This window comes from Orcinus orca, chromosome 12 (genome assembly GCF_937001465.1).
Source record: "Orcinus orca chromosome 12, mOrcOrc1.1, whole genome shotgun sequence".
NCBI classification, from domain to species: Eukaryota; Metazoa; Chordata; class Mammalia; order Artiodactyla; family Delphinidae; genus Orcinus; species Orcinus orca.
In genome coordinates, this window is record NC_064570.1 from 14,354,179 (window position 1) to 14,478,507 (window position 124,329).

General features: G+C 41.8%; 4 protein-coding genes across 12 annotated transcripts in view; 2 read left to right on the forward strand and 2 right to left on the reverse strand.

The window, feature by feature from the left end:
• Positions 1 to 11,189, reverse strand: part of CCDC170 (coiled-coil domain containing 170) — an 85,734-nt gene extending 74,545 nt beyond the window's left edge. The window contains 1 exon segment of the mRNA XM_049695246.1: positions 11,016 to 11,189. Coding sequence (XP_049551203.1) covers positions 11,016 to 11,090 — 75 coding nt within the window. The 5' untranslated portion in view covers positions 11,091 to 11,189.
• Positions 11,190 to 31,620: 20,431 nt separating this feature from the next.
• On the reverse strand, positions 31,621 to 48,690 carry ARMT1 (acidic residue methyltransferase 1). 3 transcript variants are annotated; one of them, XM_004263709.3, is made up of 5 exons: positions 48,548 to 48,690; positions 46,155 to 46,260; positions 45,453 to 45,697; positions 40,094 to 40,259; positions 31,621 to 36,788 (listed from the first exon to the last, which is right to left on the reverse strand). In XM_004263709.3, the coding sequence occupies exons 1-5, from the start codon at positions 48,586 to 48,588 to the stop codon at positions 36,021 to 36,023; spliced, it is 1,326 nt and encodes a 441-aa protein (XP_004263757.1). In that variant the 5' UTR covers positions 48,589 to 48,690; the 3' UTR covers positions 31,621 to 36,020. The 3 variants fall into 3 exon arrangements, with proteins under 3 accessions (XP_004263757.1, XP_049551205.1, XP_033260752.1); XM_049695248.1 differs by lacking the exon at positions 48,548 to 48,690 and adding an exon at positions 48,469 to 48,485; XM_033404861.2 differs by lacking the exon at positions 48,548 to 48,690 and adding an exon at positions 48,188 to 48,452.
• Positions 48,691 to 48,958: 268 nt separating this feature from the next.
• Positions 48,959 to 88,354, forward strand: RMND1 (required for meiotic nuclear division 1 homolog). 5 transcript variants are annotated; one of them, XM_004263710.3, is made up of 12 exons: positions 48,962 to 49,117; positions 54,221 to 54,738; positions 61,533 to 61,641; positions 64,473 to 64,548; positions 68,356 to 68,395; positions 70,754 to 70,854; positions 72,600 to 72,706; positions 73,652 to 73,716; positions 74,278 to 74,354; positions 77,326 to 77,446; positions 87,161 to 87,277; positions 88,144 to 88,354. In XM_004263710.3, exons 2-12 carry the CDS (start codon positions 54,235 to 54,237, stop codon positions 88,174 to 88,176), a joined length of 1,350 nt encoding a protein of 449 aa, XP_004263758.1. In that variant the 5' UTR covers positions 48,962 to 49,117; positions 54,221 to 54,234; the 3' UTR covers positions 88,177 to 88,354. The 5 variants fall into 5 exon arrangements, with proteins under 5 accessions (XP_033260716.1, XP_004263758.1, XP_033260698.1 ...); XM_033404807.2 differs by lacking the exon at positions 48,962 to 49,117 and adding an exon at positions 50,458 to 52,190; XM_033404816.2 differs by lacking the exon at positions 48,962 to 49,117 and adding an exon at positions 52,704 to 52,805.
• A 9,866-nt stretch (positions 88,355 to 98,220) lies between these two features.
• ZBTB2 (zinc finger and BTB domain containing 2) lies at positions 98,221 to 121,460 on the forward strand. Of its 3 annotated transcripts, none has more exons than XM_004263712.4 (3): positions 98,221 to 98,350; positions 112,185 to 112,369; positions 118,695 to 121,460. In XM_004263712.4, exons 2-3 carry the CDS (start codon positions 112,197 to 112,199, stop codon positions 120,064 to 120,066), a joined length of 1,545 nt encoding a protein of 514 aa, XP_004263760.1. In that variant the 5' UTR covers positions 98,221 to 98,350; positions 112,185 to 112,196; the 3' UTR covers positions 120,067 to 121,460. The 3 variants fall into 3 exon arrangements, with proteins under 3 accessions (XP_004263760.1, XP_033260770.1, XP_033260777.1); XM_033404879.2 differs by lacking the exon at positions 98,221 to 98,350 and adding an exon at positions 98,758 to 98,885; XM_033404886.2 differs by lacking the exon at positions 98,221 to 98,350 and adding an exon at positions 118,164 to 118,280 and having other exon boundaries at positions 112,231 to 112,369.
• Positions 121,461 to 124,329: the final 2,869 nt, after the last annotated feature.

Here is a 124,329-nt window from a genome sequence, read left to right on the forward strand (position 1 = left end):
CAGAAACAAGTTAATGAATCGCTTCAGGTTCTACAAGTTAGAGGGGCAGAAAGTTTATTTCTCTAGAGAAGTGACTTCGCTAAGGTACAGCTTAATACACTTCAGCCTTTAGGGATAAATGTTATGAGGAAACTTCATATGAAGGAAGTTGTGCAATTAAAGACTATGTCCATTATGTTCCATCATAGTTACACTTTATGTTTATTTGAAAGACCTCTGTGGTGTGAGCTCTGAGCACCAGTGGTTGTACTAACTTTAGCAAAGGCTGACCATTAGTCAGCTCCCGCTGTTGTAACAAAATACCTCAGATGGGTGGCTTCAACAACACATTTATTACCTCACAGTTCTGGAGGGTGGGAAGTCCAAAATCAAGGTGCCACACAATTCAGACCCTCCTGAGAACTCTCTTCCTGGCTTGCAGATGGCCACCTTCTCACTGTGTCCTCACATGGCAGAAAGAGTTCTAGTCTTTCCTCTTCTTATAAGGACATTAATCCCATCATGGGGGTCCCACCTTCATGACCTCATCTAGACCTAATTACCTCCCAAAGGCCCCACCTCCTAATACTATCACATTGGGGGTTAGGATTTCAACATGCAAACCTGTGGAGGACACAAACATTCCATCCACAAAAGACTGCACATTGAATTGCATGGAGTGCGAACAGGTAAATCCAAAGTGCAGGCAGTGGAAGGGCACTGGGGGTGCAGGCAGCCAATCCACGTTCTGTTCATCAATTAATCACCCCAAGTTCTCTCTACTTCCTAATCCGTATCCCTAACTGTCAATTCCAAGCATGGAACCTCCCAGAGGTCTCTGGGAAGAACAATTCCACCTCCACTGCTATCTTCTCCTATGCCATTTATTCACCAGCATGACGCCACTGCCTTTGTATTCTCTAGAATGGTTAAAAAAATGAAAAATTTTTGGTCTTATTCCCAACAGTGCTGGAGAATGATTCTATTACCTAGTTTTTCTCCTCTTTTAATGGGGTTTAGAGAAGCAGAGGACATAAACACATGTACTCAAGTCCAGAATCTTGAGCAAAAAGCCCAAATCAGCTATTAATAATCCCATTTTCACAAAGAGCACACTGAGGGCTGAAGGGTTAAGCAACGTTTTCAAATGGTGGGGCTGACTTACACCGTATCTTCTAACTTACTGTCTTATACATAGTTCTTTATAAGTCCCCTCAAATTATTTGGGAAGTTATGGTTAGTTTATCAATATTTCCTAGAAAATTTAAGGTGGAAATGAACCTTAAAACATCCAGAAACCAGACCTGGAGAAAGTGAGGAATGAGCTCAAGACAACAAAATCAACTCATTTCAGAGTCAACAAGATCCAGGGATTTTGACTCCCTGTGGCTAATACTCTTTTTAGGCCAACAGACATTTGCTCAATAGATGACTGAGTTGACAAGCAAACGATTTTCTTATGAGGTGCCCATAATAGGGAGAATTTGTTCCCTTCATTTGTTCCTCTCAGTTTCCCTGGTCTGCTTATCCTCAACCATCACATGGTAAATTTCACTGTGAATTTAAAAATCCTTCTCGCTCTCTCCTTAGAAAACCTCTTATTTCTCTGGCCTTCCTTTATTTATAACTTCAAGAACCATCTAAACGGTGATGAGCCCCATCTATCAGACGATCCCCAGCCCAAACCTGTCTTTTGGGCTCAGGATCCACCCAGCTAACTGCCTTCTGGATATAACGTGGAAAACAGACAGGCCCTTCACACCCAACACGTCTCCAGCTGAGCTCATGCTATTTTCCCCCAATTTGTTCTTTCCCCACCTCGGTGAATGGTACCACACATCCACCCAGTTCCTCCAGCCAGAAACCCGTGCTTTACAATCTCTCCCTCCCAGTTCCAACGCCTCTGTCTTGTTGACTCTCACCCCCAAACAACGACTCACCCTCAACCTCCTCGTCCACCACCCAAGTCTCGGTTACCATAACAGCCGGCACACAGTCTCCCCGACGTCAGATTTATTCCCCACCCTCACCACTCACCTAGCCTCTAGTCCATTTATAGCCAGAGTGATCTTTTCAAAATGTATAAGTGCTCAATATTCCCACGGCTTGAAATTCTCCAGGGACTTCCCCTTGGCCTCGGGACAAAATCCAAACTCCTGGGCTTCCCTGGTGGCGCAGTGGTTGGGAGTCCGCCTGCCGATGCAGGGGACGCGGGTTCGCACCCCGGTCCGGGAGGATCCCACATGCCGCGGAGCGGCTGGGCCCGTGAGCCATGGCCACTGAGCCTGCGCGTCCGGAGCCTGTGCTCCGCAACGGGAGAGGCCACAACAGTGAGAGGCCCGCGTACCGCAAAAAAAAAAAAGAAAAAAAGAAAATCCAAACTCCTATGGAGTCCCACATAACCTGACCCCTGCCTACCTCACCGGCTTCATCTCCCACTACCCTTCCCACCTCACGGTCTCTCCCAACTACACTCCCGCCCCAGTGGCTTCCACGGTTGCCTGAACGGACTTTGCTTCTTCCCATTCCCCACGGTGTGTGGTGGAGAAAACTTACCCAGCACTCCCAGCCCCGATCCTTTGCCTAGCTAACTCCTACTCACCTCCCAGAGCTCAGCTGAAATTTCACTTCCTGGGGGAAGACCGCCCCCAGCACCAAGTCCAGGGGACACTTTCACTCCTTACCTGACCTGACCTCCCTCTGGCACTTGCCACACAAAGGACACCCTCCTTGACCTCTCCGGACTCACACCCCCCGCGCCACCACTCTCCCAGGCAGCTCCCCTTTTCTCTGACGCACCTGGCCCTCCTCTGCCAGTGCCTCCTGTCCTCTACCTACTCCAGCCATGCTTGCCTTCTTCCTTTTTTCAAACTTTTATTTATCACCCCATTTATTATTTACTTAACTATACTGTGAGCTCGATAGTTAGAAACAGCCTCTTCTACTTAGTATCCCGATTTATTACAGGCACGTACTCCCTTTAAAGTCTTATTTCAGTCTTACAGGAAAGTTACAAGAATAATCAAGTATATGCTTCGCTTAGATTCATCAGCTGTGAGAACATTTTGTCACATTTGACTTATTCCTTTCTCTCTGTACATTACAATCACGATAGCCGAATCATCTGGGAGTACTTTGCAGACATCATAGCCTTTAACCCCTAAATACTTCAGCATGTATCTCCTAAGAACAAGGACATTCTTTGCATACAGCTGTCAGATTCAAGAAATTTAACTATGATACCGTATTATTCACCAGTTATCTCGATAATGTTCCTTAGAGCAACTATAAATGTGTGGCATGTATTGTCAGGTATCTTTAGTCTGTTTAATCCAGTTCTCGGCCTTCCTTTCTCTTTCATAACATCAATAACAGGATAAACTGACATATGGCTCCTGACATGAAGCACTGAGAAGTAAACAACGTGTCTCATATAGAATCACCATAAATGCCAAAAGTGATTAACTTGAATCTAAGGATGAGGAAACATGAGGCATACCCAAACTGAGGGACATGCTACAAGCTGTACTCTTTTTTTTTTGCAGTACGCGGGCCTCTCACTGTTGTGGCCTCTCCCGTTGCGGAGCACAGGCTCCGGACGCGCAGGCTCAGCAGCCACGGCTCACGGGCGCAGCCGCTCCGCGGCATGTGGGATCTTCCCAGACAGGGGCACGAACCCGTGTCCCCTGCATCAACAGGCAGACTCTCAACCACTGCACCACCAGGGAAGCCCAAACTGTACTCTTTTTAAACACATTGCCAAGGGCCTGTAGTTGCCCTTGTTATTTCTGAGAACACTCCCTCCCATCATCACCGACAACTCCGCACAGATGGCTTCTCCTTGGAGAGCCCCCCGGACCCACTCCATCCCCATCCCCACCCCAGTCAACCTCCATCCTGTTATCCCACTTCATTGCCTTTTTGAAGCATTTAACACACTTTGAAATTACTTTGTTTATCTATTTGTTTTCTTTTGTTATCTATTTCCCCCACTAAAATACAACTTTTATGAGTAGTGGGACCTTATCTAAAACAGTGCCTGCTTTAGACTAAGCCCTTACTTTTTAACTGCTGAAGGAAAGAATTTCCATATCTTTGGTGCCCTAAGACTCAAAGAACGTCCACCACATGGGTGACTCATGCAATGTAGGATTCGCCAAGCAGAATTTTTCTGGTTCAGGTTACCTCCCAAGTTCTCGTTTTTGCTTACTCCAAATATTCACAAAATTTCAACACCAAGACCTTCCTTTTTGATTCTCCACTCTACCCATTTCATTTACCCTTAAGTAGAAAAGACTTAGGAAAATGTGATAATTATAGTCAGTTCTTAATATTGTTCCCCTTTGCACTGACGTTGAGATTAGTTGATGATGACCTGGAAATGCTGAAAAATACATTTCTGTACAAAGCTAACAGGGAAGGTCCAGGAGGGACAGCACAAGGGTAAATTCAGTCAACAAAAAGGAAGTTATTTCAGTTACTCAGAAATAAAATTCACACATTTCCTTTTATTAGCAATATTTAAAATATTTTATTCAAGCATATCTAAACATGTAGAGATAGAAGCCATAATCAATAGCGGTGCTGGTATCAGTAAGACAAAGAGTGCAGTGTCACTGGTCCACCTCAGCAATGCTTTGAACTTCTCTGACTTACATCAAAGTCACCAAGGCGCCGATTTCAAAGGAAAAAAATTGGAAGCGAAACAAAGAAAAAAAGAAATCTTGGGTAAATAACCTAGCATAAATAATTCCTAGTACAGCAAATGTTACTCCCTTTTTAAATTAAAATTTTTAATTGTCCTTGAACACAGAAAAAGTAAGTCTTTGTAATGAGTCAACTTAACTCAAGTACAAACCAAGAAGCACTCACTATTGTTTCAAATACACTACCCATTACATTTGGCAACATTGAGTAAAGATACACACGACCTTTTTAAAGTATGAAAGGAAAAACTTGCTCTCTGTTTGGGGTTCAAAAAGGTTTCTCCTACCTGTTCTTTGAATGCTTTCCCTCATGCTGCATTCTAAAGCCAGGTGGTCAAAGAATAATTAGATACCAAGAGAAATTAAGTGTTACAGTTAAAATAAAGTTGGATATACAAATGAATTAACTGGTTATCATTCTTTTGTTTTAGCTTTTTATTCTGAAGTAATTTTAGACCCAGAAAAAAAGTTGCAAAATTAGAACAGAGAGATTCTGTTTACCCTTTACCCAGCTTCCCCTAATGTTAATTACATAACTGAAGTCTGCTAAAACCAGGAAATCAACGTTGATGCAATACTATTAACTAAACTACAGATCTCATTCAAACTTCACCAGTTTTCTAATAATGCCCTTTTTATGGTCCAGGAGTCATCTCAGGCTCCCACACTGCATCTAGCTGTCACGCCTCCTTAGTCTCTGCCAATCATGACCTTGACACTTTTGAAAAGTACTGGCCAATTATTTTGCAGAAAATCCTTCAAGGTGGGTTTGTCTAATGTTTTCTCATGATCAGATTGTTATGATTTATTTTTGATAGTATAAAGCTCTTTTTTATTTGAAACAAGGGAAAACATTTAGTTACTTATCTAGTTCAATCCCTACCAATAGAGTACACTTTCTAGGAGTTTGTCCAATTGATTGTTTCATAGTCTAAAGGTATTTATTCCCTTGGTCAAGGAGAAAAAGTCATCCTGTTAACTTTTACAGCCATATCCCGAATATTTTATATACTTTTCTTCTTCTTTATAATGACTTAACCAAGTTTGTATTTTTAGCTTTTTAAATAGTTCCCTTACCAAATTTTTGTCTGGTGTATCTCTCAAATACTAACAGAGGTATGTTAAAAGTGTTCTACTGTAGTTGTGGATTTGTTTATATCTCCTTATAGATTTTTGCTTCTGTCAATTTTTGTTTTATATATTTTGAGGCCATTTAATTAGATGCATACACATTTAGAATTGTTAAAGTTCCTGATGAATAAAAATTTTTATTATTATGTGATAGTGATATAATTTGTGTTATTATTGTGACTTTGTTTACCTCTGGTAATGCTTTTTTGCCTTAAAACTATTCTGTATAATATTATTATGCCTAATAAGCTTTCTTTTGCTTATTATGTGTCTGGTAAATCTTTTCATACACTTTGCTTTCAACTTTTCCACATACTTTTGTTTATATGTGTCTTTCATAAATAGCATATACCTGGATTTTTTAAAAATTCAATGTGACAGTTTTGTTGGTTAACTGAGCATTTAGTCCATTTATATTTATTGTAATTACTGGTACATTTGTATTTCTTTTCATCATCTTTTTTTTTTCTTAGCTTTTTCTGTTTCTTTTTCTCTCCCTTCTTACCTTTTTGGGGAAGCTTTAGGGTTGTTGTTTTTTTCTTTATATCTAGAATAGGAGGCTTCTGACTTAAGTTCATATGAAGATGTGATTAGAGTCAGATCTTTTCTTAAAGTGGATTAAAAGGAGAAAACCAAAAAGAACAGAGCAAATCAGAAGAGAGAGGAAATGGTTCTTTAAAAGGTGGAAAATAGGGACTTCCCTGGCAGTCCAGTGGTTAAGACTCCATGCTTCCACTGCAGGGGACACTGGTTCGATCCCTGGTTGGGGAACTAAGATCCCGCATGCCACACAGTGCAGCCAAAAAAAAAAGAAAAAAAAAGTGGAAATAGATACTACCTCACACCTAGTAGGATGGCTATGAGAGAGAGAGGGAGGGGGGGAGAGAGAGAGAGAGAGAGAGAGAGAGAGAGAGGAGGGGAGAGAGGAGGGAGGGAGGGAGGGAGGAAGGAAGGAAGGGAAGGGAAAATACAAGTGTGGACAAGGATATGGAGAAACTGGAACATTTGTGCAATGCTGATGAGAATGTAAAATGGTGTATCCACTAAAACAATATGGCAGTTCCTCAAAAAATTAAAAATTGAATTACCAAATAATCCAGCAATTCCAATTCTTATACCCAAAAGAATTGACAGCAAGCTCTTGAGGAGATATTTGTACACCCATGATCATAGTAGCATTATTAACAGTAAAACAGTCCAAGTGTCCTTGTACTGATGAATGAATAAACAAAACATGGTATATACATACAATGGAATGTCATTCAGCCTTAAAAAGGGAGGAAATCCTAACGCGTGTTGCAACATGGATGAACCTTGAGGGTATGATACTAAGTAAAGCAAACCAGTCACAGAAGGACAAATGCTGTATGATTCCACTTATATGAGCTGACTAGAGTGGTCAAATTCAGACACAGAAAATAGAATGGCGGTTGCCAGGAGCTGGGGTGACGACGGAATGGGGAGTTATTGCTTAGTGGGTACAGAATGTCAGTTTTGCAAAATGAAAAGAGTTTCAGGGATAGATGGTGGTGACAGTTGCACAATAATGTGACTGTACTTAAGGCCACTGAACTGTACACTTAAATATTAAGATGGTAAATTTTATATGTATTTTACCACAATTTTTTAGAAGTTTGAAATGGTGGGGAAATAAAGGAAAAGTGACTTGACTTCCTTCATAATTATACATGACCAGCTCTATGTCCTTTACTTTAAGGAACTATAGCTGTTGATTTACATTCGCTTCTCAAAACAACCCCATCAGACAGCAATTCTAATTAACCCTTGTTTTACAGAGAGGAATGGAACTTGCTCAAATCCCCAACAATGGTATATACTGGAGCCATAACTTTGGTTCAGGTCTTCCAAATACATGAAAACACTGACACAGCAAAGTAGCTCCGTGTTTGTGGCCTCTGCGTCCAAATCCAAGCGCTTTTCACCAAATGAATGCTAGAGCTTTTTGCTGACTGATGATATAATTTGGTGACATTTTCCAGCTTCCATACCTTATTTCAGATGCATGGCAAAGTTACACTGCTCTGCTCAAAGTGACATCTGTAAATTTCCCCAAAGCATGTTTCTGTCTTCCATGCTTGAGCTGTGACACTTCAATTCACACAATATTGCTCTTAGTATTTGTCACTTTTCATAGCCTAGTAAAGCTCTGCTGATGATAAGCGGTAAATCCAACTTGAGAAAAATGCAGCATTAGATTTGCTGCAGGGATGATACTACAAATGACACAGTCTTGTTATGGGTTATTGTAGACTCTTGATTTTTCATTGACACCAGGGACTGTGTCAGATTCATCTCTGTATCCTCATTCCCTCACACAGATCCTCAGTAACTGACTGCTGATGTGGTCCTGAGGTAAGGATGGAGGTGCCAGGGGTGGTGGCAGTGGTGTTCATGTACGGCAATCTCACAAGTTATAAAGACTAATAATAGCTAATAGATAAAATAGATAAACAACAACAAGGACCTAATGTGGAGCACAGGGAACTCTACTCGATATCCTGTAATAAGCCATAATGGAAAAGAATCTGAAAAATTATACATTATATATATATAAATAACTGAATCACTTTGCTGTACACCTGAAACTAATACAACATTGTAAATCAACTCTACTTCAATTAAAAAAAAGAAAAAGGAAAGAATAAGAAGAGCGAATATTAAGAAGCATTTACTCTGTCACTCTGTTGGGAGCTTTACATATATGAACTGTGAAGCCTCAAACCACACTATGTCATAAGCATTATGATCCCATGTTTCAGATGAAGAAACTGAAGTTCTGAGACATTAAGTAATTTTTTTGCCCAACGTGTCACAGATAAGTGGTATACTCAGGACTGCTTGAACTCAAAGCTAATACTTCCGGTCCCTGCAATATTCTACTTCCTCATACAATTGCATATTATCCCTGCTTTGTATTTTAATCAGTTTTTCAGTGTCATAATGGTGTGGTAGGAAAAGTACTAAACTTTCAAAGAAAAGATATTTAAGTTCCCGCTCCATTATTTGCTAATTGAGCAAGCTATATCATCTGTATAATGGGAAATTTCTGCCTTGCCTATCTGAGTTATAAGATTGTCTCAGATGAAGTATTTTGGAAACTGAAAAAACAATTATAATAAATGCTGGCCTTTTGCTTCTACTTTTATTCTCAATAAAATTTAGGTCTTTCAGGTCAATTAAAATCTTGGGCTTGGTGGATATTTTCCTTTATGTAGGTAGTGAAATTTATCCTAAAAATCTCAATATGGGGGCTTCCCTGGTGGCGCAGTGGTTAAGAATCCGCCTGCTGATGCAAGGGACACGGATTCGAGCCCTGGTCCGGGAAGATCCCATATGCCGCAGAGCAACTAAGCCCATGCACCACAACTACTGAGCCTGCGCTCTAGAGCCCACAAGCCACAACTACTGAGCCCGCATGCCGCAACTACTGAAGCCCGCGCACCTAGAGCCCGTGTTCCGCAACAAGAGAAGCCACTGCAATGAGAAGCCTGCACACCGCAGCAAAGAGTAGTCCCCGCTCACCACAACTAGAGAAAGCCCACGCACAGCAACGAAGACCCAATGCAGCCAAAAAAATAAAATAAATAAAATTAATTTACTTTAAAAAAATCTCAATAAGATTACTCAAAATGATCACTTATTTATTACTAAAACTTACTTATTTTTCCACCTTTAAAGTTGAAAACTCTGGCACATACCACCGGTTTGGAATATCACCAACAGTGGGACAAACTGACATCATGCACCTCTTGCTGTGACACACTGTGACACACCACTTATATAGTATTCCTACCGAAAATCTTACCATGAAAAACAATCAGATAAACCTATTCTGCAGAACAAATGACCTAGAGTCTGTAAAAATATCAGTATTACTGAAGACAAAGAAATGCTGAGGAACTGTTCCAGGTTTACAGAGACTAAAGACACACAAGTAAATATAATGTGTGATCCTGAAATGAAAAAAAAAATTGCAGTAAATGGCATTATTAGGACAATTGGCAAAATTTTAGCAGATAGTGTACATTAGAAAATACTATTACAACAATGCTAAACACCCTGAATTTGATCGTTGCATTTTGGTTAGAGAATGCCCTTGTTCTTAGGAGATACACACTAGAGTATTTAGGGATGAAGGGCCATGAAGCTTGTGATTTACTTTCAATTTGTTCCCCAAACAAATATAAATAATATAAAAATTCTACGTACTCATGCATGGGCTAATATTCTTAATTCACAGAGGATACTAAATAGGGATAAAATATGCAAATGTCCAGTGGAAGAAAAATTAATTTTATTTGTACAAGACGGTACTAGTTTTCCAAAAATATACCAGGAATCAGAAAAATCTAAATGTAAGTAAATGGGTCAGCTGTAAGGCAACAATCAAAGCTGCTGAATATTACAAGTCCTACAGCATGTTGGAGAATCCACCCCATGTTTTGAATTGAAGAGTGTGCCCCAGGGATTTCTGTGGTCAGTACGGCTGGGCTGAGGACACCCTCTGGGGCTAGCAGTTCCGCTGAACACAGTTCCCCTGTGTCTCTGGCAAGCACCCCTGACACACTCTATGCCTGGTGGGCCCCTGGTGCCAGGTCCAGAAGAAGACACTTAACCCAGGCTGAGCCTGAAAGTCCCCAGTGCCTAAGTACCTCATGGGAGTAAAGGAGTAAATGGAGCCAACGACAATCGAATTACTGTTTCTGGAGCGGCTGGCAACCAGGTGGCCAGCGACTTTGCCCAAGACTGGCATTAATCCTACCACCTCAGGCTTTGAAGAAACTGCTCTGAATCACGTCTTAGTAGCTAAGTAGTCTAAGTTAACTGCAAGAATGCTTTGCTCCGGGGGCGGGGAGGGTCTACAGGAGCCAGACACACCGTTTTTAGAACTTAACCCGTTTAAATGGCCAAGAGAAGCAAACTGGTACAACCTCAAAATTCAACAGCATTTCACAAACTCCCGACTTGCCCCTAACTTCCTAAGATTAACCGGCCGCTGGCAATTCCAGTCCCGTTCCGACTACTATCTCCCCACGCCATCGAGAGGAAAGTTTGCTGGCGAGGAGCGCCCAGCACAGTCCGGGCCGCGCAGCCGGGGCCGAGCATCCCCCGCGCCCTCCCGCGTGTAGACGGGCCGCCGGTGCCACCCACGCGCGCGGCCGCGGGCTGCTACGGTACCTCGGGCGCTGGCGACTTGACGCCGAAGGCGGCGCGGCGGGTGGGCTGCGGGCGCCGGCGGCCGGAGCAGCTCATGGCGGCCGGGGCCCCGCTGCGCGCTCGGACCCGCGGGCGGCGGGGAGCCAGGGGGCGCGGGAGCCGCCGGTGCGCGCAGTGCGTCTCCTCGGGCAACCGATAAACACTGCGGCGAGGCCCGGACGCACGCTGCGCCCGCGAGACCCGGAACCCGGGCCTTGCTGCGAGCCGTACGGGCCTCCGAGACGCGCCCGGGGGCGCCTGACCGACCCCGTTCCTCCCGAGGGTGTCCCCCCCGGTGCGCGGCGCAGCGGCCGAGCGGCCACATCCGGCCAGGATGAGGCTCGCACACCCGCCGGAGCGACTGGGGACAGCGGGGCTGGAGGCTGGTCTTCACCGCGGGACTCCATCGCGAGCGCAGTTCCGGGTCTTGTCCTCAGGTCAGGGACAAGTGATAGCCAGGGGTCAGTGTTGACAGGACTGGCGGCGTGCGCTGTCACGAAGGTGAATGAGCATTTATTTAGCGCCCACTGTGTGCCAAGGCTTCTGCGTCTTCCAGCGCCGGGCCGCTTGCTGGGTGTGCAATCCGTGCAGTGGCACAGGCCCTTTGCTCAGAAGGGCCTCACGCTTGGTTTAACTCCCTGCTGTCCCACTCTTGAAATTCTTAGTGATTTTTGAACAAAGGGTCCTACATTTGCCTTTTGTACTGGGATCCGCACATCATGTAGCGTTCTCTCATTCAACCTTCTCAACAGCCCTGCAGGGAAATATAAATGTTAGTAATACTAGTGTTAGAACAGCCATGGCTTCTGGTTATAAAACACTTACATGTGTTCTTTCAAGAGCTTTTCTAACTGCTTTCCAACTAAGATTTCATTACTTAAAACAAGATTATGAAGTGGATATAAGAATGATCCATTTTTAAAGTGAGGAAACAATCACAGGGAAATGAAATAAATTGTCCAAGAGTATACAGCTGGTCAGTGGCAGAATGATGATCAGACCCCAGACCATAAGACTGAAAGCACAGAGAAGGTGAGTAACGTGCCTAAGGTCCCACTATTTGTAGCAGAACCTCAAACTGGAACCCACATTCACCTCACTTCAAGGCCCTTGATGGACCTCCCTGGGTGCTGTTCTAAAATTAAATGAACTCACAGATGTGGCAGCTTTTCTTAGATTCCATCCAACCATCCTACTCTGAGGACTTCTTGGCCTTGAGGATGGCTTTTGATTTTGTTTTATATTTATTTGTTTATTTGGTTGCGCCGGGTCTGGCTCCTTAGTTGTGGCATGCGAACTCAGTTGCGGCATGCACATGGGATCTTGTTCCTTGACCAGTGATGGAACCCAGGCCCCCCGCACTGGGAGCGCGGAGTCTTAACCACTGCGCCACCACGGAAGTCCTTATGGCATTTGATTTTACAGTAACATTGCCACGTATCCAGTCCAGAATCACCTCCATGCTTTCACTTGAACCAACATTAAAAAAAACAAAAAAGTCCTTAATGCAAATGAAAGCTTTCAGAAATCTCCTATTAATAGTATAGTTTGTAGTAAACATGCTTTCAACTTGCAGTTTTTCCTTGCAGTAGAATCACTACACACTTGTCAAATTTTCTTTTTTTTTTTTTAATTTTATTTATTTTTGGCCGCGCTGGGTCTTCGTTGCTGCATGTGGGCTTTCTCTAGTTGCGGTGAGCAGGGGCTACTCTTTGTTGCCGTGTGCGGGCTTCTCATTGCGGTGGCTTCTTTTCTTGTGGAGCATGGGCTCTAGCCGCGCGGGTTTCAGTAGTTGTGGCACGTGGGCTCAGTAGTTGTGGCTCGCAGGCTCTAGAGCTCAGACTCAGTAGTTGTGGTGCACGGGTTTAGTTGCTCCACGGCATGTGGGATCCTCCCAGACCAGGGATTGAACCCATGTCCCCTATATTGGCAGGCGGATTCTTAACCACTGAGACACCAGGGAAGTCCCACTTGTCAAATTTTCAATGAAACAACACTGCCCGAGGAAACACAAAAGCTGATTGAAACCTCAAGTCACCTGGAAGAAAAACTGTCTGAAAAAGTCCCTTCTCCATTAACTCCACGTCCAATTGTTGCAGAATTCAGTTTCATAAAGTCTAATTCTGGTCACTGTGGTCAAGCTTGCAACTCTTCTTCATGACACCAGAGGATATGAATTTACACAGTCTTTAAAAATCGGTGTTGGTGATGAATGTGTTAATTAAAGAGATGGGAGGAATCCTTTCAAAATATAACATACCAAATCACCACTATGCACACTTTTAATATCTTACAGTTTTGTCAGTTATACCTCTATAAAGCTGGAAAAAAACAAATACACACAATAAAAGATTTTAAATCAGTGTTAAACAGATTCTTCTCTATGAAAGCAATATAGTTTTGCAGTAAGTGGGAAAAGAAAAAGTACCTGGCCTGACCCTTCCCTGGACGCCTGCAAACTTTCTGGGATGTCAAGACATGAGCCAAGTGACCCTTCAAGGTAGCACCCGATGATGTGTCCCTTGAGAATTGAAAGGAGGACCCTGCGTCTGGATGTACGTCTGAGCTGGACCCTGGAAGGGACTACAGTTTGGGACTAGCTGGCACTATGGTGATAGAATACGCAGGCTGGCAGTGGGGGGAACTCTGGGTATGATGATAGTTTAAGCAAGGCCTGGGGGGTGGGCACAGTTAGTAAAAATGCACAAAGCACGTTCCAGCCCAGATTACTCACAAAACTGCATGTGTGGGCAATATATTATGGTTTGTAATATCTCGGTACAGACTTCTAGTTTTCTTTATAATGACAACAGAGTCAGGAAGCTGCCAGGTGTGTCACCTAGTCCACCTCATATACCTGCTTCTTTATAGAAGAGGGAGGTTCCTTATGAGATACCAGGCTAGTGTATAGGAACCCTTCAGCTGGCCAAGTTTTTAGCCATAGTTGATTAACAATGTTGTATTAGTTTCAGGTGTGCAGCAAAAGTGATTCGGTTATATGTGTATATTCTTTTTCGGATTCTTTTCCATTACAGTTTATTATAAGGTATAGTTCCCTGTGCTCTACAGTAGGACCTTGGTGCTTATCTATTTTATATATAGTAGTTTAGGCCAAGTTTTTAAACAGCAACAGGACGAAGGCTGCAACCAAAGGAAGATAACAGGGCAACAGGAGGTGGGATACACGGGAGGAGAGAGAGGGAAGGCAAGGAGGCCTGCAGGGGGAGCTGTCACAGGCCAGGTGAGAGGAGGGACCGGCCGGCTGGGGGCGGTCATGTGAGGAGGGGAAGGTTCGGAGGGGGAATCCACTGGAGGCTGAGTTTACCAGCCAGGCTGAAAGCATAGTGAGGCCTGAAAAGCAGTGAGGACATAAAACAGAGGAGGGTAAAGGAGAGAGAGTTCAGTTTGGGACAGATTTAGTCTGCGGCGCTGATAGGAGAAGGCAAACAAATATTTTGTAGTTTGGGAACGGGAAGCCCTGGGCACACCCAGCTTAAACCAGAATTTCCGGCTCATTCTGCTATAATGTTCAATCTTATCCTGAAATATGTTTACAGAGCTGGCACGTTGAGATATACATTCAATAAACATGATATCTGAGACAAGATAAAATGCCGCATCAGTAGCTCTGGGAAGCGAGGAAGATCTGCATCTCTGGCACTTGGGCTTTTATTCTGGAGCTTTCTTGTGGTTTCGTAAGTTTATTTCTCCAGTTTCTTCCTTTTGTTTGTTTACTTGTTTGTCTTGCAAATATACAAGTTTCTCATAGGAAAAATCTGTAATAGGAAACTTCGGGCGCTTTCAATATATTTAGAAACCTGTCTGGAAAGCACTCCTGTAACATTTTGTTTGTCTAAAGATTGTTTTCAAAGAATGTTTGATTTAAATATTTTCCTAACCTGGATGAAATGTTGCCAAACCTGCAAACTGCTTTAGTCATCCAACACAAGATTCCTTGGTAAAAGACCACCAAAACCTACTTCTGTCCTTTAAGTGACTGCATTTAAAGGACTTTATAACCATTCTCAGCCCTGTCTTAGACTTGTTTCAGTTGCTTTGCTGATTTCTATCTGATCTCTCTAATAATTAGTCCTTCTTTAGCAATGGTTGTTGTTTTACCAATTCATCCTAAAACAAATCCCCGTCCCTTATTTGTCCTAGTAGGACAACACAGCTAGTTGTAAAACAATCTATCACTGTCACTTCCAAAGATCTTCATAAATTTTCATATCATTTATTTTTAAAGTCCGTTTTCTTTTCCCAATACATATAACTGTTTCCAACATATTTTATACCTAAAATAAATGTGATCCATTTTATAACTTTATGATAAGCTAAGCTTAGAAACCACTGAGAGCTCTCTTTATAAAAAATAACCAATTCAGGGACCTTTGGTTTCAGCATTAAAGTCAATCACAGACTGCTCTTTTTATTAAAAAAAGTAAAATCCTTATCAAAAACTTAAAGTGCTTTTTAAAATATTTTAGCTGCGTAAGTAGAAGGTTCTGAAAAACATCCATAATAAATATATACTTTCGAAACTCACATGATTTTTATCTCACTTTAAATTCAACATATTTTCATGCAATTGCAACCTATATTTCCTCAAGTCATCAAAGAGATTTCGTTGTACACAACGCCATCCTCCGTGGCCTTACTGAAGCAATCCTTCAGTTGTAAAGTTGCAAATTTAAAATAGTTCAATATTTTAGGAAAAATTTGGAAGGATTAATCATGCAGTCAGTGTTAATATTTTTTATCCCAAGGGGACAGTGAACTTTCCGGCAGACTGTCAGAAGAACTACTTCACCATGTGTCTCTTTACAGGAAAAGTGTCAACCAGTCAGGAGGATTATGGCAAGTCTGGGATGAAGCAAGAGCCCTAAGGGCCTTCTTTGACTGCTCTCTCCTCCACATTCCCTTGCAGCTATGGGTCTTTTAGATAAGTCTTTCCCCTTTGGCGTTAGTTCCCCAGGAAGAGCCAGTGGTCAGGATTCATAAGGAAGTGGTTTACTGAGGAGTGCTCCTAGGACAAGGAGGTGAGGAAAACAGAATAGGGCAGGAGAACGAGCTACTCCAGCATGTGGGGCAAGCCTGGAAACTAACTTCCCACTTTGGTTCCAGGGGGCTGGCCCTTTGTACCTGCAACCCCCCTCCCCCTGCCCCATCCAGGTCTCCTGTCAGTCAGCCATTGGCAGGAGCACAAGTCTCCAGCGAAAGGGACAGCCTTTTACAGCCAACTCTCACAGCAGCTGTTGGGGGGAGGGGGGATTCCAGCTAAGGAAGGGGGTTCCAGAAAGGATAACATCTTCAACTGCACAATTCAGTCTCTGAAATAACTCTTCAGTCTGTTTCTCCTTTCTCCATTCTTGCTATCAATTGATTGCCTTAGACTAGGTTTTAAGGAGTTTTTTAGGGCTTTTTCTGTTTGTTTTTTTTTAATCTGGGACTTTATACCAGTCTGCTTCTAATCCATTTTCAAACCAACACAAGAATTATTTTTTAAAAACCCCAATCTGATCAGATGATTCCCGTGTTCTAAAACTTCAAGGAAACCCCACTGCTTACAGGAAAAGAGGGAGAGTCTTATTAACATCATATGCCTCTTTTTTTTATAATTTTCATAGGTATTTTATTTTTCCTCCTCAAATCAACTCCTCTGAAGTGGGTATTATTATCCTCTTATTACAGATATAAAAACTAAAGTTCAGAGAGGGAACTTGCTCACATGCACGTGACATAAATGGCAGTACAGGTATTTCAAGTGAGATCTCTCTGCCTCCAAGTTCTCTACTCTTTATAACTGATGTTATCTAACAGCATTTCTCAAAAGTTGATCCCATCCACTCTGCCTACTGTGCTTCCCCTATGCAACCTAGATACAATCCAGGCTGCCACATATGGTTGCTCAGGTTGTGCACTGCACGAGGGCACCACATTTTAAGGGACACTGTTCAAAGCAGAGACATTTTTGCTATTTTGAAATTTCTTTGTATTTTTATTACGCTTTTGTAAATTTTGAAGATGGGCTGTTTGTACATTTAATATGACATTTTTTTCAACTGATAGAAATAAAATGTCTTTTCTAAAAGGTTAGATATGTACCAGCTGCTTTGATCTATGAAGGAGGACTAACTTTGATAAGTGAATAATAACTAAAACAACTTGGGTTTCTAAATAAGAAACTGGTTTTCTGACACACTGATCAGTGTATATCTTTCAGTTTTACAAATACAGTCAATCCTTGCTATTTGTGGATTCAATATTTGCGAATTTACCTACTTACCGAAATTTATTCACAACCCCAAAATCAATACTCACGGAGCTGTCTCGGTCATTCACTGACGTGCCCAGACTGGTGAGAAATTTGAGTCAACCGACATGCATGTTCCCAGCTGAGATCAAACAAAGCGACACTCTGCCTTCTTGTTTCAGCTCTCAGAGTGTAAACAAGTGTCCTTTTTGTGGTCCATTTAGTTCCACTTTTTTTGTTTGTTTGTTTGTTTTGCATTTTTTTGCTTTTGTGTGTTTGTGTGATTTTGCTATTTTAAATGGCCCCTAGGCATAGTGATGAAGTGCTGTCTGGTGTTCTTAAGCCAATAAGGCTGTGATGTGCCTCACAGAGAAAACAGTGTGTTAGATAAGCTTCATTTAGGCATGAGTTACAGAGTTACTCATGGCTGTTGGTCATGAGTTCAGCATTAATGAATCAACAATATATATTAAAGTGTCTCTAAACAGAAACACACATAGGACAAGGTCATGTATTGATCAGTTAATGAAGATGCTGTGACCAAAGGCTCACAGAAACCTAAGCCTGTATTTCCCCTGGAAGCAGTGGATCAGTATTTGCTAATGCAGTGTTTAAAGCGACTTTATAGAATATAACTACTGTGAGTAACAAGAATCTACTGTATTCCACTGGAATTAATTGCTGATTAAATTTGACACAATGCAGTTTGTATCATCTGCTGTTTGTTTTTCGTTTAGAATGGTATCTTGGAGTTAACAATTTAAATCTACAAGTGTTTTCATTATGACAGCTGCCATTAAATAATTCATATTTAATAATGCAATAATTATGGGACTTCCTGGTGGTGCAGTGGTAAAGAATCTGCCTGCCAATGAAGGGGACACGAGTTCGAGCCCTGGTCTGGTAAGATCCCACATGCCTTGGAGCAACTAAGCCCGTGCACCACAACTACTGAGCCTGTGCTCTAGAGCCCGTGAGCCACAACTACTGAGCCCACATGCCACAACTGCTGAAGCCCGCACGCCACAACTACTGAAGCCCGCGTGCCTAGAGCCCGTGCTCCACAACAAGAGAAGCCATCACAATGAGAAGCCTGCTCACCGCGACGAAGACCCGACACAGCCAAAAAAAAAAAAAAAAAAGCAATAATTAAATGGGATAAGTCAAATGTATTTCCTGCCAATTCAGTTACATGACCATGTAATATGAATTTTTTAATTCTATATTCTTGTTAAAAAATTATCCACCTGAAGTAAAATTAGATTTTCCAAAATACTCTATAGGTAGAAAGTTTTGGAAATTTATCACACATTACAAAATGAAAAAAATCTGTGAATCCTTGTTATTTTTTTTCTGTCTCATAGTATTTTTTAGTCTACCTATATTTTAAACCCTTTAGGGATGAAAAAATGAAGTGAAGAATAAAAATGAGTTCAAAGATTTGCAGCATTTATCATGTATTCTAAAAAGCAAGCCAAACGTTACTTCAAAATAATAACTTTTAAGTGCCTTTGCTCTGTGTTCATTTGGTATGATTTTAAAAACAAGTGTTATCAGCAAAATAACGCAGGAATTGAAATTCATTGTGCATGGAAGCATCAAAGAGATTAGGAAATTCTTTGAATAAAAAAAAGAAGCAGTGGTGTTTACAAAAATATTTTTGGTTGTTATGTAGCAATATAATCTTTAAAAGAGAGGTTTACGATGTTGAAAGAATATCACTGCTGTATCACTTCAATAGATGTATTACTGAAAAATTAGAACTGATGCATAAAGTTAGCAGATTTTTCCCAGATGAAAGCCAGCCCTCCTTGGTAGCTGGAAGTAGCAGACTGACTACCCAGTGAAACTCTGTAGGGTCAAGCATTTCCCCTGCTTTAACAAAGTTGGCAATCAGTAGATATACCCTTAATTGAAATCAGATTATAAATGAGATCTAGTTCTTTTCATATATATGAAAAAAAAAGCACCAGTAGAATATAAACTTGTATGAGAGGTCTTGTCCTTTTTTAAAAAATACTAAAAGTCCTTGAATTTATCTCTGGCCTTGGAGGCCTTCCAACAGTGGTTAAACGGACAGACCCTGGAGCCAATCTGCCTGGGATGAAATTCTGGCTCTGCCACTTCCTAGCCTTGTGATCTTGGGCAAATTTCTCTACCTCCTTGGGCCTATTTCCTCATCTGTACCATAGAGGTAATAACAGTACTTAACCCATGGAGTTGTTGCGAGGATTACATGAGTTAATGCATGTAAAGTGCCTAATACAGACCCTGGGACAAAGTACAAAGTAAGTGTTAGCTATTCGCGTTATTATTTTAAAACAGAGTAGAAAATTCCCCCACAAGACACTGCAAAAAAGCACTAGAAAAGCAAAGGGTTTACTCTTATTCTAAATTACTCAGAACTTTGGACTATCACAGGATTAAAAAAAAGTTTTTTTTAACTACTCAGTATATAAGAATAAATTCTTAAAGCATTTTCATTACTTTTGGAAAATAAGGATCTTAGAAAGAGGCTGTAGGTAGAAGCAACAGAGGCACCTCATCTCCAAGAACTTAGAAATCAATTGCCCTTGGGACTTCCCTGGTGGCGCAGTGGTTAAGAATCTAACTGCCAATGCAGGGGACGCGGGTGCGAGCCCTGGTCCGGGAAGATCCCACATGCCACGGAGCAACTAAGCCTGTGCGCCACAACTACTGAGCCTGTGCTCTAGAGCCCGCGAGCCACAACTACTGAGCCCGTGTGCCACAACTACTGAAGCCCGCATGCCTAGAGCCCATGCTCTGCAACAGGAGAAGCCACTGCAATGAGAAGCCTACGCACCGCAACGAAGAGTAGCCCCTGCTCACCACAACTAGAGAAAGCCCACGCACAGCAACGAAGACCCAACACAGCCAAAAAAAAAAAAAGAAGAAATCAATTGGCCTCAAGGTATGGAAGCAATCAAAGTGTCCATCAACAGATGAATGGATAAAGATGTTATATATATATATATATAAACTTTACATGTGTATATATATATATATATATATGCTTTATATGTATGTGTGTATGTATACACATTTACATATATGTGTGTATATATTTACACAAAGGAATACTACTCAGCCATATTAAAAGTGAAATTTTGCCATTTGCAGCAACATGGATGAACTTGGAGGGCATTATGCTAAGCGAAATAAGTCAGAGACAAACACTGTGTGATGTCACTTACATGCGGAATCCAAAAAGTACAACACACTAGTGGATGTAACAAAAGAGAAACAGACACAGATATAAAGAACAAACCAGTGGTAACCAGTGGGGAGAGGGAAAAGGGCAGGGTCAATATAGGGGTAGGGGAGTAAGAGGTACAAACTACAATGTATAAAATAAGCTACAAGGATATATTGTACAACATGGGGAATACAGCCAGTATTTTATAATAACTATAGGTGGAGTTTAACCTTTAAAAATTGTGAATCACTACATTGTACACCTATAACTTATATAATATTACTGTACATCAACTATACTTCAATTTAAAAAAAGAAATCAGTTGGCCTCATTTGATTAAACCGAAGCAGAGATATGCAAAACCCCTTATAAAGACAATGTTTCCCCAGCCAAGACAGGACTGTAACTTAATGGAATATATTAACATATAATAAAGAAAATGGTAACCACAAGAGAGGATATTGTCCAGTGGAGGCTCAGGGGAAAGATACTGAACCTCAACTGTTAATGTCATGCCCATTTGATAACTTTCTCATCTAAATTAATAAATAGGATTTCAGGTTTTTAAAGAGCAAGATCCCACCCTCACAGCCTACAAGCCTGTGGACACCAAGTCCTCCCCAGGGACCTGGCCTTCCCTCAGGATGGTCATCCATACACAGGATGTGTCCGGTGTTGAAGACAACAGGACCCTCATGTCACAGTTCTGTTTCGACAGGGTCACTCCAAGACAGCGATGAAAACAGGAATGCAGTTCTTCGGGTTCTTTTTGCTCCCGCAAGTTGAAGTTCTTGAAGGACCAATGTCACATTCCACCGAAAAATATGATAACTTGCCAAACAAATGTTCCATTAAAAAAAAAACAACTTTCAAAAGCAAATGTGGTTTCTAAATTAAGCAAAACCCCAGCTTCTTCTGGATCTTTAAAATGTCTTTATTATTTTGGAAAATCTTATGGCTTTGGGTGGGGGAGTGTGGGATTTTCCTGACCCCATTTTAGACATGCTTTGGGTTTCTTTTAAAAGGATGCCAACTTTCCTTCAAAAAGCAACAAATAATTCTTGTTAATAAAAAGTTTATAGAAGTTGAGAGGGAAGACTGTTCCTCATGTGCTCTGGGTCTTCAGTATCGATTCTAACTTCCTGTTGAGGTTTGTGCAAAAGTATTCAAAAACATTTTGATGATTTTTCTGACTCGGACCAGGCTAGATTTTATTACCAATTCGATTTAGCCAAACTTATACATACATATAAAGTCATCCTCATCTACTCCTCTCAACAACATCATAAAAATAAATTTGTCTAATTTTTGGAAAGAGATTTTAATCTTCTGCTGATTCACTGATTTGACCTCAATTAAAATACCCTCTTTATAAGCTTGCATTATGAATCACAGATTTCCTTGGTTTATAAAACCTCTAATGAAGAAGAAAGAGAAGGAAGCAAGTTACAGGAAGCTGAGTCTTTGGCTAATCATTTTCTAAAGAAATGAATGCCCCAGCCTTTTCAGGGACAGACGTCTCTTGAGGTGCTTCCAAAATACTGATCTATGAGTGTAAACTGCCTTTATTTCATTTGCTAAATCAGCCACAATTACTTAATACCTGCTCTCGATACAGAACGGTGATCAGAGTGTACAGTGAGTTCAAAAGAGTAAAAGGTATTTAAGTCTAACCTCGAGGACTTTCTGGTTAACGAGGAATGATGAGATGCAGAAAAGAGAAAAACCATAAAACACAATCGCAAAACAATTAGTCACCAAGCAATATTGCAAACATGGTAAGTCATCATGGCTGGAGTTATAAATGTACCTGATGGTAGGTGAAAGACTTCACTAGGGAGGTGAATCTTCCCAGAACTCTGAAAAATAAAATGAGGAAAAGTCAGAATTATCCTCATTCCTTAGCACACCATGCTTCAGAGGCAGCCATTCTATAACATACCTGTGAACAAAACTCTCTGAATCAGTTCTTACACATTTCAGGATTCACATATAGTCACAAACACTCAGACATAAATTCAGCCTGACTTGCCGCGAGGTGAAAACATAAATCCAGGGCCCAGGTTTATGTTTTCCAATTATTATATCGCAATCATGTATGTGTCAGGGACAGGTTAGCTGTCCACTAAACATGGTTAGGCGTGACCTTGAATTTCTGGCCTTTGGTACGTGGGCGGAAGTAAAGTACATCACTCTCAGGTTGGGCCTGTAAAAACTTCCCGTGTGATTCTGTACGCTCTCTCCTCCCCTGCAATCTGGCTAGATCCTGATTCCAGGATGGCATCCGAAGCCACATACTGAATGTGGTCGAACCTCCATCAGCCTGGGTCCCGGAATGTCTGCGTAGAGCAGACAACCCCGTCACCTCCCCTACACGCGTCCTGGCTGATTGGACTTCCCATTTGTTAAGCCAGTGAGCTTCGGGTGCTTATCTGTTATAACAGCCGACATAACCTTACCTATATAATGTATCATATCTGAAAAAAAAGAAAACATTTCATTTTTAAAAATAAAAGAATAAAGGGCTTCCCTGGTGGCGCAGTGGTTGAGAGTCCGCCTGCCGATGCAGGGGACGCGGGTTCGCACCCCGGTCCGGGAGGATCCGACATGCCGCGGAGTGGCTGGGCCCGTGAGCCATGGCCGCTGAGCCTGCGCGTCCGGAGCCTGTGCTCCGCAACGGAAGAGGCCGCGGCGGTGAGAGACCCGCGTACCGCAAAAACTAAATTAAAAAAAATTAAAAAATAAAATAAAACATTTGAATGGCAAGTAAAATCAAAACTCTTAAGTGTAAATATGGTTAGAAGAAAACATGGAGCGATACAATTATTTGAGGGGGAAATTTTTTCTTAACGGAGTCAGCTCTGTAATACAACTAGCTGTGCCCTGTTGCTCCCGCCCCGCTCCCCGCCCCATGACCCCGGCAGTGCTGTGGGACCAGAATAGCTTCTGCCTGTGGAGAAGACTAAGACTCTTCATTCACTAAGACTTTGGGGTGTGTGATTTCTTACACAGTAACCCCGCTCCTTTTCTTTTTCCTGTGTCATACCTCGCTCCAGTGAAATTTTTCAGGGAAGCAAATATATCAAACAGATCATCTTGGCACTGCTCTGGTTGAACTGGGAGTTGAAAATGCAGCTCCAGCCCCAAACTGCCCCTGCTGCTCCTGGAAACACCGTAACAAAACCCCAGAGGCTCTTAGGAGCACAGTTCGAAAGCCACGATTTACATTGATTCAATCACGAATATTAGGTGCAGTGACACCAAGCATCCTTAGTTTCCAGAACTTACAATGGCCTTATCATCTACCACGCATTACCTGCATTTTTGGAAATTATTTAAATTTTCAACCTATGTATACTCTTAAGACGATAAACTCCATTTTCCTCTAAAATATTTCTTTACATTTATCTTTCTTCCATTTTTCTCTATCATCAGCCTAGTTCAGGCCCACATGACATGACTCCTTTGCCTCAGTTTCTCCCCACTCTCCCAATCCATCCAGCACACTTCCTTTTAAGAGTCTATTCTCTGTCCATGGATAAAGATGTGGTACATATATACAATGGAATACTACTCAGCCATTAAAAAGAATGAAATAATGCCATTTGCAGCAACATGGATGGACCTAGAGATTATCATACTAAGTGAAGTAAGTCAGACAAAGACAAATACCATGTAACATCATTTATATGTGGATTCTAAAATACGACACAAATCAACATATCTACAAAACAAAAACAGACTCACAGATATAGAGAACAGACTTGTGGTTGCCAAGTGGGGCACAGGTGGAGGGTTGGATTGGGAGTTTGGGATTAGCAGAGACAAACTATTATATATAGGATGGATAAACAATAAGGCCCTACTGGATATCACAGGGAATTATATTCAATATCCTGTGATAAACCATAATGGAAAAGAATATGAAAAAGAATATATAACTGAGTCACTTTGCTGTCCAGCAGAAATTAACACAACATTGTAAATCAACTACACTTCAGCAAAATTAAGAAAAAAAGGAGTCTATTCTCTGTTCAGTAGCACAAGTGGCCCTTACAGAATATGCATCTGAGCAGGTCACTCTTGCTGGAAACCCTCCGATGGCTACCCATCACACTTTGAATAAAAATCCAAAGGCCTTTCAATGGCCCCTAAGACCCCACATGACTTGGCCTCAGCTCCACGCTCCCGGCTACTATAGCTGCACCTCGCTGTTCTTCCTCAAACGTGGCAAGGACGCTCCCATCCCAGGGCCCCTTACACTCATGTTTCCCTAAACCTGCACCTCTCACTTTCCTGATGACTGGCTGGCGGCTTCCTGATGTATTTCATCTGGGACCAAGATCAGATCTGGCCTGTTCAAAGGCTGTCCCCAACCACCTTGTGTGAAACAGCCTCTTCTCCTTTATGCCCCTCCCCAGAGTATGTCATTTCCTGACATTAAATCACGCATGGGCTTGTTTCCCCTCACTTAGACTGTAAGCTCTTTGAGGATAGGATTTTGATTTTTTTCATTACTCCATCCCAACACCTAAAACAGTACATAGCACATATCTGTTGCTCAGTAAATAATTCTATAAGGGAATAAATGAACAAATTCCCTCAGAGAGTTTGTAGCACCTAATGATTACTCTTTCCAGCTCAAAACCATTCAGGCCCCAGCATTACTAAGGCACAGCTCCCTTCTGCAGCCTTATTTCCTGTCTCAGAGTCTCCTGGATGTTGACGCTCATGGCAACATGTGTGAATCTCAAAGGCATTATGCTGGATGAAAGAAGCCAAACTAGAAAGGTTTGTATTGTATGATTCCATTTGTATGACATTCTCAAAAGGACAAAACGGTAGGACAGAAGAAGATCTGTGGTTCCAGGAATTATAGGTGAACAAGATCTGTGGTTCCAGGAATTATGGGTGAACAAGATCTGTGGTTCCAGGAATTATGGGTGGAGGTAGGGGTGACTATAAAAGAATAGCACGAGGGAGCTTGGGGGGGTGGTGGTGATGGATGGAATTGTTCTGCACCGATTATGGTGGTGGTCACGAATCTATGCATGTGCTGAAATTCATAGAATTGTACTCCAAAGGAAAGAAAGTCAAGTTTAGTATAATTTTTAAAATAAAATAAATAAATATGCAAAAACAATTTTGGTTCTGTGAACACTAAGATCCAGACAAATTGAATTTTTGCTGTTCCTACTTCTTGCTCTGACTTTCCTGCCCTCTCCCATCCGCTCCCGTAACCTCTCTTGTAACCTCTCCTGTTTCTATCCCCTCCTTCCTAAGTCTCTCTCTACCAGACTCTCTACATTGAAAGCTTCCTGCCACAAAACTGCCAGATTGATCTTTCTAAAACATGACCTCCTCAGAAACTTTCAATGGCCCCCTTTCACTTATGGCAATGGTTTCCAAGCCTTTCTCCTCTTCTCCAGTGAATCTTTGTTCGACTGGAATCTTTTTCAGGAGCCGAGTGTGCAGAACAGACCAATTTGGAGACTTCCCTGGTTCACCTAGTTGACAAAGGGTGGGGTGCTAGAGTCCCACTGAAGTGCCTCCCCATGGCTCCTTCTTACACACCACCCCAAATCCCCAACATTCCTCCACGGAACCCCAAGAGCTACTAGAAGCACAGGATGAGAACCAGTGGCCAATAGAACAAAGTCTGACTTTCTAGAGAGATACTTCTGATCTCTGAGAGATCTTGCTATTTGTCCTAAAGAATGTATGGGACCATTAAAGGGCAGGAGACTTGGAAGATTTGGGGTTCAAGCCCCAATCTAGCCACTTACTAGCTGTGTGAAACTCTTTTGCCCTTAGATCAAGTTAAGGTAAGAATAACCTATCTCACAGTGCTCTTGTGATGATATGACATAGTACGAGAATTCTTTTGTAAAGTATAAAGTGCTTTGTAAAATGTATGATAGAGTATTATTATTATGAGAGGCAGTGTAGGTGTGGGCAAAAACTATGGGTTTGGGCTCTTGGTTCAAATGTAGGTCCTGTCACTTGCTACCACTGGCGAGTTTCTTATCCTCTCAGTCTTTTATCTTGTGTGTAAAATGAAGTAAATATAGCATCACCTCTGGACATGAAAATCTCCGGAAGAAGAAGAGGGATATCTCCTTCCATAAGCCCCTTTTTAAGCACAATCACTGGCAAAGGGAGTGGTACCAACATAGGGAAGGATGTTCAAACAGATGGTGCCCATGCCAGGAAAAAAGAAGGGAAAATGACTTTTGTATTGTCATTCAACAGTCTCAGCTTCAATTTCTACCTTTGGAGTCCTGTTGCTAAGCCAGACTTCTCAATGTGATAAAATATTCCTCCATTCTATAAAGAATTTCTGTCTATAGTGTCAACAGTCTACAATGTGCAATATTTTCATCAATTCTTTTAATTGAAAATAAATTGTATTCTTTGGTTCTTCTCACTGACATATTTAATTATATCCTCATGATTTGTCTTATAGAAACTAGCCAGTCTTTCAATGGGTTAAACAGAGATTAATAGAAACAAAAGTTTTCTATGGAGAGAAAAATGACATTAATAAGTAGGAAGAAGGAAGTAGAATTTTCCACAAAGGTAAAATGCCAACGTTTGTGCAAGAGTAAATAGTATTATGCTGTCTTGGTGCATGGCAGAAAACACAATTGGATCATAAAATCATAGAGCTAAAAGCAAATTTATGGCTTATATACAAAACATTAAGTAACAATAATAGAATGCCTAGCTAAAAATCACATAATTAATTAGTAACATAACTGGGACTGGAGTTCAGATTCCTTGAACAAGAACTCTGAACAAGAACCTCCCTCAATAAAGGAAGGTAGCTGATGGGTCTCCTGTAAGATCATCATTATTAGGGTTTCAGCAGTTCAAATAACATTCCATTTGGGAACTAATGAGAAATGAAACAGAAATATAGAATTAAGGTATAAGCTTACAGATTAATATAAAATTGTGCTTCATTTAATTGTAAACAACTTATCAGTAATGCTATCAAAGACCAGGCAAGCATTGGAAGAGTTTATTTGAACAGATTTTGGATTTCACCAAGATAGCAAAACAACTTTTATATCATCCCTTCGGTTGAAAAAATAAGCCAGTTCATTCTTGTTAAATCACTTCCATCTGGTCGCAAGAATAATTTCCCTTCAAAATAACTACCCACTGGTTTTCAGCTGGTTGGTGGCCTGAAACATGAGAGGCTTTCTTTTCATTACTGGATTTGCTGATGCTCAGCTCTCTACACCAAACTTCTTAGAGATTTCCTTTCTCAGTGTGGTGTTCAGCCTACTATAAAATTCCATGAGTTCGTAAGTGCCCAAACGATACAAAATGTATGATACAGAAAAACAATCCCCATTCCCACCTACTCCCATTCTACATGACTATTTTAAAACATATAATTGACCTTTAGCTTTATTTCTTCTGCTGCTGAGATTTCAACATGTTAATAAGTCATAATGTGTTTGATCATCCACATAATCTTATGGCTCAAATTTCCATTGACAGTAAGTATATTTACTCATATTTAAAAGGAACTTAAGTAAATGGCTACAAATTATGGGAAAGGCATAGTAACTTCAAATAAAAGCCATAACTTGAATTTTGGAGTCCAACAGATCAGAGTTTAAATTTTTTTTTTTTTTTTTTTTTTTTGCGGTACGCGGGCCTCTCACAGTTGTGGCCTCTCCCGTTGCGGAGCACAGGCTCCAGACGCGCAGGCTCAGCGGCCATGGCTCACGGGCCCAGCCGCCCTGCGGCATGTGGGATCTTCCCGGACCGGGGCACGAACCCGTGTCCCCTGCATCGGCAGGCGGACTCTCAACCACTGCGCCACCAGGGAAGCCCTCAAAGTTTAAATTTTGTCTCTGCCATTGACTAGTTCAGTGGCCTTGTGCCCAGTTACTTGAAATCACTGAGACTTGGTGCTCCTGTAGGAATAATGGAATAAAAATATTTGCCTCCGGGTATTTTATGAAGATACCATGCCACATTATGAGTAAAGCACTCAATACTGTGCCTGGAATATAGTGCTCCATAATGGTATCTATTCTGTTATAATGTATCTATAATGTGCTTGCTATTCACTGATTGCCATAATTATTATAAAAATTAAGAATATATGTAAAAGAAATTTTTTGAATTTTGCTTCTTGCTTTATACTTTAAACAGCTTTTTCTGATTTCTGATTTTTAAGACCTTTAAAATATTTTAAGAGTTCTAAATAGGAAAACATTCCTAATGATTTTTCATCTCTTTTTATTTTAAAACACAAACACACACGCACAAAAAAGCCTTGTAGTGGTAAGATTAAGGATGACTCATTCTATGTGCACATGTGAAATCTTTTCCTTCTTTTAAGGACCCCTGGAAGAAATCAAGCTAGACAATAGAGGAATTATATTAACTGAAGTTTGAGATGGGAAGAAAAAATACAGTATGATGTATCTCTTCTTCACCTAAAAAACAAAACCATAAAAATAAACCAGGGCTTCCCTGGTGGCGCAGTGGTTGAGAGTCCGCCTGCTGATGCAGGGGATGTGGGTTCGTGCCCCGGTCCGGAAAGATCCCACATGCCGCAGAGCGGCTGGGCCCGTGAGCCATGGCCGCTGAGCCTGCGTGTCCGGAGCCCGTGCTCCGCAACGCGAGAGGCCGCAGCAGTGAGAGGCCCGCGTACTGCAAAAATAAATAAATAAATAAACCAAATCATGGCTTTCACCAACTGTGAAAAAGAAAGAAAACTGAAAGAAAAGGAGAAAAATAAGAGCAGGTATTAACTGTTTTTGTGCCATAAACTTCTCCAGGTAAAGCATCTAAATTTTTGATGTAATGATGAAACAATAATTCAAGATAGTTGAAGTAACCGTAATATAATATGAAAAGACTTGTGATTTTTGCAGTTGACGAAAGTACAGGTACTGCTAATATTGCTGAGGTTTATGGCCCATATTCAATATTAAAGGAAATACTATATTTCAATTAGAGATTAATGAAAATAAAGACGAAATTTTTTCTCACCCAAGCTTACAGACCACCTCAATTCTATCTGCTGAACCCCCTGGACCCGAGTTGCAGAATTTCTGCATTGGAGGTATACCAAGCCCAATTTGTATCTCCCTAAATGTAAGATAGAATTGGAATATTAGTTCCTTTAAATTTTCTGAATCATGGTAAAAATTAACTTGCTGTGTTACAATTAGCAAAATAAGGAAACAAGTACAGTTTTGCTTCTTTCCTTCAAGCAAAGTTTAAGTGAAGTGACAAGCAATTATTTTTATTTTCTTACAAAGTTTTTTCTTGGGTGACTTTTCTACATTATTAACAAAATTCTGTTTCTTTTTTCCACTTTTCCTGAATTTTATTTTCAAATTCACCTATTTTGATATACTTCTATGATAAACCACTGTAACATTGGGTCACAAACATTATATGTATACAGAAAATTTCAGCCAAGAAAGGAATGAGGACACAGTTTTGTTGTCATTGACCTTACTGTGTTTTAACAAATCCTTGCTCCAGCATAATGATTTTAAAGTTGAAACCACAAGAATGTGTGCAGTCAACAATTAATATTACACTCTGCCAGATTTTCTTGCTGAAATCGGCATTCTAAATAGTACAGAAGAAAAATCCAGCCACTTTACCGTGCTAAGGGATCTCCCCCTTGTGCCTAAACTTTGTATTGAACTCAAGCAGGACTGAAAGTCATCAGCATGACATATATTATGAACTATTTTTTTCTTTTTGGCTGCGCAACAAGTGGAATCTTAGTTCCCCGACCAGGGATCGAACCCGTGCCCCCTGCAGTGGCAGTGCAGCGTCTTAACCACTGGACTGCCAGACAAGTCCCTGAATTTTTTTTTAAAGTAAGGCAAAAAGTGACCTTCCTTCTCATATAAAGCAATTACTCAATGTTGAGAGTTTGGGGCTAAAAGCCTAATACAAGCACTATTCTAGGAGTAGAATAATTGGGTGGCTTCAAATAATTCTCCGTTACTGAAGACTTGCAAAGCTTAATGGGTACTAGTTGTCTGAAGATGTTCATATCAGCTTCTTTTATAATAGCAAAGATTCTGAACAATCTACATAGCAAAACAAAACATGATCTAGCTATACGATGAAATGTTTGCAGCCATGAAAAGTCACATTTTTGAAGAATTAACAAATGGGAAACTGAGCACAATGTAATACTGAAGGGATAAAGCAGTATTCAAAGATGTATACATTTATGGAAACCACCCAATTATATAACATGTATTTCTTTATTCATTTAACAAGCACCAACTGGTCTAACTGATCAGACTTTCAAGTAGACCCATTTCATCCTTCAGACTTCAATTTAAATAGCATCACATCAGGGGGTTAAGAAAATTATTTCAAGTGCTAGAATTTGTCACCTACCAATCAGTCATTCATTGAACACCTACTCTGTGCTCTACATTGTGTGGGGAGTAAACACACAGAAGTCAGTGGCTGCCCCCAAGAAATGTACAACTGATGGGATTCAACACTTTAGAAGTGTCTTCCCTAAGAACTGGTTTTCCTTTCTCCAAAATTCTGGAAGGTCTGAGAGCGAGGTGGATGTTAAATAAACTGAAAGGGGGAAATGTGGCCCACCAAAGAAAAGCAGGAAGCTAGGAGAACCAGGTGAACAGTGGCCTCTGACTGGATGGCTCAGAGTATACTAACTCCACTCCCAACAGTATCTGTAGTTTACAAATGAAGGGAAAAAATCAGGGTTCATGGAATACTCAAGTGGCCGCTAGGGGATGCCAGAATGCTGATATCTTTCAGCGTGACGCCCGTTTCCCTAGGGGAATCTGGGTTTGCGATTGAATGTAGTTCAAGTTGACCAGAAATAACTTCTCCTTTTCCAGTAAAATTGTGAGAATGTGACTTAGGTCACGGAGTTAACAGGAGACCAGGCATTAGCAATCAAGTATTTATGAGTCCCAGATCATTATTAAGTCCCAGGTCATACTGTTATCCAAGGGGAAAAAAAAATCTTCCATCCCTCCAGCCGGAACTAATTATAGCAAACTAGACAAAAACTACAAAAGTAAAATGACAACAACAAAACCAATTAACCAAACTAAAACTTCAGAAGCTGGAAAACCACTTCAAAATTTTTTTTTAATTTAAATAGTACAAACCTGGTTTTTGTTTTTTGTCTTAAAAATGTAAAAAATATGTCTAGGCACGGAGAAATACATCCAAATCTTAACAGGAGTATTGGAGGTGATGGAATAACATCCTTATTATTTTTCTCATTTTTTCCCTCTGCTTTATTCATTTTCTGTAATGTCAGGATATCATTTATCGCATACCATAAATGTCAGACACTGCATTAGCACTTTATCATGGTAGTAAGACACGCATGTGTAGAAGTGTTCAGAGTCTCCTCGACTCCCCACACCCAGTCCAGGGAAATAGGAGAGTAGAGGGGAGAAAGTTTTGTGGAGTTAGAGGCTCCAGAACAAGGCTCAGTGAGGGCTTGGGCGGAGGGAGCTGTTAGGAGAATGGGTGGGAGAGGAAATTTTAATAATTCTAACTCTGAACTGTGTTTTCAATTCACCCTATGGTTTTCTTAAAATCTAAGAAAATGGTTTGAATTACGCTGGTATTGCCTTTTGCAGTGGGAATTTCTTTTATAGAAACATGACCTTGAGGTTGAACAACATGGGTTCTGGCTATTAAAAAGTTCAAAAGCATTACTGCATTTTATCAAACACCAAAACGCCACCTTAAATTACAGAAAAAAGCTGGGTCATCTCAAGAAATCTTGTTCATTTCATGTTTAATCAAAAAGTAACATAGAGCTTCCCTGGTGGCGCAGTGGTTGAGAGTCTGCCTGCCGATGCAGGGGAAACGGGTTCGTGTCCCGGTCCGGGAAGATCCCACGTGACGCGGAGCGGCTGGGCCCATGAGCCATGGCTGCTGAGCCTGCGCTCTAGAGTCCCCAAGCCACAACTACTGAGTCCGGAGCCTGTGCTCCGCAACGGGAGAGGCCACAACAGTGAGAGGCCCGCGTACCGCAAACAAACAAACAAACAAAAAACACAAAAAGTAACATAAATCAATGGAGTATAAACCGCCATCCTCCACCTAATTATTTACCTGCCCTTCATCCACATTTTCATCATAATATACCTAAGATACTGGATCTATGTCTTGCTAAAAAAGGGTTGCATGAAATTTATAGGCTGCTTTACCCAGGAGTTACTTCATACTTAAGCAAGTATGGTATTGTTAGCAGTTGAAACAACTGAAGATGCTATTTTAGGAGTTTCCCAAGATCCCTCAGCTCTTCAGTGGAAACTTCACCCCCAGCTGACTCCAGAGCCCCAGCTTCCCTCATCGTGCTCCTCTGTACCTACACCAAACAGAATATATAGGCCAAACCTGCTGGGGTAGAAACAGGTGGGGAAGCAGGAGAAGGCGACAGGCAGAGCCCTGTCCATTGGGTGTCTCCAGCCCTCATTTCAGAGGCCTTTAGGTGATGTTAAGAAGCAGTTCAAAAACCAGTGTTTTCCAACAGAAGAGAAACAAAAAACATAAAGAAGACTTCGTGAAAACGTAAAACTTTTGTGCTGCAAACAAAAAGACACCCCATAGAATGGGAGAAAATATTTGCAAATTATATATCTGATGGGACTTGTATGCAAAAGATATAAGAACTCTTACAATAAAAAATAAGTAAACATAAACTCTTGGGACTTCCCTGGCTGTCCAGTGGTTAAGACTCTGCGCTTCCACCACAGGGGGCAAGGGCTTGATCCCTGGTCGGGGAACTAAGATCCTGCATGACGAATGGCAACATGGCCAAAAATAACATAATTTTAAAAATTAAAACTCTTACGACAAAAGATAATCTAATTTTTAAATGGAGAAAAGAATTGAAGACACTTCTCCAAAAGTATACAAATGACCGATAAACACATGAAAACATGTTCAACATCAGGGAAATACAAATTGAAACCACAGTGAGATACTGCTTCTCACCCAGTAGCATGGCTATAATGAAAAACACAGACAATAACAAGTGCTGACAAGGATGTGGAATTGGAGCCCTCATGTGGAATGTAGAACACTGCAAACACTTTGGGAGGCTGGCAGTCGCTCAAAATGTTAAATGTAACTGCCACAGGATCTAGCACTGTTACACCTAGGTACATACCCAAGAGAACTGAAAACACACGTACATACAATCACGTGTACATGCATGTCCATGGCAGCATTATTCACAATAGTCAAAAAGTGGAAACATACCAAGTGTCCATTCACTCATGAATGGATAAATATGGTAGACCCATATATGGTATATCCATACAACGGAATATTATTCAGGAAAAAAAAAAAGGAATGAAGTACTGATACATCTTACAACCGGTAAATCCACAGACGGAAAACAGATTACTAGTTGCCAAGTGCTGAGGAGAGGGGGCTGGGGAGTGACTACCAACGGGTGCAGGGTTTCTTTTAGAGAATGTAAAACTTTCCGAAATTAGACTGTGGTCATGGGGGCACAGCTCTGTGAACATACTGTACTAAAATACTGTACACTTTAAATGGATGAATTGTGTGTGAATTTTATCTCAGGAATGCTGGCTAAGGGCTTCCCTCGTGGCGCAGTGGTTGAGAATCCACCTGCCAATGCAGGGGACACGGGTTCGAGCCCTGGTCTGGGAAGATCCTACATGCCACTGAGCTACTAACCCCGTGTGCCACAACTACTGAGCCTGCGCTCTAGAGTTCCCAAGCCACAACTACTGAGCCCGCGAGCCACAACTACTGAGCCTGCATGCCTAGAGCCCGTGCTCCACAACAAGAGAAGCCACCACAATGAGAAGCCCGCGCACCACAAGGAAGAGTAGCCTCTGCTCGCCGCAACTAGAGAAAGCCCACATGCAGCAACGAAGACCCAAAAGCAGCCAAAAATAAATAGATAAAAAATAAAAATTATTTAAAAAAAAAAATCAACTGGTGAAACTCCAAGAGGCCCCTCCCTCCTGCTAAATAAGCATTTTTAAAAGTGCCGCCTTGACTTCCTCTCCCATGGTGCCAACTTCTTGCTGGCTCTAGTTTGCTTCCTTGCTCTCTTTCTTGTAGGAGAGGGTGAACTACTTCCTCATAATCTCATGTTCTTAATAAAACATGAACATAGAAACAAAATCCCATGCTTTGGAAAAAAGTATTATACCATAGCTCCTGCTGTGGCTATGAAGTCAATACAAATATACAATTGTCTTCTAGTTTATGGCAAGTGTCTACAAGTAATTCTCATGTGCTCAGTATTTTAGTAACAATGTTTAAAACAGGAACACATGTAGATAAGGAAATGAGTAAATCCAAAATGTGCAGCTTTATATAAACATTTTACCAAAACAATTTTAAGCACTTAGCAAGGGCACAGACTATCACTTCATTTAAGTGACATAATTTAACAACTGCTTGGACAACATCTATAATATACATTATGAGTTTCTTCGTCATAAAGACCTCATTTTTAATCTTCCCTTCTTGACCTTCCCCCACTGGAAGATAAAACCAGTGAGATTTTCAGTACAATTTACAATTCATTTTATTATTCTGGTGCAAGAAAACGTTCCCAGGTTTATTTCCAATTTCAGTTTCAAAACAAACTGACCTGAAACTTAGTCTTTAATAGCTGTGATCACCAATAAATGTGTAAGATTATAAAAGGTGAATTAACTCGTTGGTAGTACAAAGTCAATGCAGAAGAATCTTTCCTACCTAAAGCATTTTTTTTAAACTGTAGAGCAATCCCATTCATTTAAAACATTTATGTGTTAAAATAATATACTTCAGTTGATTATGGACATCACAAATAGAATTACTGTAAAAGATATTACATTTCTTCAAGTACTATTTGTTTCATTCTGTTCAATTTTGTGTTTCCTACCATCCATTCTACAGGTCAATCAAAATACAAATGCGTGCAAATAATACAGGTTTTTGAAATGAAATAAAATTCAAGGAGAACAAAATTAAGAATTAACTTATGAGGTAAGTTTTACTTTCGTGTGTTCAGATATCACAGTTGTTAAAAATGCCTCTCTTTACAAAGCATATTTAACATGTAAATATATTATATCTTCACTGAGACCTTATCTCTAGAGCCCAAAATCAAGTTGAGTAAAATTCCATGCCTCCTAGAATATTAAATACCATGCAGCACAGTATTTTTTAAAATGTTAACTTTTAAAGCAGAATTCACTTATATTTCTGCCCAATTGAAAATAAGCTCATTAAAACCATTTGAAATGATGCATTTAACTTGAAATAAGTTACTAAAATTCCAACATAAATGTAACTATCTGTAACCAGTGTAATCCACCTATCCCCAAAACAATGTAGCGGGGCAAAACGTTCAAAGGAGAAAGCGTCAGTGTGTGTGTCAAAGAGCACTGAGAAGCCAACCTTCCCAGAGCTTTTCTGGGGATGAAGAGTGACTGTCAGATCTTCCTACCCAACTGAGAGTTCCTACAGCAAGTCAAAGTGGACCATCAAACTGAAATATTCCATATTTCCCAATGGTCAACCAGTTGGGCACAGAAGCTGTGAGTTGTTCACCTTGCCCAGGCTGCAGACCAACCTGAACTTCAGCTTTTAATGTTCTTATACTGCAGACAGGTGCAGGGTGGAAGCCATTCAAAGCCTCATGAAATGGAACGGTAAATTCCCATCTTCTGTCCCCCGTCAACTTCCTGTAATTCAAATCACCCTTAAATAAAATTAAATGTGCCTTTTGTAGTGTAGCATATAAGTCAGGAGCGACTTGAGGCATTGCACTGAATTCATGAGGCAGAGTCCAAAACATGTGATCGAGGTAAACCCATCTGCCCATTTTAATATGGTTTTCCCAGTCAACCCCACATTTGGACACCCACTTATGATTAGAATGTTTTAGTTGTTTGATTATCCAGTTAAAATCATGTAGAGTAGTATCAGAAACAAACCATGGAATCGTTTTCCCATAAAAATGGATCTCAGTAGCCAGTTTAGAGGACAACAGTAAGTCAGCTAATACTAAATCTGTAACAAGTTCAAACCCACAATTATCCAGAACAATATCCACTCGAGTAATAGCTGCTTTTCCTCTTTTTTTTTTGCAATTGCTAAGCAATGACCAAAGATGTTCCATGTCATTCACTAAAATGAAAGGTTTTAGGTCTTCCAAAGAGTTTATTAAATTGATCTTCTGAGAAATAGTTTTCCCACCTGATAGAGACAGATCACACTTATTTCCCCACAGTGAAATCTGAAAAAGAAAAAACACAAATCATTTACCCTTCTTTTGAATAACCAACAAAAACTCTATTACGTAGGATGTAATGGGAGGTGGGGCTGCTAAAAGTATTCATAAAATTCTTAGTATAAAATGTCCACCCAATCTACATTTTCTCTAAGTATACTGTATAAAAAAGGTAAAACAATGAAACTTTAGCCAGTATGCAATGAACTTAAGAAAAAAAAGTTTGAATGATTTTAGCACTCACATCGTTTAATCAGAGTGAAAGTTTTTGCATCTTGCAGATAGTATTGAACATGATCAGCTGCTGTAAAAATGAGGCTACAAAGTTTACTTTATAATCCAGAGTCAAGAGAAAATAAGAATTCCCCCATCCTTAGGACCTGGCAACTTTTCTGGGATTTAGTTCTCTCACTTGTAAAATAAAGAAATTGAACACTGTGATAACCAAAGATTCTTCCAACTCTAATAATCTACTATTCTACTTTGAAATACTCAAGTTTATTTTGTAGAAAATGGTATGCAGCCCCATTTTTTTAAGCTCTAACTAAAATTACACATTTAGAACTGTAGGCTCTAGAATCAGACAGACCTGGGTTCAAATCCTAGCATCTCCAATAAACAACCACTGGTAAATTAAGCTCTAAGGCTCAAATTCCACAACTGAAAAATGAGATAATAATAGCACTTAGCTCGTAGAGTCATTCTGAGTATTTGACATAATGCATGTAAGTAATGTACCCAAAAGTTGGCATACAGAAGTATTCAATAAATGTTAGCCCAAACAGGCTCTAGTATTCTGTGATTCAAAATAAGAGGAAAGTGCATGTTCCAATCAAGGATATTATTTTAAAAAGAAAGATAACTCAAGCGTCCAAATTTGATGAAGAAACATACAACGGCACACACGACAGCACTCTCCAGCTGAGGTCAGGGTCTCTGTTGGCCTACGGCACATTTCCTTCAGATCATCTTCCAGTGTGTAACTCTGTATTTATTTGTGCCATTATTCGTTTATATTCCTTCAGGATTACAAGTTCAATGGCAACAAGGACTAGTCTGTTTTCCTCACCACCACATGCCCGGCATCTAGAACAGTGTTTGATGAAGTTGACACTGAAATATTTGTGTGAACAGCGGTGGAGTGCTGTGGCTTTTAAAAGCATCAATAATTCCCTAGAAACTAAGACACCTTCAGGCTTCCTGTAGGGAGGTAACCTGCTGGTCATTGTGAGCACTAATGGGGACAACTTTGGCTTCCTTTACGTGGGAGAAGAGGGGCAGTCTGGGGTAGCTGGCTGAACTAGATGACAGAAGATAGATCAGTACGCTTTCTTCTTCACAGTTTATTATACTTACGGCACAAAGAACATATTCAAAGAAGATGATCTCCCAAAAGAATGGGCTGGCTAGGGGCAGCGAGTGACATGCTGATTTGTTTTTTCTTTTCTTTTCTAATTCTAAGCTAAGTATAATAGTGAGAGGGGGAAATAATACTCCGGTTTATTAGTTAACAGAACCATGACCACTTTTCTTCCAAACTCAAAATATGCCTTTCCTGCTTCATCATTCAGCTTACTCTGCTCACCCTCCAAGTTTCATCAGGACTTTATCACATCCCACAACTATCAGCACATTCGGTAGCCTCTACTTTCAAGGTACATCCAGAATCTGGTGATATTTACCATCTCTGATGCTACCAACTTGGTCCAGTCTGCCCTCACCTGAGTCACTGTAGTAACAAATCTCCCCATTCCCACCCTTGTGCCTTCAGTCTGTCCTCGGAAGTAATCCTTGAAATAAGTCATTTAATGTTACTCCTCTGGGCTTCCTTGGTGGTGCAGTGGTTGAGAATCCATCCCCCTGCCAATGCAGGGACACAGGTTAGAGCCCTGGTCTGGGAAGATCCCACATGCTGCGCAGCAATTAAGCCCGTGCGCCACAACTACTGAGCCTGCGCTATAGAGCCCGCGAGCCACAACTACTTAAGTCCGCGTGCCACAACTACCGAGCCTGCGCTCTAGCGGCCGCGTGCTGCAACTACTGAAGCCCGCGCACTAGAGCCCGTTCTCCGCAACAAGAGAAGCCACCGCGGTGAGAAGCCCGCGCACCGCAACGAAGAGTAGCCCCCGCTCGCTGCAACTGGAGAAAACCCGATCGCAGCAAGGAAGACCCAACGCAGCCAGAAGTAAATAAAATAAATAAATTTATTTTTTTAAAAAAGTTACTCTTCTGAGCAAAACCCTCTAACAGCTTCCCACTTCACTGTGAGTAAAAACCAAAGTCCTCGCCTTTGCTCCGGAGGCAGCCTGGCTTCTGTGCAGCCGCGGCCCGCAGGCCCTCTCACCTCTGCTCCCCATTCCCTGAGGCCTCCCCGGCAGGGTCTCCCACACACCTGGCAGGCTCCCCGCTCAGGGCTCCGCAGGAAGCTCCACCCAGACGTGAGGGGACCCCCTCCTTCACCTGCCTCGGGGCCCGCCCCCCTCCTTAGCAGGCCCTTCCCTGGGGGCCAGGCTTAAAACTGCAGCTCCGCACCCCTCCCCCACCACTCCAGGTCCCCCTTCCCCGCTTTATGTCTCTTCGGAGCACTTTCAAACATCTCTTTATGGAAATGTTTCGAACGTCTTTCGGGAAATAAGGGCTGGGGAAACTGCTGTGTAAAACCACATACTTTCAAATAGTTCTGATTATAATGATATATTTTGAATTTTAGGATGTTTTGAATGAGAATTCAAAGCTAAACTTAAGACAAGATAGATGAAGAAATGTAATAAAAGCATATGAAATAGGCCATGGGCCACCCGATTGTTTCCACCTGCTGATGACAACTGCGCAACAGCTGTGCTCCACTCTGTGCCCAACACTTACAGGAACGAAGCTAGTTTAATTCTCAGGTCAAATTACGAGGCACATAGTACCACCCTCAGTTAACCGATGAGGAAACTGAAGCTCAGAAACACCAAGTACCTTGCTTCAGGTCCAAACACAAGTAAGTGACACGGCCAACATTCAAAGCCAAGTCAGGCTGGGCCGATCAGATGACTGTGGACTTCAGTATCTCTCAAGAATGACAGAGCTATGAAGCCAGATGACTCCTGTGCCACTAAAACCTCCAGTGGGAGGAGAAGAAACTTCAAAACCCCTTTTCAGAGATTAAATGGATTTTCATCTCTCGAACAGATAATTATTAAAATGATAAAAAATGATCACTGATAACTTAAATGACAATATGTAAACATGCTTTGCTGTTAAACGTGTACCAGTTTATTTTTCAACTATTTAAATAAACTCAGGAGATTAATTATTATATTTACCTGAAGAACTTTAAAAAACTCATTTTTCAGCTGATTTTCATCTAGGTCTTCAATAGTTTTCATCAACTCTTGCAGGTGAGTACATAAAGCAATGATAGATTCCTGAGACTCAAAGAAATTTTGGTCTTTTAATTCTTTAAATATATCAAAGTCGTCGATTGGTGGACTAAAGTAGGAAAAAAGCATAAGTGAACATTTATATAACTACCTTTTTTTTTAATATTTGGGTAATTGCAGTTTATTAAAGGAAAGAGAATAGTAGCAGCCCATCTAAAAACTCACTGGTAATCTTTACTAGGTATAACGTAGATCAAGTTATACAAAAATAATAATCCAGTTACACAAAATAAATCAAATTAAACAAATTATGCAAAAGTAAATCCCCACACTCATTTTAACTAATTGTCAAATGTTCCTTAATCAAATATTTTACCGGAAGCATTAAATAATTATAGGGACTGTAACTATAATTACTTACCCAGTGGGTTTTCAGGGCAAAAGGAGAAAAAGAAACAAAATTTCAAGACAATTGCTTTAGTTCAACAAACATTCTTTTGGGTGCTCAGGGTGGCCAGGTTCCAAGTAACAAACATATAAACAGAATAGCTGAATACAATGTAGTGATTACTAATAGAGTCAAATACAGATTATGGGAACCCAATGACTACTTGAGGTAGATCAGACAATATTAATGTAAATTTTATTATAATGACAAATTTTGATCATTTATGTGTAGATTCTTAATTTTTTAGCAACTTTTACTCCCAAGTTGACTTTGACCAATGGTGATGTATGTGCCATGGCTACATCTTCATGTTGTCCAACGAGAGATCAAATAATATTAATACTGGCCTAAGAAAAACACAACTCAGAAGACAGAAATACTAACATAAAAGACTTTACAGAATCAAACGTCAACAACATTCAGATCATCTGTTCTTCAAAATTAGCTACTTTTTCCATGGGTCTTCTACCTTAGGGTAAAAAGGCAATATGGCTGATGCAATGGGATTGATTAAAATCAAAACCAAAAACGTACCAGAATTTACACATCCAAATGCTGGCTGCCTCCCTTCTCAGTCAGTCACCTTGGGAAGCTACACCCTTAGTCCAGGAATGTTGCCATTGCTCAAAGCACTTTTGGAATTCCTCTCTGGGGATTTTCTTCAGAACCTGTGGCACATTATTAAACGTCCTATCAGTGACAGTATACCTTCATCCTTTGGAGTTTAATTTGTTTTTGGAAACAGCCAAAAGTCACTCAGAGCAATTTCAGTAGAATGAGGCAAGTAAATCAAATGGAATAAAATATTTTTGATCAAAAATGAGGAGTGACTAAAAAATAATGAGACTAATCTTTTTTTGAGGTTTGTAAACTGGCTCTGAAAGAAGTTCCAAAGAATTAAAAGACGTTTTTAGCAATGGCAGCATTGCTGAAGTGAATCAGTCTCTCGAGGTGACTTAAAAGGACAAAAATTATTTGGGTGCGTGGGTTCAACTGCAGGGGTCAGCAGACTGCAGCTTGCAGACTCCCTCTGGCCCACCACCTGGTCTGTATGATCTGCAAGCTCAGAACGGTTTGCACATTCCTGAAGAGTTGAAAAAAATTAAAAAAGAAGATTTTGTGACACATGAAATTCAAATTTCAGGGTCTATAACTGATGTTCTATTGGAACCCAGCCATGCTCACTTACATACTGCCAATGGCTGCTTCGGCACCGCTAGAGCTGAGGAGCTGCAACAAAGACCATGTGTCTTCCAAAGCCTAAAAGATTGGCTATCTGGCCCTTCACATAAAGTTTGTGGACCCTTGTTCTAGTGCTTTATTAACAAATCCTTCATTAATTTAAAGTCACACCTCATGTTAAGAATGAGACTTGTTCCTTATATTTAAGAGAGCAAACTCACATAGCTATAAATGATTTCAGATTTTAAAACGTTTGCTATTTTAGAATCTACTATAGCTGTATATGTGTACACAATGACCCAGGGGTTCTCTCCTAGGTATACACGCAACAGAAACACACACGTATGTTCACCAAGAATATGTGTTCGAGTATTTGTAGCAGCACTCTTCATAATAGCCCCAAACTGGAAACTACTCAAATATCCATCAACAATAGAACAGGTCAACAGATGGTCATGTATTCGTATCAAGCAATACTATATAGCAATGAAAACTAATGGTTTACAATTATACGCAACAGTATGGTGAGTCTCACCAATGTAATGCTAAGTAAAAGAATCCAGACACAGAACTACTTCCATAAAATTTCATTTAAATGAAGTTTAAAAACAGGCAAAACTAATGCAGGTCAGGATAAGGGGCAGTGATGGTGGTGACTAGAAGTGGATCCAAAGGGGCCTAAATTCTGCCTCTTGATCCAGGCACTGGGGACACAGCGTGTTCTGGTAAAGACTACTGAACACTTAAGACATGTGCACTGTTCTGCATGTATATCACACTTCAATAAAAGCTTAAAAATGTCTGCCATTTTCTCCGTACTTTCATCTTTCAATATCTGAAGTATATTTACTTCATATATTTAAATTTTACATATGGCTAAGACTTTGAATCTTAATTTAGATTTGCAGATTTTCAACCATTTAACTCTAAAAAAAAAACAAAATATACATCTTGACAAAGAAAATTAGAAGTATGTTTCAGTGTAAGGGGCAAAATCAACAGAAACATATCTTACAGCTAATGTGTGCTTTGGGATCCTGCAAAAGTTAGGAAGACCACTCTTTGGTCACTCTGGAGGCGTCACTGACACAGGATAGGAATTCTTCCTATAAGAGCCCTAACAAATTGGACACTTAAAAACTACCTCAGGGGTAGTGACAAATTAGGAGTATGGGATTAACAGATACAAACTACTATACATAAAATAGATAAGCAACAAGGATTTACTACATAGCCCGAAGAACTATATTCAATATCTTGTAATAACCTATAATGGAAAATAATCTAAAATATATATACACACACATATATATTTATCTGAATCACTTTGCTGTACACCTGAAACTAACACAATATTGTAAATCACTGTACTTCCATTAAAACAAACAAACTACTTCAGTGCTAGTTCTGCTGTAGGACAGCCTTTCTTTACACCGACCTGACACCTGAGTATGGTACAGTATCAGACAAATCCCCGGACCTTCAAGTATCTGCCACAGAAATCACCTTAGGAGAGCTCCACACCCATGGCTGACTAACACTCTCATTCCTGGAACTTAAAGCTGAATTTTGCCTCTACCCCTTTTATCAAGCTATTCTTGGACCAATGGGTTGAGCAGCACAGGCTGGGCAGAGTCTCCCTGGGGCCTGGAAAGAAAAACTGATATGCAGGCCCCACCACAGACAAATTAAATCATCAGGATTTAATGTAACAATTTCCAAATCTGTATGTTTAAAAACAAAACAAGAAACTTTTCCCCAACTGGGTGACAAATGTGCAGCCAGGTCTGTAAGCTCCTGCCTTAGAGTTTTCATTCTCTGAACCTGATCCGCCTCTAAAATCAAACTCAGAAACAGCATTCCTTTTACCTTTCCAACTTCCAAACTCCACTAAGCCTGTTCAGGGTGCCACTCAGCATTTCAGCACTTCAGCAGCCTTGTCTAATACCATGGATATTTTCCAAAGTTATGAAACCATCACCCAGAACGTCAGACTAACCTTAGTCCCGGAAAGATATCCAAATGTACTACTTGTTTGAGGGCTCTAATCCAATTTACACAGACCAGGCTCAAATGCTGGCTCTACCATTTACTAACCATGCAGCCCTGGGCAAGTTACTAATCTCTTTGAGCCTCAGTTTCCTCCACTGTAAAATGGAAATCATAATACCTATACTTCACTGGGCTGCAAAGTAACTAGAACGGAGCTGGTGTTCAATATATGACAGTGCCTAGTGTTTGCTATCGTCTTTTGCTTGGATCTGTCAGCCAGAAAATGTGCTATCTTTTTAACATTATATTCTGCTTTTAAAGCACAAGACCTAAAACATACTTATTCAGCAAATACAAAAACTTTTGACTTTAAAATAATTTATAAAGATGATAAAATAATTTATAAAGATGAAGACAGAAAAAAAAAATAGTGAATAGACTCAAATTTACACATGTTCCCCAAAGTCATCTTTTTTTTTTTTTTGCGGTATGTGGGCCTCCCACCGCCACGGCCTCTCCAGTTGCGGAGCACAGGCTCCAGACGCGCAGGCTCAGCGGCCACGGCTCACGGGCCCAGCCACTCCGTGTCATGTGGGATCTTCCCGGAGTGGGGCACGAACCCGTGTCCCCTGCATCGGCAGGCAGACTCTCAACCACTGCGCCACCAGGGAAGCCCCAAAGTCATCTTTTTATTTTAATAGTAGTGCTGGTTTAATCGATTGTTTACAATTATCCTATGCTATGTTTAGGAACAGATACCAAAGGATTCCTCTTATTCAGCAAACCTGTATTTCTGTAACCTGTGAGCTAAAAGAATGATCCATATTACACTTTCTTCTGCTCTACAGGTCAGTTCACTGTCAGAATTTTCCTCGGAAAAATTAAATTAGTATAAACAAACTTATAAAAAATTATTTGGGGGACTTCCCTGGTGGTCCAGTGGTAAAGAATTCACCTTCCAATGCAGGGGATGCAGGTTCGATCCCTGGTCAGGGAACTAAGATCCCACATGCCGTGGGGCAACTAAGCCCGTGTGCCCCAACTACTAATCTCACACACTCTGGAGCCTGTGCGCCACAACTAGAGAAGAGAAAACCTGCACGCCACAACTGGAGAGAAGTCTGCGCGCCACAACGAAGATCCTATGTGCCGCAACTAAGACCCGACGCGGACAAAAAGAAAATTAATTAATTTAAAAAATTATTTTTTTCTAATCTAGCTGTTAAATAAAGAGCTAAAAATTATTAAGATAGTGCATAAAACAATATAGTGACTCCTTTCACCAAATAATTCTCACATATTATCTATTTTTATAAACAAAACATATGCTTACTTTGTCCTGTCTTGATTTTTTATATAAATAATTATTTCAAATTAACATTTTCTGCTCAATAAGTACATTTTGTTTTACTCTACAAATAAGTAAGTTTTTATAAGGATTTTTATATCTGAATATCCTATTCAGATATTCAATCTTAGGTCTCTTCTGGGCAAGTGGATTGTAATTGCCAAGAATGTATTAGAGCAATAACATTTGCAGCAATTTCCAATAGTGCCATTAATATCTGTTGAACTGAATACAGGCTTCTACTGGTTTTTATTTTAAAACTTACCATTTTATAATTTTTAAAAAAGCACAAATTATCTAAAACATTTGTTATTTGATGGCTATATACTTACCTTTGGATAATTGCTTCATGAATTCTTCGATACATGTAGCATTCTACAAACAACCACGGTGAGAGAAACCACCTTGGTTTTCCATTACTTTCATTTAAAAGGCTCTGTTGATATTCTAGGTACTGATTCCATAGGTCAGTATCAACAAACTTCTCAACCAAAGGAACAATTGGTTTATCTGTTTGCAATTCATTCCGTAATTTAGAAAGAAGAGAAATTGCTTTCTTTTCAGCTTCCAGGCCTTTCTGCAGAAATACAGGGGGGAAAAAATACACACACACACACACACACATATATATGAATAGTTTACATGTAATTAATTTATATATAAGTATTTCATCTACAAATATAAGTATATAGGTACACACATATATACATAATTCCTCTAGGGTAACAAATTTTTATGTATCTAAATTTAAGAAGGAAAAAACTAATACATTTCAAAACTACATTTTATGTCTTTCAAAAACTATTATAAACATTTAAATTCTTAAAATTAAAATTCTTAAGTTGAAAAATCAAAGAACAACACAGATCTCATATCAACATTTGTTGCCTTATCTAGCCTGCCTTTATTTTTTTAAGTTTCACCATATGAATTTATCTCCAGGTGGAATGACCATTACCACAGAGGGAAAACTGTTTATTGTGTTTCTGTTAGAGTTAATCAAAAAAGAATTAATGTTAAAACACAATTCTTACCTCTCCATGTTTCTCGAAAAATTCACTTTTATGTCGATGCAATGTATCAATAGCCTTGGTTAAGATCTGTGGTAATCTGTCTTTAACTGTAAGATATGCAAATGACCTAGAAAAGAGTCATATACACAGTATATTACTTAGTAGCATTAACATTAGAAGGCTGGTCATCTTTCAGTTTCTGGAACACCTCATTTAAATTCAAATTCCTTCTCATACAAGCCCTGTAAAGTAAACCAGCATTGCCCAACTCCTACAGTAACACAGGAAAATCTGAAAACCTCTCTGGTATATCGTAAAAGCTAAGCACTCTTTGTGCCTCAAATTCCAGGCTCTACCCTGGAGTCCACTTAATCTTTCTTATCTTTCTCATTGTATTCCTTTTATTTTCCTTAATCGGAAACCAGTTTAACAATGGGATAGGACAGAAAAAGAGTTATCCTAAAAATCAAACAGGCTTTCCTCCTCGGTCTGTTACTTACTAAGCGACTTCTACTTAGAAAGATGAATGAGGCAATGGATGGAAAACTGCCTGAAAGACTGTACTGTGCTAGAAAAATATAATGAAAAATATTTATGAACCTGCTTCTCTGTCTATACTCTTAGCCAACTTAATTCTTTTCTAAGGTTTTTCTTGCTGCCTGCTTTACCTGCCTAATAACTCCTTCCATCCTCTCTGCCCCTAAACAAAATTAAGGCAGATTACCCTCTTGCTCTCCCAACCAGAAAATTAGAGATTTTCAAAAAGTGTCAAAGAATGAAGAAACCTGGAGAGGAACAAAACTTGAGTACACCTGAATCAAAAATTAAAGATACTCTTGACTTTAGACATGCAAAAACCAAGGGTTACAGATTCTCACTGTACGTTTAGTTTAAGGACATACATGATTCGGTTAGAAAAAAGACTGTAGTACTGTGCAGTTTTTAGATAGAAAGCACAAAACTTAACTGATCAGTTCATGTATATCTTCAGATCACCAGAGACAAAGTAAAAATGAAGAAAGTTGGAACACTTCTGCCCAAATCTCCTATTCTAGCTTTAATGTGGGATCATCACACTACTAAAAACTCAAAGACCTTACTGCAATTTTTAAAAATAGGGTTATATACCCTGAGTATTTTTTCAAGAGGCTTCCTCAAATGTTAACCATAAAACTCAAAAACATAGCAAGAAAATAGGAAAAGTGCTTTCTGATTCTGTGGTGTTTTACAGTGAGTAGGTTTTAATATGCATAGTAACTGCTCTGATCAGAATTTAACTTTTAACAATTACTACTAATTCCTTGGGAGAAGAGAAAGAATATTCAATCAATTGACACTTGAATTTTCCAAGGCAGCAGACACGAAAAGAAGTGCCAGTCCTTTGAGATTTTACTTAACTGGAAAATTAGTCTATTTTTCCAGCTAGTAAATTTCCTCAGAGGCTTCCATCTCTAAGGGTAAGGTCTCAGGTCTAGGACTTGGGTGAGAGCAGAGATGCCTAGGACTCAAAATTTAAGGACGCAGACACTCCCTATATTTGCCTGAAGGTGAGCACATGCTTAAATTCTGGGACATTGGCCTCTCTGGCCTCAATCTACTGCCGGTACAGTCAATTTCTTCCAAGTGCTCTTGTGTTTTGCCATCTTTCGCAGTAAGGACATATTTCAAATATAAATTGGGCCTCTCAATTTATACAAAGAGATATAATTTTATAGAATCTATAACATGACGCCTAAAACGCAAGAAGGTACAGGCACTTGTTATAGTGGGATTATGAATTAATCTGGTCAGCAATAGGAAGAAACACATTTCTCGATAGATCTCAGATCCCTAACTTTTGCAGACAACTTTAACCCCCCCAAAGTAGGTTTATCAATTAAAATATGATTAAAGCCACGCGCTTCAACACTCTGAAAGGAGGCATACACTTTCAAGACAGTCATCCGTAAGTTAAAAAAAAAAAACCAAAACCAAAAAAATAACCGTATCGAACCACTTGAAAGACACGTTAACTGATTCACATTAATAGAAGACTATCAAAACCCCTGAACCACCATTGTAGAGAGAGGTGGGGGTAAGCGGAGATTTTCAGTCGGGGTTCGCAGTCCGTTCCCGTGTAGGCAGGGAAGAAGCCACGAATCAGCGTAAGGAAGAAGCTGCAAAGCCGATCCGAGCCTGGAGCCCGGAGAGCAGCCGCCTAGCCCTCGCCTCCCCGCGAGCCGTTAGAAACCGAGGCACCGCCCCCGGGAAGCGGAGCCCGGACAGCGGGATGGAACTCGCTGTCGGCGGGGAGCAGGCGCCTCCGGCCCGCCGCTGCTTCCCCGCTGGTACCCACAGGTTCCCGACGAGGCCCAGCTCTCGCAAAAGTGGGGAGGAGGAAAAGGAGCGGAGTGGGCGAGGAGAGCGACACGAACCCTACGTCCCGTGCCGAGAGAGACACCGGAGGCCCCGCCATCACCTTCCGCGCTCCCCACGCCAACGCTCGGGTTTCACTCGCCGCAGGAAAGGAGGCGGTGCAGGCGCGGGGGAGGAGCTGAGAAAGGGAGGGATGTGGATTAAAAAACTGCTTTTGAATGAAGAAACTTTATTTGGTGCCAGTAGAAGAGAAAAACAATGGCCGAGGACGCGGAGATCTTCCGGGGACGAAGGCGGGGACTGCTGAGGGCGACGAGAGAAGCGGAATAAGGAAGTGGGCGGAAGGCGGAAGCAGCCAGGGACCGGGACGTCGCAGGGACCAGGGAGCGGATAAGGTCGCGGCAGCACGGGTCACGTGCTCCGACGGTCACGTGGACCGGGCGGCTTACGCTCCGCTGGGCCAGGAGTCCTGTGCGCCTGCGCAGTGTCGGGCGCTGGGCGGGGCGCTGGGTTGGTGTTGGGGCTGGCTGCGGGAGCGCAAGACTGCAGCCGGTACTCTGTCTCTTGCCTGCGGCGGAGGCGCAGGAGCGTGCGCCTTTGGCGCGTCTGTCTTTTCTTCCCGCGGAGAGGTTAGTGCACTACCTTGTTCTGGGAGCTTGTATGGTCTCGCACAGCGGTCCGCCCTTTGCTCCCCGCCGCCCTGAACGTCTCACGTGTTTCACCGGTACCCCGGAGGCCACCTGCCTATTGCAGTGATCTTTGGTCGATTTAGCTTGGAGTGAAAAGCACTCCGTCCATACCCACGTACTGAACCCTTTGAGCCAGTGCATAGCGGTAACTGCAAAGATAAAATAATTTTGAGCAGCTTAAGGAATTGGAAGGCGTGCTCCAGAGATTAGCGCCACTTATCCATTGATTTATAGCCTAGTTGATACAGATTTCTTAGTTGGTATGTTCTTAAAAAGTAGAAAATGTGTCCAAGAACTGAGTAGCTGCCTTGTATTTCATTCAAAAAATACGAGTTGAATACCTGCTGTTTGCTGGGCACTCTGGTTACAGGAGACACAGCATGAACAAGAGGCAAATCTTTATCCTCAAGGAGCTTAGGTACAGGAGAGAGACAAAGATCTCCTTTCCTCTTGTTTTTTTCCTTGTAGCGTTGTGACTATTTAATGTATATTTTAGTGGTTTACCACGTGTATTATCTCTCACCCCCCACTGTGATGTAACTTTCAAAAGATAGGGATTTTCGTCTATTTTATTTTCAGCTGTATTAGCAAGTAGGATAATTTCTGTCACATGGTAGGCACTCAGTTCATAATTTGTTGTGTGAGTTAATAAATTAAGAACACAACGTGTTTGCAAGTGATGTTAAATGCAATGGAGAAATAGTGGAGGAAGCTAGAGTGTGGGTGCTGGTGTGCGTTTTAAATGAAGTGGTCAGGGAAGACTTCACTGTGTAGGAGACATTTGAGCAAAGGTCTGAAGGAGGTGAGGGAATGAGGCTTACAGACACCCGAGAGAAGAGTATAAGGGATAGTAAGTACAGAGACCAGAGACCAGAGTGACTGGAGCAAAATGAGCGAGGGGAAAAAGCTGGAGGAGATGTCAGAGTGGTGATAAAGGGCAGAGAATGGAGGGCCATGTAGTCTATCTTAAGGTGTTGGGCTTTTATTTCAAGTGAAATGTGAGGCCATCATCAGATTTTATGAAGAGGGAAGATGTAATCCGATTTGAGTTTGGTTGCTGTGTTCAGGAGAATCTGAAGAACAGAAGCTGGGAAACCAATTCGGAGGCTGCGACAGTAATCCCTGGGAAGGACAGCAGCTTGGACCAGGGTGGTGGCAGTGTTGGTGGTGAGGACCAGTCCGAACAAAGCCAGTGGGATTTGCTGCCAGACTGGGTATGGAGAAGGAAGAGAAGAATAAGGTGGACTGAAGGTTTGGGGCCTTGACAAAGGGAAGGATGTAATTGCTATTTTATGAGTGGGGGAGACTGGGAAGAATAGGATTTGCAGGAAGATTTCAGGAGCTCAGTTTTGAGCATGTTACATTTTTCATGCTCATCAGAGTAGTTTAGGGATAAATATTTGCTATTCATCAATTGTAGGTACTATATAAAACTATGAGATTGGGTGAGATCACCAAGAGCTGAGAATAGAGAAGAAAGGTGGCCCAAATACTGAGCCTTGGTACATTACATTCTTGGGATGGGAGACGAGCAAAAGAGACATCCTACCCGTGAGGTAGGATGAAAATGGCCAGCGTGGTATCCCAGAAACGAGTGAGGGAGTAGGGTGGGGTGATCAGCTGTATCACATGTTGCTGGTCAGTCAGGTAAAATGAATACTGAGAAGTGACCACAGGACTTATAAATGTGGTGGTCATTGCTGGCCTTGACAAATGGGCTTTGGTGAAGTGACAGAGATGAAAGCCCAATTGGAGTGGGTTCAAAAAAAATCAGAGAAGAGGAGATGGAGAGAGGCAATAAAACTCTAAAAGGAAAGGAGCTCAGAGAACAAGTGTAGTATATGGAAGGGAAGATGGGGGTCGGGGAAGAGTTGTTTTTATAAGGTGGGAGAAATCAGAGCCTAGTTGTATGCTAATAGGAATGTGTCAGTAAAAAGGGAAAAATAAATAGCATGGGGGAGAGAGGGGAGAAGGGCTTAACTATGTCTTCTGTAGGCAGGGAGGGAAGAGACTTGGTGTGCAGACAGAGGACCTGGCTGTAGATGGGACCACGGGCACCTCATCTGTAGCAGCAGAAGGGAAGACAAAGTATATGGGCACAAAAGCAATAGGTGGGCAGGTGGATGATGGCAAGGGCTGGTGGAAGTTCTCTCCTGATTATTTGTGTTTTGTCAACCAAAGCGGAAGCAAGGTCGTTATTGAGAATGAGAAAGGAGGAGGCATTGAAGGTGTGAGGAGAGAGCAAAAAGTAAAATATAGTATGGAAGTACAGTATTTAAGATCGTTGAGCGGCATGAAAGGCCCACCTGAAGTGAGTGGTCATGATTTTAAAGTGAGACCAGATGGTTGTTGGTTGGTTGTCCGTCTCCAGCCACGTTGAGGTGCAGGAGTCCAGGCATAAGTTAGGTGAATTATATTTAATTCACGTTGAGGTTTTGCCACGTGGGTATGTGGAAGAGTGGGGTACAAGGGATTTGAGGTCCATGGAATATAACTAAGTGTGGAGGAAGTGATGTGGGGAGTGAGGGACAGTGAAAAAGTGGTTGGATCATTGAATTGTAGGTCCTGTTGGGGTTGAAGAACTGTTGGAATTGGGTGATAGAAGGAGTGAGGCTGAAAGATCAGAGGTGGTGTTTGGAGAGTAGAATGCTTGAAATTGAGAACATGAGGTTGCAGATATTGGTAATGACAGGTCTAGAGCAGGACCCTCCAACAGGAATACGATACAAGCCACACACGGCATTTTAAGTTTTCTAGACACTTTAAAAGTAAAAATTAAGGGGTGAGGTTAATTTTTTTTTTTTTTTTTTTTTTTTGCGGTACGTGGGCCTCTCACCGCTGTGGCCTCTCCCGTTGCGGAGCACAGGCTCCGGACGCGCAGGCTCAGCGGCCATGGCTCACGGGCCCAGCCGCTCCGCGGCATGTGGGATCCTCCCGGACCGGGGCACGAACCCGCGTCCCCTGCATCAGCAGGCGGATTCCCAACCACTGTGCCACCAGGGAAGCCCAAGAGGTGAGGTTAATTTTATTTAGCCCAATATATCTAAAAATATTATTTCAACAAGTAATCAATATAAAAATTATTGAGATATTTTACTTTTTGTATTAAGTATATAATAAAAGGTACCAAAAAAAATTACTTTTTAAATTTTATTGAGCCACATTTCAAGTACTCAGTAGCCGCAGGTGCCTAATGGCCACGATATAGCTCGGAGCATAAGACCCTGGGAGTGAGTGGCTAAGGGAGGATGGAAGATGAGATCACTCGGGACGGGGGGGATCATGCCCCCCACCAATCTGCACGGATGTAGACACCATCGAGAAATATGACAAGGGCAATGCGGAGCATGGAAATTCGGTACCCAAAATGTTATATAAAGCTCTTAGTGTAATTAAAAGTGTAGTGTGTTTTTATCTTTAAATTTAGTCTGTGCAATTAAAATTTCACTTTTCTGAGATGTGTTCCAGTTTTTAACAAAGCCTAAATAATTTTGTGTGTGTGTCGGATACCTTAAATGCTACCCCTCTGTTTTTTTCTCAGCAAAGATAGAAAGCACACTTGTTTGTCCTGTAGCTTTTACATTCTTTGTCCCAGCCTCTGTGTGAAGGCAAGATTTAGAGCTTGGAGGTAAGAATTTCCTAGAAGAGAATGGAAGAATCCAGACCTGTGTAAACAGATTCCTAAAATATTGTATAATTAGGTTCTGCAAAACCCACTGGTTCAACTGGCAGGTAATAGTACTAACTAAACGTGAACTAAAATAGCTAGTTGGACTGGAACTAAACAGAGAATTCCAACTTTGGAAGATATTTTGAAAGCAGCAGGTTCTACCTCCTAAATATCGCAGTGACTCATCCTTGCCCTCATTCTCTTATTTTATTTATTTATTTATTTTTATTTTTTTGCGGTACACGGGCCTCTCACTGCCGCGGCCATCCCCGTTGCTGAGCACAGGCTCCGGCCACGCAGGCTCAGCGGCCATGGCTCACGGGCCCAGCTGCTCCGCGGCACGTGGGATCTTCCCGGACCGGGGCATGAACCCATGTCCCCTGCATCGGCAGGCGGACTCTCAACCACTGCACCACCAGGGAACCCCCTGCCCTCATCCTTTTAAAGGGAGATAATATATATGCAGTGGTTACAGTGTTGTCTCTAGAACTGGAAAAGCCTGGGATTTCCTTCTGTCTCTGCATCACTGATTGTAAGCAGTCAGCCTCCCTAAGCCTCAGTTTACCCTGGGAAGTACCTCACAGGATTGTCGTGAGGTGAAGCAGAGCGCTTGCTGGGTTCAAAGTACTCAGAAAGCAATGTCTTAGTGTCTCTCAGTTCCTCCTCTAAGTTTTAACCAAGGATATGTTTCTTGAATGTACTTTTGACCATGTGAGTCTCACATGAAGAGCTCCGACTTCCCTCTCCTATAGAAACTTTAGGACCAGTGCTTAGGATGCAGCCACAGGCTCCTGTTCAGCCCTCAGCTGCTGCTGCAGCTCACGCCTGGCTCCCCTGAAGTTGCATCCTGTTTGTCAGGTGAACAATACTGTTTACCTGCGGTGTTCACCTTGCTCATCCCTCTGCCCTTTTGAAACCCGATTCAAACATCACCTCTGATAGGCACCAATAATTGTCTGTTGCTTTAAGGTGTTAAAAAAATGATATGTGTTTAAAGGACAAATAAACTACTTTTTTTTTTTGGTTTGGCCACGCCGTGCGGCATGTGGGATCTTAGTTCCCAGACCAGGGATCGAACCCTTGCCCCCTGCATTGGGAGCGCAGAGTATTAACTACTGGACCGCCAGGGAAGTCCCTCAATAGCTTTATAGTCTTATAACCTTCCAGAAAGAAGGCTAAAGGTTGACTAAAAGAGAGGTGGTGAAAATACTTGTATGTATTTTTTTAACCTCATTCTTTTACTAGGCTTAAGTTAAGATGTATCTATTTTGCAAATTGTTTTACAGATATATACCTGTTACCTGGGAAAACACTATATACTTTTTAAACATTTTTTATTGAAAAACTTGAACTTTGAATTCTTTTTCTTTTAGCTTGAGATGTGGTAATGCCAGCCAGACTTCTCAGGTCCTTGGCCAGATCTCACTATATTTTATCAGAAGCGTGTCAGTGCCAAAGACTTGTTCATCGAACATTAAAACCACTTAAGGAATTTGAGACCACAACATGCAACACCCTGACAAGAAGTCAGAACGTGAATTTCTTCTTTCCTGATACAGCAGCTGTTGGTTTGAATAAGTCCCAGGTCCTGGAAATGAACCGGAAAATATCAAATACAAATGTACTCTCTCCATTAAACACCGCATGTTACCAAGATGAAAAAGAGCACCTTCCAACCAGGAACTCCCTTGGTACTCATAGGAAAGTGATTCACAAACCAAATCTGTTAGGTTTTAAGTGGTTTATAAAAATACTGAAGAGACATTCCTCATCTGTGTCAACGGAAACACTTGTTTCTAAACAAGACTTTCCGCAAATCAAGAGACCACTGAAAGCATCAAGGACCAGGCAGCCATCCAGGACCAACCTTCCAGTTCTGCCTGTGAACAAGGTAAAAACACTTGTGGTGGTGGCACCTCTGTTCCCTAATAATCACTCTGAACCCCTGTGGATCCCACCCCAGCCTTACTACCAACATAGGAGAGCCAGCCAGCATCTCAGCACTTCTTTCAGGATCTTTGAAGCCTAATAGTAAAACCTGTCATCTCCAAAGGGAATCAACATCTTAATTTTAGGAATTAGTGGTACATATAAAGGCAAAATAGAGGCAATTAAATATAAAAATGTAGTTTATGAAAGGATTAGTGGCCTAAAGAAATTTTGAAAAAGACCAGTAGTAAGTCTATTCTAGGAACAGTGCTATAAAAAGCCCCCATTAAAAAAAAAATCAAACTGTAGAAATTCTGTATTAAATTTAAAAAATTTTTGTTCCATTAAGTATGCAGACAGGTATGCATTCATTAGCCAATGGTGACTGCATGGGAGGGGGTGGTGAAAGGACATGGCAAGGTGGAATCCAAAAAGCAGAGTGAAGGTTTTTGCTTTTTTTTTATCATTTGAAGGTTGAAGTGGTTGTTTTCATTCACTGTTAAGAGGTTTATGGGAAGTTCTCCACTACAGTTCGCATTTGCCCACTAAATGATAAATATTTAAGGTCAGGGTCAAGCCCTTTGGTAACCTGTGTATCTCGCATGTTACTTGAAACTGTGCCTTATACTTAATAAATGTTTATTAAACAGGGAAGGATAGAAGAGAAGCAAAGGGACCTTTGATGTCTGCAGCCATCAACATTAAAAGTAGGAATGTCAAATATTTAACACTTGATGAAGCCTTCTGAATCTATCAGAAAACAGGTTATACTGTCAATCTTACAATCTCGATTCTGAGAAGTAGACCTTGAGAGCGTTTAACTTGTCCTGTTTTTGGTTTTGTTTACTGCGTGGTTGACTTCCTTTAAAAAGGTGTACAGGCCTTCACGTCTTGTCCTCAGGTTGCGAAGCTAGGAGTTGGTTAATGACTTTTGTTTTGGATTCTAGCTTTGTTTACATTCTTGTTTGGTTTCCTTGAACCCACGATGTGAAGGATGGGAGTTTTGGATGCATTCTGCTCTCACCCCTTTCTTTCTAGCTCTTGAGTGTTTAATTATGTTGTTTAGTGTTGTGATCCTCTGGGAAATTTAGTATTTAAGTGACTGAGATGAAAGTAAGTGTAAAAACTTGAATTCACAGCAGATCCAAAAAAGAGGAGGACCAAGTCCCTTTTTTCTTGCGTTACATCGAGCAGCGCAGAGCAGAATCCAGCTTCTTATGAAAGGCTGGTGAGGTCAGAAATGGCACCTGTTCTTGTAGTTGTCGGTTGTAAACTGTCGAAGAGGCATTATTGCTTTGGGCTGTCCGTAGACTTGAAAGCAGTGTTCCTGGGTTCCGTTTTTTATTTTTCTTCAGGACTTTTTTCCTTTCTGCTTCCAGGAAAGGATTTGAAGTAGATTGTCAAAATTTAACAAGTTTCAAATGAGATAATAAAAGCATTACATTTAAAATAGAGCAAGCAGTTGAAACGAACAGAGAAGTAAATATTATCAGATATCTGATACGAGTAATCTAGTTGAATATTTAGTTCCGCGAAGCCCAATGATTAAAGAAAGGCAGGGATACTCCTGGGTTGTACATTTCTTGTTGTCTAACAAGAAAAAAAGAAAAACATAAGAATGTCTTATAAGAAATAACTTTTTCTATCACCAAACTTAAGGAATCATTTATTTCCTTGGGTCCTGACATAGGACATGTTATGTAACGTAATAGCTGTGACTTCAGTTGGAATTCCGTGAAAACAGAAACAGTACGTCATTCCTCTGGAAGCACAGGAAAATAATAGACAATCTTTTCTATTTCTGAAGGCATTTTGTAAGTGACCTGAGGGAGTATGATTTTTGGAACATTATTTTCTAATGATCTTACAGGAGAACACAGTCTTGAGGTATAACGAGGTAATATATGCCCAGGGCTGAAGACTGGCTTTTATCTGTCCGGAATAGAGGGCCCCTCCATTTCCATGTGGGCATCATGGGGCTGGCGAGTCCCCTTTGGTGGTAAAGCCCTTTCCTCCCCTCTGGACTGAGTCAGGAAAGGACTCTACTTTGTACCAGAAAGAGGTACCCTTTGTCTCATTCCGCACGTGTGCACCTGAGCTCACCCTCTTACCTCTGCCACATGGCGTGCGCTTGGAATTGACGGAGTGAGGTCACTCACCCTCTATATTAGAATCAAGTCTTCACCTGATTCCATCTGTAGAGATCATAACCTGCTGAGATATTCAGCCCACATACCGTTGGCTCATCACTTATCATGGCAGGGCCAGTGCTGCTTGTTGGCCTGTCCTGTCTTTGAGGAGGACGATGCCTGAGCGTAAGGACCAACCTCTGAGCAGCGTGGAGGCTTGCAGAGGAGGCAGGGTGCTGGGACGCCCAGCAGTAGTTTGCAGGCTCACACCACAGTGTGTAGTAAAATTAACCAGTGGGTTGTTAATAGGTTTGGGGTTTTTTTGGTGTGTTTGATGAAACAGAATAGAAAGTATCAATGCATTACTCATGATAAAGGTAAATATTGTTCCGTGAAGCTTTTGTGTCCGTTATTGGTGTGGGTGTCTGTGTGTGTGTAGGTACTGTGTATGTGAAAGGGTTTCTCACCATGGGTTGTAGTCAGAAAGGTTAAAAGCTAAAGCTTTATACTAGTAATGTAAAATGCATCTGTGTTTTCTAACTTTTGCCTATAATCTGTGCATAACAGGAAAAACATGCATTTTTTCCCCTTAGTAATATAGAAGCAACATTATTGTAATGCACTAATTTCTTGTTTTAGTAAAAGAACACGAATAAAAATAAACTTTCCTTTTCAGGAAAAGTATTCTGTCAGAGTATGTGATGCTCCAAAACAAGAATCATATATAAATTTCTAGCCCCATCTGCTGGAATATGTTTTCTGTGGCCAGAAAAATGAAACATACTGAAACGTGGTGGTTTTCTTGGCTTTGGTTTTGTTTTGTTTGGGTTTGGGTGGTTTTCTTTTAACATTTTAAAATAGAAAGGCCTAAATTTAAGTCTTAAATCCAATAACTATTTTAGGTTGGTTTGGCACATTTATTTAAGAACAAGTTGTTGATCCCCATGCTAGAACCTGAAATTTGGTATATATTTATATTTAATGCTCAAAAAATAATGGTTCATTATAAAAATCCAGAAAAAGACATGTCTGAAAATGAAAGCTTCTTGCAGAGTAACAACATCTTTAAATAATAGGGGGGAAAATGCAAAGATGACACACACTCTTTCCCTTTACTAAGTGGATTTAAATACAATCTTGAAATTGAAAAACAAAGGAAATAAAACCCAAAAAAGATATTTCTAACAAGTCAAATTGGAAAACCTTGTGAATCATCTATTCACAGAATATTCATAACTTAAACAGAGACTCACATCCCAGATGTTTAAGGAGGATACAGAAAGTAGTGTGGCGAGCCATGTAAGTTATGTAACGTAGGCTAAACCAAATAAGCTGTGAGACATTGGCTAGGACTCTGAGCCAAACTAAACAGGAGATGGTGAGAGAAGGAAAGGTGACCATCTTCAGAAAATCTGCAAAGATCCTTGGAATGACTAAGGTAGAAACAAATTGTGTTTAAAAATTTATAACCTGACTCTTTGGAGCTCAGCATATATTTTCTCATGGAAGTAGTGGTTGAATGCTTTGACTTGTTCCTTTTTTTTTTTTTTAATTTATTTTATTTATTTATTTTTGGCTGTGTTGGGTCTTCGCTGCTGTGCGCAGGCTTTCTCTAGTTGTGGCAAGCAGGGGCTACTCTTTGTTGCGGTGCGCGGGCTTCTCATTGCGGTGGCTTCTCTTGTTGAGGAGCACGGGCTCTAGGCACACGGGCTTCAGTAGCTGTGGCAGGTGGGCTCAGTAGTTGTGGCTCGCGGGCTCTAGAGCGCAGGCTCAGTAGTTGTGGCGCACGGGCTTAGTTGCTCCGCGGCATGTGGGATCTTCCCGGACGAGGGCTCGAACCCGTGTCCCCTGCATTGGCAGATGGATTCTTAACTGCTGCGCCACCAGGGAAGCCCGACTTGTTCCATTTTTGAGAAGGTAAAATAGTGTAAGTTTTTTTAGCACAGATGGGCCTGATCAGTAAGAAAGATGATGGTGAAGCAGGCACGAGCCAGGGAGTGGGAGGGACTGCATCGGCTGGAGAATCACGCCCCCCCCGCGCCCCCCCCCCTCCCGTGACCCTGGTCAGTCACTGCTAGATCTTCCACTGGAGCGAAAGATGGTGGAAATCTGGATTTTGCGTCAAATGGCCATTTATTGTTGATAGTTTGTTAAAATCTTGAAAACACTATGTGGGTCAGCTCTTGAGTTGGATAGTTGTCTGGGCTGCCAGTTTACGGCAAAGATTCTAGAAACAGTCGGCAATGCCGTTTCTAGTACAGTTCTGGGAAAACCCTCCGCTGGACTAGCTGTCGACCTTCTCCTTATCTCCTGTCTTCTCCTTCGTGCCGCCTTCTCTTCCCACTCCAGCCTAGACTAAGCATGTCAGCTCTAGCAGCCCCAGAGTCACTCTGACATGCAACCTAATGCACTGGGATTTTGCTTAGCAAACTTGAGTAAGTTTGTCAGCTCTTGTAGGGTAGAGCCTGCCTGCCATGGCCTTACCTGATGCTTCTTTCCAGGATTCCTTTCTTTCAGGCAGCTTAATCTCATACCCTGCCAGCTCTTTTTAACTCCACGGAGCCTTAAAAGAACAACTAGTGCTGGCACTTCTAAGCCTTAAGCACATAACTGATTCCTGTACTCCAGTAACCAGCTTTACTTTGACTGTATGGACCCATATGTTTTTGTAAATTAACGTGTTCTTACCTTCATAATGAATACGGGAATCAGCATATCAGATACCTGCAACAGGAGGGTCCTGCATCCGTTTAGCTCACATTCAGTGACAATTTCAGCTTGCTTGTCTGACTTTTAATTTTTCCTCTAATTGAATTAAAATCAATTAGACAATTGAATGTTTTGCTTATGAGGGGATATTTTACGGATTTTAGGTTTTTCAGGTCCTCCGTTTATTCCTCTGCTACTTTTTAAACCACACATTAGAACTGTGTAACAGATGGAAGAAAAAGCAAAGCAGAGTTAGGTCATCTCTTGAGAAAGAGCCAGGAGTTAGGTAACAAAAGTGGGAGGAAGGAAGAAATTTATGTACTACTTTTCTTGAATTTCATACTAGGAATGTAGCAGAAAGGGAAAGAATTTAGGAGCCAAGATGAGTAAATCCTAGGAATAAATTTTGATTTAGGGACTCTTATACCTCTTTTGATACATATGGGCCAAAGCACCATGTGTATCAAAGACAGTAGAATCACTAACGTTCTGATTAATAGACACTAAAATATAAAATTACGGACAAATGAAAATTCAGATGTAAATTACTTGATAAACTTTTTAGCCTCCCATATATTTTGATGGTTTAAACATATCTGCATGTGCCGTAATAATAACTGTTATCTAAAAAATGTTGAACATTTGTGCTAATCATGGTTCTGAGCAGTTGACATTCATCAGCTTGTTTAAACTTCACAACAACCCTATCAAGTAGGCATTATTGTTATTCTGATTTTTTTTAATGAATCTAATTCTGTGCCTGAACTCTTAACACCTCTGCCGATAGCTTTTGAACTTTATTGACCGTATTCCATAGTGAGAAACTTATTTTACATTACAGTGTATATGTAGTGACCCGGTATACCTATATAGACATATATGTGACAGAAAATGTCATAAAATAAAATTTACCCTTACTATGAATTATGTACTCTAATATTTTCTGTTTTATTCTGTTTAGTTTATTATTTTTATTATTTTTTTTTTTTTTGTGGTACGCAGGCCTCTGACTGCTGTGGCCTCTCCCGTTGCGGAGCACAGGCTCCGGACGCGCAGGCTCAGCGGCCATGGCTCACGGGCCCAGCCGCTCCGCGGCATGTGGGATCTTCCCGGACCGGGGCACAAACCCGTGTCCCCTGCATCGGCAGGCGGACTCTCAACCACTGCGCCACCAGGGAAGCCCCTAGTTTATTTTTTTTTTAAGCTGGTTTGGGCCGACTAAATTGATATCAGGACTCACTAACGGCTTGTGACCTACAGTTTGACAAAAACACTGTGTGCTGTACCATATGCTTACCATATGTATACTGTATAGCTACACACAATATAAATGTATGCATGTACACACGGGTAAGACTCCTAGTGCAGAAATCCAAAGCACTCACCAAACCTGGACACATTCTCAGATTCACAGAACTTTTAACCAGAGTACAATTAACTAGAGTAAAAATTTCTGTAATTCCTTAGTAGATTCAGAGTAATCTCTGCCTGTACAAGGCTAGTGGCAAATTATCAAATGACCTCAAATAATAATGCTGCTGTGAAAAAGAACCATGGAAACTCAAGGTTGGACAGACTTTAACTAGCATCTCATCCAGGCGCCTTGTATGGTGCCTAAATCCTCTCTATTTTTTGATCAGTCTGTGCTTGAAGCACAACCAGCAGGTGTGGCTCCCTGTTCTGACAGCCCATTCCATCTCTTTGACTATTAAGAGAAAGTTCTTGCATAGATTGAGCTGAAATCCGCCTCCTTGTAACTTCTTTCTCTGCATCCTTCTCACATCCTTTGTCTGAACCGTTGAAATGTTTGGAGAAAACTCTCGAGTGCCAGCTTTGCAGCACGCCATCCTCCCTGTAAAGAGACAACCATCACAGGCACCTCTTGGTAACCCATCTCATTCTCCTCTCTCTGGCACAGGACCTGATGCGCTGTACTGCGTTTGCAACCGCAGATGAATACCATCTTGGAAGTCTCTCTCAAGATCTGACCTCCCATGGATATGTTGAAGTAACAAGCTTGCCTAGAGGTACATCTTCTTGAACCTGGGGCCAAGTATGTTAAAATGTATTAGAAAATAATTTTCCTATGATAACTGTCTTAAATATGCATTTGTTTAGGTTTCATGTTCTCTTTTTTTTATAAATTTATTTTTATTTTTGGCTGTGTTGGGTCATCGTTGCTGCGTGCGGGCTTTCTCTAGTTGCGGCAAGCGGGGGCTACTCTTCTTTGTGGCGCACGGGCTTCTCATTGTGGTGGCTTCTCTTGTTGCGGAGCACGGGCTCTAGGCACGCGGGCTTCAGTAGTTGTGGCACGTGGGCTCAGTAGTTGTGGCTCACAGGCTCTAGAGCACAGGCTCAGTAGCTGTGATTCACGGGCTTAGTTGCTCCGTGGCATGTGGGATCTTCCCGGACCAGGGCTCAAACCCGTGTCCCCTGCATTGGCAGGTGGGTTCTTAAACACTGAGCTACCAGGGAAGCCCCTCATTTTCTATTTGAAGGATTATATCATGAAAGTGGCGTTGAATCTCTTTATACAAATAACATACAAAGATAGGAAATTTAAAACATATTCACAGAGAACTTAGTTCGAAGATTAAAATCAATATGGTTTATTCAGCTGTAATTATAGGATCACTCTTACTTGGGATGATCAAAGGCCATGACACTTCATTTCTGTCACGTTAAAAAGTTATTTTAGTTTAAAAGAAGAACCGTAAAATTGATAGAACTGTTGGGGAGAGCCTTTAAAGAAAAATTTACCAGTACAGTCCAACACTTTAAAACTAACAGAATTAGTTAAAAGATAAGCTCAATGAATATTTTAAAAGAGAATTAAACTGAGAGGATTTTAGGATAGTGTGAGGAAGGCTTCTTGAGAAATCACCTGCTTTATGTTAAAAAAATGACTTGGAACACTTTGATGGAAGATTCATGAATTTACCTCAAAGTAGCAAAAAATAGTAGGTTGAAAACCTCTCTGCTCCAGAGAAAATTCTTAAAAGAGTCACCGACCCTGTAAGAAACAATCGAAATGTCATTGTGTTTTCTCAGCCTTGATGATCTGAACCAACTGTTTGTACTATTTGGTGGCAAAAAACAAAATAATTGACTTAGAAAAACAGAGCTATGTCCAGGGCCTCTAAGAAGGAAAATTGCCCTGCGGTGTTCTTGGCTGATTCCAGAGGCTGTCGGCAGGGTGCCCCACACACTTGGGGGCTTCTCGTACTGTTCTCACTGGCCTGGATCTTTCCCACTTCATTTGTGGTGTTCTTGGCTATATGGGTGAGCCTTGCCCTCTATAGATGTAGAACTCAAGGAAGTGTGATTTCACCAAAGAAAAGGAGTTTAGGAGTTGGTCTTTTTCTGAATCCCCCATTCCCCATCCTCTATTAGGAGCTCTGAAGCTTTGAGGATCCTAATTTTATGTTAAGAAATTATGCTGGTGGGAAAGAAAGATTCTTTTTGTGGCTGCACTTCTGTTCAACAGTTCTCTCCCCTAAAAGGACAGATTGTGGTAAAGAAATGAAAATAATTGGAAGTGAAACATCAAAATTAGAAAATGTTGAATTTCCAAATGATTCCGAGGTGCGGCTTTTCCAGTGTCTTTTTCTCCTGAGATCGTCCCTCCCACCTCCTGCTTTGCAGTAGCAGTTTAATGAACAGTCTGTGAAACAAATCTTAAATACAAACACACGCATAGAAAACTATGCTCTGAGGATAAAGCCACTTCTAATTTGTGGGAAAAGAATTAAATATTTCTGTTTTCTGAAAAGGGTTATTTTGTGTTTTGTTTTCTATTAAAATGTATTTAGTTTCAAAAAGGAAATTATGTAACATTTTACATATTAATATTAGTATATTTATTGATAGACTAACATGTTATTTATAGTTTACATTATAGAATATTTATATACTTATAATAAATACTACTAAACTAATATACAAAGTAACTACTTACTGGTGAATATTTGTATATGTATGTATTCAATATTTAAAATGTTAAAATATTTAAATAGTTACAGGTGACTGTCATGGTAGTTCTCATGATTAACTTTGAAATCAGATATGTTTTGAAATGGACTGTATCTTTGTTTCTGTATGTTTTCTATTTTCCACACTTTATACAATATAATTTAAAATTCAGTGGAAAGAGTAGTTTGAGAATATTAAAATTATATTATTAATAAAATGATATTTAAAGGAAGAGAATATATTAATGGCTCTTCAAATTTTATTTTAAATTACTTTTACAGAAAGAAGTTTAATTCTTTTTTCTTTTTTTTAATTGAACTATAGTTGATTTACAGTGTGTTAATTTCTGCTATACAACAAAGTGATTCAGTTATACATATACATTCCTTTATATAGATACATTCTTTTTTATATTCTTTTCCATATGGTTTATCACAGGATATTGGATATAGTTCCCTGTGCTATACAGTAGGACCTTGTTGTTTATCTGTTCTCTATATAATAGTTTGCATCTGCTAACCCCAAACTCCCAGTCCATCCCTCCCCCACCCCCCCCAAATTCTTGAACCTTAGTTGTACTGATACTAAGACTTTAATCATTATCAACTGGACTAGCGATTACTGAATCAAAATGGGCGTGAATGAGTTTTAAATAGCACTAATAATAGTGTCACAGGTTGTTGAATATTTTGTTCAAGTAATTTCTTATGGTCTTTTCATTTTCATATATTAAATACTTTTAGAAACCTTAGTAGAAAAATGGACAGTGTGTTGTAGAGCACTTCATGGTATATGAAGCAATGATCACAAATACTTTGTTAAAAGTTTATAGGGGACTTAAATCTTGTGTCACCTTGTGACATAGCTTTTTGCTCATTTATCACAGATGCAGCAAATATTTTGGTGATAGGTATGGAAAATTCTGCAAAAGAAGGTGATCCTGGAACAATATTCTTCTTCAGGTAAGACAAGAAAGCAACTCCATTGGAAGATGGGCTGTGGCCAGGTATTGTGGTCCTTAAAGATGCAGATGTACCTTCTCTCTTAACAGAAGATGTTTCAAAATTTATTTGTGATTTAAATTTATCCTTTGGTTCTTATTTGAATAGGAGAGTTTGTCACTTTTAGGCATCTGCTGGTAAATCCTCTTATGAAATAAAGAATTTTCCCCCCTAGGGAAAAGATTAGGGATTTTTTATTCATTTTGTTCTAAATTAACTTTAAGCATTATGTCATCTTTGTATCATATATGCAAGTTTTTCGCACCGCTCATAATTCATGACAGTAAAGGGTGCACTTAACACGTTATAAAAAGAGAGCATTGGGGGGCTTCCCTGGTGGCGCGGTGGTTGAGAGTCCGCTTGCTGATGCAGGGGATGCGGGTTCGTGCCCCGGTCCGGGAAGATCCCACATGCCGCGGAGCAGCTGGGCCCATGAGCCATGACCGCTGGGCCTGCATGTTCAGAGCCTGTGCTCTGCAATGAGAGAGGCCACAACAGTGAGAGGCCCGCGTACCGCAAAAAAAAAAAGAGAGAGAGAGAGAGCATTGGACAAAGCTAAGGTCAGGAACCACTGGTGGAAATAATGGTGCCCTGTAGAACGCAGGGATTTAGGGAACCGAATGGACTCCCCCCAGCTTCCGGCCTTCCTAAGAGCAAGAGACTGAAGGAAGCTCAGGCTGACGTCATTAACAGAGGCCCATTCGGGTAACTTGGTGTGTACTTGCCTTTATTGGTAAATGTGGGTTTTCATTTACTAAGAATATGTAAGCATCTTATTTCCCATTCATCTTCAGTGCCCCTCATCAGGTTCATGCTACCTGCCCTGCTGTCTTTCTTCCTTTTCCATCTTCTCCCTCTGAAGCTAAAGTTTTAGATCACCTTACCTCTCTGAAGACTTCAGACTGGGACCCTGATCCACATGCATTTATTCCTTTTATTTAAAGGTTTTTTTTTTTTTTTAAGGTTGTTTTGATACCAGATACTCCAGAGTAGCTGAGTGGAAGTGGTAATGATAATAGAAACCATTTAAAATAATCTCATCCTCACAACATTTGAGGAAGATCTTTTATTCCCAAGGGTCAGAGGGATTAAGTGAATTACCCACAGTCAAAGGACTAATAAGCGGCAGAACAGAAATACATGGACCATCCATGAGAATCTAGACTTTGATGACGTTTCTGTGGTCTTAGTTCTTACAGTTGATGATAACTGGAAGCTCTGTCTTTGTTTCTGCGGATGCCTTACTTTCCTTGGACATAATCAAGAGTTCAGCATTTAGTGCCGGTAGAAAAACACCCCTTTTGACTTGAGTAAGGAATTTGGATTTCTGAGGTCCTCCAGGTCAGCATCACCCAGTAGAAATACAACGCAAGGCACACATGCAAGCCGCGAATGTAATAATATATTTTCTTATAGCTGCATTTTTAATTTAAAAAAAGATGAATTTAATTTTGACCCACACTAATAATAACATCATATATTGCCTGAAATTAATTTTACTGGTATATTTTATTTAACCCAACATATCTAAACTATTATCATTTCAGCATGTAATCAGTCAACAATTAGTGAGATTTACGTTCTCCTTTTCATACTAAGTCTCTGAAACCCGGCGTATATTTTCCACTTATATCAGCTCTCAGTTTGGACCAGGCCTGTTTCAGGTGCCCGGTAGTCACATGTGGCTTGAGCGCCATACTGCAGAGTTCCTGGGATCTCTCATCTGCCTTGAGGTGCTTCTCTGAACCAGCGCTCTGGCTGTGGCCTTAAACACCTCCCAAATCCATATCCTGAGACCCCACCCTGGCCTTCTGCCACACTCACTGCTTGGTCTCCCTGCCTGTCTTCTCACCCCACCAGCAGTCTTTCTGTCTGTTTGTAGGCAGAGCAATTTTTCAGTGGGTAATTCTGATCACTATACGGTCCTTAAAATTCTACGGAATGTGACCAAACGCCTCATCACAGCACGAAGTTCCTTCAGGGCTTGGCTCTTCCCCGCCTCTGACCTGAGTGCCCTCCCCTTCCCCTCATCCGCAGCCACTCAAACTACTGGCTCTTTATTCTGAGACGTTGCCTGCCCCCCTCGCACCTTTTCCTGGAGTCTGGGGTATTTCCTCGTTTTCTCATTTGACTCTGCTAGTCCTTTAGGAACTGTGTCCCTCCAGTGTACATCCACCTAGATTCTGCGTAACTCTGTTACAGCGTGGATCACACTATTGTAATTGGTGGTCCGTGGATGAGTGTTCTCTGGATTGGGACTTCCTTGAGCAGAGGATCTAGACCATACTCATCTTTGCATCCCAGATGCTAAGCACAGACCCACACACATACTAAGCACATTGCTCAAGATGGTTTGAAGAATGGTAATGGGAACATCATATTTTTACCATTTATTGATGGATGGATGGATGGGTGGATGGATGGGTGGGTGGGTGGGTGGGTGGCTGCGTTGGGTCTTTGTTGCTGCGCACGGACTTTCTCTAGTTGCGGCGAGCAGGGGCTACTCTTGGTTGCGGTGTGTGGGCTTCTCACTGCGGTGGCTTCTCTTGTTGCGGAGCACGGGCTCTAGGCACGCAGGCTTCAGTAGTTGTGGCACGTGGGCTCTAGAGTGCAGGCTCAAAAGTTGTGGCACACGGGCTTAGTTGCTCTGCGGCATGTGGGATCTTCCCAGACTAGAACTTGAACCCATGTCCCTTGCATTGGCAGGCAGATTCTTAACCACTGCGCCACCAGGGAAGCCCCTACCTTTCTTTCATTTCTACCCTTCCTTCCTCTGGTGCAATGACCCAGAGCTGTAACTTCTTTTTCTTTTTTTTTTCCTTTTTTTTAATTTACTACCTAAAACAGCTCAACACATCAGACTTCAGAAATCAAAACAAGTTCCCTAACAGTTTTTAGACTTAAATTTCGTCAAAGGCAGACTTGGATTGTGAGGGCCTCCTGTGGCATTGTTGCAGGTCTACTCTGAGCACTGTAGGGATGGCTGGCATTATTTCATAGGTGCCTTTACCATCTGAAGCTTTAATTTATCTCAGTCTCTTTATTCCACAGATATTAAAAGCATGACCCTTTATTCTTTTCTGATAGCAGAATCTGCCTAATGAGAGCTAATGAGACAGGTCTCAAAAATTTCCTTATTCTGATATCTGTACACCAGAATTGAATCAGGGTACTTCTGTGGTGCACAGTGGTTGGGAGTCCGTGTGCCAATGCAGGGGACACGGGTTCAAGCCCTGGTCCGGGAAGATCCCACATGCTGCAGAGCAGCTAAGCCTGTGTGCCACAACTACTGAGCCTGCGCTCTAGAGCCCATGCTCCACAACAAGAGAAGCCACCGCAATGAGAAGCCTGCACACCGCAACGATGAGTAGCCCCCACTCACTGCAACTAGAGAAAGCCCGCATGCAGCAACAAAGACCCAGCGCAGCCAAAAAGAAATTAATTGATTTAAAAAAACAAAAAAGAATTGCATCGGGTATGAAAGAGTCTAGATACCTGAAGTTAAATGGTTTTACAATAATAGTTATTTATTCTGCAAACCACAGGAGAAATCCATGAATTTTTGAGAGGTCAGGTTTTTTATCTGAAATTCAAAAAATAGCTTTTGTTTATCATATCCATCCAGGGACCATCATGTCAAATCAATAATAAATCATATTTTTAAAAATTGGCCTTCTAGATGCATTCTAGAAGCTACCTAAGCATGGCTTTATGTGTGGCCCTAAAGAATGTATTCCACCTTTAACTTAGTTTATTCTTTTAAATCAGGGAAGGAGCTGCTGTCTTCTGGAATGTGAAAGACAAAACTGTAAGTATAAAGCATGAAAGTATTAAAATTTAGTTTTCTGAGAATAAATTGTTAATGGGCACTGAATAATCTGAGCCATTGGAAGGTAAATTAACAGACAATCCTCAGTTTATTTGCTCTGCATTGTGTGATGTTGATTCTGGCACTGTCATCTTCCAAAATTCTCTTTTTGACTTAGACGTTTCCTACATTTTCCATTCTCTGAGCACACAGTAATTTGTGGAAAATCAGAACAATCCTAGCTACCCTGCAGACAGAAGGAAGTCTACTTCTCATGTGATAACCTACAAAATGAGTCATGTACACACAGTTCACTGGAAGCTGGCTGCATGAGTCTTATTCTAGATCAAGTTTTCTAGAACTTTTTAGCTCACTGGCAATAATTTCTTCAATATCCCAATCATGATTTGTTTAATACAACCTTTTCAGAGGCAGTTTGGTAATACATATCAAAGCTCTATATTTAACTCAGCAATTTTACATCTGAAAGTTATCCAAAGGAAATAATCACAGTTATATATGATGAATGATGTATAGAAATGTTCATCAACACATTATTTACAATAGCAAAAATGAGAAATAACCAAAACACATAATAATAGCAAGTTTGTTAAATACATGCATAGTATGTATTTAAGGTGTACATACTACAGCTCTTAAAAGTCACGTGGGAAGAAACCAATTCCCGAGGAATTGCCTGTGTATATGCTACAGTTCAATTAAAAGAGCAGGTTACAGAATATAACCAACATAATACCAGAGCTGGTAAAAAAAACTATGCCTCATACAAACCCAGTTTTACTGAAAGGAGATACACACATAGGGGGCAGGGGGAGGGAGACTGGGGAGCGGTGTCCTGGAGAAAAGGAAATATAAATGAGCAATAAATGTAAGAAAAATGTACAGATTGGCTATTTGAATTTGCAAAGATGTAAAAGGCTGACAATACCCAGTGTTTTTTAAGAATGCTCTCATTAAAAAAATAAATAAAAGAATGCTCTCATAGGCACAGATGTAGAGAACAAACATGTGGACACCAAGGGGGGGAAGGGGAGGCAGTGGGATGAACTGGGAGATTGGGATTGACATATATACACTGATATGTATAAAATAGATAACTAATAAGAACCTGCTATATAAAAAAATAAATAATATTCAAAAAAAAGAATGCTCTCGTAAATCTTTGGATTCTAAAGCTGGAAAAACTGTTTTGGAGAGCATTTTAGAAACATTTATCAAAATTATAAGTGTGCATGTCTTTTGTTCCAACAAATCCTAAAGAAATATTCCCACAAGTCCTTGAAGATACACACATAAGGCTGGCACATGTGACATCGTGATAGTAGAGAATAGGAAAAAAAACCCATGGATGGACATTTAAGACGGTTAAATCAATTATGTTTCCTCCATGAAGGAGAATCGCATTGAAAATGTTCATATGTACAGTATCATCCCATTTATATAGAAAGCAAACTAAATGTACATACATATACACATAGGGAAAAGTCTGGAAGGGTATGCACCAAGTTTAATGGTGGTTACATTAGAGGATTAGAAATTCAGGAGACTGACTATACTGCTGAACTGAATGAATAAGCATTTTCAGAACTCTAATGGAAAACTGATGAATTCATAAAAGTGTTAACAAAAGATCAAGATGAAAAAGAAAATTAATTACATGGGACTGAGTGAACTGATGAGGATGATTATAATTTTTGTGACTTTCCGTTTGAATTAAAAAAAAAAATCCCACAAGGACTCAGAGGCAAAAAATACACAAATCAATTTTCACTGCAAAGTAAAGGAGCTGTTGCAGTGGAGGATTCCTGGACTGAATGTCAATATTATGACACAGTGTGAGTGTGTTTCGTGTTTGGTAATTGCAATCATTGTTGCTTTTGTTGTGGTCATCCAGTTACAATGCTTGGTGTCAGTTTATCTCTTGTAAAAATAAAATACAGTGTGTGTGTGTGAAAAAAAAAAATTCAGGAGAACAGAGAATCACTTTCTATACCTCTGTGTTTAAATTTTTACAAGTGTGTTACTTAAACTTTTTGTTTTGAAGATTTAAAGAATACAAACCATAATGTTATTAAGGGTTTTCTTTGGGTCGTGGGATAATGGGAGGTTTTGTTTTCCTCCTTAAGCTTGTCTGTGTTTTCCAAATGTAAAAGCAAGTGAATATATCGTTCCAATTAGTTTAGTATCACCATGAATTTGCTTTCTCCTTAAAACCTAAAGAGCAGAAGAAATGGTATCAAATGTAATTTAAAAAATGTTATAAGCATTAACTCTATAACATTATCCTGTACTGAGGGAGTCGGTTATAATTTCAGGTTGATCTTGCTTTTCTTCTAGATGAAGCATGTGATGCAAGTTCTTGAAAAACATGAAATTCACCCCTATGAAATTGCATTGGTGCACTGGGAGAATGAAGAGCTTAACTACTCAAAAACAGAGTAAGCAACTTTTTATCAAGTTTATGAAAAGGGTGCTTGGAATAACTAGGTACAGCAGTAGAGAAGATAAATTATTAATTTGGAGACTAATTTTAAGAAAAAAGTTATTGGTACAAATACAAAGCTGAAACAATTAATAAATATTAGTGGATAGATATTATTTTTATAGCTTCTCAGGCTACCCATAAATTAAAACAAGTAGATAGTATAACCCCAAAATAGTAAGTTTCCTAAGCGGCCAAAATCAGTAATACGGTGTGCCTTCGTTAGAATGAACCCGTTCAATTATTCTAGTAAAGTCTTCTCTGAAGTAAATCCTTTTTGCTTTTTTCCCATTGACTTTGAGTGTAAAAAGTATAAAGTATAATGACAGGGTGCTCTAAGAGAACCACTTGTGGAAATGGGGGTACCACTGCTGTACCACTCTCAGGTCAAATGTATGGGTAGGCAACGTACTGGCCAATTTCCACGTCACAGCAAGGGTGCAAAAATGAGGAGGGATGTTAGGGCGGAGAGAGAAGGCAGAATGAACAGGATTAAAAGGTCTTTTCTCTCAGGGAGGTACTGGTCTAGTGGAATGTGAGAAGGAAAAAAAGTCTTTGTATTGAGAAAGGAAGCGACACAAGCAGAGCTTTAGGGAAATTTGAAAGAGACACCAGCTATAGAAAGACTAATTGGGACAAGAGCTAAGTGATAATAGCCCGCGATGAGCTTTCCTGTATCGTCTTCTCGTCCACCAACCTTTGTGCATGTCTTCTGGTCTCCCGTCTCTCGTGAAGGTTTAGCCTCTACTTTTCCTATTTGCTTGTGATACTTACACTCCCAGATTCCCTCCTTTCCCCCTCCTCCCCAGTCGCTCCAGAGTTCTCTACATACACATCTTGGTTTGTCACAGCTGCCTCATCTCCCTCCCCATACTCACCATGTCCATGTGATTTCAGATTATACTGTGTATAGTTACATAGTTTTATATTCAGCATTTTTTCACTTAGCAAATTATTGTAGTCATTTTCCCTTTTCTACTAAATATCCTTTCGAAACATGCTTGTTCATTTTTGTTGTGTGAATTCCTATAAATGAACCGTTCTTCTTTTGAACTTTTAGTTTCTTTCCTGATTTCTTACTATTCAACATTTGACCATAGAAAGTTTTTTTTAATGTATATCTCTATTCATTTGTCTTTTTTCTTTAATAAATTTATTTATTTATTCATTTATTTATTTACTTACTTATGGCTGCGTTGGGCCTTCATTGCTGTGCGCAGGCTTTCTCTAGTGCGGTGAGCGGGGGCTACTCTTTGTTGCAGTTCACGGGCTTCTCATTGCGGTGGCTTCTCTTGTTGCAGAGCACGGGATCTAGGCGCATGGGCTTCAGTAGTTGTGGCATGCAGGCTCAGTAGTTGTGGCACACGGGCTTAGTTGCTCCGCGGCATGTGGGATCTTCCTGGAGCAGGGCTCAAATCCATGTCCCCTGCATTGGCAGGCAGATTCTTAACCACTGTTCCACCAGGGAAGTCCCCATAGAAAGTTTTTTGTACACAAATCTTTCCTTGCATCTTTGATTATTTCCTTAGGATAAATTCCTAGAAGTGGAATTACTTGGATCATAGGGTATAAGAACATTTGTAAGACTCTTGATACAGATTGCCAAAATGACCTCTAGAAAGATTATAAAGATTATTTTTCAAAAGAAAAAAGGTACTTTTTGCGATTTAGAAACTACTTTTTTTTTTTTTCTTTTCTCAGGGGACAGTCAAAACTTCACAGAGGGGAAATCAGGTTAAATTCAGAGCTAGATTTAGATGACGCCATTCTAGAGAAATTTGCTTTCTCAAATGCTCTTTGCCTTTCAGGTAAGTTACTGCTACTTATCAGAGACGGTATCACATAGTTTTCATTTCATCGAGGGAAGCTGAAATATTTAGTAAAGACTTTGACATGTTTTTGCAGAGCACTCAGCAAAGCCTTATAATTCCTTTTCCTTTTTTTTCCCTCCAAGAGAAAAATATATGTAGTATAGAGTATAATATATAGTATCTGTGCTATAGTTATTCATTCCTTATTAGTGGTATTGATAAAGCTTACCTCTCCAAAAATATTTTTTTATGTTGTTGCTGTTATTATTATTGTCACTACCTTTGTTTTCCCCTCTCCTTCTCTCTGAGATTGTCAGTCTTACATTGTCTCTAATCCAGGCAGAGAAAGCACAGCCTTCTGTGATTGGGCACGGGCCTCTATGTAGAAAAATACACTCTGGTTTTTCACAGGAATGGGACAGAGAGTCACAGTGGCTCTCAGTTTTTTCGGCGAGATCCACGCACCTGAATAGAACTGTAGAAGAAATGTTCTAAGAAATGTTCCTGCCACCAGTCTGCACTAGGCTGCTGCTGTGGTGGGCTGCACATACCACCCAGGAGGCTTCGGGACTTCTGAGCTGTACCCACAGCCCAGAGGAGTGGAGGGAAGGTCAGGAAGGCCTGATTTCTGCCCCTCTACAGAGCCACCCTTCGTTCCTCTCAGCTTCTGAGATGCAGTAGGAGAAAATCAGGGATTCTACCCAGTGTAGTTTTGGTCTGCGAGCAGGGCTTGGAAATCCAGTCAACTTTCTTCTGTCTCTTTCTACCTAGTGCCATCTTTTGTAATAATAAGTAACGACTCTTAAATTTCAGTCTCAAATTTTTTGGACATCTGCTTCTTAAACTATTGTTGAAATGGCAGTGAAGGTACTGTGCAGTTTTACATTTTGTAGAAACAGGAATATGATGATAAATGTTCTGTTGTTAATTTTTTTTCCCCAGTGAAACTGGCTATCTGGGAAGCAGCACTGGATAAATTTGTTGAATCTATTCAGTCGATTCCAGAGGTAATTATACCAATTTTATGCTTGTTTTCAAGGATTGAGTTCTATTGGGGAAAAATACAAATTTCCCACTATAATGATGAATTTAGAAGTACAATAAAGTAATAATAAACATTAAGAAAGCCGCACTGAATTTAAGCAGGAAAAAAAAAACCCGGTTACGTATAAAATGATAAAATAAGAAACCTTTTAAAACTTCAAATTCAAATTACTTTTCTCTAATGGTATAGTATTTTTAATGTAACTGAATTGAAGGGAAATAAAATGAAATGTTTCCTCTCTAAGGAAGGAAATTATGACCCCTTTTCTCGATTAAAAAGTGTCTTGACAAATTACAAGGAAAACAGTGGCATGAAAAATGCATCTAAAATTATATCAGAACTTCAGAATACATTAAAAATCATGCTTACTGTAATTAACTTTGTTTTTACTGTGAAAGAATAACTATACTAGGGAAAAGAGCCCCTGGTTTTTCATTAAGCGATTAGGAATGTGCATCATAGAAAATGCTAGTGAGGAGGGAAACCTGTGTATGTATGTATCTATTTTCCCCCTCCCAAATAGGCTTTAAAAGCTGGGAAGAAAGTGAAACTATCTCATGAAGAAGTTATGCAGAAAATGGGTGAACTCTTTGCCTTAAGGTAAAATTTTCTCTGTAAATGAAATATTTCATATATTTAACAATCTCCAGAAAATCTCCCTGTAGCTCTACAGTAAAGAGCGAACATTTATACCTTTATGGGAATTGCAGCTGTTTTTATTTCATTCACTATAAGCATGGAGAACTCTTACCCATTAGAAGCAGTTGGGCTGTATTAGGACTGTACTGGAAAAAACTGTGCATGTGCAAGAGAGACCATAATTACTCTACGTTAAACCTACGTCAGCGAGTGTAGTAGGTGTTATTCAAAGGTGGAAAGATGCATTCTAGAATTTGGACAAGGGTAATTCTCAGTAAAAGTATATCACTGCATCATAATGCTGAATAGACCTAATTGCTACGGAAAAGTGATGTACCATATTTCATTGACTCTAAGACACCATACGATGCCACAAGAAAGTGAGAATGCTGCCCACTAACATATGAGACAATGCTTTTTCATCACAGAATTTTAATTTTGCACTACGGAAATAGCTCTTGGTCTTATTTGGATGTAGATTGATCACATTTCCTCTTGGGCATACATAAAAAGGAAAGAATAAGAGAAATAAGTCATCTAAGGCAATGACAACTAAGTCTCAACTGCCACCTGTAAGACATCGTCAATTTTAAAGATACCTCCCATTTTCAGAGATGTTAAAATGGGAAGAAGAGTGTCTTAGAATTGATGAAATATAATAGTACATCGTTCAAAATTAAGTTAAAAGGCCTTCAGTTTATTTCATTCTTGTAGTTTTCCCAAGATTTTTGGAATGAAACACCCTGAATCTTGGTGTTATTCTCACTAGGCAGGATTCTCAGTGTTTCAGCCCTTGTCGTGTGTGGGGTGAGTTACTGGAGTTCCTTGTCAATAGTTTACCTAAGAGTTGCTTTTCCACCTTCTCCTTAGTTACTTGCCCTGGAGAGAAGTGGTCCAGTGTTGCGTCATCTAGGCCCTTCTCAAAGCTCAGGGACCCTAACTCAGGGCACCAACAAAAATAAAAAGCCTTGCATGAGAGCGTCCCACAGCACATCTAAAGCCTTGAGCTCGCTAAGAAATGGGGGAGACAGACTCCTCTCCCCTCTTCTCTTGGTCATGCGAGCAGAACTTGATATAGCGAATTATAATACTAGGACTCAGAAATTAGGACTTGATATACTTAGGTATGTGAATAGTTTCGTAGAGTCTTACTGTTGTTATCCTAAGTTTTCGTCTCTTTACAATAAGAGTGCTTATGTGTTATTCAAAGGAATGTGGCAAATCTATGACGAAAAATAGAAATGTGGCAGTCACAGCTTATACATGGTATGATCTTACTTGGAAGCAAACAACATAAATATTCATCTCTATCTTCATACGTATACATACTACCAGACACGTAGGTGTATGTGCACGCGCACACACACACGTGCACATGTGTGCATGGAAGCAGATCTGGAAGGACACAGGAGAGTATTGGCAGGGCCGAAAGGATTTGATTGGTTAGGGTAACGGGCCTACCAGTGTTTTCTGAGTTCTTCTCTAGGGTTTTTCTTTTTTATAGTGAACAGCTATTTATGTGTTACTTCTATAACATAAATTTTTGTTTAAAAGCAAACTCAGGCCTCATATGTAAAAAAGGTAGAAATAGAGTGTGTGTGTTTGTGTGTGTGTGTGAAACTAGCAGCGGCTACCCACAGGGAGTGGGAGAAAGGGAAAAATGGGGATAAGAATAGGAGTAAGATTGGTCAATTTTTACCTTTTTCTGTCTTTTTTATTTTTGAGCCATCTGATTACCTATACACACACACATACAAATATATGTGCATGTATATTGTAACAAATTTTAATGAAAAAAGAAGCTTAGAAATTTTTTTTTAATAAGTTTATTTATTTTGGCTGTGTTGGGTCTTCGTTGCTGTACATGGGCTTTCTCTAGTTGCAGCAAGCGAGCACTACTCTTCGTTGCGGTGCGCAATCTTCTTATTGCGGTGGCTTCTGTTGTTGCGGAGGACGCGCTCTAGGCGCGCAGGCTCAGTAGTTGTGGCTCACAGGCTCTAGAGCACAGGCTCAGTAGTTGTGGCGCACGGACTTAGTTGCTCCGCGGCATGTAGGATCTTCCCAGACCAGGGCTCAAACCCGTGTCCCCTGCATTGGCAGGTGGATTCTTAACCACTGCACCACCAGGGAAGTCCCTAGAAATTTTTTTAATTGGGTTTTTTTCTCTCTACTTCATAAATGTTAATATAAAGATTGAATTAATTTGGTTGCACATTTTGAAAATTTTTTGTTTACATGTTTCTCAGAAATATTACAAGAATCAGCATTAAAAACTACTTTTGGGCTTCCCTGGTGGTGCAGTGGTTGAGAGTCCGCCTGCCGATGCAGGGGACACGGGTTCCCCGGTCTGGGAAGATCCCACATGCCGCAGAGCGGCTGGGCCTGTGAGCCATGGCCGCTGAGCCTGCGCGTCCGGAACCTGTGCTCCGCAACAGGAGAGGCCACAACAGTGAGAGGCCCGCGTACCCCAAAAAAAAAAAAAAAAAATTAAAAGAAACTACTTTTATAAAGCACCATGTAAATAAGAAATAAACTTATTTACAAAACAGAAGTAGACTCACAGACATAGAAAACAAATTTGTGGTTACCAAAGGGGATGGGGGCAGATAAATTAGGAGTTTGGGATTAATATAGCCACACTGCTATATATAAAATAGGTAAACAACAGGGACCTACTGTATAGCACAGGGAACCGTACTCAATATCTTGTAGTAACCTATAATGGAAAAGAATGTAAAAAAGAATATATATATATATGTGTAACTGAATCAGTTTGCCATACACTTGAAATTAACACAACATTGTAAATTAACCGTACTTCAGTCAATCAATAAATCAATCAATAAATATCTTCTTCAAAAAAGAAATAAAATAGACCATGCTTTTTAATTCAAGATAAAAATTAAAAGTTAGTGATTTTCCTTTTTTTAAGACACCATATAAACTTGAGTTCAGACTTCTTGATCACTCCTGATTTCTACTGGGACAGAGAAAATCTGGAAGAACTTTATGATAAAACTTGTCGGTTCCTCAGCATTACTCGTAGAGTTAAGGTATGTATTTTGCACTTCTACTGAGAGTGACACAATGTCACCTATAAGTTGTATGACTGTGTGAAGAGAAGTTTTTAATTAAGTAAATGTGTTTAACTGCTTTTGGAGAAATGTCCTGTTTGACTTCTACTCAGATATCTAGATCTCCCGTTCTAGTTTTCCTGTGTACAGACAGTTTTCAGCTTTCACGTCAAAGGATATTCTGATATTTGCTCTACAGACTAGATAAGGTTGGTGAGAGTTTGGAGGCCTGGTGGTCTGTTAGGAAGTTTCTCATCAAGTTTCAAGCAAGAGTTCATGGGGTCCAGAACTTTACTGGTGACAGTGAGAACAGAAATGAATTTTTAAAAGAATCCTTTAAGACAAATGAACTGGTTGGTACTGGGAGGCCAGGGAGAAGGAAGAATAAGGATGACTGACGTTTGTTGTGGGTGACAGGTAGAAAGATGGCAAAATGTAGAGAGGTTGGGGGGAGGGGAGGAGCCACATTTAGGATGTGTTGAGAGTAGAGTAGCAAGAAGACATCCAGTTAGACCTGTCTGAAAGCATTGAGAAGCGTGCAAGAAAAGTTGAGGAGGGAGGAAGCTGATGGAATGATGGAAGTGCGTGGAGGGCGTCATGGTGGAGGTAAACCACACGGAAAGAGAGCAGAAGACAAGATGGACCAGTAGTACCACGTGTGTGCATAGTTCTGTCACATTTAATCACACGTGTAGATCCAGGTAACCACCAGATCTGGATACAGAACTGTTCTATCACCACAGAGATCTCCCTTGTGCTTGTCCCTTTATAGTCACACCCTTCCCTCCCCGACCATCCCTAACCGCTGGTAATAAGTAATCTACTCTCCAGCTCTATAATTTGGTCATTTGGGGAATGTTATATAAATAGAATCATACAGGGTGTGACTTTAAAATGGGCTGTTTTCAATGAGTATAATACCCTTGAGATCCATCCAAGCCATTGCCTGTATCAATCCCTGCCTTCCTGTGAGTTACTTAGCCATTTGGGGGGATTCCATTTTGATTTCTCTGTATTGTTTTTGAGTGTATCTCTTTGCATAGATACTTAGTGGTTGCTCTAAGCGTCACATTATACATACCTAGCTTATCACAATCCACTGGTTTCAGCATTTTGCCAGATTAAATCAAGCGTGGAAACCTTACTGCTCTTTACATCCCTTTACTCCCCACTTTGAGAACTTCATCAGTGTTACAAGTTTTGCTGCAAACATCAAACATAATTTGGAAAACTCACGAGGAGACGGAAATCCTATTGTATCTACCCCCATTTTTATTCTTTCTGTTCTCTTTTTTCAGTGATGTTGCAAGATTTCTTCTTTTATTGTTTCTTTTCTGTTTTAAGAACATTCTGTAGCCATTCTTTCAGGGTAAGTTTGCAAAAGCATAGTCTCTTAGTTTTTCTTCATCTGAAAACGTCTAGATTTCCCCTTTATTCCTGAAGGAGTTTTTCACTAGGTAGAGGATTCCAAGTTGATAGTTCATTTCTTTCAATACCTACACATTACTGTGTCACTTTCTTCCAGCCTCCATGATTTCTGAGGAGAAATCTACTATCTCTCTATGACGTGAATGTCAGACCTTTAATTATACTCCAAGTCTTCGAGGCTCTCTTTATTTTTTTCCTAATCTTTTCAACAAATGGTGCTAGAACAATGGGATAGTCATAATGAACCCTATCCTTTACTTCACACCATTTCTAAATGAATCAGAGACCTTTTAAATATAAAAGCTAAAATTATAAAACCTCAGGAAGAAAATATAGGAAAAAGGCCTCATGACCTTGGGGAAGGCCAGGATTTGTTAGGGAAAAAAAAAAAAAACATGCACCTTGGGGAACGAATTTGATAAGTTGAACTTCATCAAAACTAAGACCACTGCTCTTTGAAAGACACTCTTAAGAATATGAAAAGGCAAATCACAGGTTGGGAGGAAATATTCTCAATATATAACCTGACAAAGGACTTGTCCATAATAATCAAAGAACTCTTTCTACTCAAGGGGCTTCCCTGGTGGCACAGTGGTTAAGAATCTGCCTGCCAATGCAGAGGACATGGGTTCGAGCCCTGGTCCAGGAAGATCCCACACGCCGCGGAGCAGCTAAGCCTGTGCGCCACAACTACTGAGCCTGCTCTCTAGGCCCACGTGCCACAACTACTGAAGCCCGCATGCCTAGAGCCCGTGCTGCACAAAAAGAGAAGCCACCGCAATGAGAAGCCCGCGCACCACAACGAAGAGTAGCCCCCGCTCGCCGCAACTAGAGAAAGCCCGTGTGCAGCAACGAAGACCCAATGCAGCCAAAAATAAAATAAATAATAAAATAAATATTTTTTTTAAAAAAAGATCTATGCATTAAAAAAAAGGAAGAATTCTTTCTACTCAAAAAGACAACCCAGTTTTTTAAATGGGCAAAAGATTTAAACTGACGTCTCACAAAATATGTGAACGGCCAAATGAACATGAGAAGATGTTCAACGTTATTGTTGACCAGGGAAGTGCAGATTAAACCTGCAATGCGCTGTTACGACACACTCACTAGAATGACTAAAATTAAAAGGACTGACAATACCAAGTGTTGGGAAGGATATAGAGCAGATGGAAGTGTCACACATTACTTGTGGGAATATACATCGTTATAGCCACTTTGCAAAAACAGCCCGGCAGTTCCTCAGAAATTTAATTGTTGTGTTACTATACGATCCAACAATTCCACTCCTGAGTATTTACTCATGAGAAATGAAAACATATGTCCTCACACTGATTTGTACCTGAATGTTCTTAGCACCTTTAGTCATGATAGCCAAAAACTGGAAACAATCAAATGCCCATCTGTAGGTGAATGGATAAAGAAATTGTGGGATAGCCATACAGTGGAGTACCACTCAGCAGTAAAAGCAATGAACTACCATCCATGCAACAACATGAATGAATATCAGGATCGTTATGCTGAGTGAAAACCATCGAGACACAAAAGAATCCATGCTGTTATATTTATAGGAAATTCTAGAAAGGCTAATCTAATCTATAGTTACAGAAAATAGATCAGTGGTTCCCTAGGGCTTCGAGGTGGAGTGGTGGGTAGGGCAGTAGATTCCAAAGGGGCACAAGGGATCGTGGGGTGATGGAAACGCTGTGGTGTTACTTACATAGTGTCTATCTGTGAAAAGTCTTCAAATTGTAAACTTAGAATGGAAACAAGTGCAGATTATTGTATGTAAATTATGCCTCAAGGAAAACTTGAAAATAAACCTTTTGTGAGAATTCTCTAATGACATTAAACAAAAGCATCAACCTTGATGAGCAGCCGTATTTACTAGGGACGAATTTGGAAGTGCTCAAGAGTTATGGCTTTTGGATGTCTCCCCTTTTTCTCTTGGAATGAAGACGTTCGGTGGAACCACGATCGTTGGGGTGAAGTATAAAGATTATTGCCACCAGGGAGATGCATCAGACCTCTTCTGATGACCAGCCTGTCGTGCTGAGTTAAGTCAGTAATGGTGGCTGAGCAACCAAGGTAAACCGGCTGCCCGGGAAGTGTGCGCTCAAGCATCCTCCCCCCCCCTCTGTCCCCACCCCCATCCTGTGTCCTTCCTCAAATCACGGCACCTTTGATGCCCACGGTGTCCTTCACATGTCCCTCGTGGACAAGAGTACAGGAAAAGAGAACAGAATCGCTGAAGTCACCAACGATGAAGGTGGTTTGAGCAGGAAACATCCTGAGTGTGTGGTCCAGAGGAGAAGTGTAAAGATAGGAACTTACTCAACATGAACACTGCATTCAGCGTGAAAGCCACAGCTGAACATGAGGAATGTTAAAACAGGATCGATCGTGAACATTGACACGCAGTGAAGTAATCAACTAGCTGGACCAGCATCACAGTGCCAAGTAGGAAGGGGAAACCTGGAGAAAGTGCCTCTGCGTCTTCACTTTGCTCAAGCAGAGGGAGGGGATGTGCCAGGAGGGCACTTGGGGTTCGCTGGGGACAGTGCTCCTCTGAGTGGAGAGGCTCCCTCAGTGCCCAGTGTGGGGAAATTGATCGCAGCCCAGGGAGCAGGTGGAGCAGGTCCCCTCAGTCCCCAAACTGGAAGAGCCCCGGAACAGGTCAGTTCCATGGTATTTTTCAAAAAACTCTTATGTGAGTTCTGTGTAACTATAATGCTGCTGACTTCCGAATCCTTAACTGAGTACCTGGAATAATGCGTACATTGCACTTAATCCGTGCTGTAAAACAAGTGGAAAATAACTCAGGTAGTGTCCTGAAGAATAGACATAAAGGTCTGTTTCAACTGGGCACCACTTGCCCGTGTGCTTCTGGAGTACGTGGCGCGCACTCCTGGGGGCGGCAGTTCACGCACCGCGTCGCGCTGATCTGATGGCACCACGGATTCAGTGCCTTGTGAGAAGCCTCTTCTCACCTTCTCGGGGTAGCCTCCTCACAAGGCAGGGAGAGAGCACCCAGTCCGGTGTCTCTGCCTCTCCTTGTAAGGATGTTAATTTAGACCTCATCTAAACCTAATCACCCCCAAAGGCCTCATCTCCAGATACCATCATCACATTGGGGGTTAGGACTATCAACATGAATTTTGGGGGAACACGAACATTCCGTCCATATTACCAAGCAGTCCCTGGAAATCCACTGTAAATTTTCTTTACGAGCTAAAATTTGTTTCTTTTAAATTGTTTTTTATAAATTACATATTTCTTCCACATCCTTATTGGCATCTGTGTAGGAACTGGGGCAAGGTGGCTAAAAGGAGAAGTAGCAGGTATTCAGAGGGGAAAAGGGGATTTATGTGAAATTGGAGCTGCACTCGTGAGATTCCCCCTCTCCTTCCTTAAAACACAGCAGCGAAAGAGCTAGAAGCTGCTTTCCCTGTAAATATGTGATGAGTACACTCCCCTCTAGAACGCAGCTTCGTGAAATCAGAGAACAGGATCGTCGTCTTCCTGGCTCCCTTCCCGCTTCTTGGCAAAGGCCTCACGTAGAATATGTGCGCCATAAATATTTGTAGGATTAATCAGTGGTTGAGTTCAAAGTGAAACTCACTGTATTCTCCCAGAAAATGCAGTTGAACCTTCTCTATTTCTGTCTCAGCTAATAGCACGACCACCTGGTCAGTCAAGCAGGAACTTGAAACTCACCATGGTTTCCTCTTTCTCCTTCATCTTCCACATGCAGTCAGAGCATCCTTTCGTTTTCTCCCAAGTGTCATGCATTCATTGCCAGATATTTATTGAAAGTCTCTACGACAGGCCCTGGGCTGCTGAGACAGGGAGGGATGCCAAACTGACCCGCCTCCTGCGCCCAGACAGCTGATGTGCATCTCCCACCCCCGTTCACCCTAATACCTTCTTCTTTGTCTCCCAGCCTCTAGGCTGGGCCCTGTAGCCAGAAGACAGAGACACATCTGTCTTACTCACCATTTCATCTCCTCTGCCCAGCACAGTATAGTAAACACTGAACAAATATTTTAAGAGTGGACAAAGGACTCCCTTACCTGCAGGAGAAAGTTGCAACATGATCGTGCTATGTATTCATTTCTACTGCGGCTGCAGCAGATTACCACAGGCTGACTTAACACAGATGTATTATTTTACAGTTCTGTAGGTCCGAAGTCTGACCTGGGAGTCACTGAGCCAAAGTCAAGGCGTTGGCAGGGCCGCGTCCCGCTCCGGAGGCTCTGGGTGGGAGCCACTTCCTGGGCTGTTCCAGCTCCGAGGGGCCACCCACTGCCCTTGGCTCAGAGCCCCTCTTCCGTCTCGCATCGCTGAGCTCTTCTGCCTGCCATTCCCACTTTTAAGGACCCTTGTGATTGCCCTGGGCCCACCCAGATAATCTAGGATTGTCTCCTTATCTAAAGATCGTCTGACTTAACAAGCTTAATTCCTGCACAGTCTTAAGTAGCCCTTGCTGTGTAATACTCGTGGGTCCCGAGGATTAGAATGTGAATATCTGGGGGACCATTTATCTGCCTACCCCCTATGGTCTATAGTACCGCTCACAATTCAGTACTTAACCTTTTTTTAACCTTACCTCCAAGCACTTTCAGGTTTTTCGCTATCTAGCTGTACTTGCCTCCATGCTGTTTCCTCTACTAGAAATACTGTCCCCCTGGCGCCCCACCTTTTCTTCCTGGCACCTGCCTATTTAGAGCCTACTTCACATTTACCACCTCTGTGACCCTGTCCCCGTTGTCTTCTGCTCCATCATCTGTGCGCATGAAACACGTCTGATTCTGTAACCGAAGGACATAGGAAGCATGTGTTAGTTGGGGCTCCCTTGCTTGCACACGACAGAAGGACAATTGGAATGACCTTACTTATCTCCGTGTACTGGCTCACGGGGCTGAGAAACAGGGAGCAGGTGTGAAACAGGGAATGTCTGTTGCACAGACCCAGGCGGGTCACCAGGACTGCTTCTTGCCTCAGCATCCTCTGTACCAATTTGGCCTCATCCTTTCCTTCTTGGTGGCATTCTCTCGGCGATGGGGGGAAGGGATGTGGGAAGGGGGAATATCCCAGCGACATTTTACTCTGCCTGGCAGCGTCAAAGGACTGGGCCACGTGTCCGTGCTTTGACCAGCCATGTGATGAGGCAACTGGGCCTCACAGTTGGCCAAGCCTGGGTCTTGTACTGGCCCCGTCTCCCCCTTGGGCTTTTCGGGGGAGGGGAGAGGGGTTGGTGTCAGGTGGGTAGTGATACTAAGATTGGCAGCATCACGTGGTTGGAAACAGGGGAGAGTAACTCTCCAAAGCAAGGGGGCAGGAGCGGAGGGTGCTGGGCAGGTAGCAGGTGGCTATGAGGCAGAATGAGGTAAGTTCTAAACGAGGGCAACAGCGAGGTGCTGTGGGAGTGCTGAGCGAGCAGGAGGTCAGGAAGGGTCACAGAGACCTCGCCTTCAGGCGTGAAGAGGGCGCCACCCACTGAAGAGTGCTTGGACTAAACCATCTGGGGTCATTTCATGTCATCGAGAAGGCAACAGCAAGACGTTCGAAGCTGCTGAGCAGGGGAGTGAAACGATCCATCCTGTTTAGGATGAGAACTCTGGTGGCCCGTGCAAACGAAACCCGGAAACCCCCCAGCCCATCACCACCACCAAAACGACCAAACAGACCAGTCTGAAGAGGTGACAGATAGTTTATGAAAGCCTACTAGGTGTATTAGGAAATGCTAAGGAGAGGACAGACTCGACTCCATACAGCAGCTGAAGTGCCAGGGATCCAGGAGTGCAGGATAGAGATCAAAGGTTTCTACGCTGGGTGCCCGAGAAGATCGCGTGACCTGCTTTGAGCTAGGGACCCAAGAAGAGGGAGAGACTTGAACAGGATGTCAACTGTAGTTTGAGAAATGCTAAATTTAAGGTGCCGGCAGGAAAATAGTAAAAAGATGTTTTATAGGCAGTTAGAAATTCGGGCAGAGGAGAAATCGGGATTAAGCAGTTAATACTTGGGACTTATCAAAAAAGTTTAAACCAGTCTTTCTCAAAATGTGGAATACATACACTTGTACAAGAGATGAACTTAAGTAACACATGGACCCTGAAATAACATGTAAGCGTTGAAGCAAGTAACACTTCTGTTCAGAGTTGAGGAGAAATGCTTAGCTTGGCTTTAGTGGCTCTTGACCGGCCCTCTAACGTATAATCTACCAAATTCCCAGGCACCAGGCTCAGCTTTGTGTATCCAACACCATTTCACATCATACTGGTTTTCCATTTTGGCAATGTAGTTTCCTTTTAAAATAAACATTTCTAAGGTTGTTTTTGTGGGGGTTTTTTTTTTTTTTTTGGTTGCGCCAGATCTCACCTGCAGCTCACAGGCTCCTTAGTTGTGGCTTGCCAGCTCCTTGGTTATGGCATGCAAACTCTTCGTTGGCTGCATGCATGTGGGAATCTAGTTCCCTGACCAGGGATCGAACCTGGGCCCCCTGCATTGGGAGCACAGAGTCTTAACCACTGTGCCACCAGGGAAGTCCCCATTTGTAAGTCTTTTTGACTTTAAATCCAATTGGCACATGTGTATCACAGAAGCAGTGATGGTGGGATGGAAATGACTGAAGTTCAGGAAGCGCCTACACAAACCAGATGGGCAGGATCGTGCAGAGAGAGTGCAGAGCTAGAGGACAGGAGGGACCAGATCAGGACTCTGGAAAGTGTCATCCACAGGCCAGGGGAGGTCCGAGAAGACTCAGAAAAAGAGTGATGGTCGGAGGCAGAACTTAGTCCCTAGGGGAGAAAAAGCCAAAGGAAGTGTGCATTTCAAGGTGTTGTCAAATGCTTAATTGAGGTTTCAGAATCTAACCAAGAAAGGGTGTTACTGTTTAGGAGACATCTGGAAGTTTCGGGGGAGCAGAGGTAATATCTACAACCTCTAAGGGCTAAGGAATAAGTTGGTGGTGAGAAGTGGAGAAAGAAAATGTCTGTTCTTTAGTCAAACTTGAAAGAAAATGTAAAAGAGGGTTGGGTCAGCATTTCGAAGAGAGAAGCAAGCTTAACGCTGAGCATGTTTCTAGACCAAGATCAAGCAGCCAACAGAAATAGGAAGACGAAGAAAGGGAGGAAAGAAAGAGGCACTGTTCTAAACATTTATACAAATTGGCGACTACAGGATTACATGAAGTCTGGAAGCGTGGGCAAATACATATTATCAGTGTGCTTCCACGTGTTCGCTCTCGTTAGTAATGCTCTGTGCAAAATGACAGTAAATATGGTGCACTAGCACATTTCAGTCAGTCCCCAAACATGCATCTGTGACTTGTCTCAGATTTCCACTGACCATACCTGCATTCTCAGCCTACGTACCCCAGAAGTTATAAAGGGGAATCCAAAAACTTGTAAAAAACGTTTCCAGACTGTGTAATTTCCAAAAGAAAGTGAGATACAGAGAGATTAAGGAAGTATAACTTGCCAGTGGTCACATTCAAGTCTTAACTTCAAAGATTCTGTTTTCTGTGAACCCCTCAGCCAGCTTGTGGGACATCAGAATGCAGAATCTCTGCAGTTAAGCATTAAAAGCAGCGCCATCGGGCTTCCCTGGTGGCGCAGTGGTTGGGAGTCCGCCTGCCGATGCAGGGGACACGGGTTCGTGCCCCGGTCCGGGAAGATCCCACATGCCGCGGAGCGGCTGGGCCCGTGAGCCATGGCCGCTGAGCCTACGCGTCCGGAGCCTGTGCTCCGCAACGGGAGAGGCCATGACAGTGAGAGGCCCGCGTACCGTGTAAAAAAAAAAAAAAAAAAAAACACTGCCATCTAGTGGCGAGTGTGCAGCAGGTCAAGTTTTGTGTTTGCGGGGCTTGGAACAGTTTTAGTAGAAGGTAATCATTGTCATCTTAAGGCCATGCTAAAAGAGTATTTCAGGTTTGCTTTTATTAACTGCTGAAAATCCAAGGGCAGCAACGAAAAACTAGAAATCAAGAACTTTTAGATCTTCCATCAAAGTCTTATGAATATAAGAGCTTCAGTATGCAAAGTATTTCTTGCAGTCAGATCTGTGCGTTACAGAACGTCTCTAGGTGGATTCACAGAAAGGAGACAAGTGGCACTGGTAGGCTGCCTTTGGGGAGGGCTGGGGAGCAAGAATTGAAGGAGTGATTTTTCACTGCACACCTATTTCAAACTTATAATTTTGAAGCATGCGACTGTTATCGTAAGTGAATGTTTAAATATACAGGATACTGAGATTTTTCTAATGCAGGTCATGAATGAAAAGCTTCAGCACTGCATGGAGCTAACAGATCTGATGCGGAATCACCTGACTGAGAAGAGGACGCTGCGCCTGGAAGGGATGATTGTCATCCTTATCACCATAGAGGTAGGTAACTTTTATGAAAGTAACTTGACAGAAAACAATAGCAGGAAAGAGCATGACTTTGTTCTAAATGTTAAGTCTATTTGGAAGTGAGGCAGGTTTCAAGTGACTGTGGTAATATTTTGAAAATGCATTAAGTATGATTTTTGGAAAAGTTCCACCTTTTTATTTATTTTATTTGGCCATGCTGCGCAGCTTGCAGGATCCCAGTTCCCTGACCAGGGATTGAACCCAGGCCATGGCAGTGAAAGTGCCAAATCCTAACCGCTTGACCACCAGGGAATTCCCTCCATGTTTTTTTTTTAATTATTTGCTCTTTTTATTTATTTATTAAATTTATTTTTGGCTGCATTGGGTCTTAGTTGCGCACAGGCTTTCTCTAGTTGCGGCGAGCGGGGGCTACTCGTCATTGTGGTGCGCAGGCTTCTCGTTGCGGTGGCTTCTCTTGTTGCAGAGTACTGGCTCTAACCGTGAGGGCTTCAGTAGTTGTGGCGCGTGGGCTCAGTAGTTGTGGCACACAGGCTCATTTGCTTTGCAGCATGTGGGATCTTCCTGGACCAGGGCTCAAACCCATGTCCCCTGCATCGGCAGGCGGATTCTTAACCACTGCGCTAACCTGGGAAGTCCCTCCCTCCACGTTTTTAAAGATGGCATTTAGGGCAAGTTCTAGCTGTAAATGTATAATGTTCAACCCAACACCAAGCACCTGTGCCTCAAATCTGCAGCTTGCCCTGTAATGCCCTGTAATAACAAAAAAGTTATTAACTTCGGGAGCATTTTAAATTAATCACGACCTTAGAAAAGTCATTTTAGTTTGTACCAGTGATTTGCCATGAAATTATTAATACTTCTCACTTTTTATTTGTAAGGTAATGTTTGAGCTGGGACGAGCATTTTTCTGATTGACGACCAAAGGAAAAGTGTCATTGCAAGATATATTGAAGCTCTACAATCAAAAATAAATGCTCACCTGTTGAGATTAATAGGTATTTAATTTTTTTAATCAAGAAATTGTCACAGTGATCTTTTTCAGTTTCTAAATGTATTGCTGCTTGAATAAAAACTATAAAGAATCTGGCATTTGGGTCTATAACACTGACAGTTTGAAAGGATAATGTTCATTTTATATTTTAAAGAACTTTGGATAATCTGGGCATCTGGGGAATTTGGGCATTGCTCCTAACCTTTCCCCAGGGAATCCCAAGCTTGGCCCTAAGAAAACCATACAGGAACTCCAAAGTGTTGAAATTTAGAAAATAAGTAGGCTTGAATGGCAAAAACGAACTTTGTACACCTGTTTATTTCTAGGTGGCGTAATTTGACTCTGACTGCTCACTGGCACTTTCCTTTTATTAATCAATGCTTCCCATCCTTTCACTACCAAGTTGGGTCAAAATATTCTTCCCACAGAGGAATATTTTTTTAAGTTTCTCACATACTCAGGGAAAATTTAAAAATACCAAGTACAAAGAATTTAACATTTATGTGCTTACCATCTTGAATTGATAATTAACTTTTTAAAAACAAAGTCCTGGGACTTCCCTGGTGGCGCCCCAGTGGTTGAGAGTCCGCCTGCCGATGCAGGGGACGCGGGTTCGTGCCCCGGTCCGGGAAGATCCCACATGCCGCGGAGCGGCTGGGCCCGTGAGCCATGGCCGCTGAGCCTGCGCGTCCGGAGCCTGTGCTCCGCAAAGGGAGAGGCCACAACAGTGAGAGGCCTGCGTACCGCAAAAAAAAAAAAAAAAAAAAAGTCCTTTTTATCTTCATTTGCCTTATTTTTACACATATCCCCCTGCCCTACTACCCTCTCCCCATCACAATAACTTTTTCATAAGTTATATACATATACAGAGTATTACTGTTCTAAATTGGGACACTGTCAGTCACTTTATAGCTTGTTTAACTGCTATATGGTATACTCCCAAGAGAATACACATTTATCTGTACCCTCACTGATGACATTCATGTATATATTTGCTGGAATAGTGTGAAGTTGCCCATCCTGGTGTCTTTCAGTGCACCGCAAGAGTTCTTCTTGAGTACCGATTTCAGGTACCTATACCAAGGACTATGCAACATGTGGGCATAGATAATTTAAGAATTGCTTTCTAGGGCTTCCCTGGTGGCACAGTGGTTGGGAGTCCGCCTGCCGATGCAGGGGACACGGGTTCGTGCCCAGGTCCGGGAAGATCCCACATGCCGCGGAGCGGCTGGGCCCGTGAGCCATGGCCGCTGAGCCTGCGCGTCCAGAGCCTGTGCTCTGCAACGGGAGAGGCTACAACAGTGAGAAGCCCACGTACCACAAAAAAAAAAAAAAAAAAAAAAAAATTGCTTTCTAGGGACTTCCCTGGTGGCGCAGTGATTAAGAATCCGCTTGCTAATGCAGGGGACATGGGTTCGAGCCCTGGTCCGGGAAGATCCCACATGCCACGGAGCAACTAAGCTCGAGCGCCACAACTACTGAGCCTGTGTGCTGCAACTACTGAAGCCCATGCACCTAGAGCCTGTGCTCCGTGGCAAGAGAAGCCACCGCAATGAGAAGCCCGCGCACTGCAACGAAGAGTAGCCCCCGTTCGCCGCAACTAGAGAAGCCCACGCGCAGCAACAAAGACCCAACGCAGCCAAGAAATAAGTTTAAAAAAGAAAACTCATTTCTACCTTAAAAAAAAAGCTTTCTAGATCAAGTTCCACATCAGCACTTTCATAAAATCGCTGTGCCTGCACTGTCACCTGTAAGCAGCGTATCAAGCCTGTTCTCCTCTCCCATTTTCCCAATCTCACAATGTACAGAAGGCATCTCACCCATCTTCAATTTTAGTTTGGTCCACTATATTTTAAAACCTTTAAATATACTTAACCTGCATTTTAAAATCTTTAGAAAACCAAAGGACAATTTGAAATACTGGTCAACAGAGCCTTCTTTAATAAGAGGGGCCATTTCCAGTAAAATTTTACTCCAAGTATCAATGTGTACAATCTGCTGTTTGGGTCACCTGTGTAATTATAAAATTTTAGTACAACAAAAAGAACACGAACATTTAGTGCTTTATGGTCATGGCAAATTAAAATTTAACATTTCAACTTATACACAAATACGTAACGAAGAACAAAAAGACAGTGAGACCTTCAAGCATAAAAATTTATTAGGATAAAAAAAAATTATTAGGATAACATTTTGTGGGGGAAATGTAACAAATACAGTTTTCAAGAAGAAAAAGGAAGGTAACACTTGAATCGTTTACTTATGTTTAAATGGATCACGGTGGACATCAACTTATTGTATTACATTCCACTAAGATATATTAAAGATATAAATTATTTTATTGTTTATATATAATTTAAATATTTTAAAATATCAATACTTATGTCAGAAATTACACATTTTTCAAGTATTTAAATTTATGATAAAAGCTTCAACTCTATATATAGAGTTTTTAAAATTATTTTAGGTATAATACAAACATAAAAATTTTTCAAGATCACAGCTTCTCTCAGAACAAAATGTCTGTGAGGATTAATGGAATTAACATATGTGAAGTTATGAGTTAACTGTTAGTACAGTCCATCTGCGTAAAAACCCATATATGATTCTGAGAGTAAATGAAGGCTGAATCAAATCCCCAGGATCCCCTTTGAATCCTTAGTTAAGAAACATGTCTGAGGGCTTCCCTGGTGGCGCAGCGATTAAGAATCCGCCTGCCAATGCAGGGGACACGGGTTCGATCCCTAGTCCAGAAAGATCCCACATGCCACAGAGCAACTAAGCCCGCGAGCCACAACTACTGAGCCCGTGTGCCACAACTACTAAAGCCCGTACGCCTAGAGCCCGTGCTCCTCAACGAGAGAAGCCACTGCAATGAGAAGCCCGCACACCACAACAAACAGCCCCCACTCACAGTAACTAGAGAAAGCCCATGCGCAGCAACGAAGACCCAATGCAGCCAAAAATAAAAATAAAATATATATATATATATATATATATTGCTAACATAAAAATATGGACCTGGGACTTCCCTGATCGTCCAGTGGTTCAGACTCCTCGCCTTCCACTGCAGGGGGGCACGGGTCTGATCCCTGGCTGGGGAACTACGATTCCTTGCAGCAGTGCAGCCAAAACAAAGAGAAAGAAAAAAATGAAAATGGACCAGAGTGCTTCTTAAACTCACTCAAATGAAGACTTACAGAGGACAACAAACTAGTATCAAATACCTCTCTGATGGTTCACTAATGAAATCTGATGAACTGGAATCCTCCAATTTCCTTCAAGTGGCCCTTTTAGATCCTGGGTTTCCCGGCACTGGGGGCTTTTCTGGAGCAGCCAGGCTTTCAGGGTTAAGCTGGGGAAGGTCTAGGCAAAGCAGCCAGCTGTTATCTTCAGACCACATTTTTAGAAATTAATGATGTTTAAACAACCACCTTTTTCAAATCAGGACTGTGCTGGCAACTCTACAGATCTTTAATAAAACTAAAAACAGGATCCTCTCCTACCAATGATCAACTATCTTCACAAAGAAAAACAAGTTGATACGTACACAGCTGTCATCAATTGGGGGAAGTAGTTTTCCCCTATATATTTCATCATTAATTTCACTTTCAAACATTAAAAACTCCAGTGACACACAATTCTATAAGCAAAATTTCAGACTTTTTTTGTTTAATATTTCACAACTAACATCTTTAAAAATCCGTTGTGCTATTAATACATGTTACAACTTTTTATGACTCTTTCACTCAACTTAGCTGACTGAAAGCAGCCAGTCTCAAAAGACTACATATTATATGATTCCATTTATATACCATATGCTGGAAACGACAAAAAGCGATGGAGGAGGAATCACTGGCTGCCAGGGAGAGGAGTGGGAGGAGGATAGCATGCCAAAGGACAGCATGAGGGAGTTTTCTGAAGTGACAGAGCTGTCCTGTATCCTGACTGGGGTTACATAAATGTGCACCTATATTCAAGTTCACAGAACTGTACACCAAAAGGAAAAAAAGTTAATTTTACTTTAAGATAACTCTAAAGATTTCTTTAAATCAGTGACTATTTAAAAAATATATTAATGATCCTGTCATTTACTGAGGCACTGTGCTAAGCCCCTTAACATACACTTTTTTAATACACAGCCCTGTGAGATAAATATTATCCCTATTTGAACAAAACAAAAACTAAGGCTCAGAGGTTAAATAACATGCCCAAAGCCAAACAGCTTAAGGGACAGAGTATGATTCCAACCCAGATCTGACTCCAAAGCCTATATTCTTAACCACGGTAAATATATACTCTCTGCCCTCTACTCATAAACACCAACCACTCTTGTCTCTCCTAATGTCAGGAAGCCGTTAAGTTTTCTCACTCTATTCCTAACTTAACACTCTACAGATAATGTGAAAATGTGCAGACTGACTCTGGAGCAGCACTGTCCAACAGAACTTTCTGTGACAAGAGAAATGTTCAATATCTGTGTCATCTAATATGGTAGCCTTTGGCCCCATGTGGATACTGAAGCACATGTGGCTAGTGTGACATTAACTTACATAGCCACATGTGGCTAGGAGCTACTGAACTGGACCAGCACAGTTCTAGAGAAATAATATACCAAGAGCACGCATGCCACAGAAAGAAGCAACTTATCAAACTATGATGGCCACTTGCCAACAGTAAAACAATTCAAGGTAGATGTATAATGGAGTAAAGCTGAGAAATGCACAACCCCAAACATGTCACAAAACCACATCTTATCTTATCCACTCACCCTTCAAGATTCAGTTCTAACACCAACTTCACTGTACCAGCACACCATTTTGCACGTGTAGTACAGAGCAAACTGTGTATTAAGTATATGATTGTGTTCTCCCCCACTGGACTGTGGGCATCTCAAGAACAGAGATAGTGATTAACACATACACCAGCTGCACCTACCACATATATCCAGAGGCTTTCTTCAAAAATAAACATTTCTTCATTCAGTTGTGGTGGGAGAATTACCATCTTCGGTCCTTCAACTACAAATTCAATTCAGTCCTTCAAGTACTTGAGTACCAGCAGTATATATGAAAGTAAGTCCCTGTAGGGATCTTACAGGGGGATAGGAGATACAACATATATAAATAAATACCAAGAAAAGTAATTACATAAGTAAGTACAATCAGTGCTTTAGGACAGAATAGAACTGTCAGGTGTCCTGGTGGTAAGATAAACTAGAAAACAGTCTAAGAAAAAAGCAGCCATTATCCAATTCTGTAACAGCAGAAGTGTAAGACGATTTACTGTATCCCCACCTATTACTCAGAAAAGCCTAATGGGAAAAAAAAAAACAACCCACAATCAAGGTGAGCCTTGGTAACTCATCCTGGCCTCACTCATGCTACCCATGCCAGGGACTCACCCCACTCCTTGGAGCGGTCAGCCAAAACTAGGCTTAGAACAAAGCCTTCTAGATCTGAAGTTTCCATGAAAACTTCACAGCAGAAAAACATGGTGTAGTTTTCTTTACACGCACACCCTGATTACCTTTTAGTTGTAACATCTTCTTTTAGGTCCTGGAAATGTGCTAATTGGAAGAGTTACAGTACAATTACAGTTACAGTACAATCTCAGGGTCAGTAATATAGGCAGCACAATGGAGCTAACCATAAAGTAGTTAAAATTCATTTAATAAGTACATTTTCCATTTCCTCTAAAAATCAGTTGGGACGGGGGTGCTGGTATGAGGAGCCTGCAAATTCATAAAGACGTCAAGCATTATCCAGAGACCAAATAAACTGACACTATAACTATGATCATGTAAAAATACAAGCTGCAAGACTAGAGAACAAAAGTCCCACACTATAACTTCTTCAGAAAAGATTTTTTTTAAAAAATCAGCCAATTTTCTCATCTCTATCAGCACACAGATTATTATTTTCTCATGACAAAAAGTGAAAATCTGTTTCGTTTTCCTAGACTGAATGGGCTTGGCTAGTTAATTACCTAACTTCTTTGAGCCTGTCTTCTCAAATTTTAGAGGAAGGAGTGTGACTAAACGCCCTCAGAGAAAAAACTGACTTAATTAACTAAGATAATTACTTACAGATTGACTTCAGCAAGAATTCTGGTTCAATCCTAATTCATCCATAAACAGGAAAAATATAGAACTGTGGTAGTTATTAAAATGTCATAAATTCTTTGAGACTCTTCCCTTCAAGACATGGAGCTTAATTCCTCTCCCCTTGGCTGCAGGCTGGACTGAGTAACTTGCTTTTAACTAACAGCGTGTGGCGGATGGTGATGTCTCCTCGCTCTTGCTTGGATCCCTTGCTCTGGGGGAAGCCAACCACCACCATGTTGTGAGGACACTCAAGCAGCCCCAGAGAGAAGAACCGAGAACCACTAACCCGCTGGAGTGTAAGCCGCCCTGGAAGCAGATCCTAACTCAGTCAACATCTTGACATAAAAAACACCTCATGAAAGACCCTGACCCAGAACTACCTAACTAAGCTACTTCCAGATTCCTGGACCCACAGAAATTCAGAGATAAACAAATGTTCACTGTTTTAAACCACTTAAGTGTTGGGATAATTTGTAACAGCAACTAATACTAAAAACTGAAATACCAGTTTTTTCAAACTGTGGACCCTGATCCATTTGTGATTTATGAAATCAATTTAAGGTACCACAATCAGCTAATTTTTTTTTAAAAAATGAAACAAAGATAGCAGAGTATATACCCATAGTAACAAGTACTATTTCCTGAAAATTTTGTTTCAACTTTACATATATGTGTGTACCAGGTAGCATTTAATAAAATATATTTTTTTAGAATCTCAACAGGAAAAGTTTTAAACCCACATGCCTACGCTAATAGGTTTAAAACAAACAAAAAAAAATTGCTAAAGTACAGGGAATCCTTGAAGGAATACAGTCTCAGTAACAATCAACTATAAAATAAGCATCTTCTACAGACTTTTTAACAAAAGCAACAAAATCTAAGACACACAAAATACATCTTTTCTGACTTATACGTTAAGCTTGCAAACACAGGTGTGGCATCTACCCTAGACTTAGAAATCTAGCATGTAAAAAAGCATGTCGTTCTCCCAATTTAAGAAATTACCCATAAGACATTCTTCAAAAAATTATGTAGTGAAGCAGCTCTGGGATGTACCCACATGTATTACTTTCTCTTACTATTACTTTCATCATCAGTGTTAAAGGAAATTCCATCTTCAACCTGAGCGCACACAAATTTTTGCCCACTCCCCCCCCCACAAAAAAACCCAAAGTACAGTACTGTTAAACTGCTTTCTGCCCACTGTCCAAGTCTCCCTGGAACTATCCCTCTTCAGAACACAAGCAAGTGCATATATCTCTGGTTGTACCTCAGCATAACACATATCAAAACTTTCAGCAACACAAGACTCTGCAGAATATTTATGCATAACGTAACTTCTGATGAGTCCACTTGATTATTTGCTTGCACTGAGATTTTCTTTGAGGTAAAATGTGTGAAACTATTTTTGAACTCCCAATTTGCCGAATTTATTTTCAAAATGAAAAATAGATCAGTACACAAACACTAAACAGATGACTTAACTTCTTTTTCTTATTACTTAACTCAGGGCATTTGTGGCTCTCCCATAACCAGACTAATTGACAGCTTCCCTTGGCCCAATCCAGACAGACTACTAGCCATTCTCTGCAAGAACTAAGTTTTCTCCCCAACCTTTGCATATGTATCCATCAAAATGTTTCTACTTCAACCAGTTGTAGATAGCAGATATAGTCTGTATAGCACTCCTTATAATGCTTTTACTTGATGATGGTGACTAAAAATCAAAATAATTGGCATACTTGGCAAAATCCAAGTATCCATCATTATGCCTTCCAAGAATTAGCAGCAAAGCCACCCCAGTTCTAAATTCCAGAGCAGCAGCTCTAAAAGAAAAGACTAGGATGCTCCTGACAGCACTTTCTCTAGGAAAGAGATTCAGTTTCAGGAATAACCCCAGGGTTTATTTCTATACAATAATATAGAGTACGGTACTGAGAAAATATTTGTTGATCTTAAGAATAAGCATAGTTACTCTGACTCAAGGCCAAATACTTGGGACACATAGCCAAGTTTCTGCCCTATGGCTTCATCTAAAACTTCAGCATTAGTTTTGCTCAGTTTTTCCTTTGGTTTCTCTTAAATCAGTTCACTCTCCATGTAAGCACTCATCAGACCATAAACTTGAAAGTTCAAAGTCTAAAAGAATTAAGAACCCAAAGATCTCTAACGATGTCTACCAATCAAAATCACTTTAGTTTCCTAATGAGATGAAACAGATCTCAACTGTAAAGCAAATCCAAGGAAACTGGCATGCCAGTCTAATGGCCAACTTTGATGTTTTAGTGATAGTGCACCAGAAATGCTTATAGCAGGGTCAGAATTTGGTTTTGCAAGGCAGACATTTAGCCATTCACAAGTCATTTATCTAGCTGATCAAAGAACAAGAAAGTTCAAGGCAGGTATGTACTAAATCTATTACTCACTTCTGGACCACTAAAGTTACACAGCTGCTTATTTTGTCTTCAAAGAAGAAGGAATTAGTCATCAGTAGCCCCAGGTACGACTGGATTACCGAATCACACGCAGATTTTTAGCAGGGACACTGCTGTATGTTAAATTAACTGTCTTAAGATAATAAACTTGCCTTAAGTATTTTGTGAACTACGTGCCAGGGCACTGTGCTTAGGTCTGGCTGTGTCAACCAAAATGGGTTCCACATCAAATCAAGGAGCTTATATCCAGGATAGCATGCTTTAAAACCAGAGTAGCCTAGGAACTGCTGCCTCCATTTTCTTACAAATCAAGCCATATTCTTTTTTAAGTCTTCAAAATCCTAGATATGTAAAACAAATCGTTAAATGCACTCCTCAAAGGACTAAATCATACTTCTAAAGATATAAATAAAATTCTAGCAAAATGGCAACGACGCAAAAGTAAACTTTAACATGTTAAGAATGACCATCAATGAATATTAAACCCCATGCTTGCCCTGTTACCATGTTTCAGGACCTCACCGTTAAAAGATTTCAGGACCTCTAAATTTAACAGAATGGCCAACTCTGGAAGCCACTCTAACAATATCTCAGAGACCAAAGCTTAAAAGGAGAGTAAATTGTTCGTAAGTAACAAACACGCTTTGCAGACTTCGACTTTTCTGGACCAAAGCTTCATAAGCTAAAACCCAATTACTGAAATAAGCACCAAATTCAATCCTAACAGAAACGTCTTACATCACACTCATCTGGTCTGTAAGGAAGCACTTCTACCTCTACACACAGCACCAACAAGCATGTCTACTCCAGTATGCCTTCTCAATTACCACTGGCGGTAAAAAAAAGTATTAGTAATTTCACAACTATCTCCCTGGTTCTCAAGTCCAATCCATTTCAAGTCTTTCAAGGTTAAAATTTATGCTAATACGGGAAGCAGAGGGACAAAGCTATAGGCCAGAGATGTCAAGCACAAGCTTGCAGAAGGATCCAAGCAGTAATTCTCCATCCCTTCCCCGAGCATCTCCAGGATTGTCCTACCTAACACTTCATGTAAACATGGGGCTTGTGACTCAAGCCTCCAGCCCCAATAGGTGGAGAGAAGTTTCCTCGCCTCGTCTGCACATGGTCTGCAGAAGTTTGGCTGGAGTAGAGCGCGGAGCCTGGGTGGGAGCGGCAGCGTACTTAGTGCTGCAGGCGGCGGCGGCTGCGGCGGCGGCAGAGCAGCAGGAGGCGGAGGCGGGCGGGGGGAGGGGAGGCGGCTGGGGGGGCGGAGGGGGCTCTTGCCGCCACAGCTCTCTCGCCGCCTCTCCCCCCCGGCGGGAGCCGCTCTCAGCCTCTTTGCACTAGTCGCTCCGCTCTCTCGGTCATGTGACCTTAACGTAACCGGACAGGAAAAGCCCCGCCGCCGCCGCCGCCGCCGCGCCGGAGACACCGACCGCGGCGGCAGCAGCAGCAGCAGCGAGAAGCAGAGGCGGCGGCGGCGGGGAGAGCACGGCCAAGGCTGCCCAGCGGTGCCTCCTCCACACCCCCCGCCGCAGCGACACCGGCGACAGGTAAGCGCGCACCGCCTCCTCCTCCCGGGGCCGGTGCCCACGTGCCGCCCCCGGCCCGGGCTCAGGGAAAGCGAAGGGGGGGCGGGGGCCACCGGAGCTCGCAAACGGTTCCGGCAGCGACGGTGGCAACAAAGAAGACGAATGACCCCAGTCCCGGGGCTTCAGCTGAAGGCAGGCGGAGGGCCCGGACCACACGGGGACCCGGTTCTGGGAAGCGAGGGCACGGGCGCCCCGCAGGGGCGGGGGCGGCTGCGCCTGGCGCCGGGGCTCTGGCCGCCTGACAAAACCATCCCCCGGAGCCAGGCGGCGGCGAGTCGGCAGCAGCTCCATCCGGGGCTTTGCGCGAGGGGGAGGGGACGGAAGCCGAGAGGGCGGGCGGCGGAGAGGAGGAGGGAGGGAGAAAGGGGAGGGGGGCGATTCGCGTTCCGTTCCCCGTCGCCGGTCCCTCCCTTCCCGCCGCCACCGCGAAGCGCGTCCCGAGCGGCGGCGGCCGGTGAGCGTCCCGCGCTGGAGCCCCAAGAGGCCGGCCCGTCAGGTGCGTAATCCTTCCGTAATCGCCTCGCCGCCGCCTCCTGCTGCTACCGCCGCTGCTTCTTCGGCGGCAAGGCTGCGAGCTGCGGAAGTGGGTTTGGGGGAGGGGAGCGGAGAGGGAGGGGGAGGGGAGGGATCCGGTCCGACCGGAGCAGGCCCGGCCTCTCTGGCGCTTCTCCCAGCTGCAGCGGCTCCTACAGCTGCTGCCGCTACTGCTGCGGCTCCGCCTCCCCGCTCGCGGGCGGGGGCGCGCACGCGCGCTTCCGGCCTCCTCGGGTCTCGCGCTGTCTCCCGCTCTCGCGCGCGCTCTTCCCCTCGCCCTGTCTGGCCACCCCCCCCCGCCCCCGGCGCCGGAGCTGTTGCGCCGGCCGGGGCGTTGCGCACGGCGTAGGCGTCGGCATTGTGTTAAACTCCGCGGGACTTGGGCGAGCGCGCGCGCGCACGCGGGACTGAGGAAAGCGGAGAGCGTGCGGCGCGGCCCAAGTGCGTCGCTCCTCCTCTCCCCTCAGCACCTCGGGGATGGGGGCGGGGCCGGGGTGTGCGGCGCCTGGCCCCGCCCCCGGCCTCGGCGCCCGCCCTTGGCGGGGCGAGGCTGGCGGGACTAGGCTGAGTAGGTGGCCGTTGAGCCGCTTTCTGGCAGAGGGTGGGGGGAAACGCTGGCCCCCGCCCGTGCCGCGGGGGTGGGCGCGCTGAGCGGTGGCTTCCAGCTTCCGCTCCACGGGCGATCTACGCCTCCGGTAAGGCCGAGGCTAGCCCAGAGCTGCGCTGTGGTTGCTGGCTGCTTGGCCTTGAGGCCGGCCTCCGAGCCGCGCTCCCGGCCGATGCGGCCTTCACACCCGTGTAGGGCTCCGCGGAGGGGAGGTTGGGGCGCGGAGGCTGCTTCCTGGGGCCAGAGTCGTTTCCTCGGTGTAGCGAAACCCCCAAACCATTCATTTTTAAACAAGGCTGCAAAGAGACATGGTGATGCAAAAGGTGCTTAGGAAGCGAGGTTTTTGTTCCTTTTAGCTGGTAGTGAATTAAGACGGCAGTAAAGAAAGCAGGGGTAGCAGAGCGGGCAAGAAAGTGGTTGGGCAGAGTGAAAATGTAGTTATTGCTACGCCATTTACTGCGAGAACTTCAACTGCTGAACTCCTAATTATGCCGTAGGGAAATAACCCAGGCTCGTTGCCCCGCCCCCAGTTTGCGGTGTTCCTTAGCTCTTCATCATACAATGGGCCCCCTTGGCGTGTGAGTCTCAGGTCTATTCATTTTCATAGGTTATTGTTTTAGTAAAATAAAGCATTAAAAAGATCGGAATCACGGGCTCAAGCAGAATTCCAAGGTGCTCTGGGTTTCCTTAAACCCAGTCCTTCCTAGGACCGACCCTCTATGTTGACCCCTAATGGGTCACTGGAGCAGGGTATAAATATCACGAGCATTTTAGTCTGAGGGGCCTGAGATTTTATTAGGAAATCAGAACTAAGACATTTTAAACCCTAATTTCTCTGATTTATTACAAGCCAAAATTAATTGTTAAAGGAAATTTTTATTTTGCATTCTAAGTGATCTTGGTATGTGTCCAGGGCATTTTCAAACTGTTAAAAGTAATTTTGAAGAAGGAAGTTTACGACTAATAATACATTCCTGTAAACTGGGCGTTTCTCACTTAATAAATGTGTGGTTTGTATAAGTTTATTTTCTAGCCAAAGACTTGACCTGTGTTGAAACCATCACCAGATCTCAAAGTACAAGAAGTGGCATACCAATGGTATCGGTGCCACAGATAGTCAACAGTGGAGGAACCCTGTTACGGGATGGCAGATAAACCACCCCTAAAGCTTTGCTGTACAGTCCAGCTGCTTACTTGCCAGTTTCAAAGCTTCTCTTCAGAGAGGACGTAAATACCCGGTGCTCCGCCAACTCTTCCCGTGGAATACACCAGCAACAGAGAATAAACACTAGATGTATTAGGTCATAGAATAAAAGCTATGACAGTTTCTTTCTTATCTTAATGGTTAATATGAACTTTGCACTGTCCTCCAAAATCTGCACTTTTGTGATATAAAATTTTTATTAAATTATATAAAATTGCATTTACCCCAGTTCCTCCAAGAAGATACATGTCCCTGTGTAAGGGGATATGCTTTTTCCCCGGCTTGAGAATCACCAACATAGAGGTGGGAAGTGAAGGAGATGTCTAGGGCTGACCTGTGGCGTTGGCTTGGGGTCAGCTGCTTTGGAGTTGGGAGACTCTCCTACCATTTCTTACCTGTGGCTTGTGGCTTCATCCCTAGACCCACTCACCTTTCTGTGAAGTAACTTTTGAGACCGGGCACGTAGTGTAGCGCCAGGCCATCACAGTAAGGGAGGAACTGCTGGTCAGCCGGAGACTTTACCATAAATTTCAAAATCCACCTGACAAAAGGGCATTGGTCACTTTTCCTACTTCCTTATGATCTTTGGGTCACAAAGCATGACCCTGAAAACCAAAAAGGGAATTGAGAATTCTTTTTCCTCCTAGAAAAAGAAATTTAACATTCTAAGCATTAGGTCAAGAATACTTCTTAACCTTTTTTATGCTCAAGTAGGTTGTAATTTTTATTAACAAATTAAACTTAAATAATTAAATATTTCTTTGAATCCATAGTAAATACGGTTGTGTTTTACAGTGCTGATATGCCCTTGATGCAGTCAGTAGCCACAGAAAGAACACTTACAAGGAGTTGGCTGGCCAAGACGGTGAAGACTTTAGGCAAGTTTGAGGCTGGTATTTATGCTCAAATGCAGAATCCCCAGCTCACACGCATTGAGGTTTGCATCATGTGACATTCTCACATCAAGAAAGCTCAGTATGCAAAGATAGGAATTTGTAAAACACTTTACTGTATCTGGTTAAGTACTTATCAAACAAATCTTTTACTTTACAAGAGGCTTTCGTGTACAGTTTCTTTAAATATTGTGCACCCCTAAGTTCTGCATGAAGCAAGGGTGAACTTCAAAATAATGTGAGAACAATTTCAGAGCGTACACATGTTCTTCTATGCCCCGCCTAGTCATTTAGATTCTCCATGTCCCCAGAGTGATTCTGAACAGGGATTGTCTAAGTGTGGTCTACGGTCCCTTGTGAATCCCCAGGACCCTTTCAGGGTTCCATAAGGTCAAAGCTATTTTCCTAATGATACTAAGATGTTACTGGCCTTTTTCACTGTTGACCAAATGTGTCAACATTGGGGAGATCTGCATAACTCAATGAACTGACATTTTCCAAATAACCAATAGGCAGTGTTAAAAGTCATGAATGGGTAAACGATCCATTCAAAGTGTAAGAGACAGCAATGAATTTTACTGTAATTGAGCAGGTAAATTTCATTCATTGATGTATAAAACTTTTAGATCGCACAACTAACCTTTAAGAAACTACCACTTGTCAAGTTTTGGTGTAATATCAAAGAAGAATATCCACAATTACCTGAAAAGTCTACTTAAATGCTTTCTGGGTTTTTTTTTAACTGCGTATGTGGGTGAGACTAGATTTTCTTTAATACTCAACCAAAACAGACATCACAGCAGAGTAAATGGAGAAGCAGGGTGAATGCAGAATCCAGTTGTCTTCTATCAAAGAGATTTGTAAAAATATAAAAAGATGCCACTTCACTATTTTTTTGTTATTTTGGAAGATATAATTTTTTTTCACAAAAATGTGTTATTTATATTAACATGCAATGGGCTTGTTATTGCTATGTCTAATTGAACTAATAAATGTTTTTAAATTTCTCAGTTTTAATTTCTAATATAAATATCAATAGTTATATTCCATATAAACAAAAGCTCTTGATATCATCAGTAATTGTAAAGAGTGTGAAGGGGTCCAAATACCAAAAAGTTTGAGAACCCTGAAATAAAATATTGAAGTGAATTAGTCAGTTAGGTCTTTGAGTTAAAATATATTTGGAGCTCCTCTCTGGCATACATGGAGCTGCACCTATAGGTGATTATGTTTTCTTCAGATTCATTTTACTAATCAATCATACAACATATGAAAAAGGAAGGCAATCTCTACTTTGGAGGGTTATTAGAAGCAAATTAGATTAGGTTTTAAATTTTGCTGTGTGGTCACATCCACATCTACGTTTCCTTAAAGTTGGTTGTAGCATAATACCTTTCAAATTATCACTTAAATATCAACTCTTTTTAGCCATAAATCTCTGACCTGCTTCTCCTTGACATCTGAACTATCCCTGAACTCCCTCCTTCTGACCTCAACTTATACTCAGAAATTAAAAACTAATTTTAATGTTAACTTAAGCAAAGTTCAGTTAAAAAGAAATCTTTTACAAATGCAATGCTTTCCAAAGTCAGAATAAGTGCCAGTGGTAAGCGTATGTCCCTCCTTTTCCTAATTACTATGGGGAGGATTGACTAAAGAAATGTTAAGAAAACTATGTCAACCTATCATCACAACTAAAGACATTTCCTAGCCTCGAAATACGGTTTTAAAATATATTAAAATTCAAACAACCAGCCTCATTCAAGTTTACTTTATAGGCCCTCAAATATTAATTATTAATAATACTAATTGAAAAAGCAGTTTTTTCCTCCTGGTAAGTGGTCTAAACTACTACTTGAAAGAATCAATCTTACTTGTGGGTAGTGCTTTTTCTATTACTGAGGTGTCCTGTGCATTACAATATTCATTTATGTTTCACTTAAATAAAATCAAGGACTCCAGAGGACCCTTTTAGTGCCCTTGAAATGGGTAATCTAAGTGGTATTTAGTATCTTAGAAGGGCTATTATCTTTAAAAAGTGAATCATCAATTCCCAAAAGCTGTTTTGGTCTCCTGTTCTTATACCAAAAATGAAGGAGGAACTTGGGTTGTCAAAATATAATGTGATTACATACGTCCCATTCAGCTGTTCCTCCAGAAGATGAGTCATTTACTTAAGGATCAGCCCACCGTGTGCTGTGTGATGGCAGCTGACAGCACTCGACATCTAGGTAGTAGCCCATTTTCAGAGTGATACAGTGGTGAAGGCAAAACCCAAAGCATTAAATAATATAAATGATTATTTGTATTTGGCTTTGGAAAGTGTTTTTAATTTATTTCAACATGTTACATCTTACAGTCTCTGAATTTGCTTAAGAAAAAAGCCACTTTGTACACCTGTACGTACATAAGAAGGCATTCTGTGCAATCTCACTTTTAACAATTGACTCCCCTCTTTATCTCTACTGGTCTTCAGTTCCTCTCTGCTCACTATTCTGATTTAGGAAAGACAAATGATTTTTTTTTTTAACGTTCCATTTATAGTGTTGAATGGGTGGGGGCTTTATATAGGTCTTCAGTTTTATGTCAGGTTGTTGGCCCTCTGTGACTACGACTGGTAAGAACTTTTAGGAATGACCTGTAGAGCAAGGTAGTGTCGTGGAAGGAGTGTGAAATTTACACCCAGAAGACCAGGGTTCAGTGGACTCCTGTTAGTTTTAACCTCTTTGAGCTATCATGTAATGATTTAAGGATGTGACTTCTAGAGTCAGACACACCTGGCTTCTCCAAAGACTCTCTGACATAAATTACAGACAAGACTTCGGAGTTCCAGACCAACATTACTGACCGACAAGTACCCTACATCCCTACCTGGCATGTCTCAAAAGCATCTCAATCCCAACGTGTCTGGACCTAACCTCATGATCTTCCCCCACAAAACTGGGTTTCTGCCTGTGCTCCCACCACTGGGGGGAGCCCCATGCTCTATCCAGTTACACAAGTTAGAAATCTGGGGATTACCTAGGACACCTTAATCTCCCCCACCCTCCTCCATTGAATCCACCAACAACCAGTTCTGCTGACTTTTTTATCTTCTGTTTTTCAAATTCTGTCCATCTTCATCGCCACCACCCGATCTGTCATCTCTCTTCTAAACCACTGGAAGACCTCCCCTCTCAACCACTTCTAACAGGCCTCCCCTTGCCCACCTCTTTGCCACCATCCCCTGTTTGGTTGGCCCTTCAGCTGCAGCCATCTGATCATGTAGATCAGCTCAGAATGATATTTATATCGTACACATCTGGTCATGTCACCTTTCTTCAAATTCCCTTTGGGAGCTCCTCACTGCTCTTAAGATATGGACCAGAATCCTTAACAAAACCCGAGTCTTCAGCTTCACCTGCCTCATTCGTCTCTGGCTGTTTGCCCTTCAGCCACATTGACCTTCTTTTAGTTCCTCAGTTGCATCTTGTTCCCTCCTGCCTTAAGGCCTTTGCAAATGCTGATCCCTCTGCCTGGAATACTCTACCTTTGCCCAGTTAACTCTTCTCGTTCTTTAAATATCTTCTTAACTTGTATTTCTTCACAAACACCTTCCCTGACCCACAATCCCCAAATTAGACCCTAGTTTTATGACCTCATAGTTCCTTATATTTTTCTTTGATAGTTCTTATCAGAGTTGGCTATTAGAAATCTGTGCACTTACTTGATTATACCCTTGAACTCTGTGTATTCTTCATACTTGTATCCACTGCCCCTGGCACCTTAGGAAGCTCTCATCATGTGCATGACCACTTCCCAGGTCTGCTTCTTAAGAGCTGGCTCTGCATGTGGGCAAGTTACTTAACTTCCCTAAGTCTAAATTTCTTCTGGAAAAAGGCTAATTAATCCTTGACACATAAGTGGTCATTTATTATTAATGCTGTGGTTATTATTATAATTAATAATGAAACAAATAGTAAAAGACAATATACCATGGTATTGACCAGGATTAAATGATGTGTGTGAAGGGTTATTACAAACTATAAAGCACTATTAAGAACATAATTATTAGCATGAAGAAACACGAGGTGACATTTTAAAATTGAAAAATTGTTCCAAAATATAGCACACATTAAATTGATGAGAATTTTGGAGTTAATCTAGGAAAAACAGAAACTGAACTTTTACCCCCAAATCACCCAACTAGTCAGGGGCCAACCGATGATTGGAACTCAACACTCTTCTCCTCTCTAAACATGTAGTTTTTAATTTATTTAACAAATATTGAACCTAAGACAGTATGCTTAGGCACATGGGATAAAGTAATAGATGATAAGTAGCACTCAATGCTGGCTTTCCAGAAGCATCAGGCAGGTTCGCAGAGGCTCTGGAGGTAAGAAGACCCTCCAGTCTTGAAGGTCAGGGAAATTTTGCAAAGGACAAGTAGAGCTGGGGGGGAGGGGCAGGCGGTCAGTGGTGGTCCCTCTGCAAGTGGCACATTCAAAGGTCTTGCACAGAAGTTCCAAGGCCCAGTTCAAACAGCCCCGTCTCCTGACCATGTGAGTAGAAATCAGGTTGCTGAGCTGCTCAGCTTTGAGAGGGAGGCCCCTGAGCAGTGAGTGTTATGTTCTGTTAGGAGCCCAAGAATGGCTTGGGCATTCAGGACATTTTCTGGGCAAAGAAAACTGCAGTTTATCTGTTCACCCAGAATTTCCCAAGTGAGTGAAATACATCATTCTGTCTTCGTTATCGTCAACATACTCAGATAAAACTGGATTTGTGATCATACCTGGACTTCAGAACAATGGGACACTTGTTGATCGCTTGGTAAAGACCACCAAACGGACAGTCTTGTATCAAGAAAACAATTAGGCACAACTTAATGTCATAAAGTAAAACTTTATGTTGTAATTTTTTTTGCATTAGAAAAAATTTGTTTTCCATATGTTGAATGTAGTGCCACTGTACTTCCTCTAGAAGTATATTCTGAAGTTATGTCTCTACCTTTTTATGTTGAAAAGCCCTCCATTCCTAGCAGGTATGTAAATATTTTATGTCTTTTCTTTCAAAATAAAGAGGGAGCACACTCTGTTGGACCCCCAGTTTCAAGGTTGCTTGGTTTGTTTTTAGTAGGTCTTGGCAGCCCAGAAGTCTGGAAACCAATAGTTTAGATTAGCACTAGAGCATGGAATGCAGAGTGAGCAGCGGTGAGGTCACCTGTAAGCCATGTTGAGGAATCTGGGATTCATCCTGAAGGCGGTGGGGAAACAAGAGGAGGATTTTCAGCAGGATGGTAACATCAGATTTGCCCTTGAAAAGATGGTTCTAGCTGTTTCATACGGATAGGTTGGAGAGGCTAGAGCTGGAAACGGGGAGATGAGTAGGGAGGTAGAGTTAAGGCGTGGGGTGGGATAAAGAGTTTAAATTGGTGGCACGTGGGTGGCATATGGGGAGTGAGAGGTAGAGGCCTGAAAGGGGAGTCGGGGTTCCTGGCTTGGTCGAGGGGTAGATGATGGAGCCATGCACTGAGCTGGGGATACAGATGGAACAGGTTTGTGTCTATCGCTTTTATTGTCCCTTTGGGATCTGAGTTGTTTTGCCTAGACTGAATTTAAGGTTCCTTTGGGGCAGCCAAGTGGGAGTGGACCAGATCACCACAGAGAGTCTGCAGAGTGAGAAGTGGGCTGTGGACCAAAAGCAGAGGAGAAAAAGAGGAATCTTGATGGGGATTAAAATAGAATAGCCAGAGGTGAGATGAAAACCAAAGTGCGGCGGCCTGGAAGCAGGGCCCGAATATTTATGGAGCAGGAAGAAGGGTATTAAATGCGGCAGAGAGGTCGAATAAACTACTCTTCCATTGGGCTGGGGAGCAAGAGGCCATCAGTGACTTTGGTGGGCAGTGCAGGGCCATTTCAGTGCTCGCGGGCAGCAGCAATATGGTTGGGTGAGCAGTTGATGGCGGTGGGAAGAGCAGATGTCCATTTCCTCAAGGGGGCGTAGCCTGGAGCAGAGCCAGCCCGTGAACATGCTGCATCCTCAGCCTACGCAGCTCTGTGCAAGTAAAGCCTCATGGAAATGATTATGAAGGGGGCCGTGATAAGGAAAGAAGATTGGTGAAAGGGCGGTACTGTCCGCTGGATGGGGGTGGGGCAGGAGCTCCCTGAGATGCTCCAATACCGGTACCCTCTCCTCCCTCTACCCTCTTACCCCGTTTTCTCAGGTTCATTTATATATGTGAGAATCTAGGGGGGTGTTTTTCTTTTTCCCACTGAGAAAGGCTTTTTGGTCTCTAGAGTAAAGACGATTTTTAAAAATTGATCTGTATGGGATTTTCCCCCCATGTGAAATATGAACATATGACACATTTTCTTTGTTTCTCCTTTCATTTGGTTTTTCCACTTTTCAGAGACTCCGGACATGTGTTCTGCCTTCTGTATTTGAAAGACACATTCAGTTCATTTCCTATTCTAGATGCCCCTAAATTGAGATCCTAAAATAACTAGTAGACCCTCTTTAAAAATAAACGTTTTGCAGTTTTATCATAGTTTTATTCTTATGATCTGCATAAGATACTTACGTTAGTCCGTTTTGGAACAAGGGGAGAGCCATACATTTTGCTACATCGAAGAGATGATATATAGCCATTCATGTAAAAATCCCAAACCTCAAAATCGTCCTATAAAATGCTGATAAATTTGATGAAAATTTTCTATGTCAAAAATCTCTCTAAAACAAAAGAGAGAAAAATATTAGCAACATATGTGACAAAGGGCTCGTTTTCTTTATATACAAAGGGTTTTACAGATAAGAAAAAAGAACAAATAACCTGATAGAAAATGGGCAAAGCTCATGAACAGAAGCAAGAGGACATAAAAATATACTTCAGCTCATCATTAAATCCATAGAAGGTAAAAAGCGATATTGGCAAAGATTCTTTAAAAAGTGATAATACCCAGTGTTGGCCAAAGTGTGGGGAAATGGGTGGGGTGGATGGACACTATTGTGTGTCCATAATATTTGAATCTCTTATAACAAGTATATACACTTTAAAGTAGACATTAAGAATCCCCTATTAATTTTAAACAGACATCCTTGTATGTAGTGCGTTCCAAAAAATCAAATGAACCCCAGTTTAAACCCTACTTCTTGTTCTTAGGTATTCTATAATCTTGGGCAAGCTACCTGACTTCCCTAAGCCTGATTCCTCATTTGTAAAATGTGGTTAGCAAAACCTCAAATAGCTCAAGTCAGTGTGAAAGTAAATGAATGACATATAGGTATTATACTTTTTGTAGAGAAAGGCAAGTTAGTAAGATGGGAAAGGAAGTGTTCTGGCGCTTTTCAGAGAACAGCCTTGAAGGCAAGTTTCTAAAGTTATATCCTGGTGGAGGTCAGATGAGAGCGATGTTTCTTAGTCATCCCGGTTACTTTGCCACCTGGCAATGTCCCTGTCTGTCCTTCCTGATCTTCATGCTTTCGCCTTCTCTGACATACGCAGAAAACACTGGGGAACTAAGTTCTCGATCCACGCCACTGATGTTCACCTGCAAGCAAGACTACAGTCCAGGTCTCTTCACACTCAAACTCCTGCAAACAGGGATGGCTCTCCTGCCCCTCATGCTTGGATATATAGCTCTTGGTAGAAAACACGATACTTGACATTCTGGAGTCTTGCTCTGGGACCAGATCAGTCTCTTAAAGAATCATTCCACTTTGTTCGTTTATTTTAGGGCACACTGGTCAATTTCTGTATCTGCCAGCTCATCCCCAGAACCTAACCCTAACCCTAGAACAGGAGGGTGAGGCGTTGAGCACCAGCTGAGTAAGAATCGATGTGTTTCTGTTTCTATATTTGTTTTTAAGCTTACTGGTAATGCTCTCTCCACAGTCGCTTCCCTGATTCTGAAGTTAAGCATCGTGGTTATCCATTTTTAATCTAATTAATTAATGTGTGATGGGCTTTCCTTTTTTAACTTTTTATTTTGAGATAACTGTAGATTTACAAGAAATAATACAGAAAGATCTCATGTACCCTTTACCCAGTTTCCTCTAATGGAAACATCTTGCAAAATTCTGCTCCATCACAACCAGGGTATTGACATTGATACCGTTGAGCTGCAGAACATTTCTGTCACCACAGGGCTCCCTCCTGTTGCCCTTCTATACAGCCAAGCATCATTGCCCTCCTCTCCCCTTGCCCCTCCACCACTAATCTGTTCTCTACTTCTGTAATTTTCAAGAATGTTATGTAAATGGAATCATACAGTATGTAACCTTTGGGGACATAATTCACCCAGGTTGTTGCCTGTTGCTGTAGTTCATTTCGTCTTAAGGCTGAGTAGTTTCCTGTGGTTTGGGCATACCACATTGTTTTAACTGTTCAGCCATCGAAGGGCATCTGGGTCGCTTCTGGTTTTTAACTGAGGAGTAAAGCTGCTGTGGATATACAGGTGCAGATTTTTGTGTGAACCTAAGTTTTCATTTCTCTGGGATAAACGTCCATGTGTGCAATTGCTGGGTAGTATGGTAGTTACATATTTAATTTTTAAAGAAACTGCTTACTTTTCCAGAGCGGCTGCACCGTTTCACCTTCCCACCAGCAATGGCATGAGCAGTCCATTTCTCCGCATCCTTGCCAGCACTTGATTGTTGTTCTTTTATATTTGGTTCTTTTATATTTTTTCCTTTTCCTTTTCCTTTTTTTTTTTTTTTTGTCTATGGAAGTCCAGTTGATCCAGCACCATTTATTGAAAACTGTTCTTTCTCCACTGAATTATTTTTGTGCCTTTTTCAAAAATCTACTGTACATAATTATGTGGGTTTCTCTATTCTGTTCCATTGATCTGTGTGTTTATCCCTCCGTCAGTACCATACAGCCTTGAATACTGTAGCTATATAATACATCTCGAAATTGGATAGACTGATTCCTCCCGCTTTATTACTCTTTTTAAGAACTGTTTTAGCTATGCTAGTTTCTTTGCCTTTGCATAAACATTTTAGAATATTCTCATCTGTATCTACAAAGAAAATCTTGCTGGGATTTTGAAAAGAATTATATCAAACCCATATATCAGTTTAGAAAAAATTGATTTATATTATGTGTTCCTAAACATAAATACAGTATGTCTCTTCATTTATTTAGATCTTCTTTGATTTCTTTCACCAGCATTTTGTAGTTTTCAGTATACAAGTCCTATACGTGTTTTGTTAGGTTTACATATATGTATTTCATTTTTTGTATGATTATAAATGATATATTTCTAATTTCAGTGTCCACGTGTTCAGTGTTAGTATATAGAATTACGATTGGGTTTGTTTGTTTGTTTTTGGCTGTGTTGGGTCTTTGCTGCTGCGCGGCATGTGGGATCTTCCCGGACCAGGGGTCGAACCTGTGTCCCCTGCGTTGGCAGGTGGAGTCTTAACCACTGCACCACCATGGAAGCCCTACAATTGGTTTTTATGTGTTTATCTTGTATCCTGTGGCATGGCCAAAGTCATTTAATAATTCCAGGAGGTTTTGTAGATACCTTGGGATTTTCTGTGTATATAAAAGTCATGTCATCCGCAAATAGGGACAGTTTTATTTCTCCCTTTCCTGTCAGTATGCCTTTTATTTCCTTTCTTGCTTTATTGCTCTAACTAGAATATCCAGTACTATATTGAATAGTGAGAATGGACATCCTTGCGTTGTTCTCAGTCTTAAGGAGAAAGCATTCGCTCTTTCTCCCCATTAAGTACACTGTTGAGTATAATGTTGATATTTGTGTGCTGGGCTTTTATAAATGCTGTTTGCCTGTGGGAAGGAACACATCAGGATTTGATACACCGGCTCCCCCAGAGGCAGTTCCCCTACTACAAATAGATTGAGGCCATGTGGTTTGCTGGAGTGAAGTATGAGGAATTAAAGAGGTTAGAACCTTGGAGTCAGAACATTCAGATTTAAGTTTTGACTCCCCCCACCTTCTGGCCAGATGGGCCAGGCTAACTACTTGCACCTCTCGAAGCCCATTTCCTCCTCCACAAAAGATGGAGAAGAGGACCAGTCCTGAGCCCTCACCCTTGAGGAGTAACCATGTGGGGTTATTATAGCCCTGCCGGCTGCAGCCCTGTCCACACGGCAGAAGCTGGAGGATTGTCCAGACTTGGTGAGATCTTGGCCCTACCCTGCTGTGCCACACCCCAGCACCTTAATTTACTTCTCTCTCTGGAAGGTTGGACAACTTCTGATGGATCATTAGAATTTGCGTTTGGAATCTTAAACTCAAAGACAAAAGATCCAGGAATGTTTGCTGTCTGGCGGGCTGACGGCTCAGGCCCATTTCCTGGTTCCTCCACTTACCATCTGTATAAACTTGGGCAAAGCACGCAGTCCCCGAATTCACCATAAATTTCATCATCTGTAAAATGGGAGTAACAACAGAACTACTTCACAGGGCTGTTGTGAAGACTGAGTGAATTTATGTAACGTTTCTAGCAGTGCCTGACATATTAGCCGTGACCATTACTGTTGGTGACTATAAAGACACTACTTATTTGTGAATCATCTTTCTTAAAACAAAATTGTTTGCTTTGCAGATTTTTTAAAAAATGGATTTGGCCAACCATGGACTTATTCTCCTGCAACAGTTAAACGCTCAGCGAGAGTTTGGTTTCCTGTGTGACTGCACGGTTGCCATCGGCGATGTGTACTTCAAGGCACACAAATCAGTTCTTGCTTCATTCTCCAATTACTTTAAGATGTTGTTTGTCCATCAGACCAGGTAACTAACGTGGTTGATAATAATCTAATGACTGTAGACTCTGAACTTCCGTGGCCCTCTTTCCCGTGAACATGCGCTTCGCCCTCATCACCACCGGGGGTCTCGCCGCCTCTCCCCAGGTTCCAGTCCCTCATCACCTCGCTTGCCCCGAGCAGCCCCTCCACCTCCGGGTAGCCACGCTGGGGGTCACCTACACAGTCAGGATCGGCAGGGTCGGGTCCACTACGAAGGCAGCTTCCTCTCACTCCTCCGGCCCCGTCCCGGCTGTCCCCCAGGCTTTGAGTATTTATCCTTGTCTCCTAATGAGAAGCTTGGCGGCCTGAATTCCCACAATTTCCTTCTTTTCTCTCTTAAAATGTCTCAGTCTCCTTATCTTTGCACAGTTTTTTTCTTCCCATCTCTCTGTCTTGGGGAAAAGGGCCCCTGGTTGTCTAAGGAAAACAGTCTTCCTCCTGCCCTTAGGCTCCCAGATCCTACCCTGTAGTTTTCATTCTGTACTTTCCATTTTATACTTGTGCCCCCATTGCCATCCCCAAGCCTGTGAAGGCTCAGCCCTTCCGTGACACGGCTGTCTACCTGCGAGATGGTGCTGCTTTTCCTTTGTTTCACTGTGAAAGTTCTACAAAGGACGACCGATGGCCTCGCTTCCGCTCTCCTCATCCCACACTCTTCCTCTCCGTTGGCACTGTGGTTTCCACCCATCGCTCCACTGGCATCATTTTTCCAAGGTCGCCTCTTCATCAGAATCACTGCCTCTTCCCAGTCTCTGTCGTCCCTGACCTCTGCAGCCTTTGCGACTGTTTTCTTCCTTCTGAAGGGCTGTCACCTGCATTTCGATGACTCTGAATCCCCCTTGTTTTTCTGCCTTCTCCACAGGCGCCTCCTGCAGTTTTGGTGAGTGGGGTCTCCACGCTGCTTTCTCTCTGCCTCTCCTGATGGGCGCTCATCTTTTCCTGGGTCTTGCCTCTGCTGGAAACCCGTTGACAGATCTGGGCTTGATCTTTCTCTGTCTCCAGAACTCTGTTTCCCAAGGCCACAGGCTGCCTGCTGGACATCTAGAATTGAATATCCTCTTTTATCTCATTTTGCATGCCTAAAACTGAATTAAGTCTTCCCTGAAGTCCCTTCTGACTTCCCTATTTTTTTTATCTTCAAGTAAACCATACTAAAAATCTCTCTAAAATCGTATCCTGTCGGTGCCCAAATCATGTTTTCTTCATAATTACCTCTCACATTAGTTCTTTCCTTCCCTTCTCACTTCCATTTCCTAATCATTTTCCACGTTACTGTCAGATTAATATTCCTAAGCATTGCTTTGATTGGAGTGTGCCTTTGATCCGAAACCTACCAGATTGTGTTACTCCTTTGATTGGAAACCAAGAGGACACCCATCACACATCAAATTAGCACACAGATTCCTCATTCTGTCTTTCAAGGCCCTGCAGGCATGAAGCCTGACCTCCTTCCAGCCTGTCTCCCGACCGCACGCCCACCTGGACCACGCTTTGCTGGCCTTCTGCCCACTCCCTGAGTTCTAGTTTACACATCACCTCTTCCGTGACCTCCGCCCCCGCAACAGTCAAGTGAGCCGAAATGATGAAAAGCAGTCTCTTCCTCTCTCAATAGCACTTTATTTATGCCTTTTTGTACGAGCAACATATTTTCCCTTTGTTGTTGTTATTTGCGTACTTACTTACCACCCCTCCTCATTTGTAAGATGCTTGAGGGCAAAGACTGGGTTTTACAAATGTTTTTGAACATTTGCAGCCAATAGTTCGGGGATTTGTACATAATAGACACTTGATAAATGTCTAGAGGAGCAGAATGGGGGATTAGTAGGATTAATGGCAGGCGGAGCTTGCTTTATCTTGGGACACTAAGGATGCTTCTGTTTCCTTCATTGTCAGAGACATCACAGCTAATAGGCACTGGAAGTCTCTAGGCAGTGAATGAAATTGTCTTGCAAAGGGACAGGTTTTCATTTTGAGGCATAAAAGAATATAATGTAATGGGTTTTAAATAGATGCAGGAAACTTAAGTGTAGAACAGTAAGCAAAGACCTTTCTAACAAAGGAATGTGATGTTGGTGCAGAGAGGAGCCAAGTTTCAGCAACAGTGTGTTATTGCCCCAGAGCTGGCGCGTGCCATTTGGGCTGCCTGAGGCCTTGACCACCTCTGGTGAGAGGAGAATACTGCGCGAAGACCACAGCCATGCTTTTAACTGCTGGCTACTGTAGAGATAGGCCAAGAATACAGTTTTTTCACACTTAAGAAGAGTGTTTTATGTCTGCAGTTACCACTAGATGTCTCTGTCTTATGGACACTCTCTAAGTGAAAGTTTTAAATCATGTAGCACTGCAGACTTGGAGCTCTCAAAAATAAAACAGAGACAGGCCTTGCTAAGTACAACCTCTGACAACATCTAACGTTATTTTAAAATCTTTACTTTCAAAGTTCTTTAAGCCCAACTTTTACTTGAAGGGTCTAGTGAAGGAAAGATTGAAAATGTAAATGACTGTGAAAGTTTACAGGAAGGGCTTGTAGCTGTGCTAAAACTATATTTTTCCTCCATAAAAGTGTTATGTCAAACAGACATCTGCAAATCAAACCACTTAGGTGTAAGCATATTGTAGAGAGCTGTGTCCTTCCCAGAGCACTTGCAAATGACCAGAGTGGCCCAGAGCAAGCTTGAGCAAATTGACAGGAGGTCTGGCTGACTGGGAGGGAGAGCCGTCAAGGACAGCAATGGCTGGAACGTAACATAAGGAGTTTTTTGGGTTTTTTTTAATTGGTTGCTAACTTTTTTTTTTTTTTTTTGGCTGCGTTGGGTCTAAGTTGCTGCGCACAGGCTCTCTCCAGTTGCGGCGAGCAGGTGGCCACTCCTCGCTGCAGTGTGCAGGCCTCTCATCGCGGTAGCCTCTCCCTCTGCGGAGCACAGGCTCCAGGCTCATGGGCTCTAGAGCGCACGCTCAGTAGTTGTGGCTCCGGGCCCAGCTGTTCCGCGGCATGCGAGACCCTCCCGGACCAGGGCTTGAACTCGTGTTCAACCACTGCGCCACTAGGGAAGCCCTAAGGAGCTTTTAAAATAACTTCTGAAGTGTCTTGAGTGTGTCTATGTGCTTCTGCTTTAAGAAAAGAAAAAAAAGTGAACAAATCAGGATAAATTGGCATCTGGAAACCTCCCAGAGCCCTGGGTACTTGCAGTAAACCCCAGGGACACGCCCTTTCCTCTCCCTGGGGGCTCCTCACTAGCTCTGCGGCCCCTGGAGTCCTTCCTTCTCCCTCTAAGCCTGGCTGAAGTGTGGACGGGGCCTCCCCAGACCCATCCCTTCTTTGCCATCAGAAACTGTATGAAGTTCTTTAAAATTTGAGAGATTTACTGTCCAGTCACCTCCATTCACAGTCGGTAGAAGAGGACAACCTATACAATAACAAATAATGGGAAATTATAAAACTTACAACAGAGTTTTTCTGGAAAGGGGCCCTGCTTTGTATTTACCTCTCATGGATGCTGAAAAATGTAGCCCTGCTTTGGATTTCTGCCCTTCCCTCTTCTCTGCCCTGGGGGCAGCGGGGCTTTCTCTCCCCTCCTCCTGCCCAGAGGAGCATTCCTACCCTACACCTACAGAACAAAAGGTGCCCTATGGTCTCCTGGGGGTGATTTGCATCTCTGAAGGCCTGTGGCTTTCCGGTTCATTAGGCCTTTGCCTGGCCCTGGAAAGATCCCCAGTAGTTAAGTCTTCAATCAGGAGTTGACTGCTTACATTATGAAAGTGTCCTTCAGCACACCTAATCCCTGCAGCTTTATTTTGAATATTGCATTTCCCTAAAGCATCTAAATATGTTCTAGTATTCACATAATATTGTTGGCACTTACCTTGTGCTTAAAGGGAGGCCCACCCAATAAAGACACGAATGATCTGTGTGTCTTTTTTAAAAACAGAGTGACATAAACTCTTCCTCTTTCTACCGTCAAAGGGGTGCTGGTTTTTAGGCTTGATCTTTATTCTTTGGCTTCCATACTTTATAGTCAAACATTTTCCTCATGATTATTTGTATGCCGTCATGTTGAAATATACACACATTGATAGCGATGCAGTAATTATCCAAATCTATTTTGTCACAAATTGCTATTAAAGTCACTTTCCCCCCTTTTTTTTAACAGAATAAAATATTAAATTTAGAAGAGCAGAATATACTGATACTATTTTAGCATATTGGAAAATATTTGTTAATAAGATAAATAGCTTAATAGTAATAGTAAATCTAATAGTAATGAGTGGTATAATCAAAAATGATTGTAAATTCTAAAGGAATTCAAGGAAGGTGTCTTTAAAGTTTAAAAATGCACTGTCGGGCTTCCCTGGTGGTGCAGTGGTTACGAATCCACCTGCCAATGCAGGGGACACGGGTTCGAGCCCTGGTCCGGGAAGATCCCACGTGCTGTGGAGCAACTAAGCCCGTGCACCACAACTACTGAGCCTGCACTCTACAGCCCATGAGCCACAACTACTGAGCCCTCGTGCTACAACTCCTGAAGCCCGGGTGCCTGGAGCCCGTCAAGAGAAGTCACCGCAATGAGAAGCCCACGCACCACAACGAAGCGTTAGCCCCCGCTCGCCGCAACTAGAGAAAAGCCCGTGCACAGCAACAAAGACCCAACACAGCCAAAAATAAATTAATTAAATAAATAAAAATTTTTTTTTAAATGCACTGTCTATAGAATATATTCACTCAGTGTGTGATAGCACACATACCTCATAATATGTAGATATACATCTCACTGATTGATAATGATGCATTAGAGTTTCCCTAAGGGCCCAGGGAGAGTTCTTGGGACCTTTTTATTATTGTTGCTTGAATCAGAATGCTGTTTCTGGGATGATGCAAACACTAAAGTCTAAAAGTTCTAAAATCAATTTTGCCACAACTGCTTTAGCTACCTCAGATAAATCATTTAACTTTGGGAGACCTCAGTTTCCATGTCTGTCAGATGGGAATAGTCAGATCTGCCTCATCTACTCCACAGGGTTGTCTTCATGCTCCGAAGACTCTTGGTGCTTTGGCTTAGGAGTTAGACTCAAATTTAAATCCCAGTTCCGTTGCTTACTAACTCTGATACTGAGCAAGGTATAAATCCCTTTGAACCTTAACTCCTTATCTGTAAAATGAGAATTAATGGCAATTAAATGAGAAAATGCCTATAAATCCCAGCTGCAGGGACTTCCCTGGTGGCGCAGTGGTTAAGAATCCTCCTGCCGATGCAGGGGACACAGGTTCGATCCCAGGTCCGGGAAGATCCCACATGCCGCGGAGCAACTAAGCCCGTGCGCCACAACTACTGAGCCTGCGCTCTAGAGCCTGCAAGCCACAACTGTTGAGCCCATGTGCTGCAACTACTGAAGCTCACGCACCTAGAGCCCGTGTTCCGCAACTAGAGAAAGCCCACGCGCAGCAATGAAGACCCAAAGCAGCCAATAAATAATTATTAATTAATTCTTTTAAAGATAACTGGAGAATATTAGAAACAATTAAAAAAAAAAATCCCAGCTACAGTTCTAATGATGAGGATGATTACATTTGTGAAGGAACTGAGTTGTCCCAGAGCTGCTTTTCATGCAATCTGGCAATGCTGGGGCAGTGATCTGACTCCATTCGAGCTAGAATGTGGTTTGCCGTTCCTGTTCTTCCCAGCTCTACAGCACCCCAGCCCCATGCTGGCGAGAGCAGAGGGTTGCAGAGCGGGGGTAAAATGAGGTTTTCCTTTTTCTCGCTTTTGTTGTCTTGCTCTTAGGCACTAGTCCAGCTCCTCCATGTTATATTGTTTGACTCTTACCTTGAAAGATCTGCTGAGCTCTGGATGGCCCTGGATCAATACAGAGTCCTAGACATTTAGCTAAAAGATCTGCAGGTCAGTGGTTCTTAACCATCTACTGGGTCACAGGCCACTCTCAGATAGAAAGCAATGGATCCTCTCCATAAAACACAAAGTTTTTTATATATGATATAATTTTACGTAGATTACTAGGAGAAAAACTGCTTCAAGAGTCTATGAGTTAAGATACCACATTTGTTTAACATGAATTTTCCTTTCTCAGTCCTTTAAAATATCTTTATTGTATTTCTCTCTGTTCTTAATAGGATTAGAGTTAAATTATATAGGCTCCAGTATTCTAGTTCATGAAATGAACAGTAAGATATACGTGAGATGGTCTTGTTTCTTTTGCCTTTATAAGTACCGGGTTTTTCCCCCAGGCTTTATGTTGTCGTTTGAGTCATGAATTGATGTTCACTCACAGGCTTGTTTTTGGCCTGTTTCTTGCAGTGAGTGTGTCCGTTTGAAACCCACTGACATCCAGCCCGACATCTTCAGCTACCTCCTGCATCTGATGTACACAGGGAAGATGGCCCCTCAGCTGATCGACCCGGTGCGGTTAGAGCAGGGGATCAAGTTTCTCCACGCTTACCCGCTGATCCAGGAGGCCAGCCTGGCCAGTCAAGGAGCCTTTTCTCATCCTGACCAGGTCTTTCCGCTGGCGTCTTCCTTGTATGGCATCCAGATTGCAGATCATCAGTTGAGACAAGCCACCAAGATTGCTTCAGCGCCGGAGAAACTTGGCCGAGAGCCACGGCCGCAGCCGTCCAGGATGAGCCAGGAGCAGGTGCCTGAGGCCTCCCAGCTCTCCCAGCTGCCCTCGAACCTGACCCAGGTGAATCGGACACACATGACCCCCTCGGACCCGCTGCAGACCTCACTGTCGCCCGACCTCGTCTCCACTCCTGTTCCTCCCCCGGCCCCCGGGGAGGAGACCAATCTGGAAGCCTCTTCCTCGGACGAGCAGCCTGCGCCCCTCACCATAGCCCACGTCAAGCCCAGCATCATGAAGAGGAACGGAAGCTTCCCCAAGTACTACGCCTGCCACCTGTGTGGGCGGCGCTTCACCCTCCGGAGCAGTCTGCGGGAGCACCTCCAGATTCACACGGGGGTCCCCTTCACAGCCAGCCAGCCCGGAGAGAGCCGCGTGCCCCTGTCTCTCTGCAGCAACACGGCGGACCTAGGAAAAGACGCCATGGAGGTGCCTGAAGCGGGGATGATCAGCGACAGCGAGCTGCGGCACATCTCGGACTCGCCCATCATCGACGGGCAGCCGCACTCGGAGACGCCGCCGCCCTCAGACATCGCGGACATTGACAACCTGGAGCAGGCGGACCAGGAGAGGGAGGTCAAGAGGCGCAAGTACGAGTGCACGATCTGCGGTCGCAAGTTCATCCAGAAGAGCCACTGGCGGGAGCACATGTACATACACACCGGGAAGCCTTTCAAATGCAGCACTTGTGACAAGAGCTTCTGCAGGGCCAACCAGGCTGCCCGGCACGTGTGCCTCAACCAGAGCATCGACACGTACACCATGGTGGACAAACAGACTCTGGAACTCTGCACCTTTGAGGAAGGCAGTCAGATGGACAACATGTTGGTACAGACGAACAAACCCTACAAATGCAACCTGTGTGACAAAACGTTCTCAACTCCCAATGAGGTTGTTAAACATTCATGCCAAAACCAGAACTCAGACGTTTTCGCCCTAGACGAGGGGCGGTCCATTCTCCTGGGCAGTGGGGACTCTGAAGTGACGGAGCCCGACCGCCCAGTGTTAGCTTCCATCAAAAAGGAGCAGGAAACAGTGTTGTTAGACTGAATGTTACTTATCTTTTTAAAAAACTGTCATTTTTACAAAGACTATCTTCCTTCCCTTCCCCCAAGTCAGAACTCTTGTTCTCCGTGGCATGATACAAACAGGTCCCTGCCCCTCCCTCCCCCTCCCCCTGCCCCAGCCCCCCCTCCTCCGTAAAGGCTTTGTGCATTATAAACCTGGAACACATTTACTTTAATTCAGGGGATATTGGAAAGATAATGGTCAGTAGTACTTATAAGCTCAAATAGACTTCGAGAAGTTTTGGATGATTGGAACTAATGAAGGGTATATAACGAAACAAAACAATTCGAATGCAATTTGGTAAGCTAAAATTATGACTTTCCCTGGGTAATAAGTCTTCCTTCTCAGAAAGACAATGTCTGAAAATACAGCATGCTGCTTAGAGATACAGTGGGGCTCTGTACTATGCAAAATCTAGAGGTGTGGGGAAACTTTAAGTCCAAGAAAACGTTGTTAGTATTTATCCTCCAGAGGTCTTATTTCAGAATGCATCCTTTGAGATTATGTCCAGTTAAGAAAAATTATTAGTTAAGAAATCTACTTGAACAAAACACAAAAGAGAAAAAGTAATAATGTGATGGCAATCTTAATTTTTGGATAAAACATGACAAGCTGTGAGTTTGTGTGTCTGGAAGAGAAAATGTGTGGATACTTGATGTAAACAGGTGAATTAATGCAAATGCCTTATCTAATTGCTGGCTTCTTTCAAAGTTGAACAACAAGAAAATACTGTGTTTTAGTTTCTGACAAATTTGTCAGTTGTTTTAAAAATCACATTTGAAAGTACTGTTCTATAGATTGTCTTTCTGAATAGAAAACAACATGCCATTCTAGCAGTTGCCAGTGGTAAATTTGTTTTTAGCACCAGTCAGCTGCTTTTAAATCAGTGTGTGTATGTGGGGAAAAGGATACAGGAATATGCATCTTACAGGGAAACTTGTGAGCAGATGTAGCAACTTCAATGACTTTAAATGTTACTGCTAATAGTTTACTGGCAACATTCACTGAAGCATCAAAAATGGCAAAGAGAAATCAGGACAAAACACTTAACTGTGCTGTTTGGGAAAAAACTTAATTTTGATGTTTAGTCTCCAGTTTTTTTTTTTTAAACACAAATTTCCTCCATCTGCCTGAAAGCAGTAAAAGTTGTCCATTAATCTTCCTTTAGGCCAGTAACAGAATGGTCTCACAGGATAAAACAGGAGCCAGAAATAAGGACCGAAGGGGAAAGGGAAGAACAGTTAATAACTGTGCTGTACGTATATGTTAAAAACTGAATATCCCGTCATCCTATTTCATGTATAGTTGAGTTCTCAGATTTGTAAGTTTTTATACATACTTTCATTGAATAAACATTTGACTAAATGGGTACATGATTTTATCTATGCATTACTTTGTTTACCCAAAAAGATGCAGGACGGCCAAGTAGAGAGCATTGCTCCAAGAGTCAATTTCTTGCTGTGTCTCCGCCTCTCTCTATCTGTTGAACTTTGGGCAATTCCCCTACCCTGAGTGGTACTGTCTCTACTTGTAAAATGAAGGCAATAACTGCATTGGATCATAAGATTGTGAGAATCAGATGAGTCAACGATATAAGAAGATGCTATGAAGAATCAGGGTTTGACCACAAATGGGTCTAGATATTGTCTTATCCAACTTTTTTTTACAAGGAGGTAGAAAAGAGGCTAAGGTGTTTGCCTAAAGATGACACAAGTACAGGCTATATAAACCTAGATTATTAAATATTAAGAGGTTTCTACCAATTTCATCTTTTTTAAAAAAAACTACTGTAGTCTCCACTTATCTTCAGGGGATATGTTCCAAGAACCTGAAACTGTAGACAGTACCAAACCCCATATACCCTATGTTTTTTCCTATACATACATACTTAAGTTTAATTTACAAATTAGACACAGTAAGAGAATATCTAAATTGCCAGCATCACTGCTCTTGCGTTTTGGGGCCATTTTTAGTAAAATAAGAGTTATTTGAACACAAGCACCGCAATACCCTGACAGTCGATTTGATAACGCAGACGGCTACTAAATGACTAACAGGCGGGATATGCTACGGGGTGATTGACGTCCCAGGAGAGATGGAGTTGGCGGCACAGTATTTCATCCTGCTAGTCAGACGGCCACAATTTAAAACGTATAAATTGTTTATTTCTGGAATTTTCCATTTATTCAGTTGGAAGTTGACGGCAGAAAGTGAAACCTCGGATAAGAGTTCTACTGTATATTCACATCTCCCAACTTAGATGAGAGTCTTGTGCCTAGTTAACTCCTCTGAATATCTGAAAGGGATAATCAAGGTGTGCCTCCACAGCCCTTCAGGCAGACAGGGAGTCTTGAAGACCAGAAAGTCATGGGAATCACAAAGGATCTGGTGGATGAAGAGAGAGGGGTGAGTGCCTGCACCCTGATGGAGAAGGAAGGGTAGGTGTTGTGTTCACCTACTCATGCTGGGGTGCAGGGGCTCTTAGCAGCTTGCGGCCACCTCCTCCATGTGGCAGACCTGGACAATGCCAGTTGCCTCCCCAAACCAAAAGCTGAGTACAGATAAGGAAGCTCACCCTACCCTGGGATACTCAGTACCTATTTAATCCTAAGAGGTTATAAACTAATAATTTATTCTGAGTTTTTGATGGTACCAGTTTAAATAAGCTTTGGACATTTCAGTTGATGGTATTGTTCCTGGTGATTTTGAGCTTCTTGACGTCTCGTCGCAGAAAGAATTCAATGAGAGACAGAGTTACAGATAGGAAGTGGATGTATTTAGAGAAACACACTCCACAGACAGAGTGTGGGTCATCTCAGAAGGCAAGAGGGCCCTGAAATACAACGTCGTCAATTTTAATGGGCTGGGTAATTTTATAGGCTAATGAGTGGGAGGATTATTCCAATTATTTGGGGGAAGGGGCGGAGATTTCCATGAAGGGGCCATCGCCCACTTTTTGGCCTTTTATGGTTGGCCTCAAAACTGTCATGGCGTTGGTGGGTGTGTCATTTAGCATATGCTAATGTATTACAATGAGCGTATAATGAGGTACAAAGTCCTCTGGAAGTCAAATCTTCTGCCATCTTGGACCTAGTTTCTTCTAACCAGTTTTTCTCATGTCCTATGGCTATGTCATTCTTTTAAAGGTTGTGCCCTTCCCCCTTTCCTCCTGTTTCATTAAGAGCAATCTGAACACCTAAGCTTTAGAATTAATTTGAGCTGTCATTCTCCATGCTTTAGCCCTTATTAACCCCACTGGTTCTATTACTTTTCCTTTCTTAGGAAAAACAATAAACGACTCATTCAACAGATGTTGCTAAATGATAGATTCATAAAGAACTGTAGGATTTTATTTTACCATAGGAAATATGGCTTTAATAGGAAGAAAGCATTCCATTAAAATATATTTATCAATTATTCTTCAATAAAGCTGAAAAATAAATAAACAAGGTAGCTTGGATAATGATAGAAGAATGGAGAGTAGAGTGGACCTCAAACCTCCTTGTTAAAGTCATAAGAACTAGCCACCATTCTTTTTTGTAGTTTCACCTTGCAAGAGAGGGGGAGAGCTGAGACATCCAAAATAAACATTTCAAGTTCAAAACGTCAGACCTCAGTCACGCGTTTCAGGTAAAATACTAAATTGCTTCGTTTAAAAAGATATAGGGGGCTTCCCTGGTGGTGCAGTGGTTAAGAATCCACCTGCCAATACAGGGGACACGGGTTCGAGCCCTGGTCCGGGAAGATCCCACATGCCGCGGAGTAACTAAGCCCGCGCGCCACAACTTGAGCCTGCGCTCTAGAGCCCACAAGCCACAACTATTGAAGCCCACGCACCACAGCTACTGAAGCCCCCACGCCTAGAGCCCGTGCTCCGCAACAAGAGAAGCCACCGCAATGAGAAGCCCAGGCACCGCAAGAAGAGTAGCCCCTGCTTGCCGCAACTAGAGAAAGCCCGCGCACAGCAACCAAAGACGCAATGCAGCCAAAAATAAAATATTTTTTCAAATTAAAAATAAATAAATAAATAAAAATGAGACTGAGAATCTCAGTGTGGGAAAAAAATGGATCAGGATGAAACGATATTGTGGCTTCACTCTCCTCAGGCAGATCAAAAAAGAAATTTTTTTTTGGCGCCTTGTGCGGCATGCCGGATCTTAGTTCCCCCACCAGGGATCGAACCCCGGCCCCCTGCCGTGGAAGTGCAGAGTCCTCACCACTGGACCACCAGGGAATTCCCAAAAT

Coding starts and splice junctions, on each gene's coding strand:
- ARMT1 (XM_004263709.3), bottom strand. CDS start 48,588: ATGGCGGGGCCTCCGGTGTCTCTCTCGGCACGGGACGTAGG. Junction 46,261..48,547: donor CTCTCGGCACGGGACGTAGG/GTTCGTGTCGCT, acceptor ACTCTTTTCTAG/GTCATTTGCATATCTTACAG. Junction 45,698..46,154: donor TTTTCGAGAAACATGGAGAG/GTAAGAATTGTG, acceptor GTATTTCTGCAG/AAAGGCCTGGAAGCTGAAAA.
- RMND1 (XM_004263710.3), top strand. CDS start 54,235: ATGCCAGCCAGACTTCTCAGGTCCTTGGCCAGATCTCACTATATTTTA. Junction 54,739..61,532: donor CAGTTCTGCCTGTGAACAAG/GTAAAAACACTT, acceptor TCTCTGGCACAG/GACCTGATGCGCTGTACTGC. Junction 72,707..73,651: donor AAATGCTCTTTGCCTTTCAG/GTAAGTTACTGC, acceptor TTTTTTCCCCAG/TGAAACTGGCTATCTGGGAA.
- ZBTB2 (XM_004263712.4), top strand. CDS start 112,197: ATGGATTTGGCCAACCATGGACTTATTCTCCTGCAACAGTTAAACGCT. Junction 112,370..118,694: donor TTGTTTGTCCATCAGACCAG/GTAACTAACGTG, acceptor TGTTTCTTGCAG/TGAGTGTGTCCGTTTGAAAC.